The sequence below is a fragment of the Lepisma saccharinum genome, chromosome 13, assembly GCF_977018435.1.
Source record: "Lepisma saccharinum chromosome 13, izLepSacc3.1, whole genome shotgun sequence".
Classification (NCBI taxonomy): domain Eukaryota; kingdom Metazoa; phylum Arthropoda; class Insecta; order Zygentoma; family Lepismatidae; genus Lepisma; species Lepisma saccharinum.
In genome coordinates this window covers 604116-748294 of record NC_139241.1, presented here as the reverse complement: position 1 = coordinate 748294, position 144179 = coordinate 604116, and the positions used below count along the sequence as shown (strand labels likewise).

Below are 144179 nucleotides of genomic sequence, written 5' to 3'. Positions count from 1 at the left end.
CACGTCGAAACCCCAGCCGTTGTAGGAGACATCCGGGACCGGGTTACGCTACTCACTCGTAGCTCCCGAATTTCCTCACGATGTTGGTTTGCCACCGGTCCTATACACAGGCCGAAAACCCAGAGACTCGAACCCATGCTGTCCCGCAGTCGGAGTCCAAAGCACATCACCTTAGATCGCACGGCCAAGGAGGAGGACTCTTGATGTTTGAAAGCCTGTGCTTATTTGACGGCAAAAAGTAATAAAGTAGCGAGTGGAGCATACAAGTAGCTGTCTTTTGTTTTATCATTGTTCATTCCAAGCGCCCCATACAGCTCGGCATTTCACATAAGTGTGAATAATTTGGCTTTAGTTTTTTATATGGATTGATTGATTGATTGATTTGGTTCAGTTTACTTTGCATTTCTGCTAATTTTGGCTAATCATTAAAATGAGGATGAATGATGATATGATGAAGCAACACTCACAAAGAATATCCACGCGCAGGTCGATAATCGAACCTGGGGCCCCTGTAGGGACCAGTCCGCCACGGAGGACCTTTTTAAATTTTATTCTGAATTAACGACTTTTTTCATTTTTTTGCAAAATACATTGATATTATTTTGTTTTCAGTGGGGGGCTTCATCCCGTATTATGTGACGGACTTGGTTAGAAATTACGCTACATGCCAAGGTATAATTTCCAAATAAATTGTTACAGTCTGCGTGTTCGAAAGGAGGCGGGGAGCACATTATGTTAGCATTTGCTCGTTCGTCGATTTAATCAACATCTGTCGCAAGCCTCTCTTGGGATTATTCATATTGCATGGCGGTCGAAACACGATAGACTTTTTATAACGAGCGTTCTTGAATTTCAGTTCTCATTTATTGGAAATCCTTTGCTTTGGTAAGTTTGTAAGTACTGTACATACTTCTTACAACATCGCAAGTATCATTATTATTTTGTATTTGGCTCAGGTAAGACTGCTAAGTGACGCTAGTGGCAACCCTGCCACGCGCCCCTGGAGGTTATGTCGGAGCGGTCTTTTGTTGTGTTGGGTTGCATAGCTACATACAGGATAGATTTTAAGCGCTTATAGCGCCGCAACTAAGCGCTCTCAAGGTAAAGTTTATAAGAAAAAGTTACTTGTTTTTATGATATCTAACAGCACCCAAGCTTTGTTCAAGTTGTTTTGCGACACCCTGTATATTGTTATATTTTTTTTAGGAAATGTGGCATAACAGTTTAGTAAGAGTATTTTCCATCAAAATGTTTAGTAATAATAATAATAATAATAATAATAATAATAATAATAATAATGTATACAAAGTAAAAAAAGAAATATGTAAGTTTATGTACAGTACATAGTTATGGGATAAAGTGTAAAAAGCGGTAATCCCAAATAAGAGTAAATAAATAAATAAATACACTGCATTCTAATAAAGCTATTAGTCGTCATGGAAAATGATTTTAAAGCGCTAAACAGCAGCATGAAGCAGAGACAGTATTTATATTTACCTGTAATGCACCAGAACGCCGCGAAAAGGACGGGATTCCATACGGCATCCTTGAGAGGAACTCCCCTGTCAATCGCTGCCACCAAGTCAATTCCGTAAGAGCTTAGGACGCTCGGAACACTGAACTAAAACAAAGAAGAAAGTTGATTGAAAAATAAAATATTGTTAATTTTTTAAAATAAGTGTAGCAACAATTGTAAATTTTACCACAAATTACATCATCATACTGAAACTAGGTTAATTGTTGATATTTTCTACACTAGTCTACAAGTGTCTGATTTTTTTTTCAAAATTAACAATTTTATTCCAGAAAAGTAAAAACAATCACTTGAAGATGAAATACTGTGTACTATTCGAGGTCTTCACCGCATCCTGAAATTTTCGAAATTTCCCGTCCCGAATTTTTTTCGACCTGGTTGAGATGTGGAGAATTTTTTCAGTCTCGAACGTCAGAATTAATATTATTTGTTTCCCAATCTCTGCACGCCACTAGTTAAGGCAGTGAACATGAAAATGATTCTAATGTCTCTTGTGAAAAGGTTCTCTCGTTATTTTGTTGGATATAGAAGTAGTTAATTGCTGTAACTGACAGAAAACGATATTCTTTGTAATAAAATATCATTACAATTTCACCATTCGAATCACATTAACGTTTTCTAGATATCTCCGGTTCCATTACTTAATGTCCATTTAACCTACCTATGCAAGTTTTTTTGCGAACTCTTTAGTACATATTTGATGAGGTTGGTCAGTTGCAGAAGGGTCCTTCATTAATCCACAAGGCTGCTGGAAATATTTGCTGACTGTACCATTAATGGACACGAATGATTGATCGATTGATTGATTTGGTATATTTTACTTCGCTCTTCTGCCATTTGCGTCGTTGCACGATGTACTGGAGACGAATTATTTCTCTGTTGTGTGCGTCACATGGTTAAGAAATGGTATCTACGCTGTATGCTTTCAATTCCATTTTCATTGAGGGGAATAAAAACATCCCTGGGAGGGATAATTTTTTTTTGCCGGGGATAAAATACTTTGTGTGGGGGGAAATCCTCCTAGCATCACCCTCCCCCTCCGTTAATTCGCATACTGTAGATGGCTAGGGATGTGGGTGCAGAACGTCTGCGTACTGATGTACTTGACATCCGGTTCCTCCGTCTCCTGGAATGCGCCAACTTGCAGAGAATTCCACAGGAAACGGAGGTTGCAAAGTACAGCGGAACTGGCTGCTATTTAAGCAAAAGATGCCCTGTCAATAGGCCTTATTTCAGTTGTAATCAGTTGGTAGATCATTGATAGTAGCAACCAGTGCCGTCGCCAGGAAGCAGAGCCACGTACCCTTCTCCTCCTACTCTTATTTGGTTAGCTCAGTAAACAGTAAAACACCATCTGACCTTATTTCATTTCTCCCGAAATAAGTGCTCTATCAATATGGTAAAGTAGACGATTTAAGTGGTGGAGGCTTCGCTTCCCGGTTTTTAAACTTTCTTTTTCTCTCGTTTGGCATCAACCCCCCCCCCCCCCCCCCCCACCAATTGGCATGTCTATTTCCATTTGCCAAGCAATGAGTGTTCAATGGATAGGCTCAATGAACTCGAAGATGAACTCGATCGCACCCTCGATGAACTTCATTCATTGGCTGTTTCGTCTACCCTCATCCCCCACACCAATCGGCGAGTCATTACCAGATCTTTAAGTAGGCAAATACAGGCTACTCGAATCGATGCATTAGCTGATCCGCACTGTCCAAACCACCCCGAAGAGTCCTTAGGGCATCAAGTAAACTCGTGCGACCTTCAGGTAAACATGTCGAATACCGAATCCTTTCAAACGCCCGCATTTTCGGGAGGAAAACGAGACAATGTCCATCAGTTCTTGTTGAAGTTCGACAACCTGGCGGAATTTCACGGGTGGAACGAAGAGCGAAAGAAATCGGCTCTGGCGTTAGCGTTGAAGGGAATCGCCCTGGAATGATTTTCTGGCATAAAGCTTTCCCCGAACTTTGCTATGTTGTCCTACAACGATCTCGAGGACAAATTAAAAGACACGTTCCAAAGGAAGGATGAAACGGTGATGAATTACCTAACGAGCAAATCCGCTCTGGTCAGGAAACTTGTTCCTGGCACTCGAGAGGATAAGCTCATGTATTCCATCATATGTGGCCTCCAGGATAAATACCTGGAAGCCGCTGAAAAGGAATTCACACATTTGGAAGACCTTATTAGCTCGCCCAGACGCGTGGAGAAGCGTCGAGTCATCGCTAAAGAACGCAATCGATAAGAAAAAATTAATACAGTCTTTGGTTCTGATTCCGACGCGTCGTCTTCCGATCCCTTCTCGTCTGACGAGGAGAAAATCCCTGCGAAGTCGACACGAAGGAAACACGTTCACAGGCACAAACTTGCGAGGGCAGCAGCTCCCACGATGGAAACAGCTGCCAATCCAGACGAGTCAGCCAGATCGACGACCGTTCAGGGCGCCTCTTTTCCACGCACGGCCGTTCCAAATAGCACCGCTCAGGATAATCACGACGTTAGCCTTCTTGCAAACAAACTGCACGATATGCAAATTTCACACCAAGAACTGATCAATTCTGTGACAAAGAGCAACAAGCTAATACAACAAATGCAAAACCAGAAACAACTATTGGCCATCTAGAGGTGGCAAGAATAGAACGTACGTCTCTAGTAATAATGGTAGCTTCTCTAACCAAGTTCCACGCCAGAACTTTTACAGGCAAACTCAGTATTTCTCTAGAGGTAACAGGGGTGCAGGTAGAGGCTTCAGAGGCAGGGGAGGACGTAACTTTCAACGGCCTAACGTTAATGCATTACATGTTTCGTTTTTATCATCCAAATATTACAGCAAGTGGAAGGAAGTATGTTTTGTGGGGGATTCCAGTTGCCTGATGCCATCTAGTGCAAATCTTTAGAACTATTGAACGCAGGATTCGTCTCTTTCGATATAGACCTGATCTTCTCCCTTTTATCTCTCACCGTTCTCCTAAGAAACAATCTTTGTAGGTTGGTGGGTTGGTGTAATCGTCGATGCAACGACAATCGACAAAACGTTCAATTTCTTTCTTACTGCAGTCCCAAAATTTTCAGAGGTTTTCGTTAGGTTTCGAGAAGTGTTAAGGGAGGACCATGTTTGCATTAACTTTGGATGATGTTTCCATAATGTGGTTATCACAACACGCTAGTACTCCATGCGTCTCGGGTTCGAATCTCGGCCTGAATATGGCTGTTCTTTCCCTTTATCAATTTCCTGAAATCATCGCACATCCTCATCGTCGAAATTAGCCAAAAGTGGCAGAAAAGCGAAGCTAAACAACAAAAATACAAATGCAAGTGTTTCCATTAAATATTTTGAATGGAATTATTTAACTTTTGAAAAAAAATGCCATTGATGAAAGAATACTGATGATGATAGATAGGAGTTTCCATATTCCAGGAAGCCATAAATTCTATTCGGTTCTAATAGGTTCCGCAACAGGAACCTTCTCGCAAAATTTACGAATTGCTTCATTTTAATACGGAACTTGGATCAGATTTAAATTTATCCGGAAGAAACGTTCCTGCACCGTATTTAAATTCATGCGGGAAAAAGGTTTCTGGACCGTATTTAAATTCATCCGGAAAGAAAGCTTCTTGTACGGTATTTAAATTCATCTGGAAAAAAGGTTCCTGTACCGTATTTAAATTCATCCGGAAAGAAAGGTTTCTGGACCGAATTGAAATGCTTTACAGATATAAAGGTTCTTTACGGTCCAGAACCCATTTACGCTTGCTGATTTTCTCCCCTGGACCGAATTGCATTTATTAAAAATTCCTGGACTTTTAAGAGCCCTGCCCTCGAGAGCCCTGATTCCTTACATTTACTTGTGAACTCCACTTTATGCTCAGATATGCTAATCTGGACTGGATCTACAGTTTAAAGCCAGTCTCACACGGCAGTTAGGTACGTCCTCACTTCGCTATCGACTTCTAGCTTCGTTACTTAACGATCGTGTGAGAACTTTCTCTTATTCAGTTCCCGACACAATTAGAAACCGTCTCTAAATCCATCGTTAATACCATTGAACTACCAATCAGAATTGAGGAGCACACTGGCTAGCTGAAGTAAGAGGTAGAAGAAGAAGAAGAAGAAGAAAGGCAACAGATGTTCAACTGTTTATTCAAGGCAGCAAAGAAGGATTGGGGCGAATGTTTTATTTGTTGAGTGAAGAGTCTACTAATTATTATTGTTCTAAATAAATAGTTCGTATGTCTAAATTTCCTACTGTGATACTGTTATTTTACTTTCACAACCGACGCGAATACTATTTTGAAGTAAACAGTAAACACTGAACAGCCACATGCGGCGTATGTACAGTATTTGACTGTAACAAATAGACTGTGCTGTGTGTAGTAGCACCGTAGTAAATTAATCTGCTAGTGTTGTAATGATATACAGGGTGATTGGAAATTCGACCTATTCCTGGAAAGGGGTAATACTAGAGCACATTTGCAACAAATTTGACCCTATGCACCGGGGATCTGAAATCAATGGGTTTCGTGTTATTGCAGTTTGTAGATTTTCGTGACATATTCCGACTTGCGACCAAAAAACTATAATAATTTTGAAAAAACTACTAAAGCCTGGGCACTTAATTGACACGTTGCTAACAACTGACGAATGAGTGACTACTGGGAAAAAAATTCATGCCCAAAATTACCATACCCACAGAAAGAAACAGTCATTGGAACACACGCCATGAAGAAATTTGGAAATTATCGTTTAAATCAAAGAGGATTACTCAAAAAATTGGTAACACACTTAGCGTAAAAATTACGGAAAAAACTTCCTTGTTTCATAAGCTCTCCAAAAATATACAAACATTGTCAACTGGCACACGGGGTGGGAGGAAAATATGGATAAAAAGCGGAGAAGGCGCGTTGTAGACCTCTTTGTAAAGTGAAAAGAAGTTGTCGGTTGTGAGAAATAAACGAACGAAAACGAGTTTACCTGACGTGAGCGTGTTTGGTAAAACATATTGGCGCATTCGAGAAACGGGAACGGTTCAACGACGCCAAGGCGATGCTGGCAGACCCCGAGTTCATGATCCTGTCGAAGAGGAGGAAATCGTGCAGTGTTTTCGAGCAGAACGGTGGCGAGGCGACTTGGCTTGACTCAATGGAAAGTCTGGTTCACTGTGCATACAGCGCGACTGTATTCATACCATTACACGCCAGTGCATGCTATTGAGGAGGGATATCTTGTCAGAAGGATGGATTTTTGTCGATTTTTACTAAATTCCTACACTGAAGACCCCCATCGTCTGACAAGAATTCTGTGGACGGACGAATCCAAATTCGACCGCGATGGTATTACAAATTTTCATAATGCGCATTTTTGGGCCCCTAAGGGTCATCCCAAGAAAATCTAAAGAAAAGGCTCACCACAGAAAATTCCCACTAAATGTGTGGATGGGAATCATCCACAATCATGTGATCTGGCCATTCTTTCTGCCACAAAACTTAAACGGCATAACCTACGAAAACTTCCTAAGGGAAGAATTGACGACGCTGATGGAGGATGATTTACCAACATTATGGCTGCCCAGCCCACTATTTCCGGAGTGTGCGACAGTGGCTGGACGACAATTATCCCATGCGATGGATTGGTCGAGGCGGCCCGACCCCCTGGCCGGCGAGGAGTCCGGATTTGGCGCCATGCGACTTTTACATTTGGGGTCACATGAAAGAGTTAGTCTTCGGTACACCAGTGGACTCCCAAGAAGACTTGAGAGAGAGAATTGTGGCAGCCACCCAATACATAAGAGACAGAGTGTCAACGCGAGTGACTGTGTCTGAACCTGAAGTATGCCGCAGGCTGCGCGCTTGCATACGTAACCGAGGGAGGCAATTTGAACAGGATTTGTAGTTTTTGTGACAATTAATCCTTCATTTCTCACAACCAACAACTTCTTTTCAATTTACAAAGAAGTCTACAACGCGCCTTCCTTCTCCGTTTTTTTCTTCAGATTTTCCCCCCAACCCGTGTGCCAGTTGACAACATTTGTATCTTTTTGGGTTTCATTGGAATATACAACTTCTATCGTAATATACGGGTAATGCAACTTTATGCTAGTGTGTCCGTAAAGTGGTATATCAACTTGAAATAACATATGTTGTATACTCACATTCACTCCCACGGGTTACATGTGCTACATCTTTCAACAGTGCCAATGTTATTATCTTATTCTTTTAAGAGAAAACATTATTTTCCCAAATCTTCAGCAGTTGTTAGCATCTAAACTTGCGAAGTGGTATACCGTGTTTGTGCAGTTGCCATTCTTAAAGATGCGATTTTAAGGATCGTGCAAGACCCCTTTTGCTGCCTTGGCGAACTGAAGACGTAAAATATCTAATGGTAGTTTGGACTCGGAGGTGGGTAGGGAATTGGGGACCTACTTAACCACCGTGTGAGACTGGCTTAAAGCGGGATTCGAATCAATGTATGTTGGGATGCATAAGTATTGCTTAGCAAATTGTCCATGACTACGTTAATCAATTGTTCTCTTGCATCCTACTTGTTCTTAAGGATTGGATGTTTACGTACGCTCATGCCAGAAGCGTGTTTGGCTTTTGCTTTAATTCTTGAAGCTCAATGAGAATAAACTGGCGAACTTACTTAGCAATACTTATACATCTCACTCTACAATGTGCCTCCACTGGGGATCAAATTCGCGATCCCTACATTACAAGGCTATATTTATTTGTGGTGCCATAATATACGCCTAATTATATCAATTCAAGAAACCATGAGTTTTGTGTGCGGTGTTTAAAAAAAACACCCTACAAAAATAAATATTTTTTTCTTGACCCTCACCTGTACAATAAATATTCCCGTCAGGGCCACCCAACACCAGCCTCTATCCGCGGCAGGTGACGCAATTTGGGAACTGATGATGTCATCAAGAAGCAGTCTTTTTTCTTTTCGTGCCATCTTTGTTGAGTTCCACCATCAAGTCAGGTACGAGATCTCTTCATGTTGTTCATTATTTGGCAACACTTCCAACCTAACCAACACTTTCCACTAGCACTAGAGTTTCCTACGTAAAATGAATATATCCACTAGTCAGAAAAGTCTCATTCCTGTGTGTATTTCTTTCAAAAAATGACCAATACCCAGTGTGTATCACGAAATAATCTTATCTGGGATGCCAATATGTGATATGTGATAAGACAGGCATTTCGATAAGATAGGGTGTTGCTTTGTTTAATGATAACACTCATTGATACATTCCGTTCAACCACGCATCTCGCCTCTACTCATCCACAAGTTACTTTTAAAAAGGTAACTAATTACAGTTACTTGCTTAAAAAAGTTACAGTTAGAGTTAGGTACTCATTTTAAAAAGTACTCAGTTACAGTTACATACTTTCTGCTGAAAATTTTCTTGCAAGCAAATTACACAGGTCTATCATTAATTGTAATAAAATATTTTGTGAAGACTAACATGTCTTTTACTTATGTTACTGGTACACAATATAAGTCTTCGTATATTTATTACAAAATAAAGTGCTCTCCTGTGCTTTGCGCGACGCCACTTTATACGATGCTGGGTGGGCGCTGGAGCCGCTTCAACAGGTGGAAAATAAATCTCATTCTCCCCCACCGAGGATCGAACCCTGGGTCTCTCGCATGGTAGTCAGGCAGCCAAACATTTTTTTTAAGGAATGCCCCTATGCGGTAGTATCCCCCGTTATTAACATTTTCTCAGTTTTCACGTATGTCAATTTTCTGTTTTCTGTATTCTCATTGGAACAAACACAAACATCCATGTCCGAAACGAACTAGAATCCGGGACTCCTGACATATAGTGCGTTGTGCTAACCACTCCGCCACGGAGGTTAACCTGAGCTACCGTGACTTAAACAGTGTTTATTATCATTGTTGTTCTTAGGAATGTCCATTGGAGTGGGGGGGATTCTAGAAACTGTATATATATAGAGAGACAGAGACAGAGAGAGATATCACTCACGTAGAGAAGGCAGGTCTGTTTCGTATAAAGGGCGTGTCAGAGAGAAATAAATTCGTTGTACAATTCAAGTGTTTATGAACCAGAAAATGATAAAAAATATAATATAGTGGCCTATAATTGTGCGTTATCAATGAATGTGAAAATGGCATTTTAAACTTACCCCTTCAGTTCTCTCTGAGACGATTACATAAACAAGCGAGAATGATCGTTATCCTGATTCTTTCGTTTGCCACTTGAGTGTTGTAATTCACTGTTGCATCAATAATAATGGTGATTAGTTGGTTGATTTGGTGTTTTAAGTCCACTTTATGCACAGTAAGGCTAATCGGGACTGGACCTACAGCTTAAAGTGGGATCCGAACCACTTGTGCCCAGGGACTGCGAACCGAATTTGAACTCGAACTGAAACATGTTCCAGTTCGACTTATAGTTCGCACTCGAACCTGAACTGAAATGTTTCGCTACATTCTGGTGCACCATAACCCTCCGTGTACTTTCGGTTTCAGTTCAGTTCCGGATTGAAACTTCATTGTGAACACTTTTGGTTCGCACTCGAATCTGAACTGAAATGTTTCGCTTCATTCTGGTGCACCATAACCCTCCGTGTACTTTCAGTTTCAGTTCAGTTCCGGAATGAAACCTCATTGTGAATACTTTTGGTTCGCTCCCGAACCTGAACTGAAATGTTTCGCTACATTCTGGTGCACCATAACCCTCCGTGTACTTTCAGTTTAAGTTTTGTTTCGGAATAAAACTTCGTAGTGAACAATTTGGTATTTTGGGGGCTGCCAGATCCGAATATTTGGAAATAGATAAGATCCGAAATGCCATTAAGGCAGTGTTTCTCATTTTTTTGCCTGAGAGTCCCCCTTGACATAATTGAATATTTCTGTGTACCCCCTGAATTCTCAACATTTTATATACCTAAAAATTGTATGAAATAAGTGTGAAAAATGACACCAAACACGAACTCATTGCTTCCAATACACTACATAATAATATGGATACGTAGTTATTACTTCTGAGTGGCAATATGTTTGTAATTCGTATATCTTGGTCGTGTTTGGTGTCATTTTTCATATTTTATAGCCCAGATTTCAATTATAAAAAAATAAATGTAATATTGTTATAACATAAAAAAAATAACATTGTTGATTCAAATAGTCAGTAGGTGACTCACTAGTCACTACGTCCGTCCGGTCCAGTTTCTATTGCGTCACCACCTGTAGGAAGGGAACAGGAAGTATGTATTTTCCAACAGTGCCTTACATCGCATTGCATTCCCGTTCCCAACCAATCACGTGGCCTCCTACCCGACTGCCATGCCATGTTTAAATCCAGGTACTATAAATAACCCTGTTCATACAAGATATTAATCAAATCCACATTGGAATCGTGTTTTTCACCACAGCTGCAGCGCAATTCAAGAAACAATTCTCATATCGGCATTGTCCAAGAGTGGTGGTCATTGGTTCTGCGGTCACGAAAGAAGTTTGATCGACACACTATCGGCTTAAACCACAATACATTTTCTTTCAATGGGTAACTGGGGAAGGCAAGTGCAATGCGCATTTTTCCCACTTTTCATTGTGGTTACTCTTGGGAGGGCGCATTTTTCCCACTTTTATTGCGAGAGCGCACTTTCCGGGTGCATTTTTCCCGACACCGGTGGTTTTGGCTGCACCAGCCACTCAGGTAAGCGTGGAGCGGTTGTTCGCAAGTGTGAAGTTTGTAATGTCAGATTTGAGGTACAACCTTTCCTCTTCAACACTTGATGATCTCATGGTCTTGCGGACGAATGCTTTATTCCAAAGCGTTCTGATCAGCACTTGCCAGCCTTAAACCAAGATGAAAATTCTTTCAGTTCCTCTATTAGCTCCAGTAGTGTTTACGAGTTCGTCGAGGAGGAAGGCGAATAGTCATTGTCTTTCATGCTCACATGTTTGCTGTCGTTTTTCATAAATCTCGTTTGGAAAGACATTTAAAAGATTAACATTGTAAGATTTATGTATGACCTAATTTCCTTTTTTATTCAAAATTTAAATAATAGCTGTTAAAGTGCAAATACTATGTTACATACGAGGAGGAGGAACTCGTACTGCAAAATTATGACATGTATCATTTACAATCAACCAAAGTTTGTGAAGCATATTTTTAAGTGCTTTTTCTTTAATCCATGGTTATTTGTAGGTGTGAAAATATCCATCGAGGATAGATACTTATTGCGTTTTTCTTAAATTAAGAGTTCATACACTATTTTATTTTAATTTTCTATTTTCAGGAATTCAGAAAACCAAACAAAATTATGTAATTACATACAAAAGAGTAAATGCTATTTTCCATGAATTGGAAAATTTGCTGCCATAGGAAAATCTAATGTGTATTAATCTTATTGATGTAGTTTTGCGCGAAAATGGACACACTTATGAAGCTAGCCACAGCTTACATAGAATTGTATCTGTTTTATTAACTACAATTTGGTTGCTGTACTGTGATGTCATACGCTACTTTCAGAAATGTATGTTTGATTAACTACAATTTGGTTACTGTAATGTAGATACGTAACTTTTTTCACAGTTAATTTTCATCCCATTGTTTGATGCCATTTTGAACTGAATCAACTGAGGTAAAAGTGACGCGGCGGATTCATATAAACTTTTCGTTTTCATTTCACAGATAATTACAAAAAAGTACAATTGTCAGTACAATGTGAGATACAGTTCTTAAATGAAGAAGTTATAAAAGTTACTCAGTATTTTTCTCGATTTCAAACATAGCAAAACGCGCCCAGATGCTTAACATTTGGGTCTGGAAACGGTTTAAGTTCGATAACTGAAACTGAACTGAAAACTTTCATTCCGGGCCAAACTGGAAGTGATAGTTCAGACCATCCAATTACAGTTCGAGTAGATATACTCCGGTTTCGTTCCAATTTTAGTTCGAGAACTAAAAATGAACAGAAGGGTTTCATTCCGGGCCGAACTAGAAGTACAACCTCAGATCATTCTAGTTACGGTTCGGATAGATATGCTCCGGTTTCATTCCAGTTTCAGTTCGAGAACTGAAAGTGAACCGAAAGGTTTCATTCCGGGCCGAACTGAAACTAAAACCTCAGATCATTTCAGTTACGGTTCGGATAGATATACTCCGGTTTCATTCCAGTTTCAGTTCGAGAACTGAAAGTGAACCGCAATGTTTCATTCCGAGCCGAACTGAAACTGAAACTGAAAGTAGGTTTCAACTGCAGTCCCTGCTTGTGCCTCCACCGAGTATCGAACCCGGAACCCTTTCATTACAAGGCGACGACGTTACCACTGCGCCATCAGGGAGGCGCAATAATAATGGTGAGATCTGTCGTATCTGTTATTGCAAGAAAATGGGTAACGAATAGCACTTACCAAAATATATTACTTTTTTCAAAATGTCCAGAAATGCTGAATAATCATAAATAAGCGAATTCTAACCGGAAATATTTTTACTTCCATTTGCGGATTTGCTAGCTCTCGTCTTCTTCAGTTTCATTCATACTACCAGTATCGTTGAATTCGTAAAACATTGAAATATAGCAGTACGTCCCTTTTCAGCTTAATCCGATATTATAGCAAAGAAAAACTATCGGATGCTGCTTACAGAATGGGGAAGTTATAGGGTCACAGAGGAACACCGCAGAGGAACAAACTACAGAAACAAGATACATTTCACAGCACACAATAGGAAGGAATTTTCCTCCTAGAAGCTTATCTTCCCGCTTCTGGGAAATCCACCCCTCTTCCGAGGCGTGTACATCGCTTTGGAATTCAGGTCTACCAAACGAAAGATGAAACATATGATAAACCTTGAAATTTCTGACACCTGGCTGGAGCCTACCGACTGACAACCGCCAGGAGACACATTTAATACAACAACTTTCTGTTTTCCTCTTCATCTATTGTTTGCAAGAATTAATGTATCGAAGAATGGGCTTTTATATCACAGCAGAAACTAAATTCCGGCTCACTTTGAGTCCAAAATCGAAAATAATTTATGACACTTACATAACAATTTAAGTGTCGCAAAGTAACTAGTTAAAGTTACATTTTCTGAAAAAAAGTAACTGTTACTTGTAACTAGCTGCTTCCAAACACTGCTCATCCACGACCATATTTGTGCCTCTGGTTCGGGAGGGGAGACGCTAGGGTTTAAATCATTTGGGAGCATGTAATTCGTATATATTCCGAGGGTGCAGATATGGAGCATATTATAATGATCGCGGGTCCAACTGTAGGCTGACCTACTTTTCCTACATAGCTCTACGAGGTGTGACACAAAAAAAACCGGGTCGTACATATAATTCAGTCTACTTGCAGAATTAGTTCTCCGTGATGGTATCACCTTCAAAGTGTTCCCCTTCGGCATTCACACGCTTCTGCATTCGATGCTGCCATTGTTGGTAACATTTTTGAAAGTCAGTTTCAGTAAGGTCCTTCGGGAGCATTTCCGTTTTTGCCTTAACGTCTTCAACTGAGGAAAAAAGTGGTTCCCAGATTTAACCCTAGGAAATAAACAAAAAATTAACATGGGGCTAAGTCTGGGGAATAAGGAGGATGCTCCATCGCAGTAATGTTTTTGCTGGTCGGAAACGGCTTGACAGATAGCGCCTTGTGAGCGTTGCCTTTTTTACCTATTTTTTCACGAAGTTCCCTCTGTTAAAATGCGTCGAACAGCTTCCCTATACAAGTTAACTAACTCAGCCACCACTGCACGAACACTCAATCTTCGGTCACCTCGCATCACTTCACGAACTCTTGCAATGTTCTGTTCCGTAATCGCAGTTCGTGGGCGCCCTGTACGTTCATTGTCACCCACCCTGTCCCTTCCCTCCGGAAACAGTTTATGCCGTTATCATCCCCATAAGACTCACTTAACGTTTGGAATGTTTCTGTTGCCGATTTCTTAAGTTTCACAAGGAATTTGATGTTGATTCTTTGTTCACTTTTCACACTAGACGTTTTTTCGGCAGAACACAGTTTCAGGTGTTCACTCAATGACGCAATACTCCCAACTGGCGAGACCGCGTGAGTCCAAACTTGCCGCACAGATAGACTAGGGGTGTCGCACGACGTCACCAAAACTGTTGTTGCCAACTTCTTTTTGTTTTTCACTTATGCAATCAATCCCGTTTTTGTTATGTCACACCTCGTATTTGTTCTTCGGTGGGGGTAATGCAAGAAAGCCGTGAAAAATAATTTCATCTTGACTATCCTTTTATCCTGCTGCTCTTAGATTCTACTAGTCTTGCTTTCTTTTACCTCAATGTTTGCCCCCCGAGAATTGATTTCTGTCCAAGGTTGGGGTGGGGCAATGTCAATTGCACCCTTTGGTTATGCCACTGCACCCCCTTGCCCCGTAGTTGCTTTGAACTTTAATCAGCTTGAAAATACTTGATTTTCTTTAAGCGTATAATATCGTTTAATAACGGCGATAAGATTCCTCTACACTAAATTTCTAGGTGAAAATATAATAATATAGGGACATGGACGTCTGGAAGGGGGGAAGGATGGCCACACCTTTCCCTTAGAAATGTCAACCTAAAAGTATTTATTTCCCATGTATAATTTGATTTCAGTCATAGTAATTTACATTAATGCGATAATTTCAAATTCAAGTGTTTTTTTCAGGGGCAACACTATTATTGGGGTAATATACCCCATGGAAAAATACCTTGCTTGTCCCTCCGTGGAAAAAATCTGCGGACGTCCATGATTAGCTGGGGGCAATTGCCCCCCCGTGCGCACGCCTATGGGTGGAGGCGAGGCTAAATGAAGAAAAATTACAGAAAGTCAGAAAGATATGCAGAATTTTGAAACTTAATATTTCTAAAATATATATAATAAAATAAAATAAGCTGTAAACATTTTACTACATACCTCGTTTTAGATCATCGAGTGGTGAGAATCAGTGATCGGTTAGTTCGTATGAACTTTTCAGCCTGATCATTACCAGTGCGTAGTTGGAGATCGGTTGGTTCATTGAACTCTCCAGCCTAATTATTGCCTATTTTTGTGGAAGCAGGAAAAGGTCTATTATCCATTTTGCCTTGACTCATCTCACTCAACAGGCCGCTAGGTGCCGTGGCTTGCCGCAAGTTGATAGCTTCCTGGAGATGAGGCCTTGCTCGAAAAGGTTTATTATCCACATACCTCGTTTTCTTCCTCAAGTGCAATGTAACTTCTTATTCTTCACTACTTGTGAGGTCAACCGCCCTGGGAGTCAAACCCGGGCTCCTGTGTGATAGTCGGATGCTCTTTTAGATCGTCAATGTGTTGGACATTTGGTCGATAAGTCAATCTTGCTCCATTTTACGAGAGGAAAACTAGCTGGCAGATTCACACTCGAGATTTCACTCGGCAATGTATGAAAACGAGATCACAAACACTCCGTGATCCTACTTTCTCGTGTTCACCGCTCGGACCAAACTCCACTTCAAACTACCTGACAGTCATCAATCGTCCACCAAATCAACAGAGTAGGCAAAAACAGGAAGAAGTTTCTTGAAAATGAGTGGGAAGTTATTAAGGAACCAAGGACGAATTTAAGGGGGGTCGATGGAAAGTCAATCAGGCACGTAGCTAGAATTGATCTCCAGGGGGGGGGGGGCTCACGAGTTATCAGGGGGCTTTGTAAACCAAATCCATCTTTAAAAAAAATGATGGTAAATTATGTGTGGGGGGAGGGCGCTTATTCATTTATAAATATCATACACTACACAAATACTACATTTTTCTACATCTTTTAAAACATCTTTTGAAGTGTTAACTGACTGATACTGAAATTATCCCTTACAGACCCCATACTATTTTAGATGATACAGATATGTATATCACACACAAAAAACGCACAATATTTAATCACAGTGCCTACAGTATATTCCACCCCCGGCCGAAGCAATTCAACTCCCCTTCCTTCCCGAAACTTGGGAGCTGTTGTTGACCTTTGACGCAGATGCGGAGGGAACTTGCATGATGACATCAAAGTCACAGATTTCTGTCTAAACAGGAGGTTGCAACAGGGACAGTGAAGGTACAGATAAAGACGCTCCCCTATGAAAGAACTTTCTGAAGTCTAGAGAATATTCTAAATACTTGCAGCTACTTCTGCTCATAAACAAAATGAGCGAATGTAATAGATGTTGTTCATATTCTGTGGATTTATCCTTAAAGTTGTGAGTTGTCTACATTTTCACTCTTCACTGCAAACAAATTATGCAAAATACTTCACCTAATGTAAAGGGGGGGCTGAAGGCAGTTCCAGTGGGGGCTGAGCCCGCCCCGGCCCATGCCTGACTACGGGCCTGAAGTCAATGCTTTTCAATAAGTCCAGAAAAGGGGGTGGGGCACAAAAACGAGACGTTGAAGTAACAAAGACCATTGAAATTCCTTAATATTGTGATAATAGCAAAATAAAACAAGTCATTTTACTTCCTGCTTACTTCGTGAAAGAAGGAGTTTCTTGCGTTACAGTTTTAGGCGAGTGTTCTCCTATCAACGTCTTTATTTTTTGTCTGTACAGTTACACCATACAAAACTACACTGACGGAGGGAGTTGTTTAATGCCATTGATATCAGCACCTCTCCATTTTCTTCATTTGTATACTGCCCTCAAAGAGAGATCACAAGTGCTTCAAAAGTTCAGACGGAAAAACAAAACCCCATGTTTCTAGTCCTCTTGGGTTTGTCTGAAAGATTTTGGTTATCCATTCCACATATAATGACCAAAGCCTCGCAGATTTATAAAATTTAGGCCTCTAGGCTATCCTTTGGTTAGGGCAATGATGACATTAATATTATTATTAAGTTTTGTTATAGTGGTACCGTTCCACTAATAGCATGCTCTGTATTAATAGCACTTGTAAGTAAACTTTAATTATAAAGACGCATCTGATTAAAAATTATGAGAGGCTAATAAAAGTTACTAAACGAGCGCATTATATCCATTTCCGATGTGCCACTGATGCGACGTCCATTATATTTAATTACAAAACTGGGTGTGTGTCTATCAACACAGCAATTAGTTTTACTTCTTCTCTAAAATATTTAAAATGCAATATTTTTATTATTTTGTCTTGTTATCGTCGCATCTCCCAATGACCGGAGTGTTCCCGTGTTGCCATATTTATAACATCTCTACCTCGCTTCGTTGTCAATTTTTGAATAACGTTAAATATTACGTCTCTACTTTCGCTGTGTCCGGTTTTCCCCCTTCATGATAACGCTTTGAACTCCCATTTCGCCTTGCCACTGAAAAAAGATCAAGTGCAGATTCTGGCAACGCAGGGGCAGGATTGCATGATGAACACCCGATTGCATCGCCAGAGGGTTTTCTCACCTTGGTCAAGCTGTATTCATCGGGCGGCAGGCAGAAGCTTGCGTTGGCCATGTTGTAAAATACATGGAGACAAAAACATCAAAAAGTTTATCTCCAAAAACCAAATATACGAAGGAAGTCTTGAAGCTTTCCTGGCGACGAATAATGAAAATATTCTCTTGGCACATCGACCAGGTGATACTACCCGACAAAGTAGTATGCATATAAAGTTGAAGTCCTGATTCGAACGTCACTTTACTTCAAAGAAAGATCCGTTTCCCTCTGACAACCATATGTCAAATCCACGTGGCTTTCCTCCCCTCAAACATTTTCACCAATAGCATCCGTTTTAGGAACTGACAGTACTTGTCAGGCCCATGTGGACTAAATGAGATGTTGCAAATTCAGTTTCTTTAGAGATTTCGATTATCTTTTCTAGGTTGCCTTTTACACACACACACACAGGGGTGACCACAGGGGAGTTTCATGACGCGCCTCCGTCATAGGAATTTTTTTGGGGGGGACAAAGTTTTATACCAATTCTATATATCTTCACACAAAATGGGGGGATCGTATAGTTTGATTGACTTGTTATTTATTTTTAATTTTGGTTATTGTGTTTAGTTTTTCTACCTACCTGTGGGTGATAGGGTTGAAATGAAACACCACCTATTAATGCCTTTAGAATCGGTTTGGATGGAGGAGGTCGTGGTATTCGCATTAATACGAGGTTAGTGGAGCAGACAAACTGTACAGAAAAAGGTTGACTAACAATGGCAGTGAGCCTAAAGTATCTAAAGTAAACATATACGAGGCTTAAATATGTCTATATTATACAGTGACGCAACCACAGGGGGTCATTGCCCCCCAAAGCCTTCGACGGAAGTCAATTCTAGGGTAGCAATTGGGGAGAAACATTGACGGCCAAGGGCACCTGCAGTAAGGCACAGAGGAGCAATTACCCTCTTCGATTTCAAATTTTATGCAAATAATAATCATTTTATAAAATATTCTTGCTTGCTACGCTCACACTATCTGATTTTCCTTTTTCGTCAAGTTCAGAACTTGTAGCTAGGGTCGACGGGAGTTTGCCATGGGCGCCGAATGATCTAAAAAGAAAGTTGTAATAGAGAGAATGCCATGGCGTCCAGTGAAACTATTTGCGCCCTATTAAATCAATATTGTTTTCAATTGCAAAAATTGGATCTAAATATTTTCTTGCTCGCATTCTACTTGTTCTTTGTAATGTAATGTATTTAAATAATATGTGTTGTATATTTGTATTGAATAAGCTTTGAATACGTACACAATTTAGTGTTAGCTTGTTGCATATGTATTTTCTATTTTATGTCGCTCCATGTTGCATATGTGTAAAACATACGTTGTACATGTAAGTTACACATGTATCTTCGGAATGCGTTTATCATTCATCTTCTGCCGTTCAAAAATACAGTTTGTGTGCTTGATTTCCATTATTAGCTAACGTTAAATTGACGGTGTTGAAAAAATATTTCAAATCGTTTGTTCGAAACAAATGCTTTAGCACAGATTTCTACCACCTTTTTTGCGTAATTTATTAGGATAATAACGTCTTTGATACTACTACAGTAGTATAAAAGTACCTATTACTATCTCGATAAAGTATGAGCCCCCCTCATGCAGATTTGGCTACACTTAAAACTAGCTCAAGATGTGCATATGAGCTTATTGCTCAAGTGTGGTACTCTGTCTAACCCAAGACTTTTGTAAAAATGCCCTCGGGAATTTCCCGGGAAAGTATGAGCCCCCTCAGATTGATTTGCCTACACTTACAAAAGCTACATCTGTGAGATTGTTGTCCATAAGCCTGTCAAAAATATGCCCCTCTTGATATTGTTTTGGCTACACTTAAAACTAAGCCAAAAATGTCCATATGAGCCACCCACTTCCACCCACACCCACACATATTTACTTCCGGTCCACTTCCGGTCCATTTCCGGTTTAAGTTCAATTGGGCACCAGGCCCAACTTGCATATCTAGTACTAAGACAATGTAATATGCAGAGGCTTTCTAGAATTGCTCTGTGACTCTCTCATTTGTTACATCATAAACATATGATTTTTCACCTATAAGAATAACACTACATATGGTGTCATCAGGGAGTGTATCGTGGAATTCACAGATAATTTTAATGTTTGTCCTGTCATTAACCACAACTTGTTTCCTTTTTGAGGTGTTGATGACAAACATGGGTCTCTGTGCTTTGAATTCATCTGGTGAGTAATACATGTCTGTATTCCCGGTTGTAACCCTTTTGTAAGCTGTAAATGCTTCATATAATTTAAGGAAATCATCCTTGGACATGTTTAAATTATAATTTTCTCTAGGAAACACCTCATTTCTGCCATTTTTAAGATATATGTTCTTGATGTTGCAGCTATCAAACTTACTTGAATTCTTTTCCTGATTATTGTTTCTTCCAGTCTGAAACAGTACCACCACAAAATCTGGCATGTCATATTGTATACTGGAGAATGAGTTTGTAGCATCAAATTCATAATAGGTACCAGTGGCAGGCTTCTGCACACATTGATATGTATAAAATTGTAAAGGCACCTGTGGATTTTTTAGGATATCTGCTTTGTATTTAAGAGCATAACTGGCTTCATATTCAACAACTGGAATTCTTAGCTCCATAGTCTGAATAAGGCACTTGCCTTCATCAGGTAGGGTATTAGGCAGAGCTTCCCCTGTAGAGTTTAATGTACTGTACCTCATCAAAGCATTATTATCATTGGCAGCTCTTCTAAATGTGATTCTTAACCCACCCTTCCACATAATATCTTTGTAATCTGAGAAGAATCCTGGCAACAGGCGCATAGGAAACAGCACTGTGTGACTCTTAGATATTATCTTATCACCAGCCTCAAATCCACCTATTTTGTAGTATGATGCCTCGGTTTTGGATAATTTTAGTGTGGCCAAAGCTGTAGAGGTAATGCCAGGGTAATCTACTCTGTTTATAACAACACCATGTTTTCTGATCTCAATTTCAGAGAACAGATGTGGCACAAAATTGTCTACCAATCTTATATTTGAATTTGCCGGATAATCTGTACCATCGAGCTTTACAACATCAAATTTGATGTATAGATCTGCTCTGTGGGGGTGTATAAATCCATCCCCTACATCAAGATCAACCTCAATCTCTGTGTTGGGTTGATTTAAATTTGCAAAGGTCCTCCTGTTTGGGGGGAATGATTGTAGCTCATAACTCTCAATATTTTCCATTTTTTTTGTATGTATTTTTATTTAAATATTAATCTCTATGATAGCAGTTGTTGTGGCTCCAGCAAAATCAACTAATTCTTCTTTTTCATTAGTGACCATCAACTCAATGTAATCTATTCTATTATGGCACACGGGAAAATATAATGTTGGTGATGGGGTGTAGATGATCGGCTCCATAAATTCAGAGCTAGGTTTGAATGTTGCAATGATGCCAGTTTGTTTGTGAGTGCCTATGCCATCCGATTTGGTGATCATACCCTCGGCCACATTACAGTGAATATTCAGAGTCTCTATGGCTAAGAATTTAGGTATATTAATAGCAGTGTGTTTGATGGCTGGTTCAAGTTTTGTGTTGTTCTCAAAGCCTAACAGCTCTCCTATAGTACCCAGATCCACTGTTTCTGTAGCAGACACAATTTCTACTCTGTGAGTGACAGAATTTTGAGTTAACACTATACCTCTAGGTAACTGAGCATTTAGAGTAGACAGATTATACTGCCCTGGAGTGATGACAATTTTTTGATCCCCAACTGCAATTGTGTTGTTATGGTGTGTAATATTGGGGATCAAGTACATGCCATAAAATGCTCTGAGAGCTATTGTTTTGGGATACACTATATCATCATGTAATCTAAGTTTCAATATTGAATTTTGGCTGGTGAGATGGAATACTCCCATGATGTTTCAGATACCACAGGGCCTTTTGAAAATCTTCAATTGATGGTTTATTTATTTGAGACAGATATCTAAGAACAGATAAACACAGATGTCCACAATTAACATCTTTGAAATTTTGAATACGGGCATTATTGTAATAAAGATTAGTTGATTTTAGATATTTTACTAAATTTTCAGGTGGAATACTTCCAAATGAATCAAACACAAATGCCTCATCTTTTAAATATTTAAGATAACAGATCCAGTGAGTGCCCTGATTTTTGTACTTATCCAAATTAACTATGCCACACTCCTTGTTGAGTGGTTGTTCTGGTAAAGAATCAGACATGTACACACCTCTAAAATTTTTGATGCCCAGTGGCTTGATTAAAGCTTCAATATCTTGGTTTGTAAGCGGCTCTTGTTTTTTTTAAACTTATTCATGGCTCTCTTAACACTTTTGCCTTGTTTCTCCATGGCCAGGTTATGGCGCTTCAATTCATCTAATTCTGCCTTATTCTTCTTGGCATCTATTACTGTTTTTGCTATAGCAGCTGATCCCCCAGCCAAGCTCCCAACAGCCCCCAAAGCTGCTAAGATGGCCGGGATAGTAAATATGAAACCACCTGTATGCAATTTTTTTCTAGATTGCTGTAATTTTTTTAATTGGGGGGTGCTAAGTAATAATTTCATACCATGGCCCTTGGCAAGACAAGAGCTTTTTTTCTTGCGCTGCTTTTTGGTTAAAAGACTATCAATAGTTTTAAGAGATTTAAGACCTGCATAAGGTATCTGATACATAACACCCTTGGCCTTCATTGTAGGTTTATTATATATATATTCACAACCCCCACCCCAGTTTTTGTTTGGTGTTCATAGCTATGGTGGTCCCCAATGCTGCTATTCTTTCACTTAAAGAAGCATCTTTGCTTACAAATCTACCAAATGCAGCCTCTTCTAATTTCTTGTCTGCAACATGTCTCTTGTCAAGATCAGAATGTGTGTTGTATGCTATGTCATGGTCTCTACAAGCAGCATCTAGGGGATTAACACCAGGATCACCTCTGTTTAATCTATGATCTAGTTTTGTACCGGGACCACAATACTGATAGCCTGGAATGTGTAGTTCAAATGGCAGCTTGTTTATGATGTCATTAACCAGCCCCCGACCCTCAGAGATATTCCAAAATTTAGGTGGTAGAGTATTAATAATTTTTATAAGATATCCAATCCCCTTAGTGTCATTCACTATAAAATTAGTCAATTTGGTGCTTATCATGTCCATAATTCCAACCTTTTCATTGCAAAAATTGTGGTTGCCAGCATTTTCTTCCCCAGCTATGACCAGCAACCTATCTACAAGTTTCCTGACATCATCAACCCACACAAATTCTTTAGGCAGGGTGTTGTATTGTTTGATCCCACTACCTGTCTTGATCTGTGACCATATGAGCTTGATTAAGTTGTTGTATTTTGCTCCACTGCTAGACTTGACTCTTTTTTGTGTAGGATCATTGTTCTGGTATAGAGCATCTGATTTTATTAATATTTCTTTGTAATGCTCATAATCTTGATCTGTATAGCTGCCAGGCCTTTTCCTAGTCATCAGTTCGCACAATCCAGGTGTGCCAGGATATTTAACAAAAGCACCTTTTTCTCCAAGATGAGATTCTGAATATACAATCAGATCATCTCCCATAAATGTTACTCTGAAATTGCCAATTCTATGTATGATGCTACCATCACGCTCTGTGTCAGCATATAAGCCAAAGACCTCATCTATGTTGTCTTTAGGTGTGCTTATATATTTTTGAGCAAGAAGACCCAATTCAATAGGATCCTGAGTAGCTTCAATTCTTCGAGGAGCAACAGGACTAGGTGTATGAATACTAGAAAGTGGGGTGATTGGATAATCTAATATGTTCCTAGCAGCTACAGGTACAAGCTCTGTGATCAAATTTTGATTTTGCTCTGTAACAGTTTTGATATTTTTACCTAATTCACTAATAGCATCAATAATAGGTTGTTCTGTTTGCTTGTGTTGTTCATAGATTCCTCGGTTCTCTGATTTCCATCCCTTAAATCTTTTTACAATATAATCTCTTAATTTAAGATCATCAATAATTGGCCTTTTCATGGTTATTTATATATGTTTCAATGTCTAGAAAATTGTTAATTTTATTTCTGTATTTGCCACTATTAGGTTTCCTTGTCATATCAATTGTGACAAACCCATAGCTGTCCTGATTCCAGCACCTACTGCAAAACTTGGAAAAATCATTGTAGCTCAAGTCCCCACCTACATATTCATCATGTATGTGTTTGAGGTTGGTATGATCTTGATGAAACACACATATAAAATTGCTGTTGTCTCGGATCAGCTGCTTCGGTATTTTAGAAAAAGTCTGTGCCAGGTAGAAGCAATCTATGTTTTTGTGTCGGCCCTGTGTAAAAAAATTTCTAACCTTGTTTTGATTATCCAGTATAATGTCATCAAATACAACAACAGAATTATCGAGACATTCATTGAGTGGCTTAACATCTGATTCAAAACTGGCAATATCCAGTCCATCATATAGCTTCATCAGCTGCTGATATTTTAATTGTTCCAAGCTCTTAGAGAAGACATACAAGTGCCTGTTTTTCCAGTCTAACCAGTTGGGTGCCAATAAAAAAAAATAAAAATAAAAATAAAAGTTATCAATCATTAGTGTAGTTTTACCACAAGCCGATGGCCCAACAATAAGACATCTAATATTATCAGGCAGCAGCTTGCCATTTCTCTTATTCTGCTGTTCAGGCTCTGGCAGTCTCTTTATAACATCCCAGGTGTTCATAGTATCACTTTGTCTGCCTCGATCCAGCTGTGTTCTGGGAGACCTAGCCATTTGACAAGTATCTTGTTGCCTTTTCTGCGGATGATTTTTTCTATGATATATGTGTCAGGCTGTTTAGTTTTGCTGAGTTCTTCTTCATAAAACCTGCCTTTGAGAATTTCTCCTCGGTGGTCTTTTATTATATATGTGTATCGGGTCCCAGGTTTAACTTGAACCACTGTAAATAATTCAGTGCTCCAGTTTCTGGTAAAGCCTCTTTTGAATAAGTGCTTATATTTGCTGATTCTTACTTCATCACCTACCTTGTATTTGGCTTTTCTTATTGTTGGCTGGTATCTAGGATAATAAACAGTGCTGATCAATTTTTGCTCATCAGATGAAGTTACCTCAGAGGGCTTCATGTTGATTGTGGAATGGACCGAGTTGTTATATCTATCTAAAAGTTCTGGAAGAATATTAAGCCATTTATAATTACCTTGGAGGGTAAATTGTTTATACATATGATTTTTTAGGGTTTTGTTGAATCTCTCTACAATAGAGGCCTTGAGATCACTGTAACTCGAGTAATGTTGTATTGACTGGCTTTTAATAAATTGTTGGAACACAGAATTATAGAATTCTTTGCCATTATCTGTTTGTAGATAGCGCGGTGATCTTCCACTCTGATTGATGATTGTCCTGAAGGCTTCTGTAACACATTTTCCAGTCTTGGATTTGAGTGGCACAGCCCAGGCAAATTTTGAAAATGTATCTATGACAGTGAGTAGATACTTGAAGCCCTTGTTGATCTTGTCTAAGTTTTTCAGCTGTCCACTTGCCATCTCAACCAAGTCACACTGCCATAACTCATCTATGCCTTTTGTAACCACTGGCAGTCTCTTATAATTATGTCTGGCTTGTCTGTGTAATTCATCAACAATAATTTGTCTAGACATATTATGTAAACAAGAATATTGCAACTATAGGGTGTTCAGCAGCTGATACTACAGGATTTTCTAAATATAATTTGTCTCCTATTTGTATATTAAATTCCAGAGAGCCATCATCTTCAGCATAAGATGTCTCTAATGTATTGGGGTCTGTAAAATCCTCTAACTCTACACTGGTGATTTTTGGTTTGTTGTCAGCATTTGTTATTGATAAGGTAGGGTAGTGGTGTGCCTGTGGTTGTAGCCAATATTTGATCTTGATTGGTCTAAGTGTGCCCCCAACAAAAAATTGGTAATAAAATTGTGCAGGGGACAGCATATATATTTTGCCACCTGGTGTCAATGGTGAATCATATTCTTTGTTGGGGATACTGTACAATTCAAGAATTACTGTATGTTTAGGATTCTCGATTATGCCAGTTATTTCTTTTTCTGCTGTAAGCAATCTACTTGTTACAGATTCAAGGTGCTCATTGATAGTCCTAACAACATCATCATGGCCTGGCTTGATCTTTATGTCCACAACAAGTTTCTTGTATTGTTGCACAATCTCTTGTAGCTGGGTGGCAAAAACAGACAAAGCATTTGCTTGATTGGATTCCATGGTCCCTAGCTGTTGCTTGATATTAGCTACAATTTGCTGTAAATTTTCAACAACTGCCAATTTTGAATTTTGAGCAGTAAGATCATGGACTTGTCTTCTGATATCCTCAAACAGGGCATGCAGTTCATTAATATGTTGATTAGTTGGTAGAATGGCCACTGTCTGAGTAAGTTGTTTGATCTCTGTCTGGATATTCTTGATATCTTCTGATTTCAATATCCGATTCACTGCTCTCTTAATATTTTTAAGTTCCTGTGATGTAGGCAGATTTGATACAGTATTCTGCAAAGATTCAAGTGCCAATTTCACATCATTTAATTCAGAAGCATCAGCCACACCACGCATAGCATCTTGAAGCAAAGCTATGTCTCCCTGAGTAGGTGTTGATTGTTGTAAAATTTCAAGCTTTGTTTGGATATCATCGATCAAGTGATGAAAATGAGATAGCTCAGATTCAGTGTTGAGGTTTTCAAGTTTTGTGATCTGTTGCTGGACACTGACAAGGGTGTCTACAATACCAGGCAAGCGGGATTCTAGAGATTCTTGTACATTTTTCAGATCACTTTGCACTGCTGCTATGGTACCTTCAAGATGGGTTATGGTAGTCTGAATTTTTCCAAAATCTTCATATGTTTCAAGTTGCAGCTTGATGTTGGCAACACTCCGAGTTATAGCACTCAAAGCATCAGAAGATGGCAAGTTGTTCATAACATTTTCAAGTGTCTCAATTTTTCTTTAACCTCGGCTATGGCATTGTTCAGAGGGTCCAGATTAGGTATCTGTAGTGATTGAATCTGTTCTTTTAGAGTGGAAATCACTAGATCAAAATCTTCTTGTGATTTTATGCTTTTGACAATGGTTTGGAGCTGTGTCTGGACATTATTAATCTGTTCTTCCAATTGTTGCTTCAATTGCTCAGAGTTGGTAGCCTGGGTCTTAAATTTGGCTTGAAGAGCTGCCACAGCTTCCTCTAAACTTTGAAAATTATCCAATGTTGCCAAGTCAGTATATTTCTGAAGCAGAAATTTGAGTTCTGAGTCAATTTTAAGAAGAGGGTCCATGCATTGTGATTGTAAATTTGTAATTTCTAGTTGAAGACTGGCATTCAGTGTGGTTTGTAAAGCTTGTAAATCAATTCTTAATTTTTTGACTCTGACATCAAGCATCAGAATCTCATCACTGTGATCTTCATGCCTTGTATGGCCAAATATATCATTAGGCATTTTTGTTTCAGTGGTTATTTATTATTGAATATCTAATTCTTAATTCTATAAAAAAAGGTATAAGCTTGTCATAGGATCCCGGGACCTCAATATATAAGCAGTCACCAGCAGAAACAGTATATACAGTGCCAGAAATCATGTTTGAGTGCTTAATTCTATAAATATTTCTCCCTATTGAAATCTTGACATTACCCTCGGGAGTTGTAATAAATTGTAATTGACCACCCACAGGTAATTGGTAATGATTTAAATTATTGTTAAATATGTACAATGTTTTACCTGTTTCATCATCAACATCTGTAAGTATGCTGTTCAGATGAATAATTAACAAACCACTTAGTTTAGATATCATAGATTGTATATCAGGAGAGGGTGCTGGTGTTGGCAGGTCCATAATAGCCTGTTTTTTTTAACCCAAATAAGTTCATTGGCATGTTTATTTATTTCAAATCATGCTCTGTAATTGGGCACTGATTACCACTTTTCAAATCACAATGCCCCCATGGCAGAGTATGTATGCCACATGATAAAATGCATCTCTTATCATCATGTGGGTCCAGAGCCACTTTTCTTACATTTGTAGTCAACAAGTGATCTTTACTCTGGATTCTGTTTTCCGATGTTCTGATTAAACTCTGGGTTTTGAGACAATTTTTGTAATCTTTAAATTGGAGCTCTTTGTCAACAGTTACTCTGCCAATGCCCTTGGCTTTTTTGGCAACAGCACCACTACATGTTTCAAAACTGTACATCTTGGCCGTTAACCCAGCAAATGCCACAATAACATCACCAAGTGTCTCATCTTTTAACTTGCCAGGCACCTTTTTGTTGTGGGGTTGAATCTTTGTATGTTCACTGGTATCAAAATATTCAAGCAATGCAGGCTGGGACATATCTTGATAAACATCTTCTGTCTGAATATCAAGAATAAAGCTATCTGTGTCCATGTACATCAGTTTTACACAATCACCATAAAAAGGCTTGAGCACACCATAATAGAGCTCCAGCATGTGTAATTTGGCCAATTCCAATATCACAGCCCCTACATAAATAGGCTTATCAAACTTAATCTTTGTTTTTTTCATGTTGAAGAGTGCCATATTTTCATCATATATTCTTCTGTAGTTGAAATTAGGCTTTGCAATCAATTTTTTGCTCCGGCTGGGGTCAGTAATTAATTTAACATCACTATGCTTTCTGACATTTTCTATGGTTTTGCCATACACTGAATTGACCATCATTTTAAACAATGTCTTATCAAATTGGCTTATTGCAGATGTTCGAAGCTCTGTGTTTGTATCAATGTATGGCTTCAACCATCTTGAGTGCCTGAACTAAGACTTTGCCAACTTTGGTCACTTGAACACCATGATGCATCAGGAACTGGAGGTTTTTGTAATATATGACATAATCCTGTTTTGACTCTAGAGTCATCATTAGCTTCTTCTGTTTAGAGCCAGGTGAACACTTAACCTCAGGAATTGGGGGCAGATCAGAAAATGTTTTGTGTAAATCATCAGGAATTGTCAGATCAACTTCTAAGAACAGACCATAGTTACTGTCATCAAAATCCTGAAGATCTCCAATATTGAAATCTTCAACCCACTCAAGCCCTGCATATGGCAGTTTATCCATCATAGCATAACCATACAGGCTGTTGGCATCTACATACAGTATATAATTTGATGGCAGTGCTGGATCATAATTAAGAATATACTTGTTATTTGCTCTGGCATATCTCTGAGAACATTGCACCATGCCTCCTCTTATACATTGTTCCATAAACAGATACATATCTTGATCTTGGATCAGATCCAACTGCATTTTAGTGTTCAAAAACATTGCAGACCATGCTAGGCCTGGAGCACTGTAGAAATACATTGGATCCAGCTTATAATTTTCCATGGAAGATTTTCTAAATGCCTGAAGTATATCAGCTAAGAGAGTCACATCAAGTTTCAAGTATGCCTTATGATAATCACCAAGTGTCTGGCATTTTAAGTTGTTCCACATCAACTGGGCATGGTGATAATCTTCATCAGTGATTCCAGATGCTCTGAGTTTGCTGTAGAATGCTTGTTGTGGTGGCAGAGAACACTCATCAAATTTAGAAAAATCTGTAACATAGTCATATGGATATACACCCTTCCGCCTAATTAATTGCAGGTCCTGATTTGGAAACAAAGCACATGTGATTTTGAATTGATCATCAGATAATTGAGTGGCCAGTGTAGCCAGGCTAGCCGACAGAATTCTGTATGAATCAAGAAATCTTAAGTGAATGGGAACACCATTAACTTCAATTATCTTGCTAATAGCAATATATTTCTCATCATTTTCTGCTAAAATATTTAAATTCTGCTTGTCAAACCCCTCGTACCTGATCAGATGATGAAAATCATAATTGGATGCACCATGGCAAAATATAGGGACAAATTTTGGTCTGTGGATCTTAATATTACAGCTATTACACAGGGCCATTTTGAATTTACCATCTGTATGAGAATGGTGTTTCACCTTGATATTTGTATCTGAAAATTCAGAATCACATACCGGGCATTTTTCTGCATTGTTGAAATCTTCAATCTGATCCTCTGTTAAAGGCAACATAGGTTTTGATTTTAATAAGATATTAGATGCTATGCAACGGCACTCATTTTCTATTCTATGTGCAAATTCTTTGATGGCATCTGGTCCCATGTATAAATATTCTTTACTAACAACACCATCCTGTACAATCACATAATAAAAACTAGAAGGTTCATGTAGCTGGTATGATGTACTTGAAGATTCATCAGGATCTGGGCTGCATAATGCAAGGGGTTTGAGGTTTGATTCAAAATCATAGACTATATATGCTGGGTGTTCCAACAAGGCTTCAAATTTTTTGAATTTGGCATTTTCACTTGGATTAGGCATCACCATATGAACAGGTTTATGGTTGCCACAGTATTTCAGATGCTCAATTAACTTGTTTTTAGCAATCTCTGCATTTTTTTCACAAACCCCATTTATTATTTTTTTTACCATCAAATACAGTTAAACATCTTCTACACAACTTGAATATTGTATTGGATTTGTCTAGTTGTTTTCTGACTAAAGCTTCAAGACTTTGTATCAGAGTGTAATGATATGTGCCATCCCCTTCAATTAAGAGCAGATCAATCGGAATAGCAGAATCATCATCAAGTGTACTGATTCTGAGAGGTGCTATCAAGCAATTGCCACGGCCAGTAGAACAAATAAATACATTAATAGATAATTGTTTACCATTGATATCCCTGGCCTTTTTTTTCAAATTTATCAATATTCTGAACTGACATTGGATATTTTAAGCCCTCCATTGCATCATCAAAATCATGTTCATGTTGTTTATAATAAGTTAATCTCTGAGGATTCCTTAAAACTGGATACAAAGCAGCTAAAATACACCACAGAAAACATTTCTCATCGTTATTTTCTATGTTAAGCACAGCTTTTTTGTTTTTGATATTGTCAGGTAAAGAGACATATGTAGAACCTTGTAATGGGCTGAATTCAGAAATATTAACATAGAGCTTGTGTGGAGTTCCGCATAGGCTCCATCCTGATTCTTTTGCAGCAAATTCAGAATGTTTAATATTCAATTGATCTATCAAACTGCTTAGTATTTTGTCTGAATTTGCATTTGAATATATAGCTACAGTTTCTGTTATGTGGGGCTGTGTAAATTTTGTGCCATTTGATTTTTTATATTGTGTAAACAATTTGAGGGACAGCTTATAAGAGCCATTTTGTGCATTTAGAATTGCCTGCACATCAGGATTTATACTGTTCAAAAAATTCTTAATGTCACATCTTGGCTCTGATATAAAACGGTGATCCCTAAGTTGGCCAGCAAAACTGCTATGGATGGGTTCATAGCGTGGCTGCTTTGCTGCTCTAGCATTAACAGGTGTTTCATGCTTCCTTTTCAGACCAGATGAAGATGGTTGTGAGGGCAATGTTGATGACTGTGCAGAACAAGTATCTATATGTTTATATGTGAAATATTCCATGCTATATTTTGTATGGCATTTAGGGCATATTTTAGTGGGAGTTCTGCATTTGTCTGGATTACAATTCTTTTGGTGCTTAGCCCAATTGGGACTGGATATATTCTTATTGCATTGATTACAATATTTTTGATTTGGCATTTTTGTTGTTGGTTTATTATATAAAATTTCTTGGGGTTCAAATCAAAATTCTATGCTTAATAAAAAATATCAGTTGGGTTCAGCAGTGTGCTTTGTATATTTAGTGTATATACTTAGTGTGTAAATATGTTTGGCTTTGGTATTTTGTTTGTTGGTTTATTATATAAAATTTCTTGGGGTTCAAATCAAAATTCTATGCTTAATAAAAAATATCAGTTGGGTTCAGCAGTGTGCTTTGTATACTTTGTGTGTGTGTGTGTGTGTGTGTGTGTGTGTGTGTGTGTGTGTGTGTGTGTGTGTGGTGTGTATGTTTGGCTTTGGTATTTTTGTTGTTGGTTTATTATATAAAATTTCTTGGGGTTCAAATCAAAATTCTATGCTTAATAAAAAATATCAGTTGGGTTCAGCAGTGTACTTTGTATACTTTGTGTGTGTGTGTGTGTGTGTATGTTTGGCTTTGGTATTTTTGTTGTTGGTTTATTATATAAAATTTCTTGGGATTCAAATCAAAATTCTATGCTTAATAAAAAATATCAGTTGGCTTCGGCAGTATGTGTGTGTGTGTGTGTGTGTATGTGTGTGTGTGGGTGTAGGTGAGTGTGGGTGGGTGGGTGAAGGTAAGTGTGGGTGTAGGTAGGTGTAGGTGAGTATGGGTGAACTTAAACAAGAAGTGGACCGGAAGTGACCGGAAATGGACCGGAAGTGACCGGAAATGGACTGGAAGTGTACCGGAAGTGACAGGAAATGAACCGGAAGTGACCGGAAATGGACCGGAAGTAACCGGAAGTGGACCGGAAGTAAATATGTGTGGGTGTGGGTGGAAGTGGGTGGCTCATATGGGCATTTTTGGCTTAGTTTTAAGTGTAGCCAAAACAATATCAAGAGGGGCATATTTTTGAAAGGCTTATGGACAACAATCTCACAGATGTAGCTTTTGTAAGTGTAGGCAAATCAATCTGAGGGGGCTCATACTTTCCCGGGAAATTCCCGAGGGCATTTTTACAAAAGTCTTGGGTTAGACAGAGTACCACACTTGAGCAATAAGCTCATATGCACATCTTGAGCTAGTTTTAAGTGTAGCCAAATCTGCATGAGGGGGGCTCATACTTTATCGAGATAGTAATAGGTACTTTTATACTACTTACTACTGCTACTACTGGTACTAGTAGTAATAATAATAATAAAGTCTTTGATACTACTACTACTGGTACTACTGGTACTAGTAGTAATAATAATAATAATAATAATAATAATAAAGTCATTATTAATGTTATTGCTACGTTTATCCTGGTACTTACCCCCCAGGCAGAAATTCGTGGTTGCACCTCTGGTATTAAATCTTTCAGCAAATTTTGTCTGACAAAAATAATTTGAGTAATTAATTCGGCATAAGCCGGGGGGGGGGGGTCACGTAACTTTTGGAGGGGAGTGCGTCATGGGTCTTGGGGGGGATGGGCACCCCTGCACCAGCGACGTAGTGCCCACGTAAGGCTTGTAAGTCCACCTTACAAGTTGAAATTATTGAAGAAAAAGTATTTCATTCCCATATTTATCGCTTGAACACACATCAGACTTCAAGTAGAACTTTTAACGAAACAATTGAGGACTTGTTTTGATTCGAGTTGTTTCTCTGTAAGGCTTCTTGAGAGGACTTACGTGCGAGTGAATGGAAGAAATGATTTGGACTCGCCCATGGCGGGTGTGTTTGCTTATGTAGTATCTTCTCTCCCAATGACAGGGCGCCCCGATTCTCACGCACTGTAATGCGCATTACTAACTGACGAGATTTCTGTCCCCGCTTCGTCTGTTTGCCACGGTCGGAAGAGAACCAAGAAAATCGACTCCCGTGTTGTTTCAACAATGCTTGACGGGAGGTGTCGCTAACAAAACGGGTGTCATTTTAAATGTGTAAACTAACTATTAAGTTCACAAAGAGATGGTTTAATATTGGATATTACCTTCATTAGAAGCAGCGAGGAGGAATGTCTGGCAATCCTAGATCCGGCAGCGCCCGCAAAGTTAGGCGCCTGCATAGTTAAAAGCATAGCTACGCGTAATACTTAGCATTATGATTTACAGATTTGTTTTACCTTTTCCTTTGACTAAGTTGCTTGATATGCTTTTCAAAATCTACGCAAATATCGTAACCATGATAATGAGTAATATTCTCGAATGCATTGCATTTGCAAATTGTATCCTAAGCATTTCCCTCAAATGGCTTTTAGTGAAAGAAAAATAATAATAAGAATAAAAATATGACATGTGTCCTTAACTAAGCTGTATGCGAAATTTGTCAATTGCTACCAGTTGAAAGTTGAGCTACAGATAATGTATTCTGAAGCCGAATATCGAGTATTGAGTGTGTTTGAACTTCATGAGTACTTGCGTACTACCCATTTGAATGAAGCTGTTGAACAAGTGTACAAACTAACAGAATTCTTCCTCACTGTTCCTGCCTCAAGCTCGTCGGTGGAAAAGTAGTTTTCTGCACTGAAGAGGATTCACACATTTCAACGCAGCACACAGACTCAGGCAAGGAAATCTGACTTGAGACTGATATCCATTGAAAAGGAGCTGTTAAAGAAATTGACCAGAAACTCCCGATTCTACGACAACGTGATGGAGGTGTTCAGACTAAAGGATCGTCGGATCGAGTTACAGTATAAATGAGAATTTTCATTAAGTAATACATAAATATGCTATTATTGTTAACATAGAGTGTGTGCATGTTGTGTTTGAAATCGAGGATGTCCATGCATGACTTACATTCAAATAGATTCTATTTAGTTAAAATATCTTTGGGTTTTCTTTATCCAATATTCAGATCAGGAAGCCTTACACCTTTCATAGAATCACGCTACGCCACTGCCCTGCACACACACACACACACACACACACACACACACACACACACACACACACACACACACACACACACAGTGGAGACCTATGGAGTGTAACGTCGTATTGAATGTCTAAACACTGTAGGTAAAGTGCCAACAGCGCTTCTCAGAAAAACAAAAACAAGTGCTGGCTCGAAAACAGATACGTGTCCTGTTGGCTTCCTCTCGAGCTGTGTCAAAGATACCGAACTGGTGTTTGAATCAGGACTTCAACTATACATCATAGTTATTATCGGTGATCAGAACGCTACATCTTAAAAGTAGCTTCACTACAGCTACAGCTACTCTTCCAAAATGTAGCTTCGCTACAGCTACAACTACATTTACCAAAAAGTAGCTCGCCACACTACTCCTGTTCGCTACTTCACTACTTTTTGCGTAACTTCTGCATAAAAAAATGAAAAACAACAATATGGGTGTTAAAAAAATCCCCTACTATTGGTAAATACATTCTGTTATTTATTATCATGATTCCAGTCAATCGATAATTTTGATAGCAGTGTTACTACAGTTACTTATTTTTACTATAGTTTTTGAGAATACCATACCTATGCAAGTGGCATATCAATTCAAATTTGATATATGAATATTGCAATTAGGGTGTTACCCAAATTAATTATTACAACTAAACACAAATAAAATTTGGTAGGATTATGTTCACATCAACATATTTTTCTTGAATAAATATTTCATTTTTTATAGACTGATATGAAGTCAGCATTTTGAATGAAAAGTACCTGGAACCCTTTGACTACAAAAGGGCCCCAGGTTTGATACCCAGCGGAGGCATATAGTGGTTAGGATCCAGTCTCGATCAGCTTATCTATGCATAAAATGGACTCAAAACAAAAAACTAGGAAAGACGCCAAGTTGAGGATGAGATCCTCCTGCTCCTCCATTCCCCACACTGCTCATCATTCATCATTCTTCCTCGTAAACACAACTAGCCGAAAGAACAGAATAGATCAGGCACAGATGAGATGGTTCGGACACATGAAGAGGATGGATGCAGAAAGACTACCAGTAAGAGCTTACAGTGCACAAGGAGTGGGAATAAGGGCAAGCGGCAGACCCAAGATGTCGGTGGAAAGAGCAGATAGCGGAGAGTGTTAGGAGTCAAGATTGGAACACCTTGGAAAGAGAGGAGTTGTGAAAGACCAGGAAAAAATGGAGAGGCTTGACTTCTATGCCGACCCAGCCACAGGCAGGAAACAGCGAAGGATGATGATGTCATGATTAGCAAAAGTTACAGAAAAGTAACGCAAAAGTAGGAGAAATACATAAATTTGAAAACGATGTATATTAACTAAAGAAAATTGTCGTTTCTGCAGGAAAGTCAATAACTCGTACATACTTTTTGCAATATGATAAAATTATTGAGGAAACTGTCGTGTAAACCTGAGTGTTCTAAATGTATTGTAATTTTAAAATTTGTGAACAAATACTATCGCGGAAATAATTGTGATTCCAGAAACTCTATCATTCTTGTAACAATAATATCTTGCTGGTGAGATCCTATATACTGACTATGATCAATGCTGTTAACGTACTGAGCCATTTATTGCTGGCACTATTCCCTTCGTCAGTGCAGTGAAAAAATCATCGCTCGTCTTTGCACTGCAAGTTGTGTCTTACACAGCAATTAATGACATTTTGGTGTCTCTTACACCATGAATATCCACAGGATTTGTTCTGGGCGTGATGCAAACGAGGCACTTTTTTTCCGGTGGTGCAGCAAACGAGGCATGTTTCTCCCCAAAATAGCGAAGCAGCTAAAAAAACGTAGCTGTTAGCAGGAATATATTCATATATGTCAGTTAGTTATCTGGATATCTGAATTCTTCAGATACTAATTAAATAAATTACGCAGATATCTATAATCTACAATCTAAGATAATCTGTATGATAACAGACTGTCTTTATGAACCTCCTGCAAAATTAAGGGTTATTGTCGATTTTTTGTGACGCTGTTGCCACATTCAAAATTCATCTCAAAATGCTGAGAAAAATTTCGCTACAACTACAGGAATTTTGTAGCTTCGCTACCGCTACAACTACAATTTTCAAAATGTAGCGTCACTACAGCTACAGCTACAAATTTTGTAGCTAGCTACAGTAGCGACACTACAAGTAGCTAGCTACTTCTGACCACTGGTTATTATGCACTACACACTGACACTGCCGTAGGGTTCCAAAGATATCAGAAACGATTTTCAAGAACGTGGAGGAAAAGGAAAACACCGCCTTATAGCCTAATTTTAGAAGACACGTTTTTATCAACAAGCACAAAAGTTCAAGGGTTAAAAGGAATTATATAATTATAATTTGTTCTTTACATAATGGATTCATGTATAGGAATGTAATTAATAAATAACGAACTTCATGAGATTATAATCATTTCTGCTTTTGCACCCGATTCCAAGACATTATGGGGCGAAAAATATTTTCAGGACACATTATACAATTCTGGGACTGTTCAGGAAAATTTGGGTCGTATAGCAACCCTACATCAGTGGTACATGAACGGGGGATGGATACATTGTACTCCTCCAAATATTTAGAGGGAGGTACAGTAGTCCCTCAATCCATAGATCCAAGTTGAACCTCCCTCAAATGATTTGACATACAATGTGCTGCTGTAAAAAGAACCAATTCTATAATAGCTTAACCAGTGGTCGAAGTGAGCCCAGCTAGCAAAATTTTCACAAAGCATCCCCCGAGCTGCCACGTTGTCACTATGTTAAACAATATGAGAATCCACCAGCCAACATTTTCCACTTGAAGTTCTGAGCCCAACACAAAAAGTTTATATTGTTTACAAATATACCTTTCTTTCAACAACAAATTTAACCATTGCAAACAGATTCTACTACATTGTGCTACTAGTCAGTTCACTTGATGTGTGGAAGCCTTTTTAAGTCAATGAAAAATGTTTAAAATGAGTGTGAAACTATGGAAGAAGATTTACTTTAAGAAAATCACACTGCAGGCTAATGCTCCTTTCTGTAGTGAGATGGGAGAGTGCACTTTCCTAGGGAAGTAGTTGATTGGGAGATAAGATATAAATATCCCTCAGAAGAGTATAAAGGGTTCCCACGTGAACTTGAAATGTATTTTCCCTGAATCTTCCATTATTTTACGGAGTAGTCAATACACAGTGCAGTATTGTTTATTTATTTTACAATAGCCTTCATTTCCCCTCATAGCCATAACATCACCACCATATTATTATTATTATTAGATGAGATGGACTATACTCCTTTCCCGGAATGTCTGGAGTAAGAGAATGAGAACGTGACCAGGAGCACGTTAGTAGTATAGAATGTCCTATTACTGGGCAACAAAAGTACGACCCCCCTCAGATTGGTTTTGGCTACACTTAAAACTATGTCAAGATGCTTATATAAGCTTATTGCCTACAGTGTGCTACTCTGTCGATTTGATTTTATTTTATTCAGTTTATTTTACTTCGCGTTTTGTGCCTCTTGGCTAATTTGCAAAGATGGTGATGAGTGATGAAATGATGAAATTGATGAATGGACATTCACAAACAACCAAGCCCGACCGGGATTCGAACCCGGGACCCTTGGTGTCGCAGCGCGATGTGCTAACCACTCGGCCACAGGGTCGGGCGCTACTCTGTCGAATCCAAGAATTTAGTAAAATAGCCCTCGGGGATTTCCCGTGAAAAGTATGACCCCCTCAGATTGATTTGGCTACACGTACAAAATTTGCATCTGTCAGATTGTTGTGCATAGGATCGTAAAAAATATGGCCCTCTAGGCATTGTTTTAGCTACACTTAAAACTAAGCCAAGATGCTCATATGAGCTTATTGCCTTTAGTGTAATACTCTGTAAAGTATAATCTTATTAGCTACTACATCTACACCCACACCCACCCACACCTACACCCACACCCACCCACATCCATATATATATATATATATATATATATATATATACACTTCCGGTCTACTTGACAGACACCTATGGGTTTTTCCTGTTTTTTTTTAAGTATATACTTTTATTAAGTATATAGTTTTTGATTTGAGCCCCAAAAAAATATACATAAATACCAAAACCAAAAATAGTAACAGACTAAGTGTACACACTAAGTATAATAAGTACACTGCTGAACCGAACTGATATTATTTAATAAGTATATAGTTTTTGATTTGAACCCCAAAAAATTATATATAAATACCAAAACCAAAAATAGTAACAGACTAAGCATACACACTAAGTATACAAAGCACACTGCTGAACCCAACTGATATTTTTTATTAAGTATATAGTTTTTGATTTGAGCCCCAAGAAATTATATATAAATACCAAAACCAAAAATAGTAACCTACTAAGTATACACACTAAGTATACAAAGCACACTGCTGCACCCAACTGATATTTTGTATTAAGTATATACTTTTTGATTTGAGCCCCAAGAAATTATTTATAAATACCAAAACAAAAAATGCCAAATCAGATATATTGTAATCAATGAGATAAGAATATATCTAGCCCTAATTGGGCTAAGCACCAACGTAATTGTGATCCTGAGAAACGCAAAATGCCCACTAAAATATGCCCAGAATGCCATAGAAAATTTATCATGGCATACTTCAATAGGCATATAGGCGCTTGTTCCGCACAACTACATCGTCCCTACAGCCATCTACATCTTCATCTGGTCTAAAAAGAAAGCTTGTTACATCTGATAATACTAAACCAGCAAAGCACCCATTGATAGTAGTTTTAATGGTCAACTAAGAGATTACCGTTTCGTATCGGAGCCAAAATGTGATTTTTGAATAGCGTAAATTCTGATGTGCAAGCTATTCTAAACGCACAAAACGGCTCTTATAAGCTATCCCTCAAATTGTATACTCAATATAAGAAACCAAACCCGATCGATCTGCTCTTAATTGATAGAGACTGTACATACCATTACACTCTGATACGCAATCTTCAGGCTTTAGTCAGAAAACAACTAGGCAAATCCAATACAATATACAAATTGTGTCGAAGATGTTTGACTGTGTTTGATGGTCGAAAAATAGTAAATGGTGTTTATGAAAAGAATACCAAAATTGCTAACAACAATTTGGTTGAACATTTAAAATACTGTGGCAACCATAAACCTGTTCATATGGCTATGCTCTAGAGTCATCATCAGCTTCTTCTGTTTAGAGCCAGGCGGACACTGGAACTCAGCAATTGGCGGCAGATCAGAAAACTGGCTTTGTAAATTATCAGGAATTGCCAGATCGACCTCTAAGAACAGGCCATAGTCACTATCATCAAAGTCGAGTGCCGCTGAGTGACGCGCTAGGAAGAAGACGTCTCGCGCGCGAGCTCTGTCTTCGTCCGTTTAAATCAAGTTGGAACGAATGTTTCGTGTGTCCAAAAGTGCCGGGAGTTAGTGCGGTGTGTGTGGTGATTGTTTTGTTTTTGGTGTTGTGTGGAGATCTGGAAGCCAGCTCTCCAGGAAGCCGTAAGTATTGAGCTTTTATACACAATTTGCTTTATGAGAACTATCCTCCGAGTTTTCCCACGCGGTGACTTTTCGGAACAGTCAGCAAACCGTCGACACCACAATGAAAAATAAACTTTGAACTTATAATCGCAGACAATATATTTCAGTATAATTACACACCTGTTTAGCGAAAAACAATTCCGAATGCCCCAAGAAGGGGAATCAAATCGAAAAACCCCCACACAGAATAAAACAAGAGAAAATGATACTCCATCCTTCCAAATTGGCGGTCCGGTCTCAGATCGGTCTGGCCTCCACAACAGTAGTTAATAAAAGACTGCGCTCCCAGGAAACATTAGAGGACCCAAGAAAGAAGAGAAACCAGCAGATAGGGGGCGGCCCTCAGTCCAGCCCCCGTAATTACAAGGGCAAAGGGAAGGGAATTGGATACAATGAACCCCATAATGGAAAATATTCCAGATACTGCGGATATACAGCTTGGACTCTTCATTAAACTGTCACTAGAGCTAAACCTGATGATAACCAAAGACAGGAACATCGCATCAGAAAATAAGACATCTATTCTGGAAATAGTTGCTAAAATGGCTCAGGTACACCAAGACACAGTGGCGGAGAATAACTCTCTAAAAACAGCATGCGACATTCTGCAAAGCACTGCCAAAGCAGACTCCAAACCCTCCTACGCTCAAACGCTGGCCCAACCGGCGGTAACACAATCTGGGAAAACTGCACAAATACAGAAGACAGTGCAGAAACCCAAGCACACTGTCTTCATATCAGATGAGAATCGAACAAAAGATTCAAAAAAGGTGCAGGAGGTATTTACAAAGGCAATTAACCCCCCCAGGGATGGTATTAAAATAAAGCAAATGCGGACGACTAACAAAATGCTTATAGTGGAAACGGAGACCAGAGAAGAGGCAGAGAAGATAATAAATCATCGCGAACTTGCCAAACTCAAGATCAAGGCCGAATTTCCTAAAAAGAGAAATCCGCTTCTCATTGTCTACGATGTCCCTTCAAATAAATCCGAAACGGAGCTTTATGAGGAGATTTTCTTGTTGAATTTAGAGAATCATATATCATGGGAGGACTACATCAAAAAGTTTAATCTCAGATTTAAAACAGGACCACGCAACAGGGCAAATTGTCATTGCGTATTCGAAGCTACCCCTGACTTAAGAAAGATCCTACTAAAAACAAGCCAGGTTTTTATATCCTTCCAGTCATTGTCTATAAAAGACTACATTGCCGTGTCAAACTGCCATAAATGTGGAAATTTAGGACACATAAGCAAAAACTGCAAGGACAACGAAATCTGCACTCACTGTGCTTGCGAGGGGCATACCAGAAATAAGTGCCCCAGGATCGAAGAACCAAAGAAGTGTATACCCTGCCTCAGAAGGAAAAAAGAATGTGACGGCAAAGACTGCCCCACATATAACATTCATTTACAAAGACTAATTGAAAGAACCGATTATGGACTATAAGACAAACTCCAAACAGTCATCCAGGGGCAAGAACAGGAAAACACCCTGCCGCGTTCGCCGCGATGCAGCAAGGGCGGCAGCATACAGAGAAAGAAAGATAAGAGAATGGAAACTAATCTTAGCTACTAAAGAAGAGAAACCGATTGACGATCTAATTATTAACCTACTAAAATCGACAATATTTAACTCAGAGCATTGCAATACTCACTGCAATAACAATCCATTATCAAATTTTTACCTAACCAACAATCAATCCACCCCTCTAGCGAGACTACCTTACCAAATAATTAGTCGAAACATTCCCGGACTACCCATGAGCGTTTTCACCGCATTGCCTTGCATTTTCCCCACACTTAACCCCCCATATGGCTCCCCGGAGTCATCCTACTCGGAAATGCCACACAGTTATTCTCCACTTTCCTCATCCACCCCGCCATCACCAGTTTGTGCCTCACCAGTCCATGAACCAAATACAAACAATCTTTTAACTCTGCCTATGACCCCACCCGAATCACCCGAGAGACTATCTACTATTCTCCTAAACTCAAAAGGACTACTCCCTCCCCTCCCTCGCCAACAAACATCCTTGCGCAACTGCACCTGGAGCCCACCCCCTCAGAACTTCCTCGAACAAACCTTGTAAACACAACCTCTGCTTCAGAAAAGAACCTCAACCCCAACGCTCCTGAGTTCCAACCTTCCAGTAAATACCCTAATTTTTGCAAACCGACACTCCTAAACCCACCTACACCGGAAGTCACTTTCAATAACATGAACCCAGATACAATATATAAAGATTTCGAAACGTCTTTACGCCTCAGCCGGCTGGAACAGAAAGATAACCTGGCAACCGCACTGAGACTAATAATCAGATATAAACATAAGAACGGCAGAAACATTACTTTTCCATATCCGGAGGCTATAGACAAAATAACTCTAGCGTGGAATAACATACCAATTACGGAAAATGAACTCTTTGAACTCCTTGACAAGGTTTTCTCACGAAGGGAAGTGCCCTTCGAGCTGGAAGACATTTATGCTGACTTCGCAAGGGCGTACGGAAGAGTCGCGTTTATCTAACATAAAGAATGGCCGCAATGTTACCAGATCGTCAGGCATCCATGAACGGCCAAATAAGAGTCTTACAGGCCAACCTCAATGGTGCAAAACTAGCTACCCAGGAAATATTTGAATTCGCAAATATAAATAAAATTGATATTCTGTCCATTCAAGAACCGTATACTATTAATAGTAAAATACCATACGTACCGTCAGGAATAAAAGTATTACACGACAGCGAGAAACCACAAGCTGCTATAATTTTAATGAACAAGAACATCATTCCAACCAAAATCGCTCAATTTTCGAACTCGCACATTAATTGTGTACAACTCTCCTTAGAAAACTTTACGTTCATCCTTATAAATAGTTATTGTCAATTCAGCACTAACCTCGAAATTTTTCTTGACAAGATTGGGGAAGCATGCGATGCCTACAACATCCACAAATTACTGATAACTACGGATGCGAACTCTTCCTCCCCTTGGTGGCACGGCGACACAACGGATCCTAACGGAGAGTTGATGGAAGATTTTATTGCGAGCCACAACCTCTTTGTCGAAAATGCTCCTGGAAATCCGCCAACGTACAGGGGAAGAGCGGGGGCCTCCAGCAACATAGACATCACTTTATCAAACAACAAACTCTCAGGAAAAGTGCGAGAGTGGAAGGTCTTCGACATGGAAACCACGAGTGACCATAACATAATCACCTTCTGTTTATTAACCGACATCAACGAACCCACAAGCAATGCCGAAAATACGTACGACTGGAGAAAAACTAATCATAGGCTTCTTATGCAAGCAATAAATCTCCCACCGCAGATGGACTTTACAAAGACCGTGCATGAATGGGCAAAATACGTGACAGAAGAACTAAAAAATGCAATAGATCAATCAACCCCGAAAATATCGTCCAGCGGGAGACAATCTGGTAAGCTCTGGCCCAAAAAACTTAAAAACCTAAAGCAAGTCACGAAGAAAGCGCGTAAGCTGTACCAGAGGACGCGAATACACGCTCTGAGGGTAATAAACTTAGATCTCTACAGGAGGGCCAAGAGCAGATACGAAGCCGAGCTGAAGAACTTTAAAACCAATAGCTGGAAACGCTTTGTCGAATCAAAATTAAAAAATGACAAATGGGGACTCCCCTATAGGGTTGCAATGGACAAGATAAAGATTGGAACTGGTTTTACAACTCTGCAGAAAGAGGACGGCACCTACACCAAGGACCTGCAAGACACAGCGGAATTGCTACTTAACACTCTACTTCCCGATGATAACGTAAATGAAGATAACGACACCCATAAATACATCAGAAGTAATTATAAAGAAAAAAACAACAACAGACCCCTCCTTCCCTTCAGCGTGGAGGAGGTCATAACTGTAATCACGGCCACAAGAAGCAAAAAATCGCCGGGTCCAGACAAAATTCCTGCCGAAATCATTAAAATGGCTACCCCGGCAATCGCCCCTTTCCTAACGTCTCTGTACAATCAATGTCTCATTGTTAAGGAATTTCCGAAAATTTGAAAGGAATCTGAACTTATTATTATTAAAAAAGATGGGAAAAAAGAGGAAACGCACCCCAAGTCGTACAGACCGATCTGTCTTATCAACATATTGGGAAAAATATTCGAAAAATTACTGACTAAAAGACTTTTGGAATTCACAGCTTTAACAAACAGCTCAGACATTCAATTCGGCTTCACGAAAGGCAGATCTACCGAAGACGCTATAAACAATCTATTAAACACGATTGGCTTGGTTGATGAGAAATATGTAGTGGCGGTGCTGGCGGATATATCGGGGGCCTTCGACAACCTCTGGTGGCCCCACCTCTTCCAAACTTTGCGGAACTTGAACTGTCCTGGGACACTGTACACTATCTTACTTGACTACCTCACCGACAGGAGAGTGTTTTTATCTCTTCCAGAAGGAAAAATCAACAAACTTATATCTAAAGGGTGCCCACAGGGATCGGTCCTCGGTCCACACTTGTGGAATGCTAATTTCGAACCATCTCTCCAAGTCATGAAGGGCCTACAGGTAGTACACAAGTGTATTGCGTATGCAGATGACTTATTGCTGGTGATAACTGGAAATTCCAGACGGGAGATTGAATCACGCACTTCTACTGCTCTTAATAGATTGACGCAATGGTGTAACAAAGCCAAATTGGATCTTTCTGCGAATAAAACCAACTATGTTTTACTAAAAGGAAAATTAAGTTTTAACAGAAACCCTACAATTAAAATAAATAATAATTCCATCAAAAGAGTGAAGGAAGTAAAATATCTCGGAGTCACTCTTTACGAGGGGCTGCTTTTCAAGAGGCACATCGAAACCATTACCTCTAAAGCAGAACTAATAATGAACAAGGTGGCCACGATAGCCTCCAACAAATTCCATCTGCCACCCTCAACCTGGAAAACGTACTTGGTCTCCATTTATGACTCTATAGTATCGTATGGTGCATCTGCGTGGGCATCGACATCCCTGGGGAAATCGATATACGTGCATAGACTCAGATCGTCGCAGAGAAAGGTTCTGCTCAGGCTAACCGGGGCGTTCAGAACAACATCTACCGAAGCCTTGCTCACAGTAACGGACACCTTGCCGTTGGATTACATTATAAAGCTCCGGGCCCTTTCCTACTTTTTCAGGAAGGGCAACGAAAGAAAGATAACCGAGATGCTAGGAAACTTCTACCCAACATTCCGTGACATAAAGCAAAGAGTAAGAGAGGATTGGCAGAGGGAATGGAGCTCTTCCGAGAAGGGTAGGAGACTCTACCAGTTCATGCCGAACACGAACGAGCCTTTGGTGCATAAAAACAAGGGGTTCTCAAAGGGCTTGATCCATTTTCTCACGGGCCACGGCCCATACGGCACCCATCTTTTAAAAACGGAGAGACGAGACAACGATCTCTGCAGGTCCTGCAAGACGGAAATCGACACCCCAGAGCACAAGGTATTTTTCTGCCAAGCTTCGGACGAAATTATCGTCGCAGCGAGGCGGGAACTTCCCCACACGGACGTCTACAATCTGCTAAGGAGTCCACATTTTGATAAACTAAATGCTCTGGCAGACACGGTGTCCGATGAGGAGCTGAAGATATTCATGCGAGATAATCGCCGGCGACCTTTTGCCCCCCTGCCCCGCCCAGCCCCCGCCGAAACACCAAGAAGGAATCCCTGCGCCCCCTCCCGACGAGGAGTCGCCGGAGGGTGCGTCGGGGCGTCGCTGCTCCGATGTCGCCGCTGGACGAAGGAGGCGGCCGAGAGAAGAAGAATCCACCCACCCCGCACGCCTGGGGAGCGACACAGGAAGTACATGAGACGGATGGAACGGCGTTAGGAGGAACAAGCAGTGTTAAGTAAACCATCTCAGCTCAATCCCCAGGGAGGAAAAAAAACAAAAACACGACATCCCGGGAGCTTCCCTTCTGGGGATTTTTAATTTACTTAAGAAAGCTTATCTGATCAAATTAGATCAAATAAATGAATCACCGCTGGAAGCCAGTGGACTCCCTGGGAGTTGAGCTCGGGACTGAGATTAGAATTACAATTTAAGATTATAATTTAACAACATCTAATATATGTATGTTCATTGCGTTCAATTAACTTACAAGTTGTACACTTAGCATGGTTAAACATATTCTATTTTTCTTATGTAATATATTAATGTTTATATTTCTTGTACTTTCAACATATATAATTTTAACAGGTGAAGGTAATAAAGGGATATTTTTAGTTTCATAAACATTAATCACTCCCGTTACATTGATTAAATAATTAAATAATAATGTAATAAAACAAAACGTTATGACCCCTGGTAGTGAGACGGGCGTGATAGGATGCCATTTTATAATGTAGAGAAGCAACGACAATAAAGCATCGTTCTTCACACGGACATTGCTCCTTGTCCGTCGTGATCCCTTGTCCCCTCCCTGGAATGCAGACGTTGCACTCTTGCATGGACGTGTGCCAGATCAGCAGTTGTGCACGCGGTGGTAACGACCTTAAAGAATTCAAATACAAATATCACACTCCAAAATTTTAATTTTATCGCCGCATAATCTGGTCCCACCCACAAGTTTTTGCCTCTGCATGTTGCTACTCCAGACATTCTGGAAAAGGAGGATAGCTGTTTGATTAATTTAAAATTTTTAGGTGCTTTGGCCTTTGTGGTCATTTTGCATCCTTCTAAGTATATGGGGATAATTCCCTTATCTAAAAACCCTTACCTTAAAATTAAAAAAAAAATTAAGGATAGTCTAAAAACTTCCTCAGAAACAGTGTAAACTCTTCTAAAAAAAAAAGATAAAAATATTTGGCAAAACACTGTCATCATCTCCCAACATGGATGGATGATAAATCATTGTGAAGGTTTAAACTCGGTCTGTTTCTGCCTGAGGAAATTAAAATCAGCACACTTAAGAACACTTAATACAATGTTACAGGTATGTCACAGTGGAGGGTTCAGCCCTTGCAGCAAAATGGCAATGAATGTGTGAGACGGTTGTGTGAGATTCGAAGCAGAGTTAAGATGACTTACTTCTCGGTGAGACAGAGAACTAGAAGGTCACCATCTGCATCAGGAAACTTGGCGGTAGCATCAGTTCCTTCGTTCCCCTTGATGCCTGCATGACTGAAGACCCAGAAGAATCAAACTAATTGTTACTCTATTGATATATGCATATCTGTGTATCAGTAATATTACTGATAATTTTAGCCATTTTTTAATTATTTTTATGAAGAAAAAAAATACAATTTGTATGTCATGGTTTTGTGAAGTAAATATCTAAATAAGCAGTTCATTATTAAAGTAAATCATATTGAATCACTTTGTTACATATATTAATTGAGGAGGTGAATGAATGTTCTGCAAGAATCATTTGTAATTTTGCATTGGCTCAGTTATCAGAATCAGTAAATTTTATATCAGTAGTTTATCAGTATTGGGAAATACTTCATATCAGTTCACTTTCTGAAATTGAACTACTCGTAAATGAAGAATCCCTGTGCACATATAATGAAGTCGTACAGTTACAGATATTTGTCTAGTTAACACCTTTTCCAACTGTATTGCAGTCCACAAAATAACATTTAAAAAATACCACAGAAGGAAACATATATTTTCATACTTTTGAGAAACAGAAATTTACAAATGGAGACAATATCAATTAATCTGTAATGAAAAATAAACACTTAAGTCAAGATGGCGGACCGTACTCGAAGAATGTTTCTCCTCTCCACAAATGGTGTCATTGTTCTTCTGGTGTTTTGTTACAGTTGTGTGCTTCAATGTCGTATTTGTGGAGAACAGCTTTCTAGTGTGTCAGTGTTGAGTATTGACTCTAAGTTTGATGGATGGAACCTGGGAAATAGGAGCTTTTTATTTCCTGCAACTGGATGTGTACCTGGACTCTCCGCAGCCTTGTCACGGTCACCGACCCCAAGGGTAGCAACCACGAGGTAAGGAAACCATCGCCCGGCACTTTCACCTGCTCTGCCTCGCGCTCATGTGTAGCGACATCCACCTGAACCCCGGTCCCTCAAATCAAAATGAAACTTTCTCTGTATTTTATCAGAATATACAAAGCATAAGAAACAAGCTCTCTGATTGTGCTATAAACCTCAGTGAATTAATACAATATGACTGTTTAGTTTTTACCGAGACCTGGTAGAATGATATTGTGAGTGACGTAGAAGTTCAGTTTGCCAAGCACTTTAATATTTTTAGAAATGACCGCCTAAATCAACGTGGGGGTGGTGTCATGATTTGTTTAAACACGAAATTGAACTGTAAACTCCGTGGTGATCTGAGTCGAGCCTGTGAAATAATTTGGGTGGAACTTAATATTCAGAAAGGTAAAAAACTTCTTCTTGGTGCTTACTACCGCCCTCACAAAAACTCTCCCTTGCATATCCTTGAAGCTTGCAGGGATTCGGTCTTGGCAGCCATGAAGTGTTGAAATGTCCTGTTGTGTGGTGACTTCAATCTTTCAATTGACTGGGAAAATGCAACCACCGGAAGTGCCAATTGCTCAAATGACAAATGGTTTATCGACACTTTCATACACGGCATTGGGTTGAAGCAACATAACATGCACAAAACACGAGACGAAAGTAATTTGGACTATGTGCTGGCAACACTGTGTGAAATGGAGATAACTCCACAAAGGAACTTGCTACCCTCAAACCATGCCTCTCTCGATGTCGCTGCGCACCCCCATCCACTGAGAAGGTCAAGAACCTCAACCCCAGAACGGACCACGCCGCCTGTGGAGAAAGCCCTTGGAACGAAATTTGCAGAGCACTAGATGCCTACCCCTGGTTTCTGCTGGAACAGGAAGACATCAATGACGCCGTGGAGAAGTTTGTCGAAGTTCTGCATGCTGGAATAAAAGAATTTGTTCCCACCAACAAAGCACGCTCTACGAAATACCCAGTTTGGTTTGATAGTGAACTAATTCCTATTTTGAAAAACAAGAAACAGGCTTGGAGCTTGTGGAAACAGTACCCCCAATGAACACACTTATAAAACATTGTGATATTTAGAGGCACTCAAAAAACCTATTCAAAAATAAGTATATTGATTATGTAAATAACTTAACATCAGTGTGTGTGACTGATCCAAAGAAGTTCTTTCCATAAGTTAATTCAAGAAAGCAGAACCCACGTGTGCTGATGGGAATTGTGAATAATTCTACCACCGCTGTAGGAGATGAGAGAGCACAACTTTTTAATGTGTTTTTTCATGAAAATTTCTCCTCAGACACAATTTCTGAACCTCTTCCTATAGTCAAACCTGTCAGTTCACACTCTCTCTATTGGATTAAAACCTCCCCTGAAGAAGTAAAATCTCTCCTCTCCTCTTTGCTGTTGCGCCGGTCCTTAGCCCAGATGGAATCCCGACAATTTTTCTTCGTAAAACTGCTGATTCCTTGGCTCACCCTCTGTGCCTCTTACTTAATAAGTGTTTTTCTACAGGTGTGTTTCCCGACTTGTGCCAATATTGTACCTATCTACAAATCTGGGAGACAAAAATTACACAAATTCATACAGACCGATCTCTCTTTTGCCTGTGAGAAAATAATGAAAGACAGGTTGCTAAAGTTTATATCTCCCCTTATAAATACTGCTCAGCATGGATTCCTTTCAGGCAGCTCTTGCTTGACCAATCTATCGGTATTACTTTCACATGCTACTCAGTCTATCTCAAGTAATTCCCAGCTTGACGTTATATATTTGGACATCTCAAAAGCCTTCGATAAAATAAATCATGATCTCCTTCTTCATAAATTAGAATCCAGATTTAACATCCATGGGAAATTTCTATCCTTACTACAAGACTATCTGAGTGCACGTGAGCAGTGTGTTATCCTTCCTGGCACCTCTTTCAACTTTCTGTCTCTTCTTTATATGGACGATCTCCCCGAAAGACTGTCCTCTCTCCCTATAAATATACTTCTGTTTGCCGATGACTGTAAACTCTTCACATAGAAATTTTAATACCTTCAACGAAGAAAGTTTTGCAAAAGATATAACTGATGTAGATTGGTCAAAGCTTTACTCACTTGATGATGTTAATAATAAAGTGGAGTTTTTGACCTCAAATATACAAAATGTTTTTGACACGCACGCACCTCTAAAAATCGTAAAGCACAATAAGAAAAATGCACCGTGGATCACCAGTAATGTTAAATTGTTGATGAGAATCAGAGATAACGCGCTACGAAAGTTCAAACGTTCGAACAATCCAAGCGACTGGCAACAATATAAAGAACTCCGGAATTTTACAACAACTGTCGTAAGACAAGAAAAGACATGTTATCTTACCTTCAAATTTGGCGGGAAAAATTTAAACCGGAGAGAAACATGGAATGAGTTGAAACAATTGGGTATTGTTAACAATAAAAAGTCTCATGATAATACATTCTCTCTGATAAGTACCACTGAAGATTTAGATGCTGTTAATGACCATTTTGGTAAAATTTGCAATGAATCTGAAATTCCTCCTCCACTTAAGGCTCAGCAAATAAAGCATTTCGAGAACAAAACCTGTTCCACCGCTGAACAATATTTTAGCTTTACTGAGGTAACTGAAAAAGATGTACATAGAACTATTTATAGTATACGCTCAAATAGTTTTGGAGTAGATGGTATCAGCACTAAAATGCTCAAACTTTCTTTGCCTTATGTTTTATCTCCGTTAACGCACGTCATTAACTCCTCTCTTTCCAGTGGCGTCTTTCCTGAAATGTGGAAAGAAGCACGAATCCTGCCACTTCAGAAAAAGCAGATCGCCACTTCTTACAATGACTTTAGGCCTATCATTCTTTTGCCTGTGCTATCTAAAGTACTCGAGAAAATAGTGCATTCGCAGACGTTAAACTACGTTAACACGAATAATTTACTGCCCCCGCAGCAATCCGGATTTCGTGAGAAAAACAGCACAGCCACTGCTCTTGCTAAAGTTGTGGATGATATTCTCTATGCCATTGACAAACAGCAAGTCACTAGTTTAGTACTTCTGGATCTCAGTAAGGCTTTTGACACTGTGCAGCATGATTTATTATTAGCCAAACTTAAATATTACAAGTTTTCTCCTTCAACATTAAACTGGTTTCAAACATATCTATTTAACAGACGTCAAAGGGTCGTATTACATAATTCACCATCTCACGTGTCTCAACCTATAACGCTGAAAGCAGGCGTGCCGCAAGGATCGATATTAGGCCCCCTCCTCTTCACCCTTTACACTGCAGATTTGCAGCAAGTCATAAAATTCTTCACTCCACATTTTTACGCAGACGATACCCAGTTATATTTCTCAGATCATTACGCTTCGTTGGAACATAAGCTTCAGTCACTAAATTCTGACTTGAACATCGTCAGTAACTGGTGTGTATCTAACGGTCTTAAAATAAATCCAGAAAAATCCACTTTCATAATCATTGGTTCTAATTATTCAAGGTCGTTAATTAAAAATATGAAGATCGAGCTCAAAATAAACAATTTGCCCATTGTCAGGAATAACACTGCTAAAAATCTTGGTCTGATTTTTGACGAAATTTTTGATTGGACAGAACATGTAAAGACGCAATGTAGGAAAGCTTATGGAACACTTAGGAATCTGAATCGTTTCCGTGACTTCCTCCCTGCGGAATGCAAGCTAAGACTCATCCAAGCATTAATCTACCCTTTGTTCGACTAATGTGATAATGTTTACGGCCCTCAACTCTCGCAAAAGCTCAGTAAAAAAATACAAATGGTGCAAAATGCCTGCTTCCGATACATTTTTCAAGCAAAAAGATCCGATCATATTCTTCCATTCTTAAATAATAATCAGGTTCTTACCATGGCAAACAGAAGGAAGTTGCACTATCTCTGTTTTATACGCCGCATACTGACAGAAGGTAAACCGCAGTACCTGTTTGAGAAGATGCATTCCCGTAGGGAAATCCATCAGTATGTTACCCGCAAGCGGAACAACTTCGATTTACCCCATCACTCTACCACGGCCTACAAATCCTCTTTCTCCTTTTCGGCTCCCAAAGCATGGAATGCATTGCCTGTAAATATCGCTAGTGTAAACAACCCATTATATTTCAAAGGTAAAATAAAAGATCTGCTGTTAATGGAACAATGGCAGAGTCGGGGCACATACTGAAGGTATTAAGTCACTCACTAAAAGGAATTGTATTATTGTATTATTATTACTATTGTCTTTTGTATTTCTAGTTACACTTTTTTTTTGTATGCAACTAATTCCTATGTATTTTTTTCTTTCTTCATTTTTTAATTTTTTTAATTATTTTTTTGTATTATTATTATTATTATTTTACGTTTAGCTTACTGCTCCATAAGTTTATAATAATCTCATATGTATTATCATATTGACAAGGGTTAGGTGGCAGAGCAGCCCTTGGCTGAACCTCGCCCGCTGAATAAAGAAAATTTATTATTATTATTATTATTATTATAAATCTCATCAGAACACGATGCTTTAATCTTACAGCAAGCTCTTACAGAACTACCTGTGTGGTGTCGCCAGTGGAAACTTCAATTGAATCCTAACAAATGCTTCTGCCTCAATTCAATTAATTCAAAATTAATTGGAAACAAATACTAGTTCAATCTTCTGGAAACGCAAGACAACTAAAGGACACATTGGAATATTGCTATCAATACATGTTACAGCAGATTATTTCTTGGTAACTGTTTGATATAGGGAAAACGCATTTCTTCAATTTTACACAAGAAATTACTTACGGAAAGTCTGTGCAGGTATTTTCTTTCATCGTTGAATCTATTGAACTGGGAATTCATGTATTTTTGAAGAGAAATATATCTCCGATGCACAATTGCCGTTGCTTCTACTTGCTTCTGTTGCGTATGTTTGATGACGTAACCCCCAGTGTTTCCAACCACGCCGTTGTTTTGCAAGAAGATGAAAAAACCAAATACGACCCCAAATTTTAACTATGTTTGCCTAACCTAACTGAACCTTCCGTGAATGGTTTTTGGGGCTATGCGTGAATGGTTTGTGGGGCATTTTTCAGTTAAAACCCCAAATTTTAACTGTTTGCCTAACCTAACCTAACATTACCATGAATGGTTTCTGGGGCTATGCGTGAATGGTTTTTGGAACATTATTCAGTTAAGAAGGTTGGAAACACTGCATACCCACTGATGATCCACGACATGCCAAACTGTGCCCACCATATTGTGCCTTACAAGAGAAAAAAAAAAAAAACGAAGAACAATAAATGCTCGTAATGCGAAAAATTGAAATTATTTTCGTGAGAAAAGCAAAATCCCACCTTAAAGAATGTTTGGTAATGCATTATAGGTAAGTATCAATGTCAAACAAGACAAAATGAACGAGTGAAAGGTGTTTTCCCCATACCAAACAGGTAATTATTTCTTCAGATTTTCTAAAAGATCTCATTGATTGTTTTCACAAGAAAGGTGTATTTCACCACATATTTCGAGCCAAGATCAAGATGGTCTTCTGAAATACTTGACAAGAAACAGACAAGGCTCTCAAAGACAGGCATATACAAGCCAAGTATCATCTCGTCACCTCTCTCTTTGTAGTGTTTCTAGTTTCCTCATTCCACAGTGTGTTAACAGGGGAAATAATTTGTGTACAAACATAGGCCATAAGAATAGCAGGAAGCATACATAACGATTTTGATCGGAGCAGAAGTTTAGGAACAATAAAGAAACAATCAAGTGCATTGTTGGCACTGAAGATACTGAAAAATGTTGCCTGGCAATTAGAAATGTGATGTGATTACAAGGGGGAAAAAAACTTGGTGAAAAGTATAGCACCAGTTTAGATACAGAGCATGAAGGGTTTTGTATTGAAATCTCAAGCGACCAGAAGCTGAAACTAGTGGATATCAACACCTTTGAAAAAACTACTTTCTGAACTTCACTTTGACCTTAGTAAGATTCTTGTGAAAGCAGAGGTGAGAATAGAATTTAGAAAGTTGGATGGGTCCTACTCTGATTCTGCATGGCAGATCCAAACTAAACCATTCTTGATTCTCTGGACATTGGAGCTCCTCTTTTGACTAGTGTCGTATCAGCAGTCCTTTCCTGTGTTAAGACATGCTACTCGTATTCACATGGGCAGCCAGACTAGATATTTCTTTTCTGTCAGCATAGGCCAAAGTTATCGGCAGAGAGAAAAAAACACTGTAGATAACAGTTTTCAATGCAACGACACAAAACCAAGATCAAAGTATTCTTTAAGTTACATCCAAAAACGAGGCAACAAATACTGGTCTTTGTCCTTTGGCATTCCGTTCTTCTGGAATATCATTTACACAACACACACCAGCCATGTAAAAGAATTATGGTTACGGACCTTGACTGTTTGGCGTAATTTCCTGTCAAATTTGTGTTTTTATTTTAGCACGCTTCTCTGCCAAAATACCTAAAATTATTCCTTCATTGTGATTTTAAACTACATGGGCCATTTCATAAATAATGCACAGTGGCAACACTGTGGAGTGGATGATGAAACCGAATTAAGACTGGAGTCATTTTACATTGAGGGCATGACGCAGCCAGCCCTGTTTGTGAGCTCTCTACTTTACATAGTGTGACTGTGAGACGGAGTGGAAATGGAGGCTGCAGGTGTCTCGGGTACTATTACAGTTGACGATCAGAGGTCGTACATTAAAATTGAAACTCTACGTGGTTAAAACCCAACAGAAATTTACAGAGCGTTACTGGAAGTGTGCGGCGAGTCAAAATTGAACCGTAGTACAGTCTCTCTTTGGTCAAATCGTTTTCATAGTGGTCGTGTGAGTATACAGCAGGCGCGGTGCGTCCATGTAAGCCCGGCTTACACGGCCGGGCTTACACTTTATTAGTTCTAGTAAAATGTATGTAATTATATGGCAAAAATTCGTAAAAACTTCAAAGTTCATCTCGGCCCGATACCAGTCTTCGAGATCCTGTTTGTTAGATTGCAACACTTCAGCACCAGATGGCACATGAGAACTCCCGCCTTTTGCTTGGGGAAAGTTGTAAGCCGTCTGAATGTTGCCTTACAAATTTCTGACCGCGAAGGAGCAGTGCTACCGTCGCCCACCGTGGTTTATCTGGATGGAAAAGACAAGAGCAAGGAATATAGGGAGAAGAGCACGTCGAAACCCTAGGTGTGTAAACCTACGGACAGAGGCTTACAGCAGCATTGCAAACCTCATGTTTAGAAAAAGTGTTGTTCATGGACGTCCGCAGTATTTCTTTCCACCAGGGAGGATTAAGCAAAGTATTTTTTTTTCAGGGGTTGGGGTAAACTAGGTATATTTCCCTTCTCAAAATTCAATTTGAAGTTAACATTTTTCTGCAACGCCCTTACAATAATTAACAATTTGATGTGACTGAAATGAAATTATATGTGTGAAAATGGTGGTCATTCATTTTTCAGGAAGTGTCTCCTCCCCTTTTCCCCTTCTGTACATCCATAGTGTCGTTTAAACTCCGAAATTATGCTACATACTACTAAATTTTCTGGGATTTTCATATTATAAATATTAATTTATAACAAAAACAAATATAAATTCGAATGGTTCAACCAATAGCATGGGTTCGACGTTATGTGAAAAGTTTGAGAAAATTCAACCACAACGAAAAGCGGCCTGTTGTTTTATTTATATCTCCAACTTACAAACGACTTTTTAAACTTGTGCGAGATTTAGCACCATTATGCTTGGTTGGCTTCACTGAATACGCGCCAGCGAGAGACAGGTCCTGCAAAGGAGGGGCTCCAGCGTTGTCGGGTATGAATGGTTGACTGCAAAGGAAATTTGAGCTGGTGGTGCTTCAAGGAGTTTTTTTTTCAGGAACAGGGAATTCTGAAGCAAAAAATTAACAGGAAGGGGAAAAAGGAGAAACCTAGAAATGAGCCGGATACAGGAAAACTAGATACACACTGATGTGCTAAATTCTTGTTGTTTCTGTTTTTCGCTTGTAGGAGAGCATAAACATTAGAAATATTAAGATCTCTGTTTTCCGTTTATGTATGAACTCAGCTGGTAATAATTTAGCTAAAAAGTGAAATAAATAAGTAAATAAATAAATAAATGTTAATGAAAACTGAAGATTGAACCAATTTTACAAATTTCATGTCAAATGTGAACCAAATATTATTAATTACATAGTCCGTGATTCAAACACTCTTCGAACAACGTACGAAAAGTGTGTTTATGATCTTTTAGGTGCCAGATTTGCTTTTACACTATCCTAAGAAAGCACTTACATGTCCCTTGATATAAATTTCTGGATATATCCCTACAATTTGTGAGCATTTCTTTTATATTTTATATTGTTTTTTTTTTTTACTAAATATAGGGAATTTTAAGGCAAAAGGGGAATTTATTTATATCCGAAAGGGATATTCCCCTCACAGTCCGAAAGATCACTGCTTTCAGCAGTGACCAATTTTGGATCTGGTTTCTTTTTGTTTCCCCCTTCTTGTTGTGTGTTTGTTAAAGTCTCGAGGTATTGCTTTTGCGAATTCCATCTATTGAAAAGCGGACTGTTGTCCATCCCTGTGCTGTTGTGCGATAGTGAAGTGCATTATGGAAGAAAATGAGCGTGATTGTGCGGTGGGGTGGAAGACGCCGTTGTTCAGCAAGGATTTAGCCAAGAAGAAACTTGTGGATATAGGTAGGCCCACCCCTTCCTTGTCTAGCAGAAACGAAAAATAGAGTAGTAACAGAAAGGAAAAATAAAGTGCGCCGATTTTGCGATTCATGGTACGGAGCTGATACTTGGTTATGCGGTTGTAAAAAGTATTCAGCACTTTTCTGTTTCCTTCTGTTTTAGTTTGTTTATTATTATTATTATTCATTTTATCTAACTTTGCATATTTTTTATCGATACGTTACTCATTGTGATAGGAATAACACTGACTTATTTATCAGATATCCAGAATTTTTAATTTAGTGAAAAATTCCAGGGAAGTGTTCTGAAAAAATTGGGGGGCTCGATGTGTGTGGATAAATCACTAACCATGTCAGCCCAAAAATAAGCACAACAGGAAATAGCCTTCATCATGCTAGGCTTACACTGTTGGAAAGGTCACGCTCCGCCACTGGTATACAGGATGATGCAAGGGCAGCAAGGTTGAAAACAACAACTGATGAACGATGTGTGCAACTCATGGCAACAGCTCTAGAAGAAAATCGTCATGCAACTTGTGAAGAACTTTCTGATGCCACAGGGATCCCACCGTCATATGTATACTACATTTTGATCAATGATTTAGGAAAGAGAAAAAAATCGGCATGCTGGATCCCCTCCTCCTCGACAGCTGCACAGAAGAAGACATCCCTGGACAATGCAACCGCACTGAAACAAAGATTCAACGTTGAAGGAGAGGCATTCTTGCATAGGATTGTTGCTATTGATGAAACATGGATCAGGGACTTTGAACCGGAACTGAAAATGCTGTCAAACAAGTGGAGAGCTCAATATTCTCCACGACCCAAATTCGGCATGCACAATCACCATTCAAACAAATGATGATTTTTGCTTATTTTTGCACACGTGCCACAGCAGTGTATTACCGTGATTTCTTACAAAATCTGCGAAGAAAAATGCACAAAACACACCCTCAGCTACTTGAGGCTGGTCCACTCATTCTTCAAGACAACGCTCAGCCGCATATCGGGCATGTCGTCAATGATAAACTAGGCGATTATGGTCCAGACATAAGTCCCTCTGACTTTGACCTCTTCCCCAAGTTCAAACTGCCTTTGCGTGGACATTGTTTTTCATCTTTGGAAGAGCTTTTTACCCGAGCCATTCGACAGCTGAACATTGGATTGCATAGAGAAGCTTCCTCGATGTTGGGATTCGTTCATTGCCAAGCAGGGAGACTACATTGAAGGACTTTGAAGAGACATCGCCACCACAGCAACATACGGGTGAGTAATAAATTAGTGTGCATTATTTATGAAATGACCCATGTAATTTTAATATGTAGGTCACATGGCTGTTCAACAGTAAATTAGCACAGAGTTTAACAATGTTTTTTTTTTCCGATTGATGGATTCTAATTAAGCCTAAATGTATCATTTCCCTTCAAAAACGTTTTCGTTAGTAGACTAACTTAAATCATTGTAATTATCAGGTACACCGTAGTTATGTAATTGCAGCACAATTCAGGTTCAAGAAATAATTTTCTTACTGTCTATTGAAAAGCTGGTTCTACATGAACCAATCGTATGCAATGAGTCACTCACGAATGTGATACACCGCCCCCCACCTGTTTTGCACCTCCATAAACTTTTATTATTGTAACCACCTCATTTATTCTGCAGTGGAAGAGCGTAATATCAAGATGGAAAAGAGGAAGGGATATACTGCTCCTTTCAAATTACAAATTTTGTGGAGCACACAGGAAAATGGCGCATTTGATGCTGGAGAGGCAAATGTAAGAGAATGGCCGATGCAAGAAAAGTTGAAGGAAGAAGCTGGCTTTTTTGTTGGAAATCCATATGTCAGTAACAATTTTCAAGGAAATTATTTTCCACTATTTCTCAGACAACAAATACTATATTTCTCAGACAACAAATACTAATGTTATGGCTCTCGTGTGATTGTAGGTACACACTCGGATCTCCACGAGATTCACGTGATTTTGCCTCACAAATATCAGTTATGGGTCCCGTGACACACTTCATCTCTTCCAGAACTCTGCCACTTTGATTAGTGATGCAAAACGTTCCAATGGAAGATGAAAAATCATTGGAATTATTCTGTGTATACCATGCACCATAATATTTTTTTTTTGGGGGGGGGGGTACAATTTTGGAAAAGTTCACATTATTCACATGTACATTTATTTTAGCCTAAAATTAATCAATGTTGGATTTTTGCAGTCGTTTGAAATTACAAGAAAGGCCACAATTCACTTTTTTTTTTAAATTCACATTATTTTGTATGCATGGAAAATTTGCTGAGAACATATCACAGCACATACATCAATTTCTTTTATTTTTAAATTAATATTTTTTGGTGTTGTCATATTTGAAACAAATGAAGGTCCCTTTTCTTCCATTGCAGGAGGGAGAGATGATTATTCAAAATATGAGGGACAAAGTTTGTCTGTCTTGTTCAAGATTTATGTTGATTGATTGGGTTTTTTACCTCGGTCTTCTGCCCCTTCTGGTTAATAGCAAAGATGAGGATGAGTGATGATATGATGAAGGGATACTCTCACAAAAGACTCCCATGTCCAGACCGGGATTAGAACCTGGGACCACTCTGCCATGGAGGTCAGCTTATTATTATGCTGATGACACAAGGCATGATATAAATATTGTTTTGTAATAAAATCATATTAAGGATGATAATTTGTACCAAAAATCTATATAAAATTAGTACACTTAATCCCTTCCCTGGATCAATGTTGAAATCACCTATATATAGATGCAACTGCAAATTCATTTCATTGTCAATAATAACTACAAAAAGACTTGCTGCTTAATGAAGCTAAGGAAAGCAATTAATCCATGTATTCTGGCACAAATAATCATTCCACATTCATTTTTCGGGAACCAACAAAGCATGAACAATGCTTGATTATCAACTGCCCACATACACTAATAAAAGCACGACAAAGTTGTGTCTACAAAAATGACTTGCCGCAATACAACCACTACCGTTAATTTTGAAATACTGTCTCTATATAGACACTATGTAAAAAAGGACCACTTTTAGAGAGTCTATATACAGATCTGCCACAGTAATGGGTTAAACAGAATTCCCTATTCCCATTAAAATAAAGTAAAATAAATACATAAAAAAAAATATCATTGTTTTCACAAAGAGAGACATGCTGTAAATTTAAAACAAAAATATATTTATATATAAGATATGTACATGATACACATTCAATAAATAAAAGATTAATAGCTAGCACACAAATGTTGATTACTTATCACAAATATGGAGTGTCTCCCCCAACAGAGAACAGACTTCAGAAATCAGTCTCAAGTACTCTTGATTAGACGACATATGACACATGGTAACAAAACAGTACAGATATCTAGTCACTCAACTTATAAATAATGAGACGTACGCACTTACAATTCTACGTAAACATACTTCATTTTACAAACTGTATTTATGTTATTGGACTGTGGTATACATATATAATGAGGAATATGTCGAAGGTAACCATTGGAAAATTCTATGCAGGTAATCCTACAGTTTAAGTATTCAGCTAGTTTATTTTAAGAAACATATGTAAGTGAAAAACACTGGTTGCCAAAGTTAACCTGCCGCTACTCGCAGTACGATCTGTCACATATTTTCATATTTGTAATGATTTCATTTGCTAAATTTGACTCAAATCACGAGTCAAATATGAATAACACCCATTTTAATGCTTCACTTACTTTATTTAAGAAGCAAATAAAATATATTGCAACTCATTACCAGGCAAAAATACAGTTGCTCGTGGGTGAGCACCATGCTCTCTTCTTCTCGCACCTCCAACACAACTGAACCAAAGATGGCTCAGTCTGTGTTAGTGATGACCATGGGAGTATTTGGGGGGGGGGGGGGTCCATGGGTCCAAACCCCTCCATTTTGGGTGTTCTATTCACTTGTTCATAAAAATTCCTTCGGATTTATTTTATTCTCCTAAATTTAGAGACGTATAGGACGGGATACGGATGGAAAGGAAATTATGTAATTCCACACACCAGATGGGACTGCACACCAAATGTCTGCAATTTCCTGATAGTTTCGGAATTTCTGCGATAAGAAACTGCATTGGGACTGTCAAATCAGTTATAATTTTTTCCCTCAAGTCTTCTTATAGGAATTTGGTTTTTAAAAATGCAGTGCAAGAAAACCAGGGTAACACTGTAACATTCTCAAGTTGTTTGACACAAGATGAACAAAAAAGTATCAATACTAAGTAGCGTGACTGGCGGAATTTTATTCACTAATAATAGAAACTTTAACAGACATTACAATTTACTAGCAGAAGAGAAATATTTCAGCAAGCTCTTCATTTTCTTCACTGTGTAACCTGTGTGGAGTTTGAAATATCTGCACTTGTTCTAAACAAATTGTCTTCAAGATTATGTTGGGCACCTCAAAAGGTGGACTGTTCAGTACTGTGAACATGTCAGTATTATAATACAAGATACTTTTTTATAAAAAAAACAAAAAAAAAACGAAGAGAGAGTTCAAAGAACTTGAATGAAATTTATTCCAAAGCAAGGGAAGTACAGAGAGACTATGATGAAGAAATGAAGAGACGTGGAACACCCAGCTGTCAAACAGGAGGAACAATGCACCAGCTGAGATGACAAAAGGGTATTACAAAGTAAACTATTTTGTAGTAGAATTGAACTCACGTTTCTCTGAAGACAGTCAAAACATTGCAAAATTGCAACAACTTATTCCAAAAATTTTAAAATTGCTATCCCTCATTCATTGGAAGTGTGTGTGAAAATGTTGGATGGCCTGGTTGATAGATTGGATTTTGATAGCCTGATCATACCTAGGCCTGCTATACTTCCCGGATTTTCTGGGACAATCCCGGAATGATATCATTTGTTCTGGTGTCCCGAATAGTTTCTTCAGGATGCACAAATGTTCTGGAATCGGGTGGGAAAGAAGAAATGATTAATACTATACTTTCCTGAATGTTATTTACATTTAAATGCGTAATATTAAAATGCTCATTTTACTAAACAATCTAACTGAGTTATCGACTTACAAGAAGAAGCTGCAAAGATATTTGACTCCACGATAGCACCGCCGCAGCACTGTTGCAAATCTCTTCATTGCATAGAAAGCTGTTTACTGTAAACAGTCAGTGCTTGGGTGCCCGCACTGTTCAGTCCGCAGTTCTCAAATAAAGTTTCGACATTGTGAGATGTCAGCTTTGTTCATTATGGTACCGAAAAAGAATTGCAAGATTAATGATACCTTTGAAGTGGATTTTTAAGAGTGTAAAGAATATGATAATGGGTATGTACATGCACATATACACAACTTTGTCTAGGTCCAGCACCCCGCACCTCCCTCCCCAACAAGCTTCCAGTCATCAGTGTCCCAGATTTTCATTTATAAAATATAGCAACACTAATCATACCAAACGTTGACCCCCCCCCACCCTTAAGTGAACTATATATATGCCAATGGTGATGACTCACATCTTGGATTGTGGTATCTTATTGAAAGGTATACTAGGAAAGGAAGGCTCTCACACTTCCACAAACCTCAAATTACAAGCATTTGAAATCGAAAGTGAGCGCTGTGCTCACCTCCGAGTAACAGCAGGTTAAAACAGCCTTATTGTGTTCAATGGATGATATTCAGCGAACAACTTCACCCACATTTCATTGAGCCACATTTTAGGCAAACAGATCAGAACCTGCATTGAGCAAGCATTGCATGTATGGTCTTTGCCGAAGTGATTCAAGGTATGAGTATTGTGAATGAGGAATGTGTACTTTTTACCTTTTCTCAAGTGCTTCAAAAACAGTGTAAAGTAGTGAAATGGAAATTTTCATGCTGTAAGAAGGCTTCTCGTATGCTTTTCTTATTACACGCAAATCTGCCGATAGCTCAGTTGGTAGAACATCTGGCTATCATGCGGAAAAGACCTGGGTTTGAAACCTGGGGCAGGTGATATGGACCAGGAATTTTTCCAGTCATTTTCCTGTTTCTGCGTGGCTCTGAGGCCCACCCAGCCTCGTATCAATGGGTACCTAGGGGCAACCCAGGGGGATAAAGGTGGCTGGGCATGATGCTGATCACATCACCCCAACTATGGCAGAGATCAAGAATATGTAGAGCACTACCCCAACATCACCCAATATGCCTTCCTGGCATGTGTGCACATACACAGGGGTACGTACCATTATCTTACACTACCTTACCAATTTCTTCCCAGAGTACACTGTGTGATGACATCAAGTTGAATACCATCCATTAAAAACTCAGTCTTCCTACATATACCCCAAAAAAATCATTCACAAATTGCTAACAAATTATTATTGTGCAAGTACTGAAATTAACAGTTGCGGATTATACTGGTTTTAATTTAATACACTTTAATAATCAACATATGAGGGAAAACCTCACCAGGTCTCCTATAAATTTTTTTATTGAACTTGGACACCTTGTAAAGGGATAAACTTTTAAATACTGCGATTATCTAAAAAAAATAATGGGATGTTTTAGCTAGAAACAAGTAGAATGACGGTGCAATAACATTCTCATGTTCTATTACTCAAGATTATTCAGCATTACATTAAATTCCTGAAATGTGAAACTACTGGTATCAATATCAGAAAGAAACGTACAGGTTTATCTCGACAGTAAACAAACACATTTTGCTAAAATGAAGCCATCATTGCATGGATAGTACTATTTGAGTCTCAGAGCAACCTATCTTTAATGGATGGATTAGATTTTTTATGTCAATTTTCGCATAAATTGTATTAAAATTTTGATTTTTTTAAATTTGTTTCATACTGAGCAATTATATGAAAAACTAACACAATCATATGTCAAGTTTATTGGTGGCTCCTTTTTTTTATTTTAAAAAATGGATATTATTATAACTAACTGCCTTCACTGGGACATATGCACAATTTTTCTTGTTATACATGAAAAACAGCAGCTGTTCATTTTTTAGATCCAATTTGGAACAAACCAGTATGAAGACAGGAAGTGTCCAGCCTTACGATCTGCATGCAGCCAGCTCAATTACTCATGACATCACTTACGAGAAGTACAAACGTGAACAGCTTTGCTTCTTGCACCTTTCAGACATGAAGTCTCAAGATCAAGACAAATGAACTGCAGAAAAGCTGCCAGATGGATCTCTTTGGAAATGCAAACACTCTTAAGATCCTTGTTCAAAGTAGGGATGGCCAAAAAAATCTGGATAACTGATATCCGATTTCAAATTATCCGATATCAATTTCGAATAATTCCGATATCCAGATAATCCAAATGTCCAGATAATACGGATTTCAGACTAACATGGTTACTGTTGATGTCCAAATATTCAGATTGCAACTTACTTTTCCAAGTTGAGTAAGTTATTCTGGTTTCCGAAATTAAGAAAATTATGAAATAAAGGATCGAAACAACAAACTAAACTGTATGTCTTTCACGTTTTTTTGTTATGGCGGAAAACTTTGTACACTTATACTGAACTTAGTAATGCAGGAATCTGTTTTAGGCACAAAAAGAGGTAAACATTTAAAAAAATATGTCAAGAATCCGTAAAACGGATAAACAGACAGTTTGGATGAAGGATTTGTAGAGAATCTGCACAGTAGAAATATGAACATGACGAATAAAAAAATACGTGTAGAGCCCACGAAAAGGATATAAAACTGTCTGGATAATACACACATTCAGGTATTTTGGATATCTGGATAATTAGGATAATAATCCACATATTTGGATCTGGCTATCCCTAGTCCAAAGAGATACATATGAAAGCAACACACATGTGAGAAAGTGGATCAAATCTCTGGCCCTTATGATTCTGACCATTAAAAAAGGTCCTAAAGGATTCATTTTAATTTGACCTCATCTGATGTAGAGGTTTCATTGTATGGCCAAGAACGTCGATGGAAGTGTAGCCACAGTAAATACAGTGCCTTTCGTGGTCGAGTTGTCCATGGAGCAGCGGCTAGCGTGCCGGGCAGTGAGTGTGTGTCTGCCGACATTTAGACCCACAGCTGAACGCTGACCTTTGCACTGGATGCGTCAGTGCTTCAGTATCCACACAGCTGGTGTCTAGTTTGCATGTGTTTGCGAAGTGTTCAAGTGTTTTGTTTTAGTTTACATATTATTTCAAGTGTTTTGTTTTAGTTTACGTATTACTGGTGCTTTTCTGCAGTCTAATAATGCCACGTACAATTTAAAACAATGAATTTTTATGTATGACTCTAAGTCATTACAAATTCTTGTAGAGAAGTTAGAAGGGATTTTGAGACGGTGCTCGAAAACTTGTGAACAAATTTAGGGAAAGGATCTGTTCTTGATAAGAAACAGAGTAAAACAGCATGTGCTTATGGAGGAGAAACAAGATGACGTTGGAGCATCATTGGAACATACTCCTCAAAAATCAATCTGGTGCAATGCACAAGAAAGAGATGTTTACATGGCAAGCTACCAAGCTTTTAAACATCAAGAGAGAAATTGAAGCAACTTCAGAAGAGGAACCGATACGTGTTACTGAAATTTTCCTAAAAAAGATTACGTAAATGTGTGGACAGGAGGACAACATTTCCAACACCTCTTGTAAACAGGTAAGTGCTCATTTAATTGTAACTGTCAAAGTAATTGTACGAGCTTATTTCATTACATAGCTAGTGGTTCCAATTACGCGGATGTTGCATCCAGTTTCCTGTCAGATGCGCTATCACTGCCCACACGCTAGCCGCCGCTCCACTGGCAAGTTGACCGTTAAAGGCACTGTGTATGCAATAATATAAGGACCTAAGACACAACTACATGTCATGTTTCCTCTGACGACTGGAACAACTTTAAGGTTTTTCTTCTTTAATGACATGAAAATGGTGTAGCAAGTGAAGTAGTCAATTCTTAGTGCAATAAGTTTCTGAACAATATAAATAATGTAATGAATGAAAAAAAATAATGAAGAAGAACACAAGAAGCTAATTGGGACTGCACCTGCAGCTAAAGATAAGTTTGGAACACAGACTCTTTTGATTATCAGACAATAGTATTTGTTCTAGCCTTTAACCAAGAGAACTATTTACCCAGTTTCTTGGTTCCACATGTATTGTCAATTTACCAATAACTAGCTGCATAAATTTCTACAATATTGGAATTTACATTCAAATAAATTAACAAATTCAATTAATTTACAACAACTAATTTCAATTCCTGTATACACGGCAACTTTTTCTCATTCAAAAACTTAGTAAAAACTAGAATTAAGGCTCAGATGGACCTTTGGCCGATGCGAGGGTAGGTTTTTTTCCTTCAAATTTTCGTCTCCTTTTGAAAAACTGTAATGATTACATAAGTGTATTAAACTATTGATAATATGTAGACAAGAGTGAAAGCAAACCATATGAAGATTCACATGATTGTTCTAGAAGGAATTCTAAGCAGATGTCATTTTTCGCATTTCGGAATATTATAGCGGTTTTTCAAAGGGACACGAAAATTTCAAAGAAAAAAAAATACCCTCGCATCAGCCAAAGTTCCAGCCAAGTCTTAAGAAGACCATCTTGATGGAGTGGTTTTGGTTGCAAAGTATTTCAATTTCTGATAATAATTGTACAAAATACATACTAGCAAAATTCCACATACCAAGGGACCACATCTGGATTTTGATGTCAGGGAGAAAAAACATTTCTGTTGACAAGAGACGACATAAAACGTTTCCATTTTGAAATACAATCTAGCTGGGTGAGGGCAAGCTTTAATGATATAATATAAATATATACCGGGTGGCCAGCATTAAAGTTACCCAACTCAGAGCCCTCTGTAGCGCTGTACTTTCATGATGGGTTGTACAGGTAATCACATTAAGTGATTTAGCTGAGTTATTAATTAGAAATACATTTGTTAGTGGCTGGAAGTTGCGAGAAAATAATCTCTCGTTTATTGCAAGATTGCAAGGTAAAGGCAAATCCATAACCAATTGGAGCAGTTTACATCATTATTACAACCCATCATGGAAGTACAGTGCCACATTTCAACCTGGTGGTGGAAAATTGGACTATTTTTTTCTTTTTATCGCCATCCTTTGGATTCACCAAATTTCAGAGTTGTACGATGCCTCAAACAGGCTACAGAGGGCTCAGAGTTGGGTATCTTTAATTCTGGCCACCCGGTAGATGCAATCATCATTGGTGAATGAACTTCACAATACGTCTTCAGGAAACTGCAACTTGTACTCCCCACTGAGTATTACAACAAATAATTATTCAGAACCATAAAAAAATGTAAGTACAAATATAAGAAGAGAAAGAGTGTACAAAAAGAATGCAGTTATCGTACATGAATCCACATTTGACTTTGTGAACGGGGCATTCCATGTCAAAGTCTCAATTTTTTAAATTAAATGCAATGCAGCAACTTTATCTATCAAGTGGGTCAACAATCTACAATTGTCATTTGGATAAAAATGCAATTATTATACATGATTAAGGTAGAAAGCATTTTACATATTGTTCATTTAACTTTTTGATTTACTTTTGTTTTGTATTGTGTCCCACCGAAAACACCAAAAACAATTAATTTTTCCTTTAACTATTACATCTCCCCCTCAACTCCACTAGAATATTCAAACGTCAATTACCTTCTTTCTTTGTCTTAAATAATGTATTTTCATAATTTCACAATTCACAGAAATTAAAATAAATTCCTTATCAAGTGAAGAGGCAGTGTTTTGTCTGCCCTACCTGTCACAAAATTGTTCACTTGCAGCTACAAATTTGGGAAAGTATTTTAAGGGTAATTATGCTTAATCAACAGTGTTAAGTTTCATGATTCATTGCAAAGAAACTGTTGCTTAACTATGAGTAGAATAGTTACTTTAATGACAAAAACGTTGTCTGTGTCTCTCACCGGTAACACTGGAATGCCCTGTACATATTTCTTACACTTGATTTCATTAACGCAATGATGCATAAATTAAGCCCATCAGATAACCAAGGTCTTACGGAAGATAAAATATTTGAAAACTTCATACTTGCTATGAACTAAGAACAACAACGCGATTTACTTTGAGATACCACCAGTACAAGGAATGTTACGATCCATATACCTGACATGAATATTTACAAATATGTACAAAATTTATATAATATTTTCTTCATCTAATTAACAGGAGAAACTAGCTTAGAAAATCATTAATTTCATTAGAAGAGAGGGGCTTTGTGGTCGGCTGCTGAAACTGAGGAGTCGTCATAGTTCTCGTGTTCATCGGATGAAGAGGCATCTGTGAAATAGGCATCTGGTTCATCGGAACTTTAGGCTGCGAGGGAAGAAGCGAATCTAGGGAAGAGAAATTCTGGGGAGCGAGGTTCATTCCCATCGTCTGACTTGCACCCACGGGGCCCATGCCGACGGGCTGTGTACTGCCCATTATGCCGACCCTGGCAGGTTGGCCGCTCCCAATCATTTGAGGATTCTGCCATTGGACCGGCATCGAACTCTGAAATGCCCCAAACCCCGGCGACACCGCGGAACCTTGTGCCATCGCCGGAACGGATAAAGGAACCGACGGGCTGACCGAAGGCACGGGATTTGGGAACATGGAGTTTCCCACGAACTGCTGTCCTCCGGTTGGCACGTCGATCGGCTTGTTGTACTTCATCTGGTTGAGGTTGCTCTCCAGAAGGGAAGCCGTCAGGTCCTTCACTTGGGGTTTGGGTGCCGGGGCGAGGCTGGCCGAAGGGACGAGCGAGGGCTGAGATTTAAGTCTCTGCTGGACTTCCTGCTCCTTCGCCAACCTTCAAATGGAAAATGAGAGCATCACTTCAACATTCACAACAATGTCTCCTTTCACTTTCTTCTTTTTAATTTAAAGCATTGTTACCAAAGAAAAATTCTTCTTGATCCTTGAGAAAATTGCATGGGATAAATTTCTGTTAATACTGTAACATTAGGGCTATCAGAAAGTATAAATTTAATGTAATCACTAGAGACATAGAGCCACGCTGGTCTAGTCAGTAGAGCATCTGACTGCCATGTGGGCATCCAAGTATGGGTGTTCTAAGGTCGGAATTTTTCCAGCCTTGTCCCTGCATAAAGTGGTTTTGGGGCTCATCCAGCCTCAAATCAACCTAGGTGGTAGAAGTAGCTGGAGCATGGTGCTGATCACATCACCTCCAAAATTGCCGAGATCGAGAATGTGTGGGCCCTTCCCCCACATCCCCTGAATGTGCCTTCATGGCACGGTGCTTTATGCACAGGGACTATACCTTTACCAAAATTGCAAAATAACGTGAATGTGAATTGTGGCTAACTTTACGAATTTCAACACATTTCATACTTAAAAAATTATAAATTATGTGAAAATCCATTATTCTTGTGTTTTAGGCTTAAAAAATAAAATGTAGTGAGGTGAGGTGAGGATGTCCCAAAAATACCAACTTAAAATCTTACTTTCCGAATGGCCTTTTGCGTGTCCCACCCATAACATCAAAAGCGAAAGGGGTGCAGAAGAGGAATTTACTAACAAAAGTAATACAAATAATTATATCAAAATGTAAAATGTAATTTAAAAAAAATATATCCAAATTTGAATTTTTGAATTGGATTTCAAAGCTTTGGGTGTGTCAGCACTTAGGCTATTTTGCACCCATCACAATATACGGAGTGCAGCCCCTTACTGTTACAAATAACAACTGTAACGTTGCTTAACTAAAATCTTAAAATATTCTGACTTCCGTTAAAAGCTGAGGCTGTAAACGGGCATTCAGCACACATACGGACAAAAAAACAGGGCAACACACAGAATTATACTGGCCGTAGGGCCTGTCGCCAGAGCCTCGTTTGTCTACAAAATGCAGTCCAGGGTGTACTAAGTGGAAGTGAGGTTGACAGTTGGGTGTATTAAGTGGAAGATCACCCCTTACACCCCAAAATCCAAATTTGAATATGCAATTTCCAATGCCAACTATCAATTAAATTCTACTTCAGTGTGCAAATGACCACACACAAAATAACTTGTTAGATTTTCCTGTAGTAGTGGTCGAACCTCATATATTGTGCAAATTTCAGAATTTCACCATATTCTTGTTTCCCATGATGAACCCTTCATAAATACATGGTAAATAGAAGATCTGGATTTATTGACTTATCTTGTGCTGATTTTAATGCAACAAATGCTTCAAAAGTATCGACTTAATATGAGAACAAGAGTAGGTCAAGGATATTTCGATGTCCCCTTTTTGTCCTTACGTTGCACAGGAACCTTGTTCTATAAACTTCACAACGGGACTTATCATAACCAGTACACCCCCAGAATTCCCCCTCCTGAACAAAAAATCCAATAATTAATACACTGATACATGGAACATTATACTGAGCAACTTTGCATACATTCATGAGGTGAAATGGTACTCACAGATACTAATGAAACACCTTTATTATGATAAACAAATTACAATCCTGCCACCATCGTGCAGTGTGAGCTTTCTTGTATTATGTTTACATAAAAAAAAAAAAAATGAAATCTATCTCATCTTGCTAATAATAGCTGATATCTCAAATTACGTGAGTACCAACTTGGCTATTATCACCAGAGTAAATATTTTTATTACAACACCTCCGCAAACTCAAACACGTTGATTCACGAAATGGAGGTAGATGTTAAAGCTACAATGTTCATATGAATAAAATTATATAAATAACTTACGTGAGTGAGTAGAAATGTTTCAGAATGACATTTTGGAAGTCTGTACTACTTCCTTCATCAGGTAATAAAATAAAAAACTTTAGGTGCCAAACATGGTACTGCGTTGTTAAATCGTAAGTTGAGGATTCAGGTTGAGGATAGAAAAGGTAAAAAACTTACGGTGATATGTTCGTAATGTTCATATGGTGCCACCAGAATAAATACTAGATAAGTCTTTTCAGTTCAAAATATATATGTAACATGTGGCGGTTTTATAACACGACCAAATCATAGTAAATCATCTTCAATAACACATATCTATGCAACCGAAGAAACACTTGTGCACGTATTGTCCTTACGTCTATGAGCATTCCCATATAAGGGTATGTGACCTTGATGCAAGTTGGAATTTAAAATATACACACTCCCATGCTTCAAAACTGGGACGTAAGTTATGCTCATTAAGAATTATGCTTATTTCCAACTTTGCTTTGTGTTCTGGACTAGATTCACGTCCATATTATATGAAAATCAAATTTTCACAGTAATGGCACCACCAGACATCGCATTCGTACCACGTTGTTTAGATTGAGCGTTTCCTGAACTTTCTCGCAACATACGGTGCACTCGCTTGCTAGCTTTAAGTAGTTTTCGCAAATAAGATAGATCTATCAAACGTGTATGTTATCATGAGCTCATGCGACAGTTTAAGATAAAATCCAGCTTACCTCCATGGCATGGTGGAAACTTGAGGAACAGAGACTTTCATACCTCTGCATCATGTATTTCCAGTCGTCTAGCTCACATACCATTACTCACACGTACGTTAAACTCTTCTAAATGGCTTCATGGTTGAAGGACTATCCACCATAAATATCCATATGTCACATGAATGCTAATACAAAAGGATTTCCTGCTCTTCACGCTATACACATACAATACGGTGCTCCATCTTTTTCCCGGGAACCACCAGTTCTTTCTTCCCTTTTGTACAACAATTTTGTCAACTGTATAACTTGCATTCCACTGAATGCATATGACCTTGGTAGGTGTGTTAAGGATCCCTTTGTATTCTTTGATCATTAGTATTTTTTAACGATCACCTTCCAAAAAAGCATAAAAATGTAATGCGCTGAAGATTCTTTTACAGGATATGTCGTGTACAATTTGCGGAATCCAGTCAACTCAAATTTACACAAATTGTCCCGTAGCGTATACGTGGACATGTATATATTTTGAAAAATGTAGGAATTATTAAATTTAGGTCCGAAACATTTAACAATGATGTTGAATCAATAATGAAATTATTTTTATTATTCAATTGAGATATTTAAGTCGCAACTTCAGAACTTTGTTTTTCATGTAGAAAAGCCAATGCCAACTAGCGACTTTCACATATTAAAGAAAGCAGAGACGACTGTGTTCAGCTCTTACACTCCATCTGTCGTGAATTCTCTGAGCATAAGGTACATATATTCGTTGGATGCAAAATTTTTGTTTTATCCATTCTGCTTGCGAGATAATACCCTATAAGAGTCGAAGCTCATGATAATACTGTCATAGTACCATATTTATGCATATATTACGTGCATGCTTTCCAAAATATTATCCAAAAGAAAATCATGCAGCACGTTAACATGAAATAATTCCGACAGCTACACCTTCTGTCATCTGAACTTTTTACATCACAAAGCAAAGTGGTGGAGTTTTGAAAGGAGATCGGGCGAACCCTGCCATCACATCAGTATTAGTTGCATTAGCAATAGTGAAAAATAACTTCCTCAAAAATCATTTCCAACATATGTAATTGCCATGAAGAGGTATAAGATATTTGACGAAACAATTTAAAATATTACTTTAAAACTACAATGATTTGATTTGATTTGTTGTTTTAAGTCCACTTTATGCACAGTAAGGCTAATTGGGACTGGACCTACAGTTTAAAGTGGGATCCAAACCACTTGTGCCTCCACCGGGTATCGAACCCGGGACCCCTTGATTACAAGGAGAAGACGCTTGCGTCATCGGGGAGGCCCTAAAAAAACAACCCAATGAAGGTATATTTTCAGATACATTTGACAGAAAAGTGTTCTGAAATTCAAATGTAAATTTTGAGATTAGGAAAAACATAGCAAACTCAAGGTCCCTATTTGTAGGGTACTAGCCAGTATAGCTAAAAAAATTCATCCTTATGCTGTGGCCACCTCAACATGTCTGTCCATTCCTCCACATCAACTATCAGGATCTCGTAAACTAACAGAGATACAAAAACAAGGACTTGCCAAATAGTCACATGTTGCAACATAAATTACTTCAAATGACCTGTCAACATCTCAGAAGCCAATCTATGTGAAGGTGTAAACTGTTGCACAGTTGAAAACTGACCAAATTATAAATTATTGAAGCATAAATTACTTTCATTACCTCGTGCAACTATTTGTGGCAGTAAAACAATATTGAATGGCAACAGATTCATTTTTCATGCTGTGCTATGTTCGAAATTATTCTAGCCATGCATATGTGCATCATAGTACTCTGTTGCTGCCAATGAATTCAACCATGTAGTGACAGAGTCTTTGAGTTCACCGGCCGTGGCAAAGTGCTTTCCGGAAAGGAGAAACATTCGACCATAGCACACCTTCATCCCATTAGTTCGAGCCACAGAGCAAGATGGTGCAGATGTGTACATGCACGGTATCGAGCTGTGAGGCCTGAACATGTGTGATAAAATTGAGAATTCTGCCAAATCTGATAAGGTTTCTGAATGTAAAAAAAAGTTTGTGCCAGTGAAATTCATAAGCAAATAACGGAAGTGTCCGGAAATGGCGAGCATCTGTGAGAAAGTGGCATGTCAGGTTTAATGCAGGAAGAACAAGTGAGTATGACAGCGAACATTCCGGTTGACCCATGCTTGTGGCATAGGCCTTAAAGAAAAAGATCGTTGAAGCAATTCAGGCCGAACGACATTTCACAATACCGTACATATGTACACATGTCTGCACCATCTCGCTGCTTGGCACAAACTGAGGGAGCATAGGTGGAGTGTGCTGTGCACTACAGTCGAATGTTTTATCTTTCCAGAAAACACTTTGCACAACTGGTGAACTCAGACACTGTCACTACATGGTTGAATACGTTGGCAGCAACCAAGTACAATAACAGTAACAACAAACTGGTATCATGCTATGAAAAGGGCTTGAATGGGTAAGGCGAACATGTGCAAAAGGAGACTAAGGTATGTTGTTTCCGTACCATAATTTTTGTGCAAACATCATTTGTTGTTTGTGATTTACACCAAAACATTCCTTTTTTTGGATGACACTCGTACATATTCTTGATAAACCTATCCACTGATATGTTTGTTCCACAAACACATCAATACATGGCGATTACTTAGATACTCTACAGATAAATGGACAACAAGTGTTACATCAACAGACAAGGGCTGAGATAATGCATTGGTATGAGCCCCTCTCACCCCAAAAGGGTAAATTTCCTAGATTGATTTGGTTTATTTTGGTTTTGCTATTTTTGGCTAATCGTGAGGATGAGTGATGATATGATGAAATTGGTGAAAGGACACTCACAAAGAACACCCATGCCGGGATTTGAACCCGGGACCTCTGGTGTCATAGAGCACAGTACAAACCACTCCGCCATGGAGGTTGGTGATAAATTCCCTTGGCTTTTCCAGGACTTCTAGATCAGTGGCAGCCCTGCTTTGCATGGAGATCCTTTTGTGATCAGATAAGTGAACGAAAGGAAAATTACCTTGGTCAACTGGATGTCATGTTGTTAGGTGTAAACGGTGATGCTATATTATATGAGTTCAGTATAATATTAATTTGTGGTACTGGCAAATTTATCTCTACCAATTTCATATCAGTTCATGCCTACTAAAAAAGAGAGGAAAAAGATAATTATGTTGAAACACTGTTAGTGGAAACTTGAAACAAGTACAAAATAACACTTACCTCTGCTTCTCTTCGAGGCTCAAGGAGCCCCCTGTCTTTGCGCTGCCGTTCACCATGGCAGTCCCTTGGGACGAAGGCACGGAAGGTTCGGCGTAGCTTGAGGGTTTCTTGTCAATGAAGTTGCCCAGCCCTAGGCCGGAGAACATCTGGTCCAACTCTGACTGAGCCTCTGGAGCTGCTACCAGCTGCTTTGGATTAGCAGGGGCCGACAGCGTCATCTGAAGGGCTGACCTGAAATGTAGACATAGGGTGTGTATTGAAGACTGGGCAACGTTAGCTAGTCAATAGCAGTTCTTGGTTAATGATGGAATACTGGTATGACCGGACAAGGATGATATGTATGTCAAAATAAATAGAAAAATTCAAAATTTATTATATAACAATGATAAATGGGACAAGGAAATGGAGACGTTGATCTTCATTAACCCTTATCTGGGCAAGCAATTTTTGTAACGTGTCCGGGCAAGCAGTGTCTGTCAGACACTGCATTGTTTTAAATGGATCTTGTGCTTCTAATGCGAAGTTTTTATGTTTCATCATTGTGGAAAGAAGCGAGTAACATGATATTTAACCAATCATCATTGTTGTGTCCATAATTCTTGCATTAATCATCATCATCGTAATTACATTTTTGCAGCATAGTATATGAAACATTGTTAGGCCGGAAGGTAGTGTGAGGAAATTGTTTTATTTGCTCATATATTTTTCATGTTTTCTATTTTAGCATTAATAATAAATTTATGTGATGTCTTATTAAATACTTTATTTTTTATTAAACATTTGTTAATACATTTTCAAGTAATATTACAACTTTTGTTTGTACACTGTGTCTGACACACTGCTTGCCCTTTTACGTAAGTGAAATGGAAAATATTTTTTTACGCCTGAGCTTCTTTATCAAACATAGTCAAATGTTGTGAAATGAAAAAAAAGAGAGAAAAAAATATCATGTTCGCAGGAAGTATCATTTGGAGTATGTGACAAAAAATGTAAGCAACAGTATCTGATAAGACACTGGTTGCCTGGTTAAGGGTTAAAGTGATATCTATTGATATAATTTGGCTAAACATGATATGCATGATACACTCACTTCAGCCAATATGAATGGGGTTTCAACTGGAACTAATTTCACACACCGAAATTGGGTAGGGTTAATTTGACAGAAGAGGTTACTTCTTTCATGTGATAATCACTGTATCAACTTGATTTTCTAAAGCCAGACCTAGTCTTTTATCATCCTACTTGAAATGTAAAATTGTGAAATACCCCACAAAGCTTTTCAGTTGACAAGAAAAAAAATGTTACCGTGATGATAACCAATTAATACACATCCCATTGTTTCAGCTTGAAATAGGCTTATATGTTTTTACATTATTTTATGCTACATATTTTTACCACTGGGTTAGCAGAAGCAAATTATGTATAAGTAACTTGCTCACTTTTTAAGCAGCAGCAGAGGGATGTCTTTTAATCTATTGTTCCTTTGTCCCTTCGGTATGTGACATTTTTCTACGCATATTAATAGTAAAAGCATTAAATTATATTACCGCGTGAAAAACCTCACAGTTTTCCTCATTTGCTTCAGTACGCATTGCATCAACCTATTGTTTAAGATTCTAGTTGTCTGAATCGCCGCCAGAGGCTCTCAGCTTCATTACTTGTTTCTGTGATTACGCATAGACTCAGTTTTCGGAAGAACACACAGCTCAGAACACAAGATGCGTTGGTTCCCCCTCATCTTCGTTTGACCTCGAAGAAGTTCCTTTGAAAAGTAACTATTTTCTATAACGAACTTCGTGAATTGTTTGACAGCGTTAAGAAGGAATAACTTTGTACGCCAAGTTTTCACGAGACAGTATTGCGAGGAATACGTGTGTGTGTTGCTGCAGTGAGAAGGAATCTACATTACATTGACACCATATGAAGTGTTTGAATGTGGCCCATTTTTTATTTCTGCTTTCACGGAGTTATAAAGGTATGAGACAAGTGTAATCGATGTAGTTTGAGGGAAGGAAAGAAGCTATCGCCTGGAAGTTACGTCGTATGAACGCCTGTTGAAATGTCGACGTTGGAGTGATCACAAAGTTCGTTAAATGGAAGATGAAGATTGAAGTATTTCCCCATTCTTCGCTATGGCAACCTATGGACGTTGTTTTATGAAGGAATGCATTTGACCAAGACAACGCATTGAGGAGAAGGTTCAGTTTTGCAGTTACGATTGTACAAGGAACCATTGTGGATCAACGTGTCACTGAGGTACGTACTTTTATGTTATTGCTTGTAGTGAATAACGAAGTGTTATTGTGGAACGTGCATAGCTATAATGAATATTTGCACGTATGAATTATCATGAATTATTGCAAGTACTACGAATGAAAGTGTTGAATTTTACTCTTCGCAACTGTCAAGATGAACATCGTTGCGATTGACCCAGAGTGACGAGATGCAACGTTTTGCTCCCCTTAGTCCACTTTTTGCATAATTTGGCGAACTGCATGCGTATGGTATTATCGTAGTGTTACACATCATAATTATGAAGAAAACATGTTCGCTACGAGTCTGTAAAAGGAATTTAAATGCACATACGTACGTTCACGTGGTTATGTTGGAAGAAATAGATACACAATGTACCTCTGAAATACCTTGCAAGAGCACCAAAGAATTAAGATTTGTATAATGTTGATTAAAGGCCAAAAATTCATGTTTAGATCTTCACAGTATAAAAGAAGTAAGATTTTTTTATAAAAATCGTAACTAATCTAATTTATTGTCAAATTATAGAGAGGTTTAATATGGAATGCCTTGATGTCATTTCACATTGACGTAATTTTATGAGATTACTCAAGCAATCGTTATATTTTTGTGGAAGATTGAATTACTAAATAGACGCTGGTTCGTCTTATAATTGTTGTTATATTATTGTACTTGTTGTTGGGAAATAATAGTCATTCACCGTTGCGGGACTATTATAATAAAACTTGACCACGTGTTGCAAATCACAAATTGTTGTTATCTATTTGTCCTAGAAACTATTCTCTTGATTTAAACTTGGATAATTAGAATTGTCGAGTCCATTACATACAATTATTAACCATCAATCTTTCATTGTGATTAGGCAGTTAAAACATTTGACAATAAATGAACCAAGTTGGTTACTGATTGCGTTAGTTGTAAGTCACTTAATTTGGAATGTACACATTTGGACAAGGAACGAATATTCAACTTCTCTTCCAGATTAAAGTGCCTTTTTGAGAAACTAGTATCTTCCCGCATTAATACTGTTGGTATTTTCTTTAGTTAATCAACTGGGTTGTCCCGATTTGTGGTTCTCTTATGAGACTGAGGCGACTGTGTAAAAAACACATCATTAGCTTCAAACAAAACGACTTTTGTAATGATTGGGTTGGGGTAAGTTTAATTTTGATCCCACGGCCTCAGTTCACGACTTCCCTTTTTAATATTATTTAACTACCCACCTAATTAGTTACAGGTAGCCAAGCACATTGAGTCCTGGACTGAAATTGCTGTGGATGACTGTAAACCTTAAAAGTAGCTCTTTTGCATTTTACGTGGTTTAGCAACAGTGCATAACCTGTCTTGTGCGAGTTTGTTCGGCTTGGAAGTTGTGTTTGTCTGTATTCTTAAGTTTTCTTACGTTCTGAAATGTCCTGCATGGATTGGCTTATGTGAATATGTCACAAATTAAAAACTAGAAACTATCTGTGTTGTCAACAAAGAAGTGTGTAAGGTAAAGTATGGCAGTTGGCAGCAGATCAAGTTTTCAATGGAAATGGGGAATAAACAAATTTGCCTGAACATCACATGTAAGTATCCAACTTTATGTGTTTAACATGTCTCTGACAAATTATAGCTGCCTGTAAAACACATGTTTCTTCATATGCACAATCTTAAATGTATTACAGTTGCACAACAGCAATTCACCTGCAATATGCCTGTATGTATTTGTTTTTCGTATGCAAAATATCTTTGACGTGTGTTGTTACATATATTCATCCACATGTACATGCAATGTGCGCTTTTCTCTCCAGACCATGTGATTTCTAACATTGTATTTTATACTGCAAAATAGTGGGTCAATTTCAGGTGTTTGCAGGTGCCTGTTTTTTCACTAGGGAGAGTGGAACCCCGATTTTACATTTTTCCTCATTATCCAATCAATCTTCATGGTCCCAACAAAGGAAAATGTAATAAAATTTTACCGGATTTTACACTTTCCTGCATTTTTAAATTCTTTCACATTGGTCTCCCCCCCACATAAAATCGAGGTTCCACTGTGTATTGGTAACAGTATCAGCTCAGTCTGAAGGGAGATTTCAGACCAAAGCGACAAGCCACGTGTCCCTTGTGAATGGGCCAATCAACAGCAAAGTTTTACACGTAGTGGCATGACTGTCTGCAGAAGCGTGTGTCCGTTTGGCGAAATCCTCAACTGACGCATGCTGCTTGTCGCTTCAGTGTGAAAACTCCCGATCATGCACGGTCGAGTCACATTATTATGAATGCCTTTAGGACTTGACGTGGGCAGCTAGCAGCCAGTGAAGTAAGTCACGTGCTGTGAGCTGGAATGGTGTGCATGTAAGGTCTGCAACAAGCTGTCTGCACATATATCACTCATTGGTATCATAGGTAAAAGAGATTTATCCAACTGGCAAAAGGGATGATTTTAGGCTTTCAGGCCAAGGGTGACTGTATTTGTGAAACAGTGCAATTTGTGAACTGTTCATATATTGCTGTGATGAAAATGTGCCATTGCGAATAACCAACATGGAAGATGCAGAGTATCACATGCCATTGAAGTGAGAAGTGAAAGTCAGCTACGAAGGTGCGTGAGGGCTGACATGCTATGCTAAAGTGGAGCAGCTCAGCATAAAAATAAACCAACGAGCTACGAGGCATGTGTCTAAAATGAGTTCAGTCAACCCTACTGCATATGGGGCTCCGAAGGAAATAGATAGTTGTTGAACCTTTGCTAACGAAAGTGCATCGCTGGAAATTTGCATGGTGTAATGGAAATGGACCTCCATTATCTGCGAAGGGTAGCCTTCTCCCATAAGTCCCATTTTCTGCATCATTGGACAGGTGGACGTTGGCATGTCAGGCAAGAAACAGCGAACAAACATCCTGCAACTATTGCTGGAAAAATGCAAGCCAGTGGTGGCAGCATTGTGGCCTGGGGACCACTCATCCACGTTCCTTGCAGATCATGTGCACCCATGCACACTGATTGTCTTCCCTGGGGCAGATGGGGTCTTTCTTCCACCAAGACAATGTGTCATGTCAAGTGCCCAGAAATGTCCGACAGTGGTATGAAGAACATGACCAAGATGTCCCACGTAATTCCCTGGCCCACTAATTCCCCAACAGAGAATTTGTGGGAACATCTTGATATTTGTGTTCGTAGCATGGATTCCCCATCACACACCCTCCAGCAGCTGTGGGATACACTCACTGTATCATCGCAACCGATAACTGTAACAACCTACCACAGGGTGGCTACTCGAGGACCATAATAAAATTCAAGTATAAATCCCGGTTTTCAAGGCCAACTTTATAAAAATTCAAGGGCACAAGCAGGTGTTTTCTATAGTTTAAAACTAAGGTTTTACCGTCTCTCACCACCCACACACATATACTTATATTATTAACAATATATGGTCTGTGCGATTCCAATGAATCCAATAATTCTAATTCACTTCAATTAAATGGTACATATATATAATTTAAGGTGCAGAGTTTACATTTGTCATTTCACATACTCAGACTAGAAATACATCTACAGACACAAGTCACAAATGTTACGGGAAATAGTAATCTCCAAAAAATTGTTAATATAAGAATTTCAAATTTACGTAATCAACTTCAAGATATTTTATCTTGCAATAATCTTCCGTCCATCAGATAGATTGTTCCACAAAGGACACTAACAAAGCAAACTCACTGAGAGAATTCTGTTTTATTTTCCACGTAGCTTTCTTTTCAGTCTTTGATAAAAATAAAGTCTAAACTGTGAAAAACTTCTCAGGTATAAATTTAATAGAATTAGGGATTTAAAAAAGTTGCAATTTTTCACGTTTACGAAGAAAAATTCAAGCAGAATTCACGCATAATTCCCAGAATTCAAGGAATTCCCGGTGAGTAGCCACCTTGTACCAGTATCTTCTTGAGTCATTCCCAGCCATCTAGCTGCTGTCCGTGCTGCACACAGCAGTTATTCTAGATTAGAGTTCTGCATCAAGGGCTTCTTGCTTGAGCATCTAATAGTTTGCATGGACGACGTTAGATAGAGTACGGAATTGGCAGCGTTATTTGATCAGTATACGTTCGAAACCCAGTAGTTCACGTATGACCGTAATTTTTCTGTAGTAGTGGTCCTTGAAATATGGGTCGTGAAGTGAAAGATGCAGTGAAATTGAAACTTAAGTGAACATAGTCATCTCCTCCATGTTAAAATGTAGTTTAGTCTATCTCACCAATACATAGCGATATATGAAAATGAAATAGATGATTATGGGCTAAAACTACCAGGGTGGACTTTTACACACATATTTCTATGATTATTGTCACATTTAAATAAAATTTGATTCTATACACTCGAGGGTGGGAGACTCGAACGAGTATGATTGAGTGAAAGTGGTCTACTCTGGTTATTAGCTGGTGGTCATAGTAATGTGATTCGACTGCGTAAATCTAACAAATGATTTGTCAAGACAGCTTGCACACAAATAAAGTAAAAAAAAAAAAACCCACTTACTTCTGCTCCTGTTGAATGGAGTTCAACTGCTCCAGCTTCACTCTGTGCTCTGTCTCCACCCTCTGCACCATTTCCTTGATGACACCAATCAGAGCATTGAACTGGTTCAGAGTGAGGCCGTTCTCAATGCTCAAGGGCATGAGGAAAGGGAGGACCTTGGTGGCCATCAGCTCCTTCGTTATGCCAAGCTTCTTATGCGTCAGAGCTAACTTGTATATACCTGGGAATTAAAGAAAAACTGCTTAATCTATTCCTGAATGCATGTTTGCAAGAATACAGACTGTACACAAATTATTGGTCCATTTTGTAAGACTGTATTTTCACCAATAATGAACAGAAATACACGATATTAGCATCATTTGAAAGAGGAATATTTGAAGTTTTACACAGACCTTAAATGCATTCGACGTGTAGCAGGGCAGACGTTCAGGCAGTACTCCCATTCTCACCAAACGTTCTCAAGCATGTTGCGTGTGACATCTCCGATGGCGGTTTCCTTGGTCACCGGACCTCACGGTGAGTGATTTCTTTCTGTGGGGTTTCGTCAAAGACAGCTTTCCTCAACTTCCGCAGACACTGTCAGAATTATAATGATGCATCAACCCCGCCATGTACAATGCCGCACAAGACATACTTCAGAGAGTTCGGCGAGAATGGGAGTACTGTCTCGACATCTGCCACATCACACATAGGGCACACATTACATTTAAGGCCAGTACAAAACTTCAAACTCTCTGTTTAATATTAGTGAAACTGTAGTATTATAAAATTGTCCAATTTGTGAACATTGTGTATAATTACTAGGGCTCTGAAGTTGATGACCGAAATATCTCAGAAATGTTCTCAGTCTTAAAATGAAAGTTTGATTTTTTAATAAATTACGAAACAATGATTTGATAAAACCCATTGTTTGTCAAAATGATTCACATCCGAAACACAGGAGTACATCAATCATTAGTGAAACATTACAAAAATTAACTCAAACAGTGAAAATCAAGATTTCACTTACGATGATATTTCGTATGAAGGATAGCTCATTACTTTTGCGTGAATCTCAATTTCTACATGTTAGCAATGTTTTGTCTATGTAAAGGTAAAAAAAAAAAAGGTAAAGTGCTCCCCTGTGCATAGCACCATGCCATGAAGGCGTATAGGGGGTGTGGGGGTAACGCCCCACACTTTCTTGATCCGGTCGTGAGTGGGGGTGATGTGATCAGCATCATGCCCCTGACCGCCTTTACCCCCCAGGGTTTCCCCCGGGTACCCATGTTATTCGACGCTGGGTTGGCGCCGGGGCCGCTTCCATCGTTAGAAAAGTTCCCGGATTTGAACCGGCCGGGGGTCGAACCCGGGACCTTTAGCATTTTAGTCAGACGCGTTACAGACTGAGCCACCGTGGCCACTATGTAAATTCACAATTGACAATTTGGATGCTTGATATCGTGACTAAATATTAGAATCATAGTGGTAACAAGTACACAATTCCTATTTTAAGTACACATATGAAAATGCATTAATAAAAGTATAATGAATGGGAGAGAAATTAAAGCTTTAGTGAGAAGCGTTTCCTGCATACTTTTACTATCAAGTAAGGAAATGATAAGTGTGTGTAAATAATGTTTACTAAACCCAATTAAGAGAAATTTTAAGATGACTGAAATGTCACATGACCTCAAAGTCATCACAAAACAAAAAAATATATTCTTGGAATTACAAAAAAATAATGATCTCCATATGGCATAAAACGTAAGTGATGGTGGTGTTAGCATCGGACGTTTCATTCCTCATTAGCTCAGTACTCACCCAGAATCCCCATGAGCACGGCAGGCTCCCTGGAGGGTATCTGAGGAAGGAAGGGCAGGATCTCGTCCAGCACCAGCCACTTGTCAAGGTGTTCAAGCAGCTTCCCCACACACACCAAGCAGTTCACACGCACCTGCAACAACAACACGGTCACATTCAGCATAAATATGAGACACGCTTTAATGTCTTGTAACTGAGAGAGAGTTCTTTGATTTGGTTTCGTAAACAAGGTGTCTACCAAAATAACAAATCCAAAATTCTTGACTTTTTCTTGACCCTTAGGTATGAGGGATCTTATTAGGAATGTAGCTCACTAATCATCATTCATCCTTGATGGTAGAGCAACTTGCTGCTCATAGTGAGCTCGGTGGTAATGAGCAAAAGGTACTAAAGTAAAAGATACACTAAATAAACAACTAGAAATGGCAAACAGTTAACGCACGTTAAGTCTGATGATGAAGTTCAAGATGAAGTTATACAACAAAGTGTAAGCCTGTACTGAAGGCTTGCTTCTCCAGGTAAGTCAGGAAGACTGACTTTGTTCGAAGACCAAACCGTAGAGAGCTCTTGACTATTCTCAACCAAACCAAAGAGTGATCGTTCTCCCTTTCTCCTCTGTCCCTGTTCCTCCACGCTGATTTGGCAAGTTTTTCCTTCCTATTCCCTTGGCAGAATTACAACCTGTTTACCTGTGAGCAGAACACTTGATTCTGCATATTTGACATGCCTAAGAAGAGCAACTGGCTGGTAGAATAAGTGAACGATCCTTGGTCAGATTGTAGCTTTTAGAAAATGTACAGACTTACGCTTTGATACGACCTCCCCCCCTTTTCTTAACATTCATTGAACTATACTTAGGTATAGTTAGAAATTAAAAAATAAGATATATTTATTCAATGAAAAAAACCCTATTACAAGGCCGCCGGTTAAGACGAAAACTGAAGCTACACTTTAACAAAAGATTTAGACTTGCTTTAATTGTTAATGATTGTAAAAATTAATGCTTCAGACTTCATCCTGGATGGGGAATGGCCACATCCAAATAACTAACACTCTAGCCTTCTTAAACCCGAAGGTTCATGGCTGCAGCAACACAGGCCTTCCATCTGTCCCTATCTTGAGCAAGATCTATATGAATGGCCACATCACTTTATTTAATACTTTTACAAAACTTCAAGCACACAAGAATGTAGCTCTTAAGAAACAAAATGACCAATCTTGACCACAACTCTGTACAATTTTAGATTTTCAAATATTTAATTTTATCAAATCCCAGCACAAGTATATAACAATGAAAATTCACTATACTGTGAAAAACATATATATATATTTTTTACAATAAGCACCATAGACACCCTGACACTAAAATAAAATACAGGGTGATTCAAAAGTCCCTTAACACCTGCTATAAAATGTAAAGGAGTTACGCTGGGTACAAATGGTCATAATAGAAACAGGTTAGGCCTAGGGGTGAATCATACTGGTGTGTTCCAAGTGGACATCAGCTATATTGAATTAAACTCAAAAATTTTAAATGGGAAGGTGGTGATGTGATACATCAAATCAGGGAGAATTTCATGAGAAATGCTATGCTTTCACTAATCCTCAATCAGGATAAAGTTATGACTCATTTTCCAGGTGAGAAAACAGTGCCACAACACTCCTAATGAGTCAGTGGAAGTTCAGGGATGTCCTGATCGTCGCTGGCTGATCCTGTCTCCCGGAACTTTTGGAGTAAGTGTGCAACCATCACGTGCGACACTGGATCTCGTTGGGGTGTTGTTGATTAAAATCATTTGCAATGGCATGCAAATGTCTCTCCCCAGACAGCAGTACGATCTTGATAAGTTCCTTGCACGTTAGGAGCATTCTGGCACTGTTTTCTCACATCTGAATATGTCCCAGTCACTGGGGCAACTTCAGACACAAACAAATAATCCATACCACCATATATCATAAAATAATCAATTACTGTAAATCAAAATGAAATAAGAACACAAGAAATATGTGGAAACCACAATTCCAAGGATACAGATGACCTGGTTTTGATTTAAAGGCACCAGGCCATACCTGAATGTATGAGAGTGGAGGTTGGGTATCTTTTAGGAGTTCCCCTGCCCCTTTTTTATTATTATAATAAAACAATTACACTAAGGATCGAAGAAACAACCAACTTACCGAGATGTACGAGGTGTTCAGGCAAAGCCTCTTGATGCGTGGCAGCAGAGCATTCTTCATCGCAGGGTAATCGACGAGGCCAGCGAAGGTGGGCAGGACGGAGAGGCACAGTTCCTGGATCTGCTGGGCATCCGACTCCAGGGCCCTGTACAGCATGGGAAGCACGTCCGTCTTCACAGACTCTGCAGGCGTCAGCTTCAGCAGAAGCTCCATCTTCTGCATGAAGATTAGGAGGATCTGCAGCAAGAACAATGAGAAAACTTCATTCTTATGTAATGTAATGAACATGATTTGGGTGAGCCGTTACAAAGCCGTGGCGGTCTAGTCGGTAAGGTGTCTGACAGACATGCTGGGGCTCATCCAGCCTCAAATCAAAGGGTACCTGGGGGGCAAAGTTGGTCAGAGTGTTGTGCTGATCACATCACCTCCAAAGTGGCAGAGATCGAGAAGGTGTGGGGCCCTATCCCCATATATGGGGAACTTCACCTTACAGTTCACATATTACATTTCCTTTCTTAGTCTAATAAACACCATTAAATGATTATGAGATTAATGTACTTTCACCAAAATCCTTATGTACATTATTCTTTAAATTATTTATTTAAAGTGATTTAAATCAGCAATTCTTTTCAACTTGAATTAAATCAATCCAACGTGGGTAAAAGTTAACAGCATTTTTGAATAAAGAAGTTGAAGTCAGGAAGAAACTAGCGTAAAGACTACACGTAGCAAAAAGCAGTTCTTACCTGAATGGGGTCTTGGATCTTCATGACTGGTTTCAGATCGTTCAAAACATGCTGACAAAATTCTTCCTTTGAGCAGTTCTCAGATATCAGAAGAACATTTGGCAGGACAAAAGGAACCATGCTAGGATTGACAAATTCTTTTACCAAGCATGGCAATATCCTGGAAAGAAATTACAAGTAAGTATTAGTGTAATATAAACAGTTCATTTGTACACATCTGGTCAGATGATCGTGCACATTTGTTTGAGCTAAAGTCCAGCTCCTGAGACGACAGTGTGGCAATACACCTGAAGCAAAGGTTTGGAAAACAGTGCTTCTTACTCACAGGCGTGCACACGGGGGAGCAAGAGGGGACAGTTCCCCTACCCCCTTATACTCTGACTTAGAAATTTAGCATAAGGGAATCTTATCACCGATATTAAATAACACTAATACTCTTTAAAAAACTGATTATTTTTAAGCCAACGAAAGTTCCAAGCAACTACGGAGGAGGAGGAGCTATCTAACTTCATTTTCTAGTAAATTCCTTGTTATTAAAACTTCCACACACTTCATTTGTTAGTTGTGTTACCTTTATGTTATTGTAGAATAACTTGCCCATATACACTGGAAATCGGTATCAGAGATTGGATGACAACAGTGGGTAAGAAGGCCAAGCGAAGTTTACTCTTTTTTTTTTGGTAGAAAAGTTTTACCATTAAGAGGCCATAGTGCAGGGGCAACTGCCCTCCTCTCTTGCCCACCTAATGGCCGTCACTGTTGGGAATGAATAAATTATGTGCAGTTGTTTTGAATCTGTTGTACGAAACCATGTTTGTAGTCTCTGAACCATGGCGAGGAGAAATACATTAATGCCACGAAAGATTGAATTCTTCTAACAGAGTGATTTTCAGTGGGTACGAACACACAGTATATACGCCCCTGTTTCATACCCATCAATACTTGGACTTTCATCAAGGCTTTCGCTCCCTTAATCAGAGGGTCTGCGCATGCCTATTTCTTACTAGCAACGTTTTGGAAACATGCAAGTAATTTCGTGACTTGCCAAGTACAAGGAAAGAGTATTTATGGGAAACCTTGGTACGGTAAGGAAAAGTTCCCCACAGTACCACCGCGCTACGAAGGCACATTTAGGGGATGTTGGGGTATGGCCCCCACATATTCTCAATCTCCATTTTTTTGTGATGTGATCAGCACCATGCTTTGGCTGCCTTTATCCCTGAGAGTTGGCCCCAGGTACTGATTGATTTGAGGCCGAGTGAGCCCAAGAGCTGCTTTATGTGGGGACAAGGCCAGAACATTTCTGACCTTAGATCACCCACCCCACGAATCGAACCTGGGTCTCCCACATGGCAACCACACCACCACAGCTACTATGGGAAACCTTGGCACTGAAATGAATTAATGGACTGGATGTCCAATTTCAGTCACAGTAACACAAATTTGTGTAAAGCTGAATTTAAAAAATACACAGAGTTGAAATTCAATTATCTTAACTCCTTCAGTTGGTGCAAAAGCAACATGCTTCATCTGCAGGCGTATTTACACTGTGCACACAATGTTCAGATAATATAAAAAATATTTTGTGTGTTCTTCTGTAATAGTTTGGGTACCGTGGAAAGTGTTAGGGTAGTGTTTCCAACCATGAAGGCTTCATTAACAGAGGATTATGGTTTGTGATTATGAAAATTATTTATCAATGTTGAATACATTTTGAATCAACTTTGTGCAATGAATAGCTACCATTAGCCAGGAATCTCTGAAGACACTGATGCTTGCTGTACTCATTTTCTAAGTTTTGCTGTTACATATGTGTTCAACGTCATGCTAGAAAAAGGGTATGCACACACACGCACACACACAAGATTTTTTTAATTCAATTTGTGTTTTAAGCCCACTTTATGCACAGTATGGCTAATCGGGACTGGACCTACAGTTTAACAGTTTAAAGTGGGATCCTAACCACTATAAGCCTCCACGGGTATCGAACCTGGGACCCCTTGATTACAAGGTGACGACGTTACCACTACACCATCAGGGAGGCCTACACACACACACAAGAATCTGATTCAGAAGACAAAATTGTCTGAGAGTAACATTATATTGTTTGGGGTTTCATAATCACCAGATATTCTTAAGTGTAGAGAACCACCACTGACGCATGTTTTGGGGGAAGGAGAGAGGAATTGCTAATGCCAGTATAATGGGGCAGTCACAGGAAGATAATTGCTTGGTGTGCTTTCAATTCTTTATTCTTACAGTCTGCATTTTTAATTTGTGTTACTCCATTCCCCAAGGGAAGAAACACTGTTTCTGAATAAAGACAAAGGTTTTTCTGGTAAGCGAAGGAATTAAGGTATGAAATTATTTCCGACTCTGTTACTTCATATGTACTGTTGTTTTCAAATAAGATTTTATACAAATTTTTGTTAGCTTGACTGTGAAACTGGACACACTAGCATATTAATTTATTTCAATGCCAAGGTCAATCCTTGGACTTGGTAAAGGTAAAAAAAGGTAAAGTGCTCCCCTGTGCTTAGCACCATACCATGAAGGCGTATAGGGGTTGTAGGGGTAACGCCCCACACTTTCTTGATCCGGTCGTGAGTGGGGGTGATGTGATCAGCATCACGTACCTGACCGCCTTTACCCCCCAGGGTTTCTCCCAGGTACCCATGTCATTTGATGCTGGGTGGGTGCCGGGGCCGCTTCCAACGTTAGAAAAGTTCCCGGATTTGAACCAGCCGGGGCTCGAACCCGGGACCTTGAGCATGGTAGTCAGACGCGTTACCGACTGAGCCACCGCGGCCACCTTGGACTTGGCAAGTCACAAAATTCCTTGCATGTGGTAAAAAAGTAGTTTTCCAAACTATTGCTTTGTGGATGTACTGCCACATCCGATCATCCCTTTACCCTACTTAGGTAAAGTTTGAATTTAAATTAAGAAAATAAATATTTAATTAATTAAAACCCTACCAGAAGGCCAGTTAAGATGAAAACTGAAGCTGCATTTAACAGACTAGCAAGACTCACAGCCAGTATGATCTTATGTGGGGCTCGTGTTGTCCCTACGTACTTATGATTGTCCCTTCATCCATCTTATCTTACCACCATTCATCCTCATCTTCACGATTAGTCAAAAGAGGCAGAAAAGTGAAGTAAAACAAACTAAATCATTCAGTAATTGTGACAGCAAAAATTCTTGAGCACAAATATAATTTCTTGACTTTTTATTGACTTCATGACCTACTTGTTGATTTTTTTACTTTCTCTTGACTTTTATGACTTTCTTGACTGGTAGGCACCCTGAACTACTAATTCCACTTGTTACCCGAAAAAAAAGTAACTTTTACTTATAACTTGTTACTTCGACACACACTGGTCATTTCATATGCTGAATTTCAACACGAAATAGTACAATTTTCTACTGAAATTTTGATTTTTTATTCACCACAAACATGCCTCTTAATTATATATGTAACGTTTCTGCATTGCAAATTTAATTGATTTTTCCAATTAATTTCAAAGGACCACTGCTTCAATAAAAAAGGCTACAGCCAGATGCTGTATACAATATTAAAATCATGTTTACCACACCCACCATGAATGTGTCTTTACATAATTACCTTAATATTTTGCCAAATCATAAAAATGCATAAATACACAGGCATCACAGTTTTTATTAGTGTTCTTCAATGCCTGCGAAAGAATTCTGTAAAGATACAATAAATTCTAAGATGTACCTGTAGAGCGCAACTCTGTGAGGTAACTTTGGAATGATTTGTGGAAGGCCTTTGTAGAACTGAGATTTCTGTAGATTGTCCCACTGGAACAGGGAGTCCAAATAATTCAGTGTTTTTACTCCGACATCTTCAAAAAATGATATCTGAAATTAACATTCAACACTTTATAAACAAGTTTCTGGAGCAGATGATAATACATACATTTAGGACTTTCCTGTTAGCAATGGCGATGTTGATAATCTTAGCAATTCCTCCTAATATCAACACAGTGAATATCATAGCAATTTAAATATTTTAGGCTAGCCATTAAACTGTAAAATATTTCATTATAACTATTAATTATTGAACTATTAGAAGGTACTTCTTGAAAATGTTCTGAAAAATCACACATGAGATAATTGGAATATTATCTGTCAGGATGTGTGCTCTCCACCAGGATGTAAGGATGCACACTAGGCAAAAAATATCTACAATCAAAATTGCTTGTGTAGTCCAAATTTTAATTGTTTTAAAGCATGTAACTAACTAACTCACTCATTCTCTAGCCTTCATAAACACAATGGTTTATGGCTGCAGCAACACAAGCCTTCCATCTGTTCCTATCCAGAGCAACATGAATCCAATCTTTTCCATTCTTACCGATTTCCTTTAGGTCCATCTCAACATTATCCCTCCATCTTCGTCTTGGCCTTCCTACAGGTCTCTTACCATCAGGTTTCCAAATAATATCCTGATAAATCTAATTTTATTAAGTTTGAATGTTTCCATTTCATTATACACATATAAAGTTGAGAAAATATGAGGAAAAAAAAGATGGTAAGACAAGGGCAGTCTGCCATCCAGAAGAAATCTTACTTAAGTCCGAATTTTAATAATTTAAAAGCATGCATGCTTGCAAAGCATCTGATTTTATTAATTTTGAATATTTGCATTGCATCACACAATTGAAAAAATGAGAAAAAAAAGAACATGTTGAAATAACAAATTGAAACGTATGAGTGTACGTTGGGTGAAATTTACCCAGGCAGTATTTCTATGGCCCCAAGCAGAACAAATGAACGAAGTACGTATCAGCAGCCGAGACTCGGAAGGATTCACTGGAAAGATGGCCCCCAGATGCTCATCAAAAAATATATTTCAAAACTGACTGGGTAATTTTTACCCACATGCATGTCTTTATAAGTTAATATACACACTGTCCCAGGAGTCTACTGAGGAAGCAAACTAAATCAAGTCCTCTGTGCGGGTAATAACTGAAGAGGGCTCGACTAATGAACGCATGACAGGGAAAGGAGGTTGCTTTGCTCTGCCCACTTGCGTATGAGTGTTGTGGACGACGTTGTTCCACCAACTACTGAGACAGAGTGTAACTGTAACAAACACACAACATATACATTTCTCACATGATATTGGTGAGATTTCTGTAGGCTATTAAGTTCTATATTTCCCATAATCCGCAACTATTCAGACTCTAGTACCTTTACTCAATCATACTTGTTCGAGTGCCCCACGCTTGGGCGTGATACGATGGAGTGTACAAAATCAAATATTGTTTCAATGTAACAATAATCGTAGAAATATGTGTGTTAAAATCCATCCTGGTAGTTTCAGCCCATAATCATCTATTTCATTTTTATATATCGCTATGTATTGGTGAGATGGAAATGATGGCTATGACCACTTAAGTTTTAATTCCTTTCACTTCACAATCCATATTTGAAGGCCCATTACAACAGACAAATTACGAGTGTTTACTGATCATTTTACAGTTCGAGCATTCTTAGCTCGAGTGAAGAAGCTTTCAATTCAGTTTGCTATCCGTGCGAACTGTTAGACACTTGAGCAAACAGCTCTCGATGCAGAACTCTTAATTCAGACTCTTCGTGTTACGTTACTTAATGTTGGGGAAAGGGAGTAATATAACCATCATCCAACAATGGTTTTGCCTGATGTAACAAAATAGTTTCTAAAAATTTGAAAGCATTTGCTTACAACTTCTTCTGGGGCATTCAAGAGAATGTTTGTGTGGTTTACTTTGGCAGTTGTCTTGATATCTGTGATAGAAATGGGTTTAGGGTGTCATAAAACTCTACAAGATTTTCTCGGATGCTCTACAAGGAATTCTAAGCAGATTTCGAAATATCACAGTTGTTTCTTGAAGGAGGGTAATTTTCACAAACAACTTGGGTGTAGCAGGTTGAAGATCGTGCTTTAACAGCACACATTTCATCCATTTGTATCCAACATTCTGATAATACACATGCTATGAAAACTGGTACAACATATTCCACGAACCACTCTCCACATATGATTAATTGGGATTTAACCATTGCACAGTGGAGCCTCGTGCGAGGGTAAACAGGATGGGACCTTTCAAGCAAGAGCTTTTCACTCTTGCCTTGAAGTAATATATATATAAAATTGTAGCTTGAGAACTGATTGTCCTAGAGAGATGAAATCAGTTTTGTTTTCTTTCGTAAAGACCGGCCTTTTAGTGGAGCTAAAATTTGTACACTGTGCCTCCAACTAATTAAAGAAAGAAGAAGAAAATTGAAAAATAAAATAACACTTTAAATAGACTGAAGTGAATGAAAAAAAATGTAAAATGTAGCAGTGGAAAATTCCTACATCCATGGAAAATTTTGTTAAAAACAGACTGATACTATTATTAATGTCAAATTCATAAATTAATTTGTTTAATATGGAATAAAGAAGAAATACCTCAACAGTGGAAAGAATCCATAATTGTTTAAAAAAGGTGATAAAATGAACTGCAATAATTACCATGGAATTTCTCTACTCTCAACAACATATAAAATATTATCTAACATTTGTTTAACAAGACTAATCCCATATGCTAATGAAATTATAGATGATTATCAATGTGGATTTAAATGTAACAGATCAACTACAGATCAAATTTTTCACATCCGACAGACACTTGAGAAAAAGTGGGAATATAATCAAAATGTCCATCAGCTATTCATTGATTTCAAGAAAGCATATGATTCGGTCAAAAGAGATAAATTATATAATATATTAGTTGAGTTTGGAATACCTAAGAAGCTTGTTAATATGATAAATGTATGCACCAGTGAAACAGAAAGTAAAATTCGTGTGGGTATTAATGTGTCTGACAAATTTACAATTCATGATTGGTTAAAACAAGGAGACACATTATCTCCATTGCTCTTTTAATTTTCAATTAATTCATGTCCAGATATTACTAGAATAATTAAATCAAGAAGACTTAGGTGGGCAGGCCATGTGGCATGAATCGAAGAAGAAAGAAGAGTTTACAGGATTCTTGTTGGGAAACTTGATGGTAAGAGACTTGTAGGAAGGCCAAGGCAAAGATGGAGGGATAACGTTGAGATGGACCTAAAGGAAATCGGTATGGATGGAAAAGAGTATATAGATCTTGCTCAAGATAGGGACAGATGGAAGGCCTGTATTGCTGCAGCCATGAACCTTTGGGTGTAAAAGGCTAGAGAGTTAGTTAGTTAGTTACAGACTGATACTTCTTGGGTAAAATATAATAAAGTATAAGAGCAATAGTGCTGCCAGGTTACGGAACAATTTCCAGAATTTCAGTTTAGTGTCAGCTGGATGGACCAAATTTCGACGGAAGCATGGCACAAGACACTCTTTGAGAACATGTAATGTCCATGTCCCAACTTTTTTTTAAAAAAAAAAATTAAAAAAAAGGAAATTTTGGGAAATTCCGAAACTTTTGAACCTTTGGGCCTTTGCCCTGCAAACCCCCCCCCCCCCCACGAACTCTTCAATTGTCGGATGTTGCTGTTTACTTATTATTACGTCAATTTTCATTTTTTTTAATGCTACGGTTGAGGAGTTATAGCCCTTCATCTAATTCTTCTTCTTTCCTGGCACTACAGCCCATCACAGACCCTGGCCTCCTTCAGACTCTTCCCCCATCCATCTCTATTCACAGCCTTTCTTCTCCAACTCCTAATTCCCAGCACACTCAGGTCCTCTTCCACCGAATCAACCCACCTTAAAGGTGGTCTTCCTACTTTTCTTCTCCCATCCATGTTCGTAAATGTGATCTTCTTACACACCATGTTGTCTGGCATTCGGTATATATGCCCCAACCATCTTAGCCATGTTAGCTTAATTTCCTTCACAATTTCTATATCCTCATAAAGGTGATATAGTTCCATATTATATCTTCTTCTCCATATATCGGCCCATAGATCCTCCTCAGAATCTTCCTTTCAAAGCTTTCGATCATTGACTCAGACTTCTTGGTTATTATCCATGATTCACATCCATACATTAAAATAGGTCTTATTAAAGTTTTGTATAGTATAACTTTTGTTTTCCTTCTGATGTACTGAGACTTCATATGTTTTCAGAGTACAAAATAGCTTCTATTTTCCATACTTATCCTGTGTTTAATCTCCGTCAGAAAATCTCCCTTCTCCGTTATATATGCGCCAAGATATTTAAATTCCCGACCTCTCTCAAAAGAGAGCCCGTTAACTTCAGAAGTTGCAGTATTAGTAGACACTTGAGTTATTTGCATATATTTTGTTTTAGTTACATTTACTGTGAGCCCCATTTTTTGTTACGTTACCCCCACATCCCCTTCATGGCATGGTGCTAAGCACAAGGGAGCACTTTACCTTTTTTCTTTACCCATTTTTGGACCTGCAGTAAGAAGGTTAGCTACAGCTTGATGTAATGCTGCTGTTGTTCTGGCTATTATTACTATATCATCTGCATATGCCATAATTTGCACTGATTTGTTCCACTAGTTTCTATGCCTGCTACCCTGACAGCCTTTTCTAATGCAACATTGAAGCATGCATGACGAGGCATCCCCCTGACGCAATCCTTGTTTGGTTTCAAATTCTTCTGTCAGCTGGTTTCTTTTATGTACTCTACAACATACTTTTTTAAGGGTCTCTTCTACTAAGTTTGTTAGCTTCTGTGGGATGTCAAATTCCCTCATGGCTTCGATTAACTCTCTCCACTTTATGGTATCATATGCAGATTTAAAGTCTATCTAAAGGTGATATGTGTTTGTCTTTGCACATATTTGTCTGATTGCATGTATGTGATCTGAGGTTGATTTTCCCTCGCTAATACCACATTGGTAGTCCCCTATTATTTTATTTACATATGCAGAAAGCCTTCGGAACAATATATTAGAAAACATTTTGTATCCAGTGTGAAGTTTGCTAATACCTCTATAGTTCCTGTTTGCAGACGATCTCCTTTCTTATATATTGGGTATATAATACCTTCCTCCCATTGCAATGGAATTTCTTCATCCTTCCATATTCTATCTAGTAGCTTTTGCATGCTTCCCATGAAATCCCTTCCATAAAGTTTCATCATCTCAGCTGTTAATTTGTCATTTTTTTAATGCAAAGGTTGAGGAGTTATAGCCCTTCATTTAATATTTATCCCTTATTCACAAAGGGACTTTTCCAACTACCGCTTAATAATTCACTGGTCAACATGATTTTTTCACAAGAAAACTAAATGGCGGGTTTGGTGTATTTTATTACCCTGAATTCAAATATGTAATTAGAATTTTTCCATCAGGCACAGTTTTTCTGTGACAGTTACTTTTTGAAATCGAATTGTAGTGTTCTTCATGGCCTTCCATCTGATGATTTAACTCTTATTTAACTTATATGTAGTGTTTATTTTCAAGACGTATAAGTGTTGTGTTAGCTGACATCAGAAAGTCAAGTCTGAGTAAGCTTATGCATGTTCTGACGTGTTCAGTAGTAGAGAAGGAAATGGAAGTGGAGAGTGGAGAATTTGCCGCCGACCAAGCAGATAACACATCACCTAGCAGTGGCGCCGAGAGTTAAAAATGTGTCAAACACCCCTTAGTGAATCCTAAAAAAATGTATTTACCTCCATTCCATATCAAACCGGGAATCATGAAAAATTTTCTGAAAGCAATGAATAAAAGCTCTACTATATTTATGCACTTGAAATCTAAATTTTTCAATGTCAGTGATGCGAAACTAAAAGAAGGTATTTTTATTGGGCCACAAATAAGATCACTAACGAACAATTTTTAGAAACTGTTAAATCCACTGGGAAAGCAGACTCGTAGTTGTTCAAATATGTTGCATTTTTTTTTAAATCATAAAGCAGAATACTTTCGTGATAAAGTGAATGTACCTGTGAATTTATACAAAGCTACTGGATGCAACAGGTCTGTAACCTTTCACTTCTTCGACTCCCTCCCAGAAAATCTTCGGGCTGTCAGCGATGAGCATGGTGAGCATTTCCACCCGCACATAAAATATGCCCGCAAATCATTATCTTAAATGTTTTAGGTAAGCCAGAATAACATACGTTAAGTGCCGATTTCATAAACCTTTATACGTCTGTCACATCCTGCCTGATGGAAAAAATCTAAAAATATATTCGCATTCAGCATTAAAAATACTTCTAGATTCAGTAATTTTTGTTCTTGTCAAAGAAAAAAGTTCATTTTTGTAGAGCAGTGTAATAGTATCAATGGATATATTGTTTTGTAATCGGAGTACGCCACACCTCCTTATGTATACTAATGAACAAAAAAGACAGAACTGGAATATTACATGCAGTTCTTTCAAAATGGCACTTTAATTGCAGCTGTGCGATGCTAGTCAAAATATAGGTTGTCCATCTTTAACAGAAATTCCGGTGTGGTTGAAATATCAGCCATCAACCACCTAAAGGTTAATGTGATATTCAAAACAACACACTTTTTCTACTTTACCTTTGTGAACTGGTGAGCATCAGGCCTTAATTCTGGAGTAACGTTCAACATCATCTTAACGTACTCTCGCATGCCCTCTGGCACACAGTTTAAACTGGTCGTGGACAGCTGCTTCAGCTTAGGGAAGAGAAAAAAAAATAGAAAATGAAACATCTGGATGTGATGGAAACATTTTCCCTTTATTTTGCTTTCAAAAAGAAGTGAGGAAAGTGACATGGGTTTTAGAAAAGGTGAAATTTATACACTGTACCTCCCATTAGGAACACGATCAAAATTTTTCAAAATTATTCGGCACACCGCTGTGGCCACAAGAATAGACCAAAGTGAATGAAAAGACTGTAGTATGTATCAGTGGTACATTCCTACAACTATGCAAAAATGCAATGGAAGTAAGCTAATACTTCTTGGGGTAAATTATAACAATGAATAAGAGGGGGAGTATTGTCAGCTTATGGAAAATATCTCTGGACTGAAATTTGCAACATTTTTGAAAGTTGTAATTTTTTGGGAAATTTTGAAAATTGGGCGTTTCTTACTGGATCCCTAATTGTCACACATTTGAATGTGTTTAGTTCCATTTTTTTTTGTTTGTTTGTTCTCATTATTACATGTAAAAGTGAAATCCATTATCTATCCCATAACACTGAGGGAAAACGGAGAAAAAAAAATTCTGTTTATTAGTAATTGCAACAATGGGCATTCGAGTTATGTTATACCTTCATATGTATATATAACATATGGTGATGTGCGTATTACTCACAGCTAAATACTAATGAAGAACTTTAAAAAGATCTAAGATCAATTACTTACGTGTACGAGTATGATTTGTCGATCGAAACAACGTTTCAGAGGTCAAGACTGTATCCTTCTTCAGGTTAATGCATATTCTTAGGCACCAAACATGGTGTCACGTTAAGAAAGTGTCAGTTGAGGATACAGGTTAAAGGTTATGGTAAAAAACACTTACTGAAACACTTACCATAACCTTTAACCTGTATCCTCAACTGACACTTTCTTAACGTGACACCATGTTTGGTGCCTAAGAATACGCATTAACCTGAAGAAGGAGGCAGTCTTGACCTCTGAAACGTTGTTTTGATCGACAAATCGTACTCGCACACGTAAGTAATTGATCTTAGATATTCTTAAAGTTCTTCATCATATGTATAGAAATGAACGAGAAAGACAGAACTGAAATACAGGGGGTTTTACTCACTTTTGGGTCTTGATTTTTGCTTATAAACATCAAAGTAATGAAATTTGGTATGGATATATCTTGGTGCATGAGAAGCATGGTAATGTCATTGGAGATGAGATGGCAGCAGTCTCTCTAGTCCTTGCATCTGGGTGATTCTGCCATTAAATGCCAATCATATGGAAGTGTGCTTTCAGTCTGAGTTGTTCGTGATTACAGTAAAGTATGAGTCGGTACTCAGTGGAAGAGTGTGTGTTTATTGTTCTCAAGTACTGGAAAACAGAGTTCATAAAGGCACACCAGCAACAATTTATTGCACAGTTTGGGGTCCGGAAACTGCCTGCAAAATCTTCCATTCAATATGTGGTGAAGAAACTGGGAACAACGTGTGCAGGCATGCACTGATGCTAATGGTGACAACTTCCAGCACTCATTGTGACGTTGTGCTTGTCACACACCCAAGGCACGTCCGTGGCAAATTTCATTACAATATGACCAATAGCTTGATTTTTACCAGCGAAAATCAGGAGCCAAGAGAGGGAGAAAAACAACCTGTACTTTTGAAGAAATGATGCCACATGGTACTTGGCTATACACTTCCCACCAGTGGCAGCTGGTGGTCTGGCTCTATGGGTGTGCACTTCAGTCTCGCACCCAGAAGAAGTGTAGTACCACCCCTGTCAAATACTCATACCCAATTTTGCATACATAATGATGCTAAATGTATTGGCAACCCAAGTTTTGATCACCTTTCACTGAAAATGAGGATATGACAGAGTTATATTTCATGGAACTTTTCTTGACACGGATTTTTTACAAATTTCAAATATTTCGGACATTTTCCAGCAAATCACGAGAAGAACAATGTTATTGTGCAATACGTAATTCAGCATTCGATAACCTGACAAAATCACTCAAAACATAGAAATACCAATCTACAATATCAATACTATTGTCGATTTGCAAAATATTTCATAAAAACTTCCTCCTCTGCTCCTCTGATATTAATGAACAAGGAGAATAATAACATTGGCGTACACCAAAAAAGCCGATCCAACTACCACATGGAGGAAATCAGTTGTAATCTATCTAGCTCTTGTTTATTTCTAATGACAGACTGATGAAACCAAGCAAATCAAGCAAAATCAAGAGAATAATAAATCTTAAAGAAAATTACATTACTTACTTAGTCCACACTGCCCTGCTTCGTACTTCAGTTGCTACAGGCTTTGTAGCTTAACAACGTTAAATATTAAGTCTCTGCTTTCGCTATGTACAGTTTTCTTATTCATCATGAAATCAAACACTTTGCACTGAAACAGGAATGACCATTTTACAGAGATCAACCATTTTTGCCACGCAATAACAGCCACACAATGCAAAACAGCTGACTGGTTGATGTACGCTCCCTCCGCGCAGGTTGATAATTCGACAACTGCGGCACAGTGACCGTTTATTTTGGACAAGACGCACTAAGCAAAGGCAGTACCAGACATGTTTAAAACACCAGTTTCACTTTTAGTCGCCCACCTCCCCTTCCCCTTCTTTCTTGCTCAGAACAGGATGAGAGGGACAATATACAATAAAAACTTCCCTTTTCTAAAAAAAAAACCCTCAATTTGCAATGATGCATGGGTTCCTTCGACTCCGTCACACCGTCTCGAATGGAATGGGTTTGCAACACTACATTTGCTAACACACAGACTGCTGTGTTCGTGGGGTTTTCTTATGATGCAAAATCCCCAGGAATTGGCCCCAAGCCAGAAGACCCACTCAGCGTTCTCTACGCGACTGCTGCTACAGCTTCAGAGGGAACGAAACTCACATAGTGCGAGCGGCGAGCGGGCCTCGGTCTACGCAGGTTGAAATCACTGATCGCTTGATTCTCCACCTCTCTTGGTGAAGTGGTGTGGGAACACTTGATGTTTCGAAGGAGACACAGTTCAATGAATAAGAATAACAATAATGATATGCATTACAGATTTATTTGGGTGTGCACGTGCAAATAGGCAGAAGCCGCTACTGCTTTCCACCTGTCCATTGGCAATGGCTGTAGTTTCCAGCCATCTACCAAAGGTTAGACAACATACAAACACACTAACAATAGAAGAATAGTAGGACATCTACTCACCTCGCAAGCATTCCTCTTGTAGGTCTTCCACTCCCCACTGCTCTGGTTCAAGGGCTTCCCCTTGCTGAACAGGGAGTAGATGAGCATGCCGAGGGAGAACATGTCGCTCGCTGGGGAGTGGCTCAGGGTGAGGGCGTACTCGGGGGCCAAGTAGTCAAGGTTCGGCTGGGCATGGTGGTGGAGGTCAGGGATGTACTCCCTGAAGGGCCAGAAGGGCTGGAAATAAAGAACAACACTTCATTAAATAAATTCTCTTAATACATCCTTAACCTTGACGGGAGCATCTCCCACCTGTTAACCTCTCAGGATGCACTTTGTCAACTTGCAACGATGTACAGGATGGGCATAAACATTCAGATTTAAATTTGGCACCATACTGACATCTTTGTAGGTGGCATGGTGAAACACACCTCCCTGGGTAGAGTGGTTTAAAGCCTTCAGTTGTCATGCAGTGTTGGTCGGAAGAGCATCGAGCGTCGGTTGCTGTGAAACATTCTTTAGAAACAATGACTGCTACTGCAACGTAGCATGTTTTTTGACATTTTGACATCGGAAGGAATAGAGACCAGGAGACTTCCTGCTAACAATGGATGAATTGTGTTTCCCACACTGTGGCCGTGCGGTCTAAGGCGTCAAACTTTGGGCTCCAGTTATGGGATGCACGCAAGTTCAAGTCTCCAGGGGGAAAACTAACAACTGTTCTCTTCAGATTTCAGCCTGTGTATGGGACCGGTAGCCACACACCATCGTGAGGAAATTTGGAAGCTATGAAGGAGTAGCATAACCTGGTCATGAATACCTACAACAACAACTGGGGGTTCGTCATGCTGACCACACATTGCCCCGTAACTGGTTAGAGGATCTCCCACCTTGGCAGGTGAGAGTGAGCCCTGGCATGGGAATGGAAAGGTTCCAACATGCCAAACAATACTGAATTGAGTTACACAATTCAGGACTAATATCATTTCCAGAGGAGTCTTAAGTAAGGTTCTTCAAAGGAAATCGACTCCCTTTGTATAAGCCTTGCCTCAAGAAGGTAGTGCAGCAACTAGCACTTCAGGTGAGTAATTCCTAGTGTAGAATGTGCTAGCATTATGCAATGCATATCTTATGAGAGATCATGCCGTATCATTCATGTACTGAAACTGAGTATAAATTACCTTTCTGACCCATGATAATCAAAAGGTGAAAGAGTTATGTCGCAATTGACTGTTGAAATAAAATACAGACTAAACAAACAAACAATTTATGCTTCACATATGTTCTTACTAAATGTAAGTACAATGATGTGAAACTTGAAGCACTCAGTATTTGACCTTTGATTCCTTCAATTACGAGGGTCATCCAGAAAATAAACATCGTTTGGTTATACAAAATGAAAAACACAATATTTATTGGGAAAAAACAATTCTGTTACATACCTGAAGCTTACTTCACTTCTCTACATAATCACCTCCTACATTTAAACATTTGTTGTATCTGGGCAAGAGCTTCAGAATTCCCATGTTATACTCTTCTGCCACCAGTTCATTAATCCAGGTGGTCACTGCATTCTCCAACTCTTCATCACTTCCAAAACGTTTACCATCCAGAAACTCTTTCAGCTTAGGGAAAAGGTGGAAATCGCTAGGAGCCAGGTCCAGACTATAGGGTGGATGACCAAAAATTTCACATCCGAATTGATCCAGCAATTCTTGAGTTGCACCTGCAGTGTGAGTGTGGGCATTGTCGTGCAGAAGCACAATTCCTCCAGAAAGCATTCATCGCCTCCTGTTTTGGATGGCTCGCCATAGTTTTCTTAGAGTATCACAATAACGATTTGCATTGATTGTAGTGCCTTTTGGCGGAAATGCGCAAGCAGTCTTTTGTTTGAATGCAGTGACCACCTTGCTTAATGAACTGGCGGCAGAAGAGTATAACATGGGAATTCTGAAGCTCATGCCCAGATACGACAAATGTTTAAATGTAGGAGGTGATTATGTAGAGAAGTGAAGTAAGCTTCAGGTATGTAACAGAATTGTTTTTTCCAATAAATATTATGTTTTTCATTTTGTATAACCAAACAGTGTTTAGTTTCTGGATGACCCTCGTACTAACTCACTTGTAGAGTTTTCACAGTTCTTTCTTCCTATGTGTTATATCCCAAAGGTGGCTAGCTCCCCTGTTACCACCATTATAATCTGTAGTATTCTAACTCAATACGAATAACATTTTTTTCAAAATTAATCATAAACTTTTTTACATATAGGTATACAAATGATACAAGCTTTAACCTTTTGGTGCCCAAGGCCATTTTCACATGTAACCCCCTTGATGCCCAAGCCGATTTTGAGCAAAATGCAGAGTTTCAATTAAATGAGTGTAGATCGGAGGCTAATTGTCCTAGAGAGATGAGTAATATACCGTTGTACGCGGAATGAACCAGAGATTCAGACTATATAAAATTTAAGCAAATTCGGCGTATATGTGGCAGGGGGGAGGGGGCTAACTCTCAAAATTCCAAAATTTCGGAATAAAATATTTCGTTCCCCCACCCTCCACTCGAGAAAAAAGTACATGACAGTGTCCACATGCAGATGGAAATGATCGCTGACATGTAAGGAACAAAAATATTTGCATTATTATCATATGACCAATGTAACTTGAGTTGTACCCCAAAAGGAATGGTCGGCACGCCACTGATTCAAGCTTCAAAATGCAGCGGTACCTTGAAATGACTTTAGCTCAGAGACTATTTGCCCTGGAGATATGAACGATATACCGTTGTACGCAGAATGAATCACAGATTCAGACGATATATAATTTATGCACATTCGGGGTATATATATAGGGGGAAAGGGGGGAAATCCCCTGAAAATACTTTTTTTAAAAAATTGGGTTTCTCCCCCCCCCCCTGAAAAAAAGGATATGAAAAGTTCAAAATGCACATAGAAATTATCGCTGGCATGTAAGAAACAGAAAAATATTTGCATCATTGCCGTATGAACAATGTAACGCGAGTTGTACCCCTGAAACGAAAGGCTTGTACGCTACTGTCTCAAGCTTCGGCATTGAGCGAAATGCAGAGTTACATTGAATTGACTACAGCTCAGAAACTAAATGCCTTAGAGATATGAAAGATATACCATTGTACGCAGAATGAATCACAGATTCAGACAATATGCACATTCGGCGTACATATGGAGGGGGAAAGGGGGAAAATCCCTTCAAAAATACTTTTCTTAAAAAAATGGTGTCCCCCCCCCCCCGAAAAAAAATGTCAAAATGCACAAAATGCAAAATTTATGCAAATTTGGCATACATATGGAGGGGGAAGGGAGAAAACCCCCAAAAATTATTTTAAAAAATTGTCACTTCACCCAAAAAATGTCCTCGCACTTGGGCACAAAACGACACCTACGCACAACATTCACGGACGAAAAGCACAGTGAAAAATGAGCGCTGATTCTTGCAGCTGCTTGAAATTCTATTTTTAGACAATGCAGGGTAACCCCTGTTGCAACTTGTGCTAAAAAAACAAAGGTTTCCTTCAGCGCACTTCGAAATTCCATATTCACAACGCAGATTCAACAACCAGTCTTCCCCCTCCCCCTGCTTGCACCCTCACGGAAAACTTTCATTTTGACATCGGATACTGATAAACAAGCTTCCTTCGAATGCAGTTAACAGGAGGGAGTGAAAAAGCATTGCTTTAGAACAACAAAGCCGGTCTTCCATTGTCGGCAAACATTTGACCTTGAAAAGAGACGCAAAAGAGAAGTCCCTTTTCCCACCTTTTCCCCTCCATTTTCATGAAGACAAAAAAAAATTTAAAAAAAACATTTCTGTTAAATACATGTGTTAGGAAAAATATTTAAAAAAAATCAAAATTCTAGCCAAAAATAGAAAAGTTATAACGTAAAAACTACGACCTTGACACAGCGTCTCGATCAAGACGCTTGGTACCGGGAGGGTTACATTTAGGTATCTCGATCGAGATGCTTGGGTCCCAAAAGGTTAATCTGTATAATAAAATCTTCCAATAATCTGAAGTGTACGTAATCTTCTTGAAATTTGTGAGTTCCTTCTCATTGAAAGTACTTTTCATGTATATCAAAGCAATATCCCTGTGAATATCCAACATTTAGAATCAGTTCACAAAATCAGTATTATATGAGAAATAGTCAAATCCACCAATTCATTTGCATGATGCAATTGGATTGATCATGTGTGGAATGTCAATTTCAATCATGCTTGATGTCAGCCGTTTACCACCAACTTAGATAACACCATAGCAATGCAACCTGTGACGTTCCTAATAGGAATTACCATCACTCCTGCCTTTCTGACCAGTGAAGACTTTCAAGCAGTTTCAACATTATTTCACTTTTTGGTCAAAAGCTTTCCAACAGAAATCTGCTTCACACTTGAGCTTCATCTATGCGCCATCTTGAACTGCTCTTCCCCCTTTTTTCCCAATTGCAGCAAATCCTGCACCAAGACTTTACCAGGCTTTATTCTAAACATTTTTGTATCTGATGAAAGACCATTTAGCATCATAATTTGTACATTGTAGGTTACAATGTGTTTATATATTAATAAATAGGATTTCTATAACACTTGCAACCTTGAGTTTTGATTTAATATACCGTAAACAAAAATATGCAAAGCTATTATGAATTAAGGAATCTTTGCATTTTTCTGCTCTTTTTTTCTTGCGTTGATTTTGACTGTTATACAGCAAATTATCCTTCACTGAAGGATCCAACTGTATATACAAGAGTATCGTAAGCTCGTATCTTTGTTCAAAATAACAAATTTGTAATGGATATCACAGTTAACATTTAAAAAATTATATAAACTAAAGAAAATCACGTACATAAATGAACGAAAAAGACAGAACTGAAATTTCATCTGCAGTTTTTCAAGAAAAGATATGTTAATTGCTGTGTACATGCATTGCTATGAATGTATTTGTACAGGAAAATGATACGGATTAATGAGTTTAAAGTACATAAATAACTTTCTAATATTTCTACCTGCTGGTTCTGCGTATTTTGATTGGCCATACAGAAATCAAAACCAAAAATTTTCCAAGCACCTTGCTGGTTGATTATTATGGAGTCAGGACACAAGTTGCGATGTAACAGCTTTACATCATTATGTAGAAATGCCAAGCCCTCGCTTATCTGTGAAAAAAAAGAAAGACAAGTTGAGAATGGAATTTATATTCATTCTATATTATTATTATGGTTCAAAATTAATAGTTACAAAAATAGAAAAAAAAAAGGCTTGATTGAGATTCTGGCATTCTAAGAAATTTTTATTACAGTCCAAGTATAACGAAGTACAGAGTGAGTCAGAAATATGGCTACACGTTTGAAGTAAATGTAGTGCGTTGCATTGAAATGGTGAATGGTACATTTAACTTAAAACTTCATGTTTTCATTTCAGATACGAATCACGTGCACAAGATAACGTCACTAGCCAAGATGGCACTGAACATGCAGCAGAAAGTTATGGATTCATTTCAGAATGATCGTGAGACTGACGAGACATCGTTTTATTGCTGTCAACTGTGGGACAGTGGAGAAAACGAATGCTTACATCAAATTGTTGTTTAGTTTAAGTCCATTGCTGAGCTCACAGCTATCACAATCATGCATCTGGTACGCAATATTAATATAGAGAAGTTGGTTAAATGCTGATATCTACATTCAAGCAAGAAGGGAGGGCCGAGGATTCAACAATTTCTTCTTGTACTCTTCCCTTCTGTTTAAGTGTATTATGTAACTGTTGGTCTCGGCAGATTCCGCAGCGACTTATTTTAATTGCAAAAGACAGAAAATGATTGACAGCAGAGCATAAAAAGGCATTATTTTATTAACTGTATTTGCACATATTTTGACGTCGCTTTTCTCCCCTTACAGGTTAACCCAAATGACAAGAATGAATAGTGTTTACATGAAATTGAAGAAAAGACACAATCCATCAATTTTTTGGTGTAACTGCAACATTTTAAAAAGTCTTGCAACATTTTAAACACTTCTATCTTTGCATCCTCTGGGTCTAGAGAGAAGTTTACACAAAAAACTTACCAAAAGTCACATGCTATATGAGAATAACTTGGGAGTTCTTTAAAGTCATTAAAGGAATGTGATGTGATGAGTTAGTATGACTAGGCAACTAGACTTTACTATTTTAAAATCGAATTTTACAAGTATCGGTATCACCTCAGACCTACTATTTCAGCAAGATATATACCTTCTGCTTCTGAGACCATGGTCATCACTGGAGAAGATAATCAGGGAGTGTAGGCCTTGCATGATCAGGTTCTTCGTGTTTCTATACATCCAAAATGGAAGTTGAGAAGTAAGTTGGTACTAAAGTTTTATTTCCGAAAATTTACCTACTGTAATTCTAATGATCTGTCATATCCAATAGGTATTTTTGCAAATGAAGCACATTTTAGGATGAAATTACATAAAAATTTGCAACTCTCTTTTTGACTTCATTTTACTTTAAGCTACGCTTTTCATGTTAATACATTCCAAAGTAAACTTTATATTTGGAACTTTCTGTTAAATAAATATACAGGGTGTTTCCGTGACCTTGAATCAAACTGGCAACATGGATGGGAGACTGACCCAAGTACCAATATGAGATAAGGAACCCCGGTCTGCAAAAGTGTCACTAAAAAGTTAGAAGCCACAGCTTCTATATTTAATATGGACATTACCACAGTGTATCGTAGTGTATGACGAAAACCTTACAGTACTTGTTCAAAACGGCAACTTTCCATGTCGATGCAGGCATGACAGCGTCACATCCACTCTTACATCACTGTAGTTGTTCTGACAATACCACAGGCAGCAAGGTTTCTTGTCAGGAGGGGGTGCAAGGGGTGTCCCTCTGCTCATCACCCAATCATGAGCCCTTGCTGCCAGGCAGTGTACTCTGAATGTCCATATTACATCTACAAGTCACATCTTTCAGTTGTCCTGTTTCACTGTCATAGTCAGCTCCAAATTGTTTTGGCTTCTAACTTTATCTCATATTGGTACTTGGGTTAGATGAGTCTCAATCCACCCTGCAAGTTTGAATCAAGGCTATAGAAACACCCTGTATATATGCAATTATATACTGTACATAAAAACAATACCAACATCGTAGATTATAATTACAACACTCATTTTACCAATGTGATGAATGATGATGTTGCATCCGTCCTGACACAATTCCAATCCAACAAGCAATAATAAATTCTATTGTACGACAAGAGCTATTCATTACCTGCAGCAGCCCATACTTTATTTCCACCTCAAACAGGTTGAAGTCCTTCAGCTGGTGTGGGGGAGGCACCGGCATATTCTCTGTGAAGCCAAGGACATTCGAAAGGCTGGCGAATACGGGCTCTGTAGCAAAAGCAAGGCTCTCCCTTCAAAAGAAATAAAACATTTCATAGAAACTGTACTCCTTTGGCCACTACAAGAGCAATTCTATTATCATCATCAGTGCTCGAAAAATTTTCTTCAAAGCTACGTGCCAGCTCTGAAAATCAGGCGCCAGGAAACTACCTACTAGCAATTGTGCATATTACAAAGTGTTTCAAAAGTCGCACAACCCAAACTTTGAAAATGTATGTCATGAAAACCGTAAGAGGTATTTACACCATGTTTTCTGCACTAAACTAATCACACTGGGTTAATACATTTATGTTAGCATGTATCCAAATAAAAGCAATTACATTATTTTTTAAAAATATTGTTAATTTGCTGAAAACATCTGAGAATTGATTTTCAACAATATATACCAACGTAGAAATTTTCAGCGAAAAATGCAGGTTCAACCAGGACTCAAACACGGGTCTGTGATATACCGTGCTATTGCTCTAACCACTGAGCTACTGAGCCTGCATGGCCTTGCCTGATTTTTCGCTGTCGCTGTTTTACCTGTGTGGAATATTCTCTGCTAGTGCTACCACAACGGGATCTGTTGCCTTTGAAACACAGTAGACTTCAACGTTGCCTGGTTCCTGCCAGCGTAGAGATGCTAATTATTGAAGATCAGGCACACACAGGAAATGTACTACGTAGAAATTTTCAGCGAAAAATGCATTAACTTCTCTACTCTCTGGGAGGAACCCGGCAATGTCGAAGTCTACTGTGTTTCAAAGGCAACAGATCCCCTTGCGGTAGCACAGGCAGAGACGATTTTACACAGGTAAAACAGCGATATCGAAAAACCAGGCGAAGCCAGGCCGGCTCAGTAGCTCAGGGGTTAGAGCAATGGCATGGTATATCAGACCCCCGTGTTCGAGTCCTGGTCGAACCTGCATTTATCGCTGAAAATTTCTACGTAGTACATAGTCTGTGTGTGCCTAATCTTCAATAATAATACCAACTCTTAACAATTTGTGGGATAATTTGTTGGTGTTTGTCTAGTTGTAAAACAGTTGCTTTGTGAGGTACAGCACAAGCAAGGGATTTTTCTTGGAACACCTCTTGCACATGAGTGTAAGAATGAGTAGTAAAATACTCTTCAGCAATGCACACATGCTGCTCCAAAGAATACGCCATGCTGAATCAATTAAAAGAACAGGCATAGTAGCGTCGAAAGTGAGCGAAGAGAATTCAGTGTAACCAGAGGCAGACTAGGATTCTCTCAAGAGTCCAATTTCGGCACAAAATCTTTGTTTATGATTTTTCACGTAAATGTATAGCCAATACTTAGGCACATGTGGCATGCATCTGTTGACAATATTTCGACCTGCTAGATTTGCCATATATGTCCCAAAAATGGCACTTTTTCACTCAACCCATAAAATCACCAATAAAAATCCATCAAATGTTGCACATGACCAATATTGGTTGCAAATGACAGATTGACATGGCATCAGTCATCAGACATCTAATTATGACCCTTTGATAATTTCTTACGTATTTTTCTCATTCAAAAGTGCATTTCTGAAACAATTTTAACGCTGCTTTCCGCCAGTTATTAATTTATCTAAATTTTCTGCACGGAGAAAACTGATAACACTGATCTACGTCCATTTTGCTGACTGGAGGCTGATGGTTGTTCTTTAGTAATTCGAGGGTGGTAAATCCAAAACCGAAATCTGTTTTTTTCTATCACGTCAGGTTTCGGAGGAAAATAGAAAATTATCTAATATTAGGGATGTATATTTAGAGCAATGAAACAACGTAGTCCGTAAACAGGTCACAAGATGGCAGCACATGGAATCTTATAATGATTATTATTTAAATCAGTTATACGAACATTGTCAACCCCAAAACAAAGGACATATATTACTGACTTTGTAAAGAAATAATATAGTGCATATTTCGGAATTAAATTGGGTGACCAAGATAAATCCTGGGCACCTCATAAAGTATGCAGAACCTGTGTAGACTAAAGGAAAGAAATATATTAGCATCTGGAACAACCTTCATGTATCGGGACAGAGAGAGGCATCTATTAAAATATTTTCAAAGGGACGAAGAAATTGTCTATTGTACAGATGTGAAGGGACTAATTGAAGCTATGGGTTATACGTATAATGCAGAAGAATGGAGGCTTTTTATTGATAGCTCGAAGAGGAGTTTGAAGTGTGTGTTGCTGCATAATGGCAATAAGTTAGCATCCATTCCTGTTGGCCACTCCGTATATTTGAAGGAAAGCTACGAAACAATGAAAGAACTGCTTCGATAGAAAAAGTATGCAAATGACAGTTGGCTTGTGTGCAGAGATCTCAAGGTCATTTCAATGTTACTTGGTCAACAAGCAGGTTTCACAAAATATCCATGCTTTTTGTATTTATGGGACAGTCGAGCAAGGAACGAACATTGGGTACGAGGTCTGTGGCCTGCCAGGGAAAGCTTTGAAGTCGGGGCAAAAAATATCCAGAACAAGCCGCTTGTTGATCCTAAGGAAGTGTTACTTCCTCCACTGCACATTAAGTTGGGATGAATGAAGCAGTATGTAAAAGCTCTGGATAAGAATGGGGTTTGCTTTAAATACATTTGTTCAAAATTTCCTGCATTGACGTATGAGAAAGTAAAAGCAGTTATTTTTGATGGTCCTCAGATAAGGATGCTAATGAAAGATGAAGAATTCTTACAAACAATTAACCGCACAGAGAAAGTTGCATGGTGTGTCTTTTCTGATGTCAATACAAACTTTCTTGGAAACTTCAGGGCGCACAACTATGAGGTTCTAGGTGAAAATTTGTTGGTGACGTTTCAAAAGTTAGGAGTAAATATGAGTGTCAAGCTTCACTTCCTGCACAGCCACTTAGATGTATTTCCGTCCAACCTTGGTGCCGTAAGTGAAGAACAGGGTGAACGCTTCAACCAAGACATAAAAACCATGGAGCACTGATATCACGGGAGATGGAATAAAAACGATGGTCAACTATTGCTGGTGCTTGCAGCATGACGTTCCTGAGGCCACCTACTCCAGAAAATCAAAGAAACGAAAATTTTTGCCTACGTAGGTATGCATGTTGTGCTATTCTGTGGTGTATGTTAAGTTTAGCATAAGTACAGGCATCAGGTGTTGACTGTATGTGCTCGTGAAACAAATTGATCAATTTGCCGGAATTGACTAAACTTTATAATATTGTGAACATTTTCAAATGTGATTTATGAAAAATTGTGACGTGATACACTTTTTCTGACTACATATTTGGAATCAGCAACCTCAAATTATATAGAATCAGTTAAAATATCTAAGTCAGCAGAGATTCTTTTTTCATATGTAGACCAGTGTAATTTTAAGCATTGAAAAATATCTCAATGGATGGGACTGTATAATGCAAAAAACCCTGTGTAAATATCTCTTAGGGTTTTCATGATATACGTTTTCACAGTTTGGGTTGTGCAACTTTTGAAACACTCTGTATAAGAGAAGCTGAGCATCACGGTATTCAAAACTTCGATAAATCATTCGAGAAAACAGGAAATGGGGTGTTGGGGGACAAAGAGTAATTAATTATTACTGACTCTCTGGAATGTTCACAACGTTGATTTAAAAAAAATCATTTGCTAACTTACGCTGTACTGCAATTTGAACTTAGAACCATCAAAATTTTTCGTACATATTACAGCATAAGTTCATAGTCGCCAGGCTGAAATTTTTAGTCGCCATGGCGAACTGGCGACCGGGATTTTTCGAGCCCTGATCATCATCATGAATATGGCTACACAGACAATTTGAAAAGATCTGCAAACAATTCATTTACTTTCATGAACTTTAATGTGATATTAACACATTCAAACAGGTGTTCTCTGGTTACCAGCCAGGTTAAATCGATGTTAGCACATTCCCGAAGATGAGAGCGATGTATGCGCTCAAAGCATTGGAAGCTAATGCAGTCTTAACCTGGCTGGTAACCCAAGAACACTTGTTCGAATCACGTCGCCAGGAAAGCTATAATTCATATTAACACATTGTAACTGCACTCACCAAGCAAAATTGTGATATTTAAGCTTTTCCATATCCCACAATATCCAGGTGAAGTTTCCTTGTCTTCTCAATGGAATATAAGATTTTTTTAAACAAAATATGGTTACATTTAGAAATATCCTAACAACTCGTGATTATGCTGGGAAAGTAAAGCGATTCATTGATTGAGTTGGTCCACTTTATGCACACTAACACTAATTGGGGTCCTCCTCCATGGCCATGCAGGCTAAGGTGCTGCGCTTTGGGTTTCGACTGTGGGACGACATGAGTTCGAGTCCACCTGGGTTCAGTCTCTGTGTGTTTGGCCTGTGTATAGGACCGGTGGCAACCCACCATCATGACGAGATTCGGGAGCTAGGAGTGAGTAGCGTAACGAGGTCATAAAAATCTCCTACAACGGCCGAGGGTTTGACACGATGACCTCACTCCACACCTCCAGGTGGGATTGTGGGAGATAGGCCAAGGTCCTTACAGGGTTGTCGAGCCACGGATTATTATAAGGCTAATTGGGACCAGACCTACAGTTTAAAGTGGAATCCGAACCACAATGTGCCTCCACCGGGTATCAAACCTGGGACCCCTTGATTACAAGGCGACGAGGCTACCACTACACCATCAGAAAGGCTCTTAAGAAAGGTAAGTGTTCCTAATTTTGTTCGTTAGACAAAAATTCTTGGGAACAAAAACTATGACAACACCGATTATTTATTAGTAGAAGAAATTTCAGATTACCTTTATATTATTTCAATTCCCCCTACCCTACACTTGCATCATACAGAGAAAATCACAGCACTAAAGGATTCTCCAAAGATATGACTATTAACACAAGAATACACAAGATTCACACTTGGAACAATAATGTGCAAAAATAAATAAAGGAATTGCAATACAAAATAGTATCAGAAAAAAAGGCATAGGTTGGCAACACTGATTCACAATTCCCATAGCTTAGTATACCTCAAAGTGTACCAGACTGATTGCTGTAACTTTTTCAGAGGCATGAATATTTCATTTTTGACAGAAACACCAAATGTGAAACGTGTGAGTGCATTTTCCTACCATCTTTTGTCACAAAATGAAGTGGAGTGAATTGAACATCAAAATGCAATATAAACTCTCAAACACAAAATTTAGAGTTAATTTGCTGATGCAACACTGTCTGAAGTCTGAATTATCCTGTGAGTTATGCAAAATCAAGGAAATTGATTAATTCTGCTGTAAATATTAGAGATGCAAAATTGAACACCATTAAACAGGAATAAACCTTATAATATGATTACTACATAAATATGCAATTTGAAGGGAAATGTTTATTTTGTGTAATAAATGTAGTTTCTAAATCAAGCTTAAACAGTGAAATGTAATTTTATATTCTGTTTGTGATGCTGAAATGGGCCAAGGTTTTGAAAGAAAATATCCATCTTTCACAGGGTTGTTAAAGGTGGGGTTCTATTAGGTCCCGCAACAGCACCGGAATATTTCTTCTCAATTTAAAATTCGGTCCAAGTTGCTTATTGTTTCATTGAAAAAAAAAATTCCTGGACTGTATTTAAATTGATCCGGAAAAAAGGATCCTGGACAGTATTAAAATTCATCCAAAAAAAAGTTCCAGGACCGAATTGAAATTCTTTACAGAAAAAAAGCTTGTTTACAGTGCCAATTTTCTCTCCTAGAACGGGATTTAATTGTTTTAAACTTCCTGGCCGTTTAACAACACTGATCCTCATTCACCCTACTGATTTGTAGTTATCTAACTGCTCACCTCGACTCCTCCAGCGGGTGCTGCACGATGAGGATCTGAGGGTGCCGCAAGCGAGTGAGCTGGGACACTCCTCGCCTCAAGATATCCAGCATTGTCTCCCTGTCGTTCCGAGACCACCGATCGAGGTGGCGCTTCTCAAACAGAAAGATGGCTGCCTCCTGCTTGGTTGACTTCTTGTATCCTTCGTACACCTTCCACATCAAACCTATTTAAAAATGCAACAAGCTGTAATCACATAACATATTTAAACCTAGTTTTGTGTATTTCTTTGCGTTTTGTATTAATTAATTAATTAATTGATCATTTTTTTCTCATGTGATTAGTGCCTTTTTTCCACAATGGCACAAAACAGTATGCCATATCAGCATCTTTTTTTTTTTGTTACACATTCAAAATCTAATAATAGGTTGTGTTAATGAAAGGAATATGATATGTAGAAATGTACAACTATATATAATTACAACATAGCATTTCATAACTGTAATTGTTCATTATGTGGAAGTGAGGTTGACATTTGGGTGACTCTTCCACACAGTATTTTGAAGACGAATGAGGCTCTGGCATCTGGACCTCTGGCATTTGTCCTTATGTGTGCCGAGTGAAGCTTTACAGCCTCAGCTTTCAACCCAGGTAAGAATATTTTAGTCCCTCGACATTATAGTTATGTTATACTAGTTACATTTTAGTCATGGTAAGGGGCTGGCCCCTGTATAATGTGACAGGTGCAAAATAGCAAAATAGCCTAAGTGCTGACACACCCAAAATTTCATATTCTTTCATTCATTGTGTGTGATCAATAATGCCTAGATTTTTAAGTAACCAAAATATGTACATAAATACGTAAAAAAATCCTAACATTTTTTGTAGGTTTGACCATTCCATTTATTGTGTATTTCTTGGAAATCCTGTTAGGGTCGCTGCCTGACCTGTGGCCACTAGTCCCAAAGTCCACATGGATGAAAAATATGACACAGACAGGGCAATTTTCACTTTACTTTGATGGGCCTGCAACCATCAGACGACAATTATCCAAATTTTTAGAGAAATCATATTGTGAATCTTTATCTCACAAATGTACGCGTATCACTAGAACAGTAGCACAGTAGGTTCACTTAGGGCAGCGGCTCTCAAACTTATCAAATCCTGGAGTCCTTTTTACCCAAAGACGAGGCCACGGAGCCCCAACATTTTTTCTATGCCCGTCAGAGCAAAATTGTATTTTTACAGCCAATGAGAATTCGGGAATTACATTTCTCAGAATTACTGGTTTTAGCTAACACCATACGTCCGTACACCTTTAGTGTTTCTGGTGTTCTAGGTGGAAAATCAATTATTTCATACAAAAAATGCTCTTACAACTGGATGGTAAGTATTCGTAAGAAAAAGTGGAGTCTTGAGTTTTCTTATCTTCTTATTTTGAAGGGCCCCTTGGTGGGTGTTTCAGGGTTTCAACATTCCAGTCTTGAGGCACCAATCCATGGCAACTGTTCAACACCACCATAAATGTGAGGACTCACGATTCGACACTTACCCCAAACCAATTGAAACCAAATGATACGACATGTCGCACTTTCGTTTGCCTGCTAAGTTGTAGCAGGGACTCTGGATACTCGCTGGGGCGACTTTGCAAGTATGAAGGTGCGATCAGGGATTTTTCACGGAAAGTGTTGCAGAGCCCTTGCGGAGGCTCAGTGGAACACACTTGTGAGAATCTCTGACTTAGGGTAAGAGAGTTAAAAAAAGCTGCAACAGGGTGGTCACTCCAGGACCATGATAAAATTCAAGTATAAATCCTGGTTTTCAAGGCAAACTTTCCAAAAATTTAAGGGTACAAGGAGATGTCCTCTCTATTTCAACCTTGAATATTACCGCCTCTCACCACATACACACAACTGTGTGATTCCAATGTATCCAAAAATTCTAATTCAATTCAATTTATATATATTCTTATGCATATTACATAGGTGTGGAGTTTACATTTGCCATTTCACATACTCAGACTAGAAATACATCTACAAGCACACGTCACAAATATTACTGGATATACTATTCTATGAATAATTGTTAATCGTTAGGGGCATGCATATTTTGTTTTTGACAAAAAAAAAACGAAATGTGAAATAACACATTGGAATGTTAATTTTTAATGTTTCTGAAAGGTGCGAGGTGCATTTTCCTACCCTGTTTTGTCACGAAATGATGCAAAATGAACTGCAAAATGCGAAATAGACTCTTAAACACGAAATTTACCATTTATATACCGACGCAACACTTTTTGAAGTCTGAAGTATGCCGTGAGTTATGCAATTCACAGAAAATTGATTAATTCTGCTGTAAATATTTGAGAACCAAATTTGATCCCTTTATACAGGAATAAACTTAATATTCTGGTAATGATTTAATGTGCTATTAGGAGGAATATGTTTATTTTGTGTAATAGTGCAGCTTTTAAATCTTATTTGGGATTATATTCACATTTTAAAAACCAAAATGTCATTTTATATACAGCTTTTTCACCGCTATAACAGCAAAATTTTATTTTATTTACCGCTTTTGAACCTGAAATTGACTCTGTTTTTATAGCGAAATTTTGCTTTTTTATTTACCAAAAATATGTGCCTCTATTAATCATATAAGAATTCCAAACTGAAATTTACCTAAGCAACTTCAAGTTGCCCCATTAAATATTTCTTACTGATGAAATTTTGGTTCACTTGTAGGCATATGTCTTTCAATTCAAATTTTAACAGGTCTTTTTTTAGCAATACATTACATTTCAAGAACAGATTTAACCTTTTCTAATCTTCTGTCTGTCAGATAGATTGTTCTGCAAAGGACACTGACAAAGCAAATGGATTGAGAAAATTCTGTTTTATTTTCCATGCAGCTTTCTTTTCTTATCCTTCCTCTATAAAAATCAAAGCTAAACGGTGAACAACTTGCCTCAGGGCATTAATAAATATGTATAAATTCAATTGGATTCGGATTAATGAAAGCTGCAATTTTTCACATCTATGGAGAAAAATTCAAGCACAATTCAAGCATAATTCCCGGTGAGTAGCCACCCCGTGTAACTAATCACTAGAACTTCATCAGGTCAATTGTATCATATTTATCTGTGCAGCTGAAACTTTGCCAAGTAAATAATGTTTAAACGCAATTTTATGGGGATGGAAAAAAAGGGAATTTCACACCAAAGCAACACCTGCCATCCAAGGTGACAAAGGAACCTACAGAAACAAATGCAACTTTTCTCCCACCAGAAGGAAATGTCACTTGCCATTTTGGTGTGCAAGCCTTGGGCTACTAGTCGCTTCCTTGACTTTGAATTGTTGTTTTAAAGTCCTACTTATGCACAGATAGGCCAAAACAGTAGCAATAAATTTCCACCACCCAAGAAATAAAAGCAACAACATATCAACTGTAAACATAGAAAATGAAGACATTAAATTTGAATATTCCACAAAATTTCTGGGCATATGGATACAAGAAAATCTCAATTGGGACACCCATATTAACTATCTAGCGAGAAAATTACGCCAAATTATATATGGCATAAGAATCATGAAAGATATTACAGAAAAGAGCACAATTAAAACCCTATATTTCAGTCTGTTCCAATCGCAACTAACATATGGCATTATATTCTGGGGAAATGCAGCAAAAAGCACAAAAGTATTTATTCTTCAGAAAAAAGTATTAAGAATTATGATGGGAAAGAAATGGAATGAACCATGTAGGGAAATCTTCAGGGAACTTGGCATTTAATCACTACCCTACCTCTATATACTTTTAATTTACTGTGGCATGTAAAAATGGATCTGTCCAAGTTCTCCAAATACAACGAGGAAGTACATCATAACTCCAATCTTGCAGTTCCAATGCATAACACATCACTATTTGAAAAAGGTCCAAAATCCACAGGCATCCTTCATCTATACATAAAAACTATTGAACCAGTAGCCAAATTCAAAAATTAATTAAGAAATCAATTGTTGTACCATGGCTTTTACTCAGTGAGTGAATTTTTGTACATCTAATCCATCAACTTACTTGTGGGTCGATGGATTGGAGGTTCATGGATTCATCCACAAGAGTGCTGGATCCAATCTTGCATGTTACATCACATGAGTGCAAATTGAGCATCATATTATAATGTTATTAGTCTTACCTTTATATTATCTCTCAATATTTAATGTTTTAATACATTACAGAATATTATTTTTACATTGTAACTTTAACATTTCTTACTGCTGTTACTTTTATGTATAGACAGTAAAACTAATACAGGTACACACCTCCAAGCATAAATCTGTAATAGGATAAGGTATCATTTCATTGTATGTATATTACATTATTATATTTAATTGTATTAGTATATTGTAATGTTTGACTGACATGTTTTTCTATAGATCTCGGAGCCTTCGTCCCACACTTGATTCCATATTCCCTTGGTAATTTTTCAACTCTCTCCGAGACCCCTTTGAAATATGGGATTCACTCCTTCATCCTTCCCTTTCCCCTCCCCTCCTTTCGTGTCTCTGTCCTCACTCATAGACTCCAACTCTTTTTGCAAATTATGCCTAAGGGCATAAGGACTGAAATTTTCCACAGAGTCTTATCCGGGGAGTTGTCCATTAATACTGAATCCGCACACACAAGGGGAACTAAAAGTAATGTTTTTCTAAACTTCTTCGTAAGGGCAAGAAGGTTATGTAACCATAAGGGTGAAATTAAAAAGGAGGTAAACTGGATCATGAGGATGGGTAAAAAGAATGGATATAAAGAGGCTGATTTGAGGAGGAACTTAAATAGAGCATGCAAAATTTGCGGAAAGGAGTTTGAGTGTATGAGTAAGGAAAGAGACACGAAAGGAGGGGAGGGGAAAGGGAAGGAGGGAATCCCATATTTCAAAGGGGTCTCGGAGAGAGTTGAAAAATTACCAAGGGAATATGGAATCAAGTGTGGGATGAAGGCTCCGAGAACTATAGAAAAACATTTCACCGAGTACAAGAAAGATGGAAAAGAGCGGGATACACAGTATTACATGCGAGCGCAATAAGGAATATATCGGACAAACGGGTAGGAGTATGGATATAAGATGGAGAGAGCATGACAAGGATATAAGGGAGGGAGTCCATAGAACAGGGCTGTCTGAGCATATAATGAAGAGGGACATGAAATTAAGAAACGGGAGGTTGTTTGGAATGAGAATAAACAAATTAGTAGGAATGTATATGAGGCTTCCTACATTTGCAAGGATAGGGATAATAAATTGAACAGGGAGGATCGTATCAATCCCTAAGATTATATGTTTATTTTATTAAGTCTCTCTGAACGCTTCACGTTGACCAGGGCATTCACTTGTTTTATACATGAATAGTTATTATAAGCATTCTGGTGCAAAATTTCACAACATGGTGTCTTTTTATAAAGAATGAATGCACTAAAAATAAAACATAATACTTGGTGGACTCTTGGACTGTTGGGAACTGACTTTATGTTCTTCACAGCCTTTATTGTCGCCTTTCTCCTCAATTGGGTTGGATTCCTGCTCTTGATGTGTTTCTGCCACACCATTGCTGCACGATACGGAGCTCTTTTGGCTTTGGAATATCTCTCACAAAGTGGACACTGATCATAAAACAGTCAACTGACCTTGCTTCACATGAAAATAATTGGCTGTGGTGGCTTATCATAGCTTTTGGCTTGTTGATTTGCATAAGAGCTATCATTCAGTACTTGCACATCAAGAAGGAATGGAGAGTCCTTTCAAGAAGTGCTCAAGAGAGAATGTTTTTCTTCTACTAAAATGGATTTGACAATGCCACATAATCTCAAAATTTGTGCTAATATGGAATACATGTATTGGTAGCTATGCTTCTCGATTTTGTGTTTCAGATCTGACAGATCAAGTAAGCATTGCACAATTAACACTGATTTAAAATTTAAAAAGAAATAATAAAATTCTGCTCAAGTGTTCTATTTCCTGGATAGAAAGAAAAAAGAAAATGTTGTGGTGGAATTGATTTAAAAATCATTTGATAAATCTGTGAAGAATATGTAATATTTTCAAATGAAATTTGTAAAGCATAATATGAGAAATGTAAATATATCTTATGCTGGTATGTTGTCGCATGAGAAGTGTCCAGTGATCATAAAATACATAAGGAAACTGTCCTGTAGATATTGTGTCAAAGGCACAATATCTATAAGATGCATAATAAAGAATAAAAAATGAACATCAACTTTTAATTAGATTTGTTGCATGTAGTTTATCTGCCATCCACTTTCTTTTTAATCTTTATTCTAAGTTATAGGATTTACATGCACTTGAAGTATCCAACTTTATGCATTAAAAGAGTGGCACTTCATTTTAGTTCATATTTAATTGTTATTTTTGGTGTTTGTGTATATATACACATTATGTTCAGATCATAGGGTGCTAAATGACACACACTTTGATGTTAGAATGTTGGCAGTAATTATATTTTGCTGCGTTAGATGCTGCAAGAGTTTATTGTAAATTATGGATAAAAAGTATACATAGTTTTAAAATCAACTGTAAACAATCAGTAGTGAAGTGTCTATCAGTGAAGCCTACATTCAAAATTGGAGATCAACAGTGGGAATTAAGGGATTAATATGCATTATTAAGACATTCATATGGTGGGAATGCACTTTTACATTAGTACATTTTTTATGCATTCATTAATAGAAATTAGGCAGCTGCACATAGTGCTTAATATGCATTTATGATCTGAAATCTGTACTGACAAGACACAATATTAATACTAATATGTAGATTATGTAAATGAAGTATGACTTAAGTTAGTGTTCTTTTTTTATAACTAAGTTGGTGATCTTTTTTTACCTTCCTTATCATGTATCAAACAGTTATTTTTCCAAAACACATTATTTCACACTCGCTAGTATTATGTTATATTTTTAGTGCATTCATTCTTTATAAAAAGACACCATGTTGTGAAATTTTTGCACCAGAATGCTTATAATAACTATTCATGTATAAAACAAGTGAATGCCCTGGTCAACGTGAAGCGTTCAGAGAGACTTAATAAGATAAACATATAACCTTAGGGATTGATACGGGATGGAAATGTGGACGAGATTTGGATTGGGATGTTTAAAAGATGGGAAAAGTGAGAGTACAAAAAAATATGTTTTCATGTTACCTCGGACGTTATTCGCAAAGCTCAGGATGCACGCGGGCGGACTTTGAATATGACGTGATGTAAGCGGGAAGGGGAAATGTAGGGGAAGTATGTAAGAGGAGAGCGGACAACTTCCTGCATCCGGCGAGAAGGCATTCTGAAGTCACCAAGGGGAAGTGAAATGGCAAGCGCCTTTTAAACTTTTTACGTTGAAATGCTTCTTTTAAATTAATTCTTTTAAGTTTTGTAGGTTTTAAACAGCAGCGTGGGAATGGGTTTTAACAGGTTTTAGCAAGTTTTCTAAATTCCTCCTTTAGCAAGTCAAACCTATATCCTTTTCCCTGGCTTTTGAATCAACTTGACGTGGCTATGGAGTGATTTCGATAGTCAAAATAGGACCTGATGAAGAGAACAGTGGTTTTTCCAAAACATTGTTCGGAAATAATATATACTCACTAATCGTAAGTACAATAAGTTTTAGTATTTTTAAATATTATTTACGAATACGTATTATTCCGTAATTGTGAGTAATTCGCACAACCATAAGTTAAGAGTATTTTTCTAAGGATTTAATTTTCAAATACTCCTTTAATGTAAGGGACCAAATTACTAATGATTTTAAATTGAAGGAAAAAAACTCTTGGACCTACCTGGTCCAGCACTTGCTATATGGCGCGTTGCTTCAAACTCTCTCGTGACAGGATTTCCTGGAAGAACGCCAGACAGCTGGGACACAGTGCTTGACACGGTCGACCGAAGCTTATTAAAGACATCCATCTTGAGGCTGAGGAAAAGAAGAGAAAGTAGTGAATATTTCCAGTACTTATGCATATATGAAGTCACTACATAATATGGTAGTTAATTCTCAAGATTACAAAATATTTTTTTTTTGTAAAAAGTGAAACACGTTGGCCACAGTTCCTTTTGTTTTATTGTGATTTCATCATGATACGAATGCAATTTTTACATGGTTCGAAATCGATTTTCATCTGTTAACACCTACTGCAGAGTTTTAGGGATTACTTAAGATTTTGTTCAACAAATGCTTTTGTGATTAGGCTAGGCAGGTCTGGTTTCGTTCACTTAGTATTAGGCCTCAATTAGTGAGTATGTCAAATATAAAGAAAATCGGAGAAGGGTCCGGTCATCTTAAGTCGTTCCACTCACGGAAATCACTTTCTCTATCATCGTTGAAGTTCCTCAATGTGTTTTCTTGCGCCGTGTAATATTTTTTAGCGTGAAATCTAATTCTTTTCTATAAAAAATATCTCTCAGACATGCAATTCCTGTTGCTTCCATATGTCAAGGATGTTCCGTGTGATGACGTAAACCCCTGCCAATGTTTCCAACGACGCATTTTTTCGCAAGATTATTTATCTTTCAAAAATTAGAACTATATTAGCCTAACCTAACCTTACCGGAAATGGTTTGTGGGGCTATCGAGGTATTAACATAATTTGAAATCCAGCCACGAAATTAGGTATTTTTCGGTGAAGAAGATTGAAACACTGCAAACACACTCCAAATTGACAAAACACTACCACAACGTGCAATGCTTGATTGATTGATTTAGTTTATTTTACTTCGCGTTTTGTGCCTCTTGGCTAATTTGCGAAGATGGGGATGAGTGATGAAATGATGAAATTGATGAATGGACATTCACAAACAACCAAGCACGACCGGGATTCGAACCCGGGACCCTTGGCGTCGTAGCGCGATGTGCTAACCACTCGGCCAGAGGGTCTGCCACAACGTGCTATGCAAAAGGGGGAACAGTAAGTACTCGTAAATTTAAGAAATAGACATTATTTCCGTTAGAAATTCAGTAACAGCGTGATATAGTGAAAACACATTTCACTAGTTTATTTCCGAATTATTTACATTTGTACTTACCTTATATGCATAGCAGAACATTTTTCAACTTGGGATTATGTTTTTTTCACTGAAAAAATGAGTGCTAATGGAACCTAACCTAACCTCGTAGGCATACCTCATCCCCGTGAATGGTTTGTGGGGATACCCATGCATGGTTTTTGGGGCTAACTTTAATGGTTTGTGGGGCTATCATGAATGGTTTGTGGAGCTACCCGTGAATGGTTCGTGGGGCTACCCATGAATGGTAAGTGGGGCTATCGTGAACAGAAAGTGTAAAAAGAAAAAGGTATTTACCCGAAGAGATGCCAGCTGCCTGCAAGCACGGTTTTGAATGATGCACTAAATTATTACTGGGGATAAATATATTAAACACTATCTACAAGTTTTTGGAACCTGTTCTTTTTCATGCCCCATACACACGCACAACCCACCGCGAATGCAAAGAAGCAATGGTAAGAATTGACAATATAGAGAAAGTCTCTAATTTTGTTAATTTTCAGTATACTAACTAATTTTGGCCTCCTAATCACGAATCTGTTGTAAAAAACCGGTGGTCACGTCTGGAAATTTTACATTTCGATGAAATATTGTTCGTTAACACCAAAAACCATCCACGGGTAGCCCCACAAACCATTGATGTTAGCCTCAAAAACCATCCATGGGTAGCCCCACGAACCATTCACACAAGGTTAGGTTCCATTAGTACTCATTTCACCCCTAAATTCATCGAAAAAATAGGGTTTGTACTAAAATTGATCATCATAAATCATTTTCTTGTAAAACAATGGATTGGTTGGAAACAATGATAGGAGATTACATTTTCGTTCGTAAAACTACGCATATAGCCTACACCTGTATATATAAAAAAATTCAATCGGCATTTTTTTTAAAGTTCCAGATGTGACCCCTGGTTTTTTACAACAGATTCGTGATTAGGAGGGCAAAATTAGTTAGTATACCAAAAATTAACAAAATTGGAGACTTTCTCTATATTGTCAATTCACTCCGTTAACAACACTGCAGGCTCATCTTTGTGTCCACGTTGTGAATAAGTGTGCTTTGCTCGTTTGCGTGGCGATTGCTTCGAGCAAAGCACACGCATTCACAACGTGGACACAAAGACGAGCCTGCAGTGTTGTTAACTCCCATCAGTTACCACCAAAAGGCAATAAAACGTAAAGTCTAGGGAACGAGTTTACAATACCGGACCACTCTCCAATTTCTATGAAATGTCGCCTACTCACTAATTGTGAACTCCTAAACACGAATCTGCATGTAATAATTGGCGGTCAAGCATGGAAATCGAGAAAAAAATGAAATAAACTATGTTTTCTTAACGTAACATAACCCTACCATAAGAACAATAGCTCCATGGAAGACGCCATTTTCCCAACATGAAGAAATCAACAGGCAAGACAAGGTATAGTTCTCGTAGCTAAAATATTAATTTTTCTTTGTATTTATGCTAATGGAACCTAACCTAACAGGCCTAACCTAACCTCGTAGGCATTCCTCGTCTTACGTCAGCAAGATTGTTGTGCATAAAGGAAGACCATTAACGAATTGCGAAAGAAAGATGGTTCCGAATTGCTGTGTAGGGACAATCAGCGTGGTAAATCGCAAGGTTATTTTACAATTTCTAGACGTAAATGTACAATTTTAACAAGCGACCGCCAAATATGAACTACAGTTACGTCATCAGGACACCGAAATTAGTAAGTAGGCGAAATTTTATAGAAATTGGAGAGTGGTCCAGTATTGTAAACTCATGCCAAGTCTAGCCTCACAAAGTGCGAAAAAAAGGATTTGTAGGTGTTTCCCCTATACGGAAGTAGTACCGCCAAATCTAACAGGCAGTGCAAAAACAAGGAAATATTTTGGCAACAGTTAGATATAGTGAAAACACATTTCTTCAAATTTACAGGAGAAATGACAGTAAAGTACTTACAATATTTTAAGTGCGAGCTTGCATGTATTATAAAAAGAAAACCACAGTGACCTGGTGAAAAATACTACCTAATCTAGGTTCACCACCTAGTACATTTTTCTCGACACTTGACATACTTTAATTTCGTAAAAACTGAAGCAGGAAATAAAGACAAAATTCTTGTCATATATTGAAATTTGTCATGGTTTTTCACATCAGTTTCACGTTTTGAATGTTATTTTGAAAATAGGGGTAGCGCATGCTTTTCAGAATCTCAATATGCTAAAGTATATTTACTTTCCTACAGGCACATGTATAAATTGTTAGATCAAAAAAAATATTAGTTTCTACAATACCAAAATTGTTTCCAGCTTGAGCAAAAATTCGTACCTTATGGTGTCTATGCTGTAGTTACGTAACTCACAGTAACTGTATTTCTTGTGTACTACCGTTGGCCAGAATTTCGATATAAATTCATATCATATATACATAAATTTATGGTCGCTTAGGAGTACAAATTTCATTGCACAATCAGTATCGTATAATGAGTAATCACAGATTCGACATTTTTTTCTTTCCTCTCGCCCTTCTCTTCTCGCACTTTTCCAAACTCTTCTCCCGATTTGTCCACTCTCTGTTTGAGTTTAATATATGTAAACAAAGATGGTGACTGTTTCATTCAACAGCGCCTTGAATAACATAGTGTGGAAGACGACCCAAGAAACTGGTTCCCCGAGACGATGACAAGTAGATGGCAGTGCGATCGACCCAGGTGCTAATTTTGTTATGAAAGTAATGCGGCTTTGTTAGTTTTTGGAATATATTGTGTAGATTTGTTTCTCTAGAAAGGCGGTAAGTGAATTGATGGAAACAGTTATATTTGTGGAGTGATTTGCAGTCACGAAATGGCATTAATTTGGAAAGAAAAGTAAAATAAAATGAATAAATAAATAGCATGCGTAACACAAGAAGAAACATCGCAATGTGATTCCGGACGTCAGGTCTTGGACTGTGTATTAGAGTTTATTTTTCTATGTTATTAGAATATAAATAGTATCCTGAGAGATATTTCATACCGAGGCGACAAACCACAAATGTCGCTTGAAAGCGAGCAGTCGGAAATCAATGCAGCCTTTCGAACCGTAGGGACAAAAGCTCTGCACCGTTTCCTCAAGGAGATTTTACACCAAAGCGATAAGCGACAAACGATACGAGGATTTCACACCAAAGCGACACGGGTCATTCGGTCCAAGGCAACTTTCATACCGAAGTGACACATGTTGCTTGGAAACGAGCCAATGAAGAGCAACATTTCACATCGTAGCGGCATGACGGGAAGCACAGGCCAGCGTTCGGTTGGTGAAATCCTCAAGCGATAAGTGTCGCGTGCCGCTTGTCGCTTTGGTGCGCGATCTCCCTAAAGCAAGACACTCATTGCATCGCGCATGTGCGAACAACAAACCACGGGAACATGTTGCAAACTATTGAGGAAATGGCCCAGTTTGAGCGACGCAGAAGCGACACGTGTGGCTTATCGTGTCGCCTAGATCTGTTGTTGTAATGTGCGGTTTATCGTGTCGCCTATCTGTTGTTCGCAAGCAACGCTTGCTAATAGACTGAAGGCATCATGTCGCTTGTCACTTAGTTGGGAACTCCCCCTGTTGGGCGTCGCTTCGGTCTGAGCACCCTTCCTTTAAGTAGCTTTTACGCCATATGAACGTGTGGTTTGCTGTTTGGACCCTCATGTGCAATGAATGCTATTTTACAGTCTGGAAATGTGTGTCACTATACCTGCCGCAAAATTAGTTTGGTATTGACGCTTGAGAAGCACGTGGAGGAAAGGGGTCTCCTTCACTGCGGGAGGGTGGGTTATTGTCATGCGAGCCAATCAAAATCTTCCCAATGCTTCACCAAAGCCCTGGTTACCTAGCAACAGAAAACGTTTATCACGGTGTTGCCGCTTATCGGGCGATTGTTCTTGCGATCAGATTCATGTTGTTGGGAGAAGACGTGTTGTTTGTTTGTTGCGTTGCGTTGCTGTGATATTTTAACCGGTCCGTTTGTTTAGTGTTTACTGAATTTAGAGTATTCTTTGTTGTATATAGCGTGTTGTTTTAGTGTGTTATTTTTTGTACATAATTTTCTGTGTTCTGCTTGTGTGTGTGTTGTGTGAAGAATGTCAAACACAGGAGACAATAATCGAGATGACAATGTACCAAAGAGGCCATGCACTAAAAGAAATAAAGCCTTCGGTAAAGGAATTCCTCTCAAAGGCCAAACGCGGGAGATGGTTTGTTCTGTACGCAAATATTTTGAGCAAGAGAAAAACAATGGGGGTCCAATCATATCTGTAAATAAAGTTGTGGACAGGACTGCTGCTGCTGTCGGCGTGTCTAAGAACACCATTGTTACCATAGGGAAAGAAAAATATAATGTGGTGGAAATAAATCAATGCGAGGCTTCAAAATTGGAAACCCCAGGAAAGAAGAGAAATATCAGTAAACGCGTGACAAATTTAGATACCTTTCAGCAAGACGCTATTCGTCGCCATATTTACTCGTATTATAGGAGGAAAGATCATCCCACTGTTGGGAAACTGCACATTTCGTTGAAAGATTCGGGACTTTTTCAAGGTGGGGAAACATCTTTAAGAACAGTCATAAAATCTCTGGGATTCTCATACAAGAAAATTAATGGACGCAAAATACTGATGGAAAAACCTTACATTTCCGCATGGCGATGTAGATTCCTCAGGGAAATTACGAAGCACAATTTTGACGAAATTGTTTGGCTTGACGAAACCTGGGTAAACGCCAATCACAGTGTGAATAAAGGATGGACTGATGACACACCTGAGGGTACGATGGGATTGCCTTTAGGTAAGGGGGGCAGGATAATATTACTTCATGCCGGTACATCCTCAGGGTTCATTCCAAACTGTTGTCTGCTTTTTACTTCTAAGAAAACGGGGGACTATCATGAAGAAATGAACCATGCCACATTTTTAAAATGGTTTCAGGACTCGCTTCTTGACAATCTACACACACCGTCCACTATCATATGTGACAATGCAAGTTATCACTCCGTGCTTTTGGACAAAGCTCCAACTATGGCGACTAAAAAAGTGATATTGTTCAGTGGCTTACACGCAAAAATGTACCAGTAAATGAAGACCTGAAGAAGGTGGAATTAATGGAACTCGTTAACCGTTACAAGCCGCAGTTTCCTACGTACGTCATTGATAGCATTGCTGCAGAACATGGGCACAAAGTAGTTAGACTCCCTCCTTACCATTGCCATTTTAATGCCATTGAAATGATATGGGCGCAGATCAAAGGATATGTTGGTCGCAACAACAAAGAATTCACCATGTCATCTGTAGTGAAACTGACTGAAGAAGCTATAGCCTCGGTAACACCCGAGAATTGGAGAAATGTTGTGCGCCACACCAAAAAAGTTATTGAAGATGCATGGGAATATGAGGGTATTTTGGAGGAAAGTGTAGAAGAACTCATCATAAATATCGGTAGTTTCAGTGATTCCTCAGATGAAGATGACGACAGCTCCAGCACGAATAGCGATAACATTAGTGATTTAGAGATGAGTGGTGTTTTACCTCTGGAATAATCTTCAAGGTACAGTGCTTTTTAAATTATTTTTCATTTACTTTGATAATCTTATGTTATATATCTGATGTAACTGACTTATCTTTTCTTTCCATATTTTAAACAAATGTATAAAAAGTATATAGGCATATGGGGATGTAGAGTTAGGGCTCCACACATTCTCGACCTCGACCTAGGCCATATTGTGGAGGTGATGTGAATGTGGTGATGTGGTTCACCGACCGCCTTTACCCCAGGTTTGCCCCAGGTAATCACTTGGGCTGAGTCGACCCCGTAGTCGCTCAGGATATTTGAAAAAGTTCCACAAAGTACCACAGGTCTCCCCCATGAAAGTCACACTCCCCAACAGCTGGACCTTTGTGCACTTCAGTTGCGGTATAATTGAAAGATGGGCAGACTTGAATGGCGACTTCGGAAAGAAATGGTTATTGCATATGTATATATTCAATATTTTCAGAATGGATTTAAAAGATAACCTGTAAAAAATGCTCGTTTCGTTAATTCGTTCATGTTGTAAGGGATATGGAAATGAAGAGAGAAAACAATAACACATTTCATCATTGTTGTTCCTTTTCATAACACATAATGAATCCCGGTTTCCTCGAAAAACAATGACAATAACAATAACTCATTTCATCATTGTTGTTCCTTTTCATAACACGTTTTCCTCGACACAGCGCCAGACGGCTGCACTGCGTACCGTACCGCATGATATGGCAACACCGTGTCGCGTGTTCCTTCAGCTCTCAATACCAAACTAATTTTGCGGCAGGTATAGTGTGACAGTGTGAACATCCCGTGTCGCTTGTCCCATTGGTTTGAAAGTTGCCTTACACTCATGTCGATGGCACTAAGAAAGTTTTGTGGGGTTCCCCTTGTCGTTTCATGCAATCATCATCGCCGCGATTAGTTTAAAGCGGAAGAAAAGAGACAGTAAATATCAAAAATACAAATGCTTCAGTGTGTATATCTTTAAAAGAAATGATCATGATGATAATAATAATAATGAACCTAATTCATACACAAAAATTTTGTTGCCAAGAACATTTCACGCGTATTTTTTCTCCCGTATTATTAACGAAAGTATGACGATAACAGGACGTGGTCGACTGTCTAGAATGTTCGTTAATATCTTCGCGACCACTGTACCAAATATCATAGCAATTATCACATTCATAGAAATGCTTCATGTAAAAGAATCAGACGTTGCAGCGAAAACTCCATTTACTTCCATTATAAGCAGTCGAACACCAAGCACCGGGTTCAACACCAACGTCTCTAGCGGATCATTTTCGAGTGGAACCAGCCAGAAAGCGCAGAACCATGCCGTTTTCCACACTACGTTATTCTAGGCGCTGTAGTTCAAACTATATAGACACCACAAACTGTTGAAGACTGTTTTGCTTGTTTATTCCGTAACATTGTGTTGATCACAGACTAAAAAGTATACATCTTAGTCTGTGGTAGAATTGATCCAAGAATGGAGTCCATTAGTGGTGACGTCATATCAGACGACGCGCTGTGACTGAGTCTACACAACGAAAGAACATGTTTTCTTCGTATCCAATTCAATGCTTTTTTCCTTCGGAAGGGGTAGCTTTAATTGAAGCCTTCCACCGAATAACAGTGAATGCGAGAACAACGGATAAAACCTGTTGTATGTTACTGGACTACAGTAGAAACAACATAAAACCTTATGCAAACAGAGTAGCAATCTTTGGGCAATATCCGACTTTATGACTGGTCAGCAGGGCCGTAGCATGATTTCACTGGTAACTTAGCACATTCCCAAAAGTGTCATACAACGTTATTCGGTTGAATGCTTCAATTATTGCGACAGCAGTTATGAAACAAAATTATGATGCGTATCGTACAACAGTGTAAAGATGAGATTTCTGAGAATACGATTATATAGACCGTGTTAAAAATGTAAACATAAACATTGGTGAGGTCTTGCCCGGTCCCCCCGGAACTTCCGGTTCAGGGGCGGCGCCAGAAATTTTCGACCTGGTGGGCAGAAGCTCCATATTGATAGATTAGAGTGGGCAGTATAAATGTAAGACCAGGTATGTGTACGTAAGACGTATGTATCCCCCTCTCTCTTACACTCCCGGTTTTCCTCTTTCTTCTTTTCCCTTTCCTTTTCTTGTTTTCCTCTTTATTCTTTTCTAATCTATTCTCGCATCTTGTTCCATTTCCTTTCGCTTTGTCTCTGATGGACACAATTATTTCAAGGAAGTGTTTACCCATGCGCAGCCATACATTCTAATCACATTCTTTCATGCATGTTAATACAGTGAAATAAATGTGAATTAGGTTTAAGCTTGTTTGCAAATACAAGGCACATATTTGATTCTATGTATTGTGCGACAGTGATAGAAAGTGCGATGGTAGACAATCGTGAAGTTTCTCGTAATTTAAATGCACGTTCCCGAGCATAGTATTTTCATCGTATGAGTTTTTGAGTGAAAGAGTTTTCTTACTCCTTGGGGGTCACTTTTCTTAATTTACGAGGTTTATAGAACTGACAAATCTATCTGAATGTTTGTAGTAGCGACGATTGGGTGTTAACATTTGAGGGGCAAGGACAATATACTTTTTCTTGGTAAAAAGACTTAGCATAAAGAGACCATAGTGCAGGGGCAAAAACTGGCAAAATGTGGCTGGGGAAGTGCATCCCCCACTTCCCGGTCCTCCTAATCGCCGCCACTGAATGTTTGGATTAAATGAACGTCAATTAGGAATGATTTAAAACACACACGGAAAACCAATTCTTTGTTCATTGTCCATGACGTATTCCTAGCCCAATGAAAGGCTATTTTTACAAAATATCACTCATAAGTAATAAAAACGTCAGATTGAAAAATTTGTTCAGAATTGAAGAGATTATTAGCTAAGTTGCTATTCGTTTTCTGAACTGTTATGCTACTAATGCGGGAAAAGTAATACACGTATGGTTACATGAACATAATTTTTGAGGTAACAAAATGATTTAGGACACAAGGAATTCATCGAAGTTGATCACCGCACCAGTAATAATTCATCTATTTTTCATAGATGACTTGGGTTGTATGGCGTGACCATTTCGAACACACTAGTGTTGACTTGTAGGTAAAATATTAGAAGGTGTACTTGAAAACGAAACATTACGGAGACAGGATGTTCTCTTCGGTTTGGAATGCAGACCTTACAAATTCCATTACTTGCCTCGTCCGTGGAAAGGTACCAGCCTGACAGACGGATATGAATCGACAGGTATTGGAAATTGTATAGCGAAGCAACCGAACCGATCTGAGAAGATCGGAAGGGAATTTCGGGATCAGTATTGGATTTGGTTTTGGTGTGTGAACATCGAGGAAGAAAGCGCAGGAGGACGGAGGCGTCTCTCCGAACATAGAATGGTCTGAGCCTTGTTACTGGACCTCTCGCTAGTACCTTTTCTTACTTACACCCCGGTAATAAAATAATGAAATAAGGGAAGGAGCGGACATGGTTGGAGGTACGGGCCTTTTTTTGTAGCATTTAGTTGTAGGTGCGAGTTCCTTATAGGAAATATGTGCTTCAGAACGCGGGTTAGGAATGCTAAGGAAAAATGAACACGAATTAGAGTTATCTTTAACGAGGATTCAACAGCTGGCGGAACAAACGGTTCCGATTTCACCGTCTCGTCCCGTCACCAGGGCAAGGTCGCGATACATACAGCAGTTTTCCACCAACACTGCACATTCCACTGACTGCGTTGCCATTATTCCTTCCACCGTTGTCAAGAATACTGAAGTCATGGCATTGAACATACCAAATTTTATTCAACCTGAAAAGTTTTCAGGGGCAAAACCCTTAGAAATTGATCAATTCTTCACAACTTTTGAAAATATGGCGGATGCATTAACTTGGACCCCTGCAAAAAGAAAAGATTTCTTGCCTTTATTCCTCACTGGAATCGCTTTAGATTTAATAACGGGAATAAAATCTCAACCAGATTATGCAAATAAGGAATATCAAACGCTCGAAACAGAAATTACCAACACTTTTAGGGACATTGGTCAACCTCTCCTGGTTGAAGATTTCTTAAAGGAACAAGTCCAACAAATTCAGGAAACCCCGCAAGCTTACATCTTGCGTAAGCATGCCTTGATTCAGAAATATCTCCCCCAAGCATCCGTGGATCATGTAATTTATTACATTGTGAGGGGACTACGTACCCAGTACCTTCAAGTAGCTTCCGACAAGAATTTTAATTCGGTGGATGAACTTCTACGGTTCATCAACAACTTGCAAAGAAAGCAAACCCTTTTGGAAGAACAAGCGTACAGAGAAGCTAGGGAATTAGTGGCCCTTAAATACACCCAAGGTCTAGTTGCATCAACAAATCAGATAGGATTGCAAAACATACAAGGTGTACAACTTTGCTTCCGCCGTTTTCCGACAGGTGGCAACAACAGGAAGTAGCGGTCGAAAGAAGCAGATCGCAGACGTCACGCAGTTAGCTTGGACCTCTGTCAAGATAACCCCATTCAAACATTAGTCGAGTGGTGTGTGCATCGTGAAGCTGTTCGCGATTGAAAATGTCAGTGTACTAGCCAAATTCTCGCCATTTGCGGGAGGTTCTACTTTTTTGTTTCAATATGAAGAAAACTGCGGCTGAGGCTCATCGAATGCTCTCCACTACGTATGGTGAGGACGCTATAAGTGAGAGAACCTGTCGTGAGTGGTTTCAACGCTTCAAGAACGGTGACTTTAACGTCAAAGACCGGCATAGTGGTGGAAGACAGAAAGTTTTCGAAGATGCAGAATTGGAGACATTGCTGAGTGAAGACTCGCGTCAAACTCAAGAAGAATTGGCACAATCATTGGGAGTGACACAGCAAGCCATTTCAAAACGTCTGAAAGCCATGGGTATGATTCAGCATGACAACGCACGACCCCACGTTGCCAAAGTGGTGAAAACGTACTTGGAAACATTAAGATGGGACATCCTACCCCACCCGCCTTATTCTCCAGACTTCGCTCCCTCTGATTATCACCTGTTTAGATCAATGGCTCATGAACTGGCTGACCAACACTTCCGATCTTATGAAGAAGTCAAAAAGTGGATCGATTCGTGGATCGCCTCCAAAGATGAACAATTTTTTAGACGCGGCATTCGTACGCTGCCCGAAAGATGGGAGAAAGTAGTGGCCAGCGATGGACAATACTTTGAATAATGCCTGGGTAAGCAATGTTTTTCATTGCAGCGTCATATTTTTGGGGAAGAACGGCGGAAGCAAAGTTGTACACCTTGTAGTAACCCAACCTCCCATAAAAGAACCTCAAACTAGCTCAAATAATCAACAGGAAATAAACAGTCAACTGCAAACAGAAAAAAACTTTGTAACACAAGATCAATTAAAAGATTTGGAAATTAAAATGAATGAACTCCAAATTAATCATTTTCAGAATAGTGCACAAACGTTCAGGAATAGATCACAGCCTACTAGAACTAATAATAGATTTCCTGCACGCCAAAGATATAACGGTAGGAATAGTTCACATTCCCAAAGAAGTAACAATTTTTATAGATCAAATAATTCAAACAATGGTTACCAACGTGGGAACAGGGGACGTTCAAATTACCATAGAGGAGGTTATAGGCCATTCCAGAGACAACACCCTCAACAAGCTCAGAGATGGCAACCCTGTGAAAACTGTTGCCCTCAAAGTGAACAAAATACAGCCCAGCAATATAATCAACAAGTATATTACAATCAGACAGGTTCATCGGAACAACAATCACCTAATGCCTCTTTAAACTATTGAAACCCTATGAACGTGGGAACGGTCGTCAGGGGAAAAGTTTGCATAGAGTTCCCATAATTAAACAAAATAATCTTAGTTTTCTAGAAGCAACAGTAAATAGGAAACCTTGTAAAGTACTTGTAGACATAGGTGCAAATTGTAGTATAATAAATGACAACTTGGTTCCAACAAATGCAAAAAGAATAAACATAAATTCAACCATAGCAGGAATAAGTGGAAATTCCATAACTGTCAGACAAATTGCTTTCATACGATTCCGAATCGGTGGGAAATTTTACTGTCACCCGTTCAGAATAGCTAATACAAAATTCCAGTATGCAATTTTGGGCACAGATTTTTTAAATCTACATAAAGCAAACATATCGTTAGGAGATAATACGATCTCATTGCAGAGATTAGGGTATTCACCAAAATGGCAATTTTCCAGTGACGAAAGCAAAGTACACACCATTCCTGATCAAATATTTCAAATGTTAGATTTAAATCAAAGTTCAACATTTGTAACAAAACATAAAATAACATTACAACCGAAATCCTCAACTTATGTAAAACTACGGCTAGAAAACATCCAGATTGGGACTAAATATAACACATTTGAACCGAATAAAGAATTGTTGGACTCATTAGATATTTTAGCACCTTATGCATTAGTTAATGAAGAAGAACCCCACATTTTGCTAACAAACACAAAAAAATCATCCGTTAGTAATACAGAAAAACACTCCAATTGGTTCAGCAGGAAGTAACCAAATAATTTCTGAAATTTATGACACTAACGTCAATGCGAATGCAAATAGTGGTCATAAAATACATCATTCATTCGAGCAAGGTGACGAAAATTTAGAACAGGAAACCTTAAAACGACTCACTAAACATAGGAAATTTTATGACGTTAAACAAATTGATATAAATCCCGAACTAACAGAAGACCAAAAACTCAAAATTCAAAATTTAATTTACAATTATGCAGATATCATGTATTGGAATCCTGAGTGCTTTTCTAAAACAAACGCAATGGAAGCACACATAGATGTTGCTGAATGTGTTCCTCCATTTGCTAGGCAAATTTCCATACCCATAAATTTAAGGGAAAAAATGAAAAATGAAATAACAAGACTTCAAGAACAACAGATCATTGAACCTTGTGAAAACTCACCATTTCGTCATCGCATATTCTTAGTTAAGAAACCAAATGGAACCTACAGACTAGTTTCAGACTTTTCAGAAATTAATAAAGTAATATACAATGTTTCATATCCCACTCCAGATTGCAATGACATTTTAGCACGTCTTGCGGGTAAATTTTTTTACACTACATTGGACATGGCTCAAGCTTATTTTCAAATTCCAATATCAGAAGAATCACGTCCAGTTACCAGCTTCGCAATTCCAGGTTGTGGTTCATTCCGTTATAAATGTTTACCTATGGGCATGAAGACATCCAGTAGTTTTATGAATAGACTAATGGACATTGTATTTAGTGGTCTTCCCGACAATCAAGTAGCCACCTATTTAGATGATTTGTGCATAGCAACTTCCACTTTTGAAGAGAATTTCTCCCTAATTCAACAAATATTTGATAGGATTAGGAAAGCAAACATGACGGTTGGAATAAAGAAGTGTAAGTTCGCATTTTCAGAAACCATCGTTTTGGGACATCTTCTTTCTGCAAAAGGGATGAAAATTTCCGACAAAATCATTAATTCAATCAAGAATTTTCCAACACCTAGCAATAAGAAACACGTGAAGAGCTTCTTAGCACTTTGTTCTTACATTAGAAAATATGTGTCCGGATTCTCATTTTTAGCGGATAACATATATAAACTTTTGAAAAAGAACGTTCCGTTCACAGAGCAGCACCAGAAAGAGTTCGATGAACTAAAGGATAAAATTCTCAGTTCTCCCGTTCTCAAACCGTATTCTCAAAACAAGAAGACCTACCTCATCACCGATGCGTCTATAGTTGGCCTCGCAGCCAGCATTTGGCAAGATTCGGAAGACGGAAGTTGCCTTCGCGAGTCGCAGATTAACCGACACAGAGAAGAAGAAATCAATATTTGAACTAGAATTTCTCGCAGTGGTCTATGGAGTAAAAGCGTTTAAATATTATTTGCTAAACAGCCATTTTACTTTAATAACTGATAATCACTCCATATCCTATTTACGACAAGCATCAAATTTGACAGGTCCATTGGCACGAAGAGCTCTGGAACTACAGCAGTTTTCCTTCGATGTGAAACATGTCAAGTCATCACAAAATGCCCTTGTAGACACTTTAAGCCGCTATCCAGCAGAGGAAGCTCCTGCCGACAGTGAAGACAACCCTGAACTAATTTTCCACCTAGAGGACAAAAACTTCAGCATTCGACAACATCAAGAAGACGATCCATTATTCGGCCCTATCATTAAAGTCATCAACAACGATCCGATGCAAGATCCAGGAGTAGTACGAGCAGCACAGTATTACGTCATCAAAGACAACAAACTGTACAGACGTCATCGATACAACAAGACAGAGGAACTTCTCTTGTGCATTCCACACAAATTAAAAGATGAAATTTTCGAGAAGATACATTGCAGTGAATACAATGCAGCTCATGCTTCACCATCTTCCACGTATGAAAATTTCAGGAAAAGATTTTACTTCCCAGGATTAAAACGATGGGTGTACATGAAATCAAAAAGTTGCCTCGAATGCCAGATGTCGAAGAGAGATTTCGGACCAAAGAAGCTCACCCTTCAGACGTTGAACCGATCGCCACCCCAGCCAGGAAGTGGGTCATCGACACGTGCGGTCCACTGCAGGCCACAGCCAACCACGGACATCGCTACAATGCGATGGATTCATTGCTAGGAATAGATCCAAATTCGTTGCAGCACTCTAACAAGGAACGCCTAGATATATTGCAAGCGATGCGTGAACAAGCACAGGAAAATCTCCAGAAGAAATTTAAAACCCAGAAAAAGTACTCAGACCAACACACACGGCATGTTGAATTTCAACCTGGACAAAAAGTGCTAATTTTAGACACAGTTCCGAAACGAAATGTACCTAAGCACTTCGCAAATTACTTCAAAATACATGGTACAGTTATTGATATGGAAAATGCCAACAGCGTACGAATAAGCTACAAGGACGGCCGAGGAAAGGATAAAATCGAGACATTTTCCATAACAAGAGTCAAACCCTTCTTCGAAGAAAAGGAGAAAATACAAGAAGAAAATTATAACATCGACGAAATGTCTGCAGAACAGTCAGAAACCGAAGAGACAGAAGTCAAAGGTACATAATTCCACAGAAAGTCAAATGGGAAAGAACGTTGTCATTACATCATTTCATCGTCATCGTCGCGATTAGTCAAAGGGGAAGAAAAGCGACGCTACAAAACAAGCAGTCCAATCGAATCATCCATGTTTAATTAAAACCTAAATGCATTTATTTTGTTAAAACTTATCAAAATATACAGGAACTGTCCTCTTCAAAAATAGAATTTCGTGATAACCACGCCAAACTATCCTTAGTTGAATAAACTGGTTTCTTTTCATGAAGATTGCAACACTCGCCTCCTCGACTTGGAAGAGAGCGATATCAACAAAACAGGTACATCTCCTATTACAGCGGCCAAGGAACGAAGTAGCGTGACGTCATCCTGAAACTGACATCAAATGAACAACAAGCAACTAGCAGAAGTGACAGCAGTTTCGCATGTAAGCAGTTTCTCCAAAACTCACATCATATGCATTCGAAGATTACGGTGAAAAACGATTATGCAAGAAACTTATATAATAGAGACATTAGAACATTACGAGAATAACGAGCATTAGGATATTTAGTGTAAATTCTCTACAACAATATACATACGTATATTGCAGAGTATACACTCCTGTTATAATTTAAATGAAATAGTGCACAAGTTATATTTATATACAGTATGTATGAATTTACGCTCGCAATAATAATATTTCACTTATGTGATGTTTAATGATGATAGGGACAGGTTTTATCTTCATAGATAGCCATATAAGTATAGTGCGCACTTGAGCGTATCTGATATTCCTTAGTACACAATTTCTGGAATTCTAGTAATTCCATATATATAACGAATTCCTCATAATACATATCAGTGAGAACAGTAAATGAATTAATTTTCATAAAGATTGATCATTCTTGTGTTTCATTGCAATAATAATCATAATAATAATAAACCACTGCCCTTCGAAACTGCGTCTCATACAGCGACAGCGATATCTTTAATAATTGTAGGGACTATCTTATTTTTATTAATTACGGCATGTTTTGTTCGTAAAATTAAATCCTGTTTTTGTTGTCGTCCCCTTGCACAACAAACAACCAGTCGACAAAAACCTACCCCTCAAGTTCGCAGTATAAATGTCACAAATGAAGAACAAATAATTTCTGTAAGAATAGCACAAAATAGACATATCAGACCATCAACAGCACCACCCCCCCTATTCCTTCTTCTTCCAAAGCGCTGGCTAAACAATCTTGTATCGATATCCCATCACCTCACTTTGACAAGTATCTGTTAAGACACATCACCACCGACTTGCACCTAGCCAATGGATTAGACACCCTGTCCAGCAGGCAGACAGTGAACTTCTAAAGCCGCCCTACAATTGGCTGAGTACATGTCGATTGGTGTATGTCCAATTACTACATTCATATCCTTATTTTCTCTTTCTCCTTCCTTTCAATGGCTCAGACCACCTCTAACAGGTACCTACAACACCAGAGCATCGTCGAAGATCGACAGAGGAAAACTCGAGGACCAACGCCGCCAAATTGTCTTCCACCTTCTACAGAATACACCTCCAGATTAAATGCAATTTCGGGGCATCCCCCCCCCCCAGATTTTGATGGACGATGGACTTGCCGTATTGGAGAATAGAAAGATGAAAGACAAGTCAAGAGGAATGTTCCGGAGGCTACACTTTGTTTGGACAGGACAAAGAAGGAACAGCGTTCATTGAATGTGTGTCTATTACATTCAAATTGATACTGCTAAGACAGGACAATGCATCCAAGACGAACCTTCTGTCTCAGTTGCGGAAGTTGGAGAAGAAGTGTAAGACGTTTCTCACCTAGGACAACATGTGATTCTCCCACTGTGATCTGATTCCCAGCTTACAACACCTTAGTATAGCAGGCAAGTATTTCACGAACTTGGAAATCCTTCCCAGCAGGACCAATTAGTAGCATTACATGTTCCAAATACTAATTCACCAGAGCATCCCAGCTGCCCAGGATGTCATCAATCATTACAAGTTGCACCAAGATGTGAAAATGCAGAAGTTCGAGGAACTGGAAACGCCAAGTTCACCACTTCAATCCCTAGTGAAGTCCCAATAGACTACATGAAGTACAGGAACTAGGTTCGTTTCAATTGTGCTACGAACTCAGATACATTTCTATGCATGGACAAACGTGAACATTTCAGAACAGGGGAAATCGAAATTATACTGATCTGCAATCATTGCGTGAATTTTTTTTAGAAGAAACTGGTACTTTCAAAATGATAAAACAAAGTGATTAAGTGAAAATAAACACAATTATACGAAATAATGTCGTATTGAAACCTTAAGGTTTGAACAAAGGATGAAATCACGAAAAAACGGCCCCATTTGAAGAAGAAAAAAGTGCTGTTTCATCAAGACAATGCACCGTGTCACAAATCAATGAAAACGATGGCAAAATTATATGAATTAGACTACGAATTGCTTCCCCATCCACCATATTCTCCAGATCTGGCCCCCAGTGACTTTTTCCTGTTTGCAGACCTTAAAAGAATGCTCGCTGGAAAGAAATTTAGCACTGATGAAGAGGTAATCGCCGAAACTGAGGCCTATTTTGAGGCTAAAGAGAAATCGTACTATAAAAATGGCATCGAAAAATTGTATGACCGCTATAATCGTTGTATCGCCCTCGAAGGCAACTATATTGAATAATAAAATCGAATTTTGTCAAAAAAATATTTTTTACTATGTTAGCCTACGAACTTTTCAGCCCAACTGTTAAAATTGATATATCGATAATTGAAGATGACAGGTAGCTATATAAAAATTGTAATGAAATATAAAAAGGGACACTTCTGGAATTTCAATGCAGAGCTAATTGAAACTATATTATACTCTCTAGTAGGGATGTGACGAAACTGAAAATTTACCGATGCTGATGTACTCACCGATAATTTTTGGAACCGATACCGATGCCGATATTTAATCGATTCCGATACATAAGATTATTAAACAGAAATGGGATGTTATTTTCAGCATGACAAAAATAAATTTGCTATGTACATTTGTATTGCATATCATATGTATATACACATATATTCTCAAGAGATGCGAATGTACATTTGCATCTACAAAAGGTGTTTATGTGAACCTTTAAGAAGAACATGGATTCTCAAGAGATTTTACATTAGTACACAAGCAGTTTTAAAATGCAAAATGAATTCCTGTTCTTAATGTTGGAAATTTACTGCTGCCAGATTCAACTTCAGAAACACGAGTTTTGGAAGCACTTCAGGAAGTAACCTACTTCTTCTCTTATCGCAAATATGTTCAGCAACACTGAACACTCAATCACTGAATACTGATGCAGCAGGTATGCCCAAGTATTTTCTCATCACCTGCTTCATGTTTGAATACTCACTTTTGAATTTCCAATACAACAGCAGATCCTGGTTCAGCAATGTTCTGTTCTATTTCCGATTTATAGTTAGGTTGATCCTCTGAATGAGTTTGCAATAATTTTATTACAAAAACTCTACAGTAATGACGAATCATAACCAAATTCTCAATAAATCTTACAAAACTTATTAGTAGGTAAAACTCTAGTATAATCTGTAAAGGTTTAAATATCGGATTTTTGCCGATGCCGATGTGTCAACATCTGCAGATTTTATACATCTGTAATCGGCTTCGGCACATCCCTACTCTCTAGCATACTTAAACCCGAAGGTTTATGACTGCAGCAACACAAGCCTTCCATCTGTTCCTATCCGGGGCAAGATCAATCCAATCTCTCCCATCCTTATCGATTTCTTTTAGGTTCATATCAACGTTATCCCTCCATCCTCGTCCTGGCCTTCCTACTGGTCTCTTACCATCAGGTTTCCCAACAAGAATCCTGTAGACTTTCTTCTGCCATTCGTGTAACATGGCCTGCCCATCAAGTCTTCTTAGTAGATGGAAAATGGCGGAGCTGGATCGCCCGGGCGAGTCGTAGCCTTTTACGCTGTATATTTTAAGGTACCTTCACGGGAAATCACCTATAGGGTAGTACCTTCACGGTTAACCCCCGAAAACACCTATAGGGTAGTACCTTCACGGTTAACCCAGTACCATCACGGGAAAACACCTATAGAGCACTACCTTCACGGTAATTTTGGGCGAATCGTAGCCTTTTACGCTGTATATTTTAAGGTACCTTCACGGGAAAGCACCTATAGAGCAGTACCTTCACGGTGAACACAGTACCTTCACGGAAAAGCGCCTATAGATCAGTACCTTCACGGGAAAGCGCCTATAGAGCACTACCTTCACGGTTAACACAGTACTTTCACGGTGAAAGCGCCTATAGGGTAGTAGCGAACCGTAGCCTTTTACGCTGTATATTTTAAGCTTCACGGCAAAGCACCCATAGGGTAGTAGCGAACCGTAGCCTTTTACGCTGTATATTTTAAAGTACCTTCACGGGAAAGCGCCTATAGAGCAGTACCTTCACGGTTAACACAGTACCTTCACGGAAAAGCGCCTATAGATCAGTACCTTCACGGTGAACCCAGTACCTTCACGGGAAAGCATCTATAGGGTAGTAGCGAACCGTAGCCTTTTACGCTGTATATTTTAAGGTACCTTCACGGCAAAGCACCTATAGAGCAGTACCTTCACGGTTAACCCACTACCTTCAAGGCAAAGCGCCTATAGAGCAGTACCTTCACGGCAAAGCGCCTATAGAGCAGTACCTTCACGGGAAAGCACCTATAGAGCAGTACCTTCACGGTTAACCCAGTACCTTCACGGGAAAGCGCCTATAGAGCAGTACCTTCACGGCAAAGCGCCTATAGAGCAGTACCTTCACGGCAAAGCACCTATAGAGCAGTACCTTCACGGTTAACCAAGTACCTTCACGGGAAAGCGCCTATAGAGCAGTACCTTCACAGCAAAGCACCTATAGAGCAGTACCTTCACGGTTAACCCAGTACCTTCACTGGAAAGCGCCTATAGAGCAGTACCTTCACGGGAAAGCACCTATAGAGCAGTACCTTCACGGTTAACCCAGTACCTTCACGGGAAAGCGCCTATAGAGCAGTACCTTCACGGCAAAGCGCCTATAGAGCAGTACCTTCACGGCAAAGCACCTATAGAGCAGTACCTTCACGGTTAACCCAGTACCTTCACGGGAAAGCGCCTATAGAGCAGTACCTTCACGGCAAAGCACATATAGAACAGTACCTTCACGGTTAACCCAGTACCTTCACTGGAAAGCGCCTATAGAGCAGTACCTTCACGGCAAAGCGCCTATAGAGCAGTACCTTCACGGGAAAGCACCTATAGAGCAGTACCTTCACGGTTAACCCAGTATCTTCACGGGAAAGCACCTATAGAGCAGTACCTTCACGGCAAAGCGCCTATAGAGCAGTACCTTCACGGCAAAGCACCTATAGGGTAGTACCTTCACGGTAAACCTAGTACCTTCACGGCAAAGCACCTATAGAGCAGTACCTTCACGGGAAAGCGCCTATAGAGCAGTACCTTCACGGTTATTTTCCAAACAGCTCAAAATAATAACCCCCTTTCACGTTTTTTTCCAAACCTAACGCAGGTAACTGTCAGCGTTGCCAACTCCGCGTAACCGTTTACGCTGTATATTCACGGTGCCTCACTGTCTGCCATAAAAATTTCACCACAATATTTTACGAGTTAAACTAACCTAGTGAGTTGACATGTTGTTTACGCTGTATATTTTAAGGTCGTTCACGGTGCCTTATTGTCAGCGTTGTCAACTCTGCCATAAATATTTCACCACAATATTTTACGAGTTAAACTAACCTAGTGAGTTGGCAACATTTATTCTATCATGCACGAACTAACCTAACCTCTTCCAATGGTGAATGGCTCTGATTGGTCAGACAGCCCCTCCCGAACATTTTATGGCCGATCAATTTTGTGCGCGTGAGCCTCGAAGTCTTTTGTGCATTTCATATTTTTATGCTGTACAACACAAAAGTGAAAATAAAATTTCAATATTTGTTTCTAGCGATGATAAGTGGCACTTTTGGTTCTTTAACCGAGGAAAAAAAACAAACGCTTTTTTGCTTGGTGTTACTGTTGTTTGAGCCGCAAGCTAAATTTAACTAACAAATCAAAACAAGCGCTCTTCAGGGGGAAGTATGCTTTCGAAAACAAAGAAACAATACAAATTCTAGCATTTCCTCTACCGATGAGCATCTTTTCTGTTCTGGTTAATTACGCAAGGGAAAAAAAAGGGCGTTGGCTTCGAAAAAAAATCTTTACCAGTAAAAATGTCTGCGAGACCTTTCCTCGAAGCAAGAAGAGGAAAAATTAATAAAATAGTCTGAGCAGTGGGAAAGAAAGAAATGCTCTATAACATGCCAACCAACGTGTTCGGCTACAACAGGAGGAAACCTGGCGCCACGCTTCCCAACTACGTCAAGATATCCAGCGAAGAGGTCGTCAAAGCTCGAGACATGCTTGACGATGCCTTGCTTGCTTTCCGAACCGACCTGTTGGCAGCTACAATCATCCACTTGAACGGTATTGTGAAGCAGTTCGAAGAGAACACCGGCAAGATCTTCTTCATCTTCAACAACAATAGCATCTTCTACGAACTCTCCCTAGGTGGCGGAAGTCTCCGAATTGTGAACTTGCATCCCTCGAGCGGTGTCGCGATAAGTCTGCATCACGGGGAGAGTTTATTCAGGATCAAGCACGACAACATGAAAATCGGAGTCTCGTACGACAATGTTTCCGTCGGAGATCGTCTGTACGCCGAATCTATCGAGACGAATATGGAGCATCCGATGCCGCTTTTTTTTGGAGTTGGTGCTCTCCTATCCCGTCGCCAGTGTCAGTCGTCTATCGTAAGCAAGCAAGTAAGCAAAATGCAAGAAAACAATGAAGATAATAGATCCATATTTTTGCATCGGAGCCTTTGTTGTCTATTAGCCTCATGAGAGCAGCTATCGTGAACGAACTGCACAAACCTGCCCGCAGGAATTATCCTCGACTGCCCGTGGTCACCAAAGGGATAGACGACCTCTGGCAGGCCGACCTCGTGGAGATGAGCACGGGGAATCTCAAGGGGCTTCACAAGATCAACAAGGGGTTCAGATACCTCCTCACCGTGATCGACACTTTCAGCAAGTACGCTTGGGCGATACCCGTTAAAAACAAGACCGGGGTCGAGGTCAGCAAAGCTTTCGCTTCTGTTCTCAAACAGAGATCCCCTTGTTTCCTGCAGACCGATCGAGGCAGGGAATTCTACAACTCTGTCTTCGGGAGGATGCTCAAGGAGAACGGTATTCTTCACTATTCAACCTACAGCGAGCTGAAAGCAAGCATCGTGGAGCGATTCAACAGGACCCTCAAGGGGCTCACGTGGAAACGGTTCACCCTCCGCGGGAACTACAAGTGGGTGGATCTGGTGCCCGAACTGGTGGAGGAATACAACAACCGAATTCACAGGACGATCGGGATGAAACCCTTGGAAGTGACCAAGCGAAACGAAAGGTGGCTGCTCTCCGAAGTGTACTGCAAACGAAACACTGGCGAAAAAATCAAGAAACCAAAGTATGAAATA

The 144179-nt window shown here is 38.7% G+C and overlaps 2 protein-coding genes across 2 annotated transcripts in view; both read right to left on the bottom strand.

The window, feature by feature from the left end:
* Window positions 1–8628, bottom strand: part of LOC145997110 (monocarboxylate transporter 7-like) — a 9319-nt gene extending 691 nt beyond the window's left edge. Inside the window, exons 1-2 of the mRNA XM_083133735.1 lie at window positions 8373–8628; window positions 1498–1621 (exon numbers count right to left, since the gene is read on the bottom strand). Of these exons, the coding sequence (XP_082989861.1) occupies window positions 1498–1621; window positions 8373–8489 (241 nt within the window). The 5' untranslated portion in view covers window positions 8490–8628. The remainder of the gene's footprint in view (window positions 1–1497; window positions 1622–8372) is intronic.
* Window positions 8629–66569: 57941 nt separating this feature from the next.
* Window positions 66570–124501, bottom strand: LOC145997130 (SCY1-like protein 2). Its single transcript, XM_083133761.1, has 14 exons — window positions 124299–124501; window positions 120757–120890; window positions 112935–113139; window positions 106997–107141; window positions 104743–104892; window positions 99725–99940; window positions 96399–96515; window positions 89642–89784; window positions 85899–86058; window positions 85153–85389; window positions 82975–83107; window positions 81172–81391; window positions 74400–74630; window positions 66570–68536 (listed from the first exon to the last, which is right to left on the bottom strand). The coding sequence occupies exons 2-14, from the start codon at window positions 120881–120883 to the stop codon at window positions 67918–67920; spliced, it is 2703 nt and encodes a 900-aa protein (XP_082989887.1). The 5' UTR covers window positions 120884–120890; window positions 124299–124501; the 3' UTR covers window positions 66570–67917.
* Between the last annotated feature and the right edge of the window lie 19678 nt (window positions 124502–144179).

Excerpts from the sequence above, each read along its gene's own strand:
- LOC145997130 (XM_083133761.1), bottom strand. The coding sequence starts at position 120,883 with ATGGATGTCTTTAATAAGCTTCGGTCGACCGTGTCAAGCACTGTGTCC. Across the intron at positions 96,516-99,724 it reads ACAAGAGGAATGCTTGCGAG|CTGAAGCAGCTGTCCACGAC; the intron begins GTGAGTAGATGT and ends CTCTTCCCTAAG. Across the intron at positions 68,537-74,399 it reads AGCCTCGAAGAGAAGCAGAG|GTTGGCGAAGGAGCAGGAAG; the intron begins GTAAGTGTTATT and ends TTCCATTTGAAG.